Raw genomic sequence first — 144179 nt, 5'->3', positions numbered from 1 at the left:
TTTTAAATTTATATTTTATTGGAAATATCAAATGGATGGTTTCTGAAATTTACTTCTGCTGTGGTTTAAATGATTGTGTCCCCTCCACAATTCATATTAAAATTTAATCCCCAATGCCATAGTATTGGGAGGCAATTCAGTCATAAGGGCTCTGCCCTCATGAGTGGGATTAGGTGCTCTTATAAGAGGGTTTGACAAACTAATATAGTATAATTGGATTGTTTAAAACACAAAGGATATATGCTTGAGGTGGTGGATACCCTAGTTACCCCCGAGATGATTATTACATATTGATGCCTATATCAAAATATCTCATTGAACCCATATATATATATATACCTACTATGTGTATACACCTATTATGTACCCATAAAACTTAAAAAAAAAGAGCTTGATGGAAGGATTTCACCCTTTTTGCTCTTCGGCCTTCTGCCATGTGAGGACACTGCACTCAAGAAGCCGTCTTAGAAGCAGAGAACAGCCCTTACCAGACAGCCAAACCTGCTGATGCCTTGAGCTTGGACTTCCCAGCCACCAGAACTGTGAAAAAATTCTGTTCTTTATATATTACCCAGGCCGTGATGTTGTTATAGTTGCACAAATGGACTAAGACAATTTCTGTTTCCTTTGGTAAGTCATTTTCATCACTCTTCATCTATCTTTTGAGAAGCATGTGTTTTTATTTTTCTTTGCAAAGCCTTTCTGTTTCTCATATCTGCTGTTTCCATTGACCTAGCATTGAATTGTAAGGACTCTATGAAAGCCTGGCACTTGCCTCAAACAAGTATGGTATTTCTTTACATCATTGCTTCTCCTTGCTGTCCACCCAAATAACAACAGAATCCTCTGCTTAGAGTGTTACATGGCCTAAGGGTCTCACAATCAACTCAGAGCCCAAGATGGAGGAGATGGTTCTGGTCAGTTCCAACAGGGTGTTTTGTCTCTGTCTAGGGGAATTTCTTCCTTGAACCTATTTTTCTTAATAATTTTCTACTTGGACTGGTTCCTCCCTTGTCTGTCTAGCCTGTTTCCCAGACTACTGCCCACCCCTCAGGAAGAGTATTGCCCTGGCTCCCCTGCCCTGGTTTGCTTTTGAGACATGCTGACCCTCAGTGCTAAGAGGTCCATGTGTCATGCCCTCATCATCTGCACCATCCTCTATAGCTGGGTTATTCCTGGGCCTTTCTCAGGCCCCTGCAGTTTCTTCTCCCATGCCTGTACTTGCTCAGCAAGGAGGGTTCAAGTTTCCTTCAGGCTGTTTTTTGCCTGCACTGTAACTTATGGAAGTGACTCTGCATGTGGCATGTAAATGGTGTCCTGATGGATTTCTAAAATGGATACAGGTTTCTCCTTCCTTTTCTATTTCTGGAATCATTTGGGCCAGCATTTGGGAGGGGCAGTTGGATGCCCATGCTCAAGTATTCTCTTACCTGAATGCCCATTAGATATTTCAGACTGAAGATTGCCATGATGCCACTTGTGTTTTGCACTTAGGTTGGGAGGAAATTGCAGCCGGTGAGACTGGAGGCAGGGAATCAATGTGAGGGCTCATGAGGGCTTAAACTGGGCAGCACAGTGTCAGGGCAGGAGGTGGGTGAAGAGCCTGCACATTAGAGGGATTATGGGAGTAAGGTGAATGGGGCTTCATTGTATGGAGTGTGAAGGAGAGGGAGGGGTCAAGGAGCCCAACTCCAGCCCAGGCAGGCTCAGGGGTTGAGGCTGCAGTTTATGCCACCGCAACAGTGGGAAGGAACTGCTCTCGTAGCTTCTAGCAAGCACTCAACATGGACAGAAAAAGGTTCCAGGGAACCAGCTTCAGGCTGCCCCCTCAATGGGCTGTGACTCTGAATTTGAAGAATCCCAAGGAGCCCATTGACATCTGCAAGTCAGAGCTGCAGTGAAGAGTAGGCTGGGCTGAACTTTGTGGGGTCTGCATCCCTCACCCTCACCACCACCCTGAGAAGCTGGCCATGGCGTCTGTCACAGTAGGCCCCAGGGAGCGAGGCTCAGCATTGCCGCTCCTGCTGGGGAAAGCTTGAGAGGATGGGAATGCAATCACTCCCGCAGCCATAGACAGCTTTCACCGTGAGATCATGTTCATGCCTTGTGACCCCAGCACGTGGTTGGATGGAGATTGCAGTGGATGCTACCAGAGTCCAAGCCGGGTGGAGGCCCTGCTCGGTCTGGCTGTATCCAACTGTCCCAGCTTGGCCCTGGCTGGCTCTGTCCCCGAGAAAATTTCTTGGCTCACCCTTGCTCATTGTTCCCTTCATGCCCATGCTCCTGAAAGGTCCTCTGCACACTGTGCCTGTCCGGAGCCAGAGGCACTACCCATGACCACATCCTCCATAACATCGTCTCCTCTGATGGCCTTGCATGAAGTAAACTCTGATCTCAGATGGCGTCTCGTCTACACTCCTGCACATCTCAGAGCAGCATCTTCAGACATATACCTGAGAAGTATCTGTTAGTATGTTCAAGTTCAGATAATATTTTATAAGTAGTCATAATCACCTTCAGAAAAACAAAGTTGCCCTAACGAGGTAGGAAAAACAGACAGGTCAGTGGAGCACTAGCAGGTGTGCTACCAGATAAAGCCAGTAGGTTGTGAGCCCTGGGAGAAGATGCATGCTACTGTCTCACACACCTAAGCAGCAAGCCAACAGCCATGTGGGTTAGCACTGAGAAAGGCCTGAGTGAAGCCAGACAAGGTGTGGATGGTGTGCCTGATCCAGGGGAAGGTGGCATGGGAGGCTGCCTGGGGGTCAGACCCACGGAGTCTGGCTTGTCTCAATGTATAGACCCAAGCATTGGTGTCTGAGACCTCTGGGGCACTCAGACCCCACAGGTCATTGGAACATCACTGTGAGTGGACCCAAGCCCTGCACTCTTCCTGCAGGTCCTGTGACTTGAACTAGGCAGTGTCACTGTGTTGGGCCATGCCTCCAACAGGCAACTTCTCTGTCCTTTCTGCTGCCAAGGAGGGCACCAGGTCCTGGCCTTTCACGGCCCCGGGTGGCCTGTGAGTCGCTCTGTGCTAGGCCAGGCTTTGAGCCCTGGGGTTGTGGAGCCTGTAGATTTGCGGCTGCCTTCTGGGACCACTGCACATGCGTGTGTGCATGCGTGCAGTACATGGAGAACTACAGAGGAGCATCTGCAGAGGAAGAGGTGGCGCTTGAACGAGAAACAAGAATCCTTTTGCCAGAGCCTGAGCTGATTCCTGGCCTCAGATGGCACCAAGGAGCAGTGGGTGCCTGAGTGCCCTGGGGACAGCACCCATAGGGTTCTGTGCTTCTCCTCAAAAGGGAAGAAGGGATAGGGCAGTGCCGCATCACTAACCTATTCCAGGAAGGAAGGGCTTTGTGAGCATTTAGTGTTCATGTAATAGATAATGTTCTTCCCATTTTCCAGATAGAGTTGTGGCTAACAGAGCAGGGAACCTGCCTGAGGTCACAGGGAGCTGAGAATCCCAGAGTCACTGAGCTCAACCACTTTCCTGTTGTGCTGGCAGCTTCACGTGCCTCCCGATGGGTCTGGGGGACTGCCCCCAGGCCCGGGCCTCAGCTCTAGAGGTGCCCCTGGAGCAGGTTTGACCAGGACAAGCCAACTGGGCACAAGGCCAGCCTGGATGGGCATCCTTTGGCCTGGAGGACTGGGCCCTGACCCAGAGGGAGGCCACTCAGAGAAAGCCCGACACAGACCAGCAGGCCTTATGATTTCAAGGAATCACAAGAGGCAGACATACACCCCATTCTCTGGCAAAAATCCACAAATAAAGCACAGCATGTTTACCATGGGCATCGTCATGCAGCTGCCAGAGGGGATGTTAGGTGTCATGGCAGCTTGGTGGGGTGCTGTGTGCAGAGAAGGTGATGGCTACAGGGCTGGGAAGGACTGCAGGATGGCGGGGGACCTTGAGTGCCCACTGTAGGCTGGTATGTGTGTGGACGTGTGTGCACATATAGGTGCATGTGTGTGCACACACACGCATGTGTGTATGTACATGCATGAACATGCACACGTGTGGGAAGCATGAGAGCAGGGCACCGTGCCTGTCAGAATCATATGCTGTGACTTTCTGAACCGTTCTTAATGAAGAGACATGATAAGGAAATGAGATGTGTGATGTGAAGTCAGATCCGGCATGAGGGGAAATAAAAAGAGCTCTGAAGGACACACGGGGTTGGGACAATGATGAGATTTGAATATGGACTGAATATTAGAAAAGAGTATTGCATAAATTTCCTGATTTTGATTATGATGCTGTGTCCCGAAAGAGAAAGTACTTGTCTTGCTAACAATGGGCGAATCTAAGTACAGGGCCCAGGGGAATCCATTGTCCTGTTCTTCTGTAGGTGTGATGTTATTTTCAAATAAAAAGTTAGAAAGGCCAAGTGCCTGTTATAGTCCTTACAATACCATTCGTGTGATTTACAGAGAGGAAAGGGAGAGGAGCTAGATTGGTGGTGGTGGCCTGGCTGAGGACTCCCTTGGGGAGGGAGGAGGAGCCCCGCGGCCGGCTGGCCTTCCCGCTTGCTTAGGAGGTGTGGAGGCCGCTGAGCGCTCTGAAGTGCAAAGTTGCAAGCTGAGGTCAATTGAAAATCGATAGTACGGGAGGAGCAGGGCTATCGGCTGCAGCGGCTCCCTAATGCCAGGGCAGTCCCAGGCGGTGGGGGAGGGGCCGAGCCGCGGGGTCCGGAGCCCCTGCCCTCGGCGTCCAGGGCCTGGATCCTGAGGTCCGGGGGCAAAAAAGCAGCCTTGTCCTGCGTCTGCCCTGGCAACAGGTCTGCCTCAGGCCAATCTCACCTGCTCGGCCTCCCCTTGCTCGTCAGCAAGCTAGGTCACCCTGAGGGCTCCATGCACCTCCGGGATGGCAAGGTTAGAAGCTGCACTGTCCTCCGCTGTATCTGTGCGCCCTCGGGGCGCCCTGCCAATAGGTGCTCAGCAAATACTCAGAGGGTGATCGATGCGTTTATTCAGCAAATAGTTGTTGGGTGATGGTGCCAGGCCCCAAAACTGAACAACCATGGTGAGGGGGGAGGGGTTCCTTCCTCCTGAGGTTCCAGTGACACAGGAATCAGCCAAGGCAGACAGGCAGAGGAGCAGGCATTGGGTTCAATGCTGGGTTGCGGCTATGCTGGAATTTTTTAAAGATTTCATGTCTGAACTTGTGCTAAGTGAAGCCCTGGGCCCTCTGAGCAGAGGGGATGTGTGGATGAGTGTGAGCCCATCCCCATCAGGCCTCCCAAGGCCCCGGCACAGGGTTCCCGGTGGAGCTCAGCCAGCTGGTGAGCATGGCCAACACGTGCTGCCCTGCCTGGGCACGGTGGGGCAGCGGCTCCTAAGAAACACAAAGGATCAGCCCTGGGCATCATTGCCGGCTCTGTCACCTACCTGTACTGCACAAGCACGGACGCTGAGGATGACATGGAAGAAGGAAAGATGGTGGCCTTCCTCCCTCCAGGTAAGCTGAAGTAGAGAAGGTTGGTACAATGCGCCTGTATCAGGAAGTGAAATTCCATCAGGTGAGTTAGTTCAGTGAAGTGTTTGTGCTTTTCTGAAAAGGGCAACACACGCATGCATGTACGAGTTACAGAAATTTGGGTGTTTCTGCATGAGTTAAATTCTCGTACACAGCATTTACGTTTAAAATTGGCATTGAATGATACAAAGATGAATGGTAAATTTTATTTTGCCATTAAAATTAAAATTTTAATTTTTTCTGTAATTTAAAATTTCAACTTTTCTTGACTAGAATGCCATTAAGTAGCAAACATAACCACCACAACTCATTAAGAGAGACTGCAAAGGAAAGGGGAAACTTTGCACTTCACTCTTTGTAACCACACACTGAAGGAGGCTCTTCTTTCTGCTGGGACTACGGTGGGAGTGGTGGCAGGGCCACGGCAGGTGCCAGGGGCAGATGGAGGAGGAGGGGTCAGAGGGGAGGCTGTGAGAAGGGTCGTCAGCGTGGTCTGGGCAGGATGGTGGCCGCCCACAGCTGTGGTCACTGTAGGCAGGTTGGGGAGGGTGGAAGTGGATCATTCCAATGTTCCTTTCGGTGTCCTCCCAGGGTCAGCCTGGCAGGAAGGGAGAAAGCCCTTACCTGCCATCAACCAGATCAGCTTTTACTCATCAAGCTTCCATATAATGAAAGTTTTGAGGCCAAGAAGTGTGCAGGGGGCAATGCCTGGGAGGAGCAGTTCAGGACTGTCCCCCAGCCTTGCCAGCCTGCACCCAAGAGCTATGCAGAGAGTGGAGGTGCCCCTCCCCCAGGGTCTGCTGAGCTGTGGTTCTGGGAGATGATTTGATTTCCAGCTGTTGGCCCAATCCCCTCCCCAAGCCCTGAGGTGGCCTTCTTTCACTCATTAGCCCTGCTGTGCACCCCTAGTTGGAAGATGATGGCCCTGACCTGTCTGGTGTCTGGGGAGTGCTGCTTTCCACTTGAAAGTGAGGATGATTAAAGGCTAAGCCAGTGGTGATGGAAGAGGTTCCATTAGCTCTGAGGAAAATGGCTCTCAGCTTCCCGCTCTGTTCCCTTGCCCTAGGTCCTCCACAAGGGCTCCAGGCAAGCTCCTGGGGGAGGCACCAATACCTGGAAATGTGTGAGTGGATCCAGGTGTGAGGGCCCCGAGGCATTGCCTTCAGGGTTTCCAGGGTCCCTCTGCAAACTTGAACCTTGTAGGAAAGGAGCCCTGTCCCAGGTTGGGACTAGAGAGCATCAAGCTGAAGAGCCAGGAAGTCAAACATAACCACAGTTCCCAAGACTGGTCTTCCCAGCAGCAGCCATGCACTCATATTTTCCCTGCAGAGGGTTGCCTGCACCGAGAGGGAAGACTCAGAGGGGCTGGGGGAGTCATCCATCCCTCCATCTATCTATGTGACCCGTGTCAGGCCATCATCACAAAATACCACAGACTGGGTGGCTTAAACAATATACATTGAATTTCTCACGCTTCTGGAGACTGGAAATCCAAGATCAAGGTGCCAGCAGGGCGGGTTTCTGGTGAGGCCTCTCTTGCCAGCTTGTAGGAGGCTCCTCTCCTTGTGTCCTCACAGAGTCTTTCCTCTGTGCACACATGGAGGGAGAGCTCTCTGGTGTCTCTTCCTCTTCTTATAAGGACATCAGTCCCATTGAAACAGGGCCCTATCCTTAGGACCTCTTTTAACCTTAATTGCCTTCCTAAAGGCCCTATCTCCAAATATAGCCACATTACGTATTAGTGTTTCAGTATGAATTTGGGGGGACACAATTAAGTCCTTAACACCAACCATCCATCCATCCATGATTCATCCATCCATCATCCATCTATTTTTCTATTTATCCATCTGCCCATCTGTGCATCTATTTGCATTTTCTTTCATATATCTATTCATCCATCTATCCATCCGTCCGTCTGTCCGTCCGTCCATCTATATCCATCCATCCACCCATCCGTCACCCATCCATTTATCCATTCATCCATCAATTCATCTGTGATGGTTAATACTGAGTGTCAGCTTGGTTGGATTGAAGGATCCAAAGTATTGATCCCAGGTGTGTCTGTGAGGGTGTTGCCAAAGGAGATAAAGGTTTGAGTCAGTGGGCTGGGAAAGGCAGACCCACCCTTAACCTGGTTGGGCACCATCTGATCAGTTGCCAGCATGGCTAGAATATGAAAAGCTGCCAGAAAAGTGTGAAAAGAGGAGACAGGTCTAGCCTCCCAACCTATGTCTTTCTCCCGTGCTGGATGCTTCCTGCCCTCGAACATTGGACTCCAATTTTTTTCAGTTTTGGGACTCAGATTGGCTTTCCTTACTCCTCAACTTGCAGACAGCCTATTGTGGGACCTTGTGATCATGTGAATTAATAGTTAATAAACTCCCCTTTATATGTATTAGTTCTGTCCCTCTAGAGAACCCTGACTAATACACATCTATCCACCAATAATCCATTATCCATCCATTCATTCATTTATCCATCCATGCAACAAATATCAGTTGAGCCCCTGCCCTGTGCCAGCATTGTTCTAGGCACAAAGGATACTTCAGCAAGCTATTAATTCTATTTGAAGGATAAACAATAACTGAGCAAATAAACAAAATGACAATACTGCTGTGCTACAATAAATAATGAATTCACATTGTCCCAAGAAGCACTACCCAGCCTGCACCATGATGTACATAAAATGATGCCCGGGAGGGCCCTGAGCTTCGGGGCCCACCTAGCAAGGGTTCCACCGAGCCCCATATGTCCCCACACCGGGATTCACACCCTGTCTGCCCGCTGCTCAGGCTGGAGACCAGGGGTCCCTGGACTTCGTGCTTCCTCATGCACTTGCTGTGGCTTCAGCAAGTCCTGGGCAGGTGACATCATTTCACACATCCAGTCTTCCCGTGTCTCTCCAGCCTGTCCCCCCAACGCCTAGCCCATGTGGTCATCATGCCCACTTTGACCACAGCAAACCCCCCTAATGCCCCTTCTCTTCAACCTGCATTCAATATAGCAGCTGCCCACGTTTCTCAAGTGTGACCAGGGTACACCACTCTTGGGATTAAAACCTGCAACCAAAATAGAACCTGAAGCCACCACCAAACCCCATGAGGCCTGGTGTGACCTGGCCCCTGGCGACCCTACCCCACTTCTCTCCACCCCTTTTCACCCTCTAAGACCCCCGAGGGGTTGCCATTCACTCTTGGGATAGCTCAGCTCAGCCCCACCTTCGGACCTGTGCCCTTGCAGCCGCCCCTGCCAGCAACACTGTCTGCCTAATCCTGGCACAGCTCCTTCACCTCTTCGTGTAGAGGAGCCAGCCCTGTCCCTCTCCTCTCCTCAGCCGGGAGAGCTGCCACCTGCTCTCTGGCTTCCCCCAGCCTCTGGGTCTTGGCAAACCAGAAACTCACCAGCGGCTGGGAAAATTGACTGTCCGGTGGGCTAAGGGTGGGCAGACCCTTGACTAAGGGGATAAGAATGGGTGGGTGATGTGAGAAAAACAGTTTTGGAAAATGCTTGGAAGCGTTTAATTTGGGGGCAGTGGTAAGGTGGGAACAGACTGAGGCTGATGGCAGGAGGATGGGAATTGGGATCCAGTTGTGCCAAGGAGCCTGGATGCTGCATGACTTTGCCTGTCCTCATTCCTGATTGGGAGCCAGGGAGAAATTAGCTCCCATGCTCTCTCACTGGCTCCCACTGACTCTGTGTGTCTGTCTATGTCTGTCTGTCTCTCTCACACACACACAGCTCCAAGACCTCCTGTGATACCAATGGTGACTCTGTGTAGCCAGTGAGTGGGAAGGAGGGCAGGGCAGGACAGGGCAGTGAGGGAACTGGAAACAGAGAACCCAAGCTTCCTGTTCGGCATGGCTAGTGGGGCTCTCTAAGTGCATTATCTTGTTAGATTCTCACAGGCACTCCCTAGATAATAACCACAGCAACTGCCATTTCCATCAACTGCGTTTGGGATCTTCAAGGTTTCATCTCAGTTCTCCATGGAGCAAGGGGTGTGAGTGCAGTGGGGAGCACACAGGCCCTGGGGCAGGCTTTCCAGCCACTGCTGAATGCATCCCGGGCCTTGAGCTTTCTTCCTATCCTGTCTTACCTCCTGCCTCCTGAAAACTCCTCTCAGATAAATGCCCTCAACTGATGGACACTGGGCAGTTTCCACTTTTGGGTGATTGTGAGCAGTGCTGCTGATGAACATCCATGGACAAGTTTTTATGTAAAAATATATTTCAGCTCTCTTAGGTATTAATAGAAACTTAGGGTGGGGCTTCGTGGCTCATGCCTGTAATCCCAGCACTTAGGGAGGCTGAGGCGGGTGGATTATTTGAGGTCAGGGGTTTGAGACCAGCCTGGCCAACATGGTGAAACCCCATCTTCACTAAAAATACAAAAAGTAGCTGGGCCTGGTGGCACATGCCTCTAGTCCTAGCTACTTGGGAGGCTGAGGCAGGAGAATTGCTTGAACCAAGGAGGCGGAGGTTGCAATTGCAGTGAGCTGAGATCGTTCCACTGTACTCCAGCATTCCAGCACTTCAGCCTGGGTGACAGAGTGAGACTCCGTCCCCCACCATCAAAAAAAAAAAAAAAAGATACCTAGGAGTGGAATTGTTGGATCACGTGGCACCTAGGCTAACCTTCTGAGGAGCTGCCATGCTCTTCTCCAAAGCAGTGGCCCCATCATCCATTCCCATCGTCAGTGAGAGGGTTCGGATCCCTCCACACCTTTGCCAAGCCTTGTTGTTGGCTGCTTTTCATTCTAGCCATCTTCATGAATGGGCAGCAGTATCTCCTATGCTTTAGTTTTGCATTTCCCTGATGACAAATGATGGCGAGCGACTTTTCACATGCTTATTGTGCGTATCTTCTTTGGAAAAATTTCTTTGAAAAAAATGGGTCCTTTGCCCATTTTTAAATTGGATTATCTTTTTACTATTGAGTTTTGAGAGTTCTTTATCAGATATATGATTTGCAAATATTGTCCCCATCCTGCAGGGTTGTCTTTTCACTTTTTTGATGGTGTCCGTTGAACGCCCTGAAAATCTAATTTTGAGGAAATGAGAAAATCTAATTATCAATTTTTTTTTCTTTTGTCACTTTTGCCTTAGATGTCATATTTAAGAAACCATTGCCTAATTTAAGGCTGGGTGCAATGACTCATGCCTGTAATCCCAGCACTTTGGGTCAGGTGGATGGCTTGAAGTCAGGAGTTTGAGACCAGCCTGGCCAACATGGTGAAATCCCGTCTCTACTAAAAATACAAAAATTAGCTGAGCGTGGTGGCATGGGCCTGTAATCCCAGCTACTCGAGACGGTAGGTGAAGGTTGCAGTGAGCCGAGATTGCGCCACTGTACTCCAGCCTGGGCAACAGAGAAAGACTTTATCTCAAAAACAACAACAACAACAACAAAAACCTTGCCTAATTCAAGATTATGAAGATTTACTCCCATGTTTTTAAAAAAAGAGTTTTATAGGCCGTGTGTGGTGGCTCACGCCTATAATCCCAGCACTTTGGGAAGCCGAGGCGGGCTGATCACTTAAGGTCGGGAGTTCAAGACCAGCCTGACCAACATGGAGAAACCCCATCTCTACTAAAAATACAAAAAAGATTAGCAGGGCGTAGTGGCACATGTCTGTAATCCCAGCTACTCGGGAGGCTGAGGCAGGAGAATCACTTGAACCTGGGAGGTGGAGGTTGCAGTGAGCTGAGATCATGCCATTGCACTCCAGTTAGGCAACAAGAATGAAACTCCATCTCAGAAAAACAAAAAAAAAAAAAAAAAAAAAAAGAGTTTTATAGTTGTAGCACTTACATTTAAGTTCGTGATCCATTTTGAGTGAATTTTGTATATGGTTGATGTGAGGGAGATATCTAAAATGTTACTTTTTTTTCCTAATTGAATTGTCTTGGCACCCTTGTAGAAAACTTATTGACTATAAATGTAAGCACTTATTTCTGTGCTGTTAATTCTATTCTATTGAAATATTGACTTATCCGCATGTCAGTACCACAGTGTTTTGATTATTGTACCAAATATAACCAAATGTGGTAAGTTTTGAAATCGAGAAATACGAGTTCTCTAACTTTGTTCTTTTTGTTCAAGATTGTTTTAGCTATTCTGAGTCTCTTGTATTTTCATGTGAATTTTAACATCAGATCAGCAAAAAAGTAAAAACAAACAAATTATAAAAATGAAAAACAAAAATCTGGTTTTATTTTTTAGGACATCAAATCTGTAGATGAATTTAGAGAGTATTGTCATCTTAGAAACATTAAATCTTCCAAGTTATAAATATGGGATGCCTTCTCATTTATTTAGATGCTCTCTAGTCCTTCCAGAAATGCTTTGTAGTTTTCAGTGAACAAGTCTTGCAAATCATTTGTTAAATTTTTAATGCTATTGTAAATGGAATTTTTTCTTTTTCTTTTCTTTTCCCTCCCTCCCTCTCTCCCTCCCTTCCTTCCTTCCTTCCTACCTTCCTTCCCTCCTTCCTTCCTTTTCCTCTTTTCCCCTTTCCCTTTCTCTTTCCTTTCCTTTCTTTTGACAGAGTCTCACTCTGTTGCCCAGGCTGCAATGCAGTGGTGTGATCACAGCTCACTGTAGTCTTGATCTCCTGGGCTTAAGTGATCCTCCCACGTCAGCCTCCCGAATAGCTGGGACCACAGACGTGCACCATCATGCCCGGCCTTTTTTTTTTTTTTTTTTTGTAGAGAAGACCGAGTCTCCCTATGTTACCCAGGCTGATATTGAACTCATGGGCTCAAGCGATCCTCCTGCTTTGGCCTCTCAAAATGCTAGGATTGCAGGTACAAGCCACTGTGGTTGGCCTTTAATTTCATTTTCAAATTGTTCATTCAAAGTATTGAAATACTATGAATTTTTCTCTAATGATTTTGTATCTCACAACCTTGTTGAATGCATGTATTAACTCTAATAATTTTCCTGTGGATTCCTTAGGATCTTCTGTATACAAGATTATGTCATCTGTAGAGATAGTTTTACTTCTGCCTTTCCAGTCTGCATGCCTTTTAATAGTTCCCTGGCTAGAACCGCCAGTATAGTGTTAAATAGAAGTGGTGAAAGCAGACATCTTTGTCTTGTTCCTTATCTTAGTGGGAAAGTATTCAGTCTTTTACTACATTATGGTGTTTTTCATGGATGCCCTGAAGAAGGTTAAGGAAATTCTCTTCTATTTTAAATTTGTTGATTTTTTTTTTAAACAGAAAAAGGTGTTGTATTTTGTCAGATGCTTTTTTTGTCTATTACAAAAAAAATATTATTTCACAATGATTTATATTTGGATGTTATGCCAACCTTGTATTCCTAGATAAATCCACTTGCTTGTAATATATAATCCTTTTGATACGTTGCTTGATTTGGTTTGCTAGTATTTTTATGTCTATTTAATGAAAGATATTGTCTCCAATGAACATCAATACAAAAATCCTCAATCAATAAAATACTGGCAAACTGAATCCAGCAGCACATCAAAAAGCTTATCAACAACAATCAAGTCAGCTTCATCCCTGGGATTCAAGGCTACTTCAATATATGCAAATCAATAAACATAATTCATCACATAAACAGAACTAAAGCTAAAAACCACATGATTATCTCAATAGATGCAGGAAAGGCCTTTGATAAAATTCAACATCGCTTCATGTTAAAAACCTTCAACACACTAGGTATTGATGGGACATACCTCAAAATAATAAGAACCATTTATGACAAACCCACAGCCAATATCATACTGAATGGGCAAAAGCTGGAAGCATTCCCTTGAAAACTGGCACAAAACAAGGATGCTCTCTCTCACCATTTCCATTCAACATAATATTGGAAGTTCTGGCCAGGGGTAATCAGGCAAGATAAAGAAATAAAGGTGTTCAAGTAGGAAGAGAGGAAGTCAAACTGTGTCTGTTTGCAGTTGATATGATCCCATATCTAGAAAATCCCATTGTCTCAGCCCAAAGCTTCTTAAGCTAATAAGTAGCTTCAGCAAAGTCTCAGGATACGAAATAAACATACAAAAATAACAAGCATTCCTGTATACCAACGATACACAAGCAGAGAGTCAAATAATGAATGAACTCCTATTCACAATTGCTACAAAGAGAATAAAATATCTAGGAATACAGTTAACAAGGGAAGCGAAGGACCTCTTCAAGGAGAACTACAAACCACTGCTTAAGGAAATCAGAGAGGACACAAATGGAAAAGCATTCCACACTTATGGATAGGAAGAATCAATATTGTTAAAATGGCCATACTGCCCAAAGTAATTTATAGATTCTATGGTATTCCCATTAAACAACCATTGACATTCTTCACAGAATTAGATAAAAACTACTTTAAAATTCATATGGGACCAAAAAAGAGCCCGTATAGCCAAGACAATCCTAAGCATAGAGAACAAACATGGGAGTCATTACACTGCCCAACTTGAAACTATACTATAAGGCTACAGTAACCAAAACAGCATGGTACTGGTACAAAAACAGACACATAGGCCAATGGAACAGAATAGAGACCTCAGAAATAAGACCGCACATCTACAACCATCTGATCTTTGATAAACCTGACAAAAACAAGCAATGGGAAAAGGATTCCCTCTTTAATAAATGGTTCTGGGAAAACTGGCTGGCCATATGCAGAAAATTGAGACTGGTCCCCTTCTTTATACTTCATATGCAAATTCATTCAAGATGGCTTAAAGACTTAAATGTAAAACTCAAAACTATGAAAACTCTAGAAGAAAATCTAGGCCCATTCAAGACATAGGTACGAGCAAAGATTTCATGAAGAAAATGTCAAAAGCAATCTCAACAAAAGCAAAAATTGACAAATGAGATCTAAAAGAAAAAGGAACTAACAGCAAAAGAAACTATCATCAGAATGAACAGACACCCTACAGAATGGGAGAAAATTTTTGTAATCTATCTGACAAAGGTCTAATATCCAGAATCTACAAGAAACTTAAACAAATTTACAAGAAAAAACCAACAATCTCATTAAAAAGTGGATGAAGGACATGAACAGACACTTCTCAAAAGAAGACATTTATTCTGCCAACAAACATATGAAAAAAGCTCAACATCACTGATCATTACAGAAATGCAAATCAAAACCACAATGGGATACCATCTCACACCAGTCAGAATGGTGATTTTTAAAAAGTCAAGAAACAACAGATGCTGGCAAGGCTGTGGAGAAATAAGAATGCTTTTACACTGTTGGTGGGAATGTAAATTAGTTCAACCATTGTGGAAGATTCCTCAACGACCTAGAACCAGAAATACCATTTGACCCAGCAATCCTATTACTGGGTATATACCCAAAGGAATATAAATAATTATTTACAATAATATGTAAATAATTCTTTATAATAATATAAAGAATGTGTATGTCTCTTCTTTCATTTCTGATTTTAGTAATTTGAATCTTCTTTTTTCTTGGTCAGTCTAGCTAAAGGTTTGCAATTCTGATTATCTTTTAAACGAAACAATTTTTTGTTTTTGTACTGTATTAGTCTGTTTTCATGCCACTGATAAAGACATACCCAAGACTGAGAAAAAAAGGAAGGTTAATTTGACTTACAGTTCCGTATGGCTGGGGAGGTCTCATAATCATGGCAGAGGGCAAAAGTCGCTTCTTACATGGCGACAGCAAGAGAGAGAATGGGGAGGAAGCAAAAGGGAAAACCCTGACAAACCCATCAGATCTCATGAGACTTATTCACTATCACAAGAATAGCACAGGGGAGACCAGCCCCCGTTATTCAATTACCTCCCCCGGGTCCCTCCCACAACATGTGGGAGTTCTGGGAGATACAATAGAAGTTGAGATTTGAATGGAGACACAGCCAAACCATATCATGTACTTTTTCATTTTCATTCATTGCAAAGTATTTGCTAATTTTTCTCTTGATTTGTTCTTTGACCTGTTAGTTGTTTTTAGAAGCACATTGTTTATTTTCCACATATTTGTGAATTTTCCAGTTTTCCTTCTGTTATTAATTTCTAGTTTAATTCTATTGTGGTCAGAGAGGATACTTTATAGAGTTTAATCTTTAAAATTTTATTGAGATTTGTTTTGTTATCTAACATATAGTCTATCCTGGAGAATGTCCTATGTACACTTGAGAAGAATATGTATTCTGCTGTGGTACGGTGGAGTGTGCTATAGACGTTTGTTAGGTCTAATGGTTTAGAGTGTTGTTCAAGTCTTCGGGTCCCCTGTTGGTCTTCTGTCTAGTTGTTCTATCCATGATTGAAAGTTGAGTATTTAAGTCTCCTGCTATTATGTTGAACTGTCTATTTCTTCCTCCTTTCTTTCACTTTTAACTTCATATATCTTGTAGCTCTGTTGTTAGATGGCAAGACATAACCACTTTGGTTATGTCTTTCTAATAGGTAGACTCTTTTATCATTATACAAGTATTTCTTTGTCTCTAGTACCAATTTTTGCCTTAAGGCCTATTCTGTATATTGGTGTAGCCATATCAGCTCTGTTTTGTTTGCTATATGCATGGCATATCTTTTCTCGTCCTTTCATTTCAATCTATTTGTGTATTTGAATCTAAAGTATGTGTCTTGCTGAAGTATAGTAGAATCACACTTTTTAAATCCATTCCACCAATCTCTGACTTTTGGTTGGAGTGTTTAATTCATTTAATGTAATTCCTGAGAAGAATGGATTTATGTCTGTCATATATGTATATATACATATATATGGTTATTGTCTTAGTGGGCCTCTGAGGACTACAATAGCATATTAATTAAAACAGTATAGTTGGTATTAATATGAATTTTATTTCAATACTATACAAAGAACTTTGCTTCAATATAAATCTATTCCTTATCTCTTCTTTCTGCCATTGTCATGCAGTTACATCTTTATACATTTTAAACTCATCAACACAATTATTACTTTGTGTAGTTGTCTTTTAAATCAGATAGAAGAAAAGTGTCACAAAACAAATTGTCATTTATATTTACATTGTAGATACCTTGTGACTTTTATTTCCTTATGTGAATCCAGTTATTGTCCAGTGTCCTTTCATTTCAACTAAAGTACTCCCATTAGTATTTGTTTGAGTCATTATGTGAAAGTCTACTAATAATGAATTCTGCCAATTTTTGTTTATCCAGGAATGTCTTAATTTCTGGCTCTTTTTTGAAAAACAGTTTGGCCAAATGTAGAATTCTTAGTTAAAAGTAATTTTTTTTTTTTAGCACTTTGAATATGTCATTCCCCTGCTTTCTGGCTCCCATGATATTTGATGAGAACTCAGCTGTTAATTCTGTTGAGAATTCCTTGCATGTGATGAATTGCTTGTCTCTTGCTACTTTCTTCTTTTCTCTGAGACAGGGTCTTGCTCTGTTGCCCAGGCTGGAGTGCAGTGGCATGATAATGGCTCACTGCAGCCTCCATCTACTGGGCTTAGGCAATTCTTCTTCATCAGCCTCCTGATAGCTGGGCTCACAGGCATGTACCACCACGCCTGGCTAATTTTTGTATTTTTGTAGAGACGGAGACTCACTATGTTGCCTAGGCTGGTCTCCAACTCCTGGGCTCAAGTAATCCTCCTGCCTCAGCCTCCCAAAGTGCTGAGATTACAGGCATGAGCCACTGTGTCTAGCCTCTCTTGCTACTTTCAAGATTCTTCTTGCCTTTGTCACTTTGACAATTTGATTATGATGGATCTAGGTGTGGATCACTTTCAGTTTATCCTACTAGGAGTTCATTAAGCTTCTTAGATACATAGATTAATGTTTTTATAAAATTTGGCACATTTTCAGCCATTATTTCTCCAAATATTCTGTCTGACCGCTTCTCTCTCCTATCCTTCTTAACTCACATTGCCTGTATGTTGGCACACTTGATGTTGTTCCACAGATTTCTGAGGCTTCTGTTCATTTATTTCACTAATTTTTCATCCTACTCTACAAATGTATCATTTCAATTCATCTATTTTCTGGTTCACTGATTCTATTTTCTGTAAGAGAAAATCTTGTGTTGAGCCCCTCCAGTGATTTTTAACTTCAATTATGTACTTTTCAATTCTATAATTTCTATTTGTTTTTATTGTAGTTTCTATGTTTTTAGCTATATATCTACTTGGTGAGATGTCATTGTCATGCTTTCTTTGAATTATTTATACATGATTTTCATTAGTTCTTTGCACATATTTACAATAGCTGATGTAAAGTCTTTGTCTAGTAAGTCCAACATCTGCTCTTCCTTAGGAACAGTTCTATTGACTGACTTTTTTCCTGTATATGGGCCATACTTTACTGTTTCTTTGCCTATCTCCTATGTTTTCTTGTTGAAAACTGAATATATTAAATAATATAATGTGGCAACATGGAAAATAAGATTCCCCTTTCCAACCAAGCTTTTTTGTTTATTTATTGTTGTTGTTATTGTTGCTTCTGCTTGTTTGTTTGGCGAATTTCCTGGGTTAATTCTGTAAAGTCTGTATTCTTGGTTATGTGCAGCCACTGACGTCTCTTCTTAGTTGGTATAGTGGTCAGCTAATGATTGGACAGACATTTCCTCAAATGTCTTGGACCAATGAGTCTCCCAGTCTTTGCTGGGAACTCTGTGTATATGTTGGAGCACACTGTCAATGCTCAGGCCTGCAGTTTATACATCTGCCTTAATTTTCACTTCCTGCATATGCAGAACCTCAAATTAAGCTGTAAGTGAGAGACTAGATCTTTATCAGGTTTTTTCCTGAGCATGTACACAGCCCTGCACTTGCATATGGTGTTTAGATTTATAGAAATATGTCATCACTTTCCTAAGCCCATTATGGATATCTCATTTTTCAGTTTTTCCTTTTGTTGATGAATATAAACTAACCTCTGTAAAATATTTAAAGAGGTTTATTCTGGGCTAATATGAGTGACCATGGCCCAGGGAACAGTCTCAAGAGGTTCTGGGAAGTGTGCCTGAGGCAGTCAGGTTTCATTTTGGTTTTATGCATTTTAGGGATGCAGAAGTTACAGTAAAGACATAAATAAATACATGTAAAGTACCCATTGGTTCAGCCCGGAAAGGCAGGACATTTCAAAGTGAGTCCTAGGTGGGTTTTAAGGATTCTTTAGTTGATGGTTGGTTGAGAGAGTTAAGCTATTGTCTAAAGGCTTGAAATCAGAAAGGAATGCCTGAGTTAAGATAAGGAGGTTGTGAACAATAAGGCTCTTATTGTATAAATGAAGCCTCTTAGGTGGCAGCCCTCAGAGAGAATAGATAGTAAAGGTTTCTTTTTAAACTTTTAAAGGTGTCAGACTCTCATTGTCTTCTAGATCCAGGAAAGGCCTAGAAAGGGAAGGCCTGGCTGCATTAATGGAGATTCTCCTCAGATGCAAATTTCCTCCACATCAGTCTGCTGGTTTGTGGCAGCCATTTCAAAATATGTCAAAGAAATATATTTTGGGATAAAATATTTTTATTTCCTTCAGGGTCTGCTATCTGTCATGTGATACTATATCAGAATCGAGTTGCCATTTGGTATCTTATTGCCACAAAGAGTCGGTTTGGTCAGTGTTATGATCTCAGTTTTAATGTTAATGCTGGTCACCTGTGCCTAAACTCCAAAAAGGCAGGAGTATAACGAGGCAAGTCCAATCTCCCTTCCCATCATGGCCTGGAATTTAGTTTTTCAGGTTTCTCTGGGTTCCCTTTGGCCAAGAGGGGGTTCATTCAGTCAGTTGGGGGCTTAGGATTTTATCTTTGGTTTACACTTTAAAAGGTTTTGGTTAGCCTTTGTTAGCCACAGCAGTTATTATTATCTCAGGCAGTTACAGTGTAGAAAAATTGCTCATTTTTTCAATAAACACCTTAGGTATAGAGTTGTTTATACACAGTGAGCTCTGAGTCAGGTCAAATAAAGGCAAGCCTTGAGCATGCAGCTTTTTAGGGAACTACCAGACAACACAAATAGTGATAATTCCTCTGGGATGGGGCATTTTGTGGAGATTAAAACCCACTCTACCCACCCAGTCAGTAGTAGAGTGAAATATTTAAGGTATTGACAGAAAAAAAAGTCCAATAACCTAGATTTCTATATCCAGTGAACTCATTGTTCAAGTGAAAGGCAAATAAAGACTTTCTCAGAAAAATAAAAACTGGGGGGCCTGATCACCAGCAGACCTGCTGTCTTAGTTCATTTCAGCTGCTGACAAAATACCATAGATTATGTAGTTTATAAACAATGTAAACTTCTTTCTCCCAGTTCTGGAGGCTGTGAAGTCCAAAATCAAGTTGCCAGCAGAGTTGGTATCAGGAGAAGAACCCTTTTCTGGTTCATAGATGGTGCCTTCTTGTGATGTCCTCACATGGTGGAAGGGGTAGGGGGTCTCTCTCAGGCCTCTTTCATAGGGGCATTAATCCCATGTATGAGGGCTCCACTTTCATGACCTAATCACCCCTGAAAGACCCCACCCCCAAATACCATCATTTCAGGAGATAGGATTTCATCATATGAATTTGAGGAAGAGACAGACTGGAAGAAAATATTTTCCAAATGTCTATCTGATAAATTGCCTGTATACAAAATATGTATGCAAACCACAACATTCCACCCTGGCCTTCCAAAATTTATGTCCTTCTTAGGTATAAAGTACATTAATCTCATCCCAACAGATTTGAAGTCTTTTTTTTATTATTATTATACTTTATGTTGTAGGGTACATGTGCACAATGTGCAGGTTTGTTACATATGTATACATGTGCCATGTTGGTGTGCTGCACCCATTAACTTGTCATTTATATTAGGTATATCTCCTAATGCTATCCCTCCCCCCTCCCCCACCCCACAACAGGCCCCAGTGTGTGGTGTTCCCCTTCCTGTGTCCAAGTGTTCTCATTGTTCAGTTCCCACCTAAGAGTGAGAACATGTGCTGTTTGGTTTTCTGTTCTTGCGATAGTTTGCTGAGAATGATGGTTTCCAGCTGCATCCATGTCCCTACAAAGGACATGAACTGATCCTTTTTTATGACTGCATAGTATTCCATAGTGTATATGTGCCACATTTTTTTTTTTATACTTTAAGTTCTAGGGTACATGTGCACAACGTGCAGGCTTGTTACATATGTATACATGTGCCATGTTGGTGTGCTGTACCCATTAACTCGTCATTTACATTAGGTACATCTCCTAATGCTATCCCTCCCCCATACCCCCTCCCCACAATAGGACCCAGTGTGTGATGTTCCCCTTCCTGTGTCCAAGTGATCTCATTGTTCAATTCCCGCTTATGAGTGAGAACATGCGGTGTTTGGTTTTCTGTTCTTGTGATAGTTTGCTGAGAATGATGGTTTCCAGCTGCATCCATGTCCCTACAAAGGACACAAACTCATCCTTTTTTTATGGCTGCATAGTATTCCATGGTGTATATGTCCCACTTTTCTTAATCCAGTCTGTCACTGATGGACATTTGGGTTGATTCCAAGTCTTTGCTATTGTGAATAGTGCTGCAATAAACATACGTGTGCATGTGTCTTTATAGCAGCATGACTTATAATCCTTTGGGTATATCCCCAGTAATGGGATGGCTGGGTCAATAGTATTTCTAGTTCGAGATCCTTGAGGAATCGCCACACTGTCTTCCACAATGGTTGAACTAGTTTACAGTCCCACCAACAGTGTAAAAGTGTTCCTATTGCTCCACATCCTCTCCAGCACCTGTTGTTTCCTGACTTTTTAATGATCGCCATTCTAACTGGTGTGAGATGGTATCTCATTGTGGTTTCAATTTGCATTTCTGTGATGGCCAGTGATGATAAGCCTTTTTTTCATGTGTCTGTTGGCTGCATAAATGTCTTCTTTTGAGAAGCGTCTGTTCATATCCTTTGCCCACTTTTTGATGGGGTTGTTTGTTTTTATCTTGTAAATTTGTTTGAGTTCTTTGTAGAATCTGGATATTAGCCCTTTGTCAGATGTGTAGATTGCAAAAATGTTCTCCCATTCTGTAAGTTTCCTGTTCACTCTGATGGTAGTTTCTTTGGCTGTGCAGAAGCTCTTTAGTGTAATTAGATCCCATTTGTCAATTTTGGCTTTTGTTGCCATTGCTTTTGGTGTTTTAGACATGAAGTCCTTGCCCATGCCTATGTCCTGAATGATATTACCCAGGTTTTCTTCTAGGGTTTTTATGGTATTATGTCTAACATTTAAGTCTCTAATCCATCTTGAATTAATTTTCGTATAAGGTGTAAGGAAGGCATCCAGTTTCAGCTTTCTACATATGGCTAGCCAGTTTTCCCAGCTCCATTTATTAAATAGGGAATCCTTTCCCCATTTCTTGTTTTTGTCAGGTTTGTCAAAGATCAGATGGTTGTAGATGTGTGGTATTATTTCTGAGAGCTCTGTTCTGTTCCACTGGTCTATATATCTGTTTTGGTACCAGTACCATGCTGTTTTGGTTACTGTAGCCTCGTAGCATAGTTTGAAGTCAGGTAGCATGATGCCTCCAGCTTTGTTCTTTTGGCTTAGGATTGTCTTGGCAATGCAAGCTCTTTTTTGGTTCCATATGAACTTTAAAATAGTTTTTTCCAATTCTGTGAAGAAAGTCATTGGTAGCTTGATGGGGATGACATTGAATCTATAAATTACCTTGGGCAGTATGGCCATTTTCATGATATTGATTCTTCCTATCCATGAGCATGGAATGTTCTTCCATTTGTTTGTGTCCTCTTTTATTTCACTGAGCAGTGGTTTGTAGTTCTCCTTGAAGAGGTCCTTTACATCCCTCGTAAGTTGGATTCCTAGGTATTTTATTCTCTTTGAAGCAATTGTGAATGGGAGTTCATTCATGATTTGGTTCTCTGTCTGTTATTGGTGTATAAGAATGCTTGTGATTTTTGCACATTGATTGTGTATCCTGAGACTTTGCTGAACTTGCTTATCAGCTTAAGGAGATTTTGGGCTGAGACGATGGGGTTTTCTAAATATACAATCATGTCATCTGCAAACAGGGACAATTTGACTTCCTCTTTTCCTAACTGAATACCCTTAATTTCTTTCTCTTGCCTGATTGCCCTGGCCAGAACTTCCAACACTATGTTGAATAGGAGTAGTGGAGAGGGCATCCCTGTCTTGTGCCAGTTTTCAAGGGGAATGCTTCCAGTTTTTGCCTATTCAGTATGATATTGGCTGTGGGTTTGTCATAAATAGCTCTTATTATTTTGAGATACGTTCCATCAATACTGAATTTATTGAGATTTTTTAGCATGAAGGGCTGTTGAATTTTGTCAAAGGCCTTTCCTGCATCTATTGAGATAATCATATGGTTTTTGTCTTTGGTTCTGTTTATATGCTGGATTATGTTTATTGATTTGCTTATATTGAACCAGCCTTGCATCCCAGGGATGAAGCCCACTTGATCATGGATAAGCTTTTTGATGTGCTGCTGGATTCGGTTTGCCAGTATTTTATTGAGGATTTTTGCATTGATGTTCACCAGGGATATTGGTCTAAAATTATTTTTTGTGTGTGTGTGTGTGTCTCTGCCAGACTTTGGTATCAGGATGATGTTGGCTTCATAAAATGAGTTAGGGAGGATTCCCTCTTTTTCTATTGATTGGAATAGTTTCAGAAGGAATGGTACCACCTCCTCCTTGTACCTCTGGTAGAATTCGGCTGTGAATTCGTCTGGTCCTGGACTGTTTTTTTCGTTGGTAGGTTGTTAATTATTGCCTCAATTTCAGAGCCTGTTAATGTTCTATTCAGGGATTCAACTTCTTCCTGGTTTACAGACTGGAAGTCTTAACTCATTCCAGCATCAACTCGAAAGTCTCAAGACCAAAGTTTTATCTAAATAGGATATGGATGAGATTCAAGGTATGATTCATTTTAAGGCATTGTTCTCCAGCTCTCCAAATTGAATATTTAAAATCAACATGCTACTTCTTTCTAAATACAATGGTGGGACAGTTACAGGACAGACAGTCCCATCCCAAAAGGGAGAAATAGGAATAAAGAAAGATGTGACAGGTCTCAATAAGTTCAAACCCTTAAGGCTCAAGAGCAATATTCCTTGACCTGACGCCACCCACTGGGGTGGAAGACAGCCTTCTGGACCTACTGGGATGGTGATCTCTCCTCCTCAGCTTTGCCTGCCCTCATGGCTTTGGACAGCCCCACCTCCATGACTTTGCTGTGTATAGCCCATGCCACAGCTCTCATGGGTTGGAATTGTGGACCTGTGGCTCTCCTGGGCCTGGAATTGCATGGTAGTGGCTCTACCAGTCTGAGGTCAAGCCTTCGTTGCTCTCTGGATATTTTCCTAGTTGGGAGCTCTCTGCAGTGGCCCTGCCCCTGTGGTGGTTCTCTGCCTGGGCCCCAGTGCTCTCTAGGGCATCCTTTGAAATCCAGCTCTGCCCCCTACAGCTTTGCTTGGTGCAGTGCTTGCTGCACTGGGGCCCACCAAAGCACACGTGGGATTACTGGAGAGTGTGGTGATGGAGAGTAGAGAGCACAGCCTGCAATGTGAGGCTGCTGGATAGTGATGGCCCCTCCTTTGAAGTCCTGTGATGGGAGGGGCAGCCCTGATGATCTCTGAAATGCCTTTGTGGGTATTCATCCATTGTCTCACATTTTAGGTCCTGTCTTCTGTTTAGATGACTGACAAATCTCCCCGTTATTTTGATGTATAGCATGAGGCTTCTGTTGAGATGGCTGATCCATAGTAATCTCTTTATCATAAGGTGTCCTGAACAGGCTTTTTCATTATTTCCAATGTGGATTGGCTGAGAATTTTCCAAATCTTTAAGTTCCGCTTCCCCTTTTGACAAACAATTTCATCTTTTAAGTTATTTCCTCTTGTTGCAGTTTACTTTAAGCAACTGAGAGGAACCAGCCTACCTTTTCACTATTTGCTTAGCAATTTCCTCAGCCAAATATCCAGTTTCATTGCTTGCAAGTTCAACTTTCCACAAAACACTAGGACATTAGCACAATTCAACTCGATTCTTTGCTACTTTATGATAAAATGGCCTTTCCTCCATTACCAACAATAACATGTTCCTTATTTCTGTCTGAGACTCATCAGAGTGGCTTTTATTGTCCGTATTTGTACCAACATTCAGCTCACAACAACTTAGATATTCTCAGAAGATTGAGTCTTCCTCTATAGCACTCCTCTTCTCCTTCTGAGATTCCTCCCCAGAATTTCCTTTTATGAACCATTCGCAGCAGTGTAGGCTTTTTCTAGCATGTGCCTTAAAATTCTACCATCCTCTCCGCATTACTCAGCTCCAAAGCTACATCCACATTTTACGTATTTATTATGGCAGCCCCCTCCACTTCTGCGTACCAAGTCGTACCTTCGTGACCTAATCACCTCCCACAGGCCTCACCTCCTAATATCATCACCTTTGAGGTTAGAATTTCAACATATGAATTTTGAGGGGACATAAACATTCATATTATAATATCTTCCCTGCAAGATATGTTTAAAAATTTTCTTTAAGCAGGAAAACATTGAAATAGGTCATAAACTTGGATCCACAAAAATAAAGAAAAAGCAATGTAAGATCTTTTTAAAATTCTTAGTAGATCTAAAAGATAATTTTTAAAGTAATAGTAGTAACACTGTATTGGTGATTACAGCTTACAGATAAGTGAAATGAAAGACAACAATATCATAGGGACAGAGGGGAGGAATGGAAATATTGTATCATAAAATACACACACTACATATGAAACAGGATAGTGTTATTTGAAGATGGACTTAGATTAGTTAAAAATGATTACTGTCAATTCTAGGGAAATCACTAAGCAAAATATGAAAAGAAGTTTAATTGATACCCTAAGGAGATAAGATAGAATCACATAAAAATGATCAATGAAAGCCAGACCAGGCAGAAAAAGAAGCCACTGGCAATGAACAGAAAATAGTTGCAGCTATGAATAATAATAATCCAAATACATCAATAATCATTTTAAATGTAAATGGTCTAAACCAGAGGTCCCCATCCCCTGGGCTGTGAACTAGTCCACAGCCTGATAGGAACTGGGCTGTGGACTGGTCCAAGGCCTGTTAGGAACTGGGCTGCACATCATGAGGTGAGCAGCGGGTGAGCGAGCATTACTGCCTGAACTCCACCTTCTATCAGGTCAGTGGTGGCATTAGATTTTTATAGGAGTGTGAAGCCTGTTGTGAACTACACATGCAAGGGATCTAGGTTATGCACTCCTTATGAGAATCTAACTAATCTGATGATCTAAGGTGGAACAATTTCATCCCCAAACCATCTCCCTCAACCCTTGGTCCATGGAAAAATTGTCTTCCACAAAACCAGTTCCTGGTGCCAAAAATGTTGAGTACTGCTGATCTAAACACACAATTCAAAGACAGAGATTTTCAGAGTGGATTAAAGAAGTAGAATGAACACCTAGCTTTTTGTTTTCTACAAGAAACCCTTTAAATATGAAGACTCTGATAGGTTAAAAGCAAAGGAACAGAGAAAATATACCATGCTAACACTAATTGAAAGAAAACGGGAGCAGTTATATTAATTTCAGACAAAGCAGATTTCAGAACAAGGAAACTTATGAGGGATAAATAAGAGCACTATGTAAAAATAACTGGCTGAATTATCCAAGAAGACATAACAATATTAAACTTATATGCACCTAAATAAATATATATGCAAAAATTAATAGAACTTAAAGGAAAAATAGGCACATCCACTATTATAGTTGGAGACTTCAGCACCTGTCTATCAGTAACTGATTGATAAAGCAGGTGTAAAATAAAGGCTAAAGTTAACCTGAATAACAATTTCAATGAGCTTGATCTAATTGACATTTGTAGAAGACTCTATGCAACAACAGCAAAATACAAGTTCTTCTCAAGCTTGTGTGGAATATTCAACAAGATACATCAAATTCTGGGGCCACAAAACACACCTTAACAAATGTAAAAGAATGGATATTCTATAAAGTATGCTCTCAGACTACAGTTGAAATAAAGTAGAAATCAATAATGGAAAGATAGCTGGAAAATCCCCCAAGTATTTAATACGGAAATTAAACAAGACACTTCTAAATAACACATGAGTCAAAGAAGAATTTTCTCTCTTTTTTTTTTTTTTTTTTTTTTTGATATAGACTCTTGCTCTGTCACCAGGCTGGAGTGCAGTGGCCCAATCTCAGCTCATTGCAACCTCCAACTCCCTGGTTCAATCGATTTTCCTGCCTCAGCCTCCCGAGTAGCTGGGATTACAGGCATGTGCCACCACACCCAGCAAATTTTTGTATTATTAGTAGAGATGGGGTTTCGCCATGTTGGCCAGGATGGTCTTGATCTCCTGAACTTGTGATCCACCCACCTCAGCCTCCCAAAGTGCTAGGATTTTAGGCATAAGCCACTGCTCCCAGCCGAGTCAAAAAAGAATTTTCAAGAGAAATTTAAGCCAGGTGTGGTGCCTTGCCCCTACTCCACAACTAGGGGGACACTGACCACCAACAGGCATTACTCCCCTAAATCCTCTAGAAGTACCTCTTTTAAATACCTCTGTATTACTCGCATCAGGAGTCCCAATACCTGAGCCCACCATAGCCTAATAGAAAATAATTGAAAACAAACAATCCAAGCTCTACTCATTACAATCCTACTAGGCATTTACTTTCCCTCCTACAAACCTCAGAATACTTTGAAACATCTTTTACTATTTCTGATGGTATCTATGGTTCAACATTCTTTGTTGCTACAGGCTTCCACGGACTTCATGTCATCATTGGATCTACATTCCTTATTATCTGCCTTATTCGCCAACTATTACATCATTTTACATCGAACCACCATTTTGGCTTTGAAGCCACCGCTTGGTACTGACACTTTGTAGATGTCATCTCACTGTTCCTATATATTTCTGTCTACTCATGAGGATCCTATTCTTTTAGTATAATCAGTACGGTTGACTTCCCAACTAGTTTCGATAGCATTTGAAAGAGAATAATTAACCTAGTATTAGCCTTAACAATTAATGCCTTTCTAGCCTTACTACTAATAACTATCACATTCTGACTACCTCACCTCAACTCAATTCTTATATAGAAAAAGCTAATCCTTATGAATGCGGTTTTGACCCACTAAACTCTGCTCGTATTCCTTTCTCCATAAAATTTTTCCTAGTTGCCATCACCTTTCTATTATTTGACTTAGAAATTGCCCTACTACTGCCCTTACCATGAGCTCTCCAAACGACCAACCTTCCCATAATAACTAAATCATCCATCATGTTAATTATTATTCTAATTCTTAGTCTAGCCTATGAGTGAACTCAAAAAGGACTAGACTGAACTAAATTGGTAAGTAGTTTAAACAAAACAAATGATTTCAACTCATTAGATTACGATAATCATACTCACCAAATGCCCTCCATCTACATAAACATTGCACTAGCATTTACCATTTCACTCCTAGGCATACTAACCTACCGTTCACACCTAATATCTTCCTTACTGTGCCTAGAAGGAATAATACTTTCACTTTTTATTATAAGTACTCTTACAGCTTCAAACATACACTTCTCCTTAGCTAATATCATACCCATTGCCCTATTAGTATTTGCTGCTTGCGAGGCAGCAGTAGGCCTTGCCTTACTAATCTCAATCTCTAGTACATATGGCCTAGATTATATCCACAAGCTAAGCTTACTCCAATGTTAAAAATAGCTATTCCTACAATTATACTACTACCAACAACATAGTTTTCCAAAAACAGTATAATCTGAGTTAATATGACCATACATAGTCTAATTATTAGCCTTATTCCCCTACTATTCTTCAACCAAATCAATAATAACCTCTTCAACCATTCAACCTATTTATCTTCCGACCCACTAACAACGTTCCTCCTAACACTAACAGCCTGACTCTTACCTCTCATAATTATAGCAAGCCAGTACCATTTACACAATGAACCTCCCTCACGAAAAAAACTCTATCTCTCTATAATGATCTCCCTACAAATCTCTCTAATTCTAACATTTATAGCTACAGAACTAATTATATTCTATATTTTATTTGAAACTACCCTCATTCCTACCCTAATTATCATCACCTGGTGAGGTAGCCAAGCAGAACGCCTCAACGCAAGCACATACTTTCTATTTTACACACTAGCTGGCTCTCTCCCCCTGCTTATTATATTAATCTATACCTATAATAATCTAGGCTCACTAAACACAATCCTAACACTTATAGCTCAAAAACTAACAACTACCTGATCCCACAATCTTACATGACTAGCATGCATAATAGCCTTTATAGTGAAAATACCCCTATATGGCCAACACCTATGACTTCCTAAAGCCCATGTTGAAGCCCCCATTGCTGGATCAATAGTCCTTGCTGCAGTACTCCTAAAACTAGGCGGCTATGGCATAATACGACTCACCTTTATTCTTAACCCTTTAACAGAATATATAGCCTACCCATTCCTCATGCTATCCTTATGAGACATAATTATAACAAGCTCAACCTGTCTACGACAAACAGACCTAAAATCACTCATCGCATACTCCTCCGTAAGCCACATAGCCCTAGTAATTATAGCTTCCCTCATTCAAACCCCTGAAGCTTCACTGGCACAATTATCCTTATAATCGCCCATGGACTCACTTCATCCATACTATTTTGCCTAGCAAACTCAAACTATGAACGAACTCATAGCCGCATCATAATACTTTCCCGAGGGCTCCAAACTCTACTTCCATTAATAGCCTTCTGGTGGTTTGCAGCAAATCTTACCAATCTTGCTTTACTGCCTACTATCAACCTGATAGGAGAGCTCCTTGTAATAATAACTTCATTTTCTTGATCACATATCACCATTGTACTTACAGGACTCAACATACTAATTACAGACCTTTACTTGCTCCATATATTTACCACAACACAACGAGGAACACTTACACACCATATTATTAACATAAAACCCTCCTTTACATGAGAAAACACATTAATATTCATACACCTCTCTCCTATTCTCCTTCTATCCCTTAACCCTAATATTATTCTAGGTTTCACCTCTTGTAAATATAGTTTAACTAAAACATTAGATTGTGAATCTAATCATAGAAGCCTACTACTTCTTATTTACTGAGAAAGCTCGCAAGGACTGCTAATCCATACTTCCGTATTTAACAAGACGGTTTTCTCAACTTTTAAAGGATAACAGTTATCCATTGGTCTTAGGAACCAAAAACGTTGGTGCAACTCCAAATAAAAGTAATAACCATGTACAACTCTGTTAACATAATAACCCTAACCTATCTAATCCTCCCAATCATTATTACCTTTATCAACCCTAACAAAAAACGCTTGTACCCAAACTATGTAAAAACAATTATTATATCTGCTTTTATTACTAGCCTCCTTCCCACAACTCTATGTATTTTCCTAGACCAAGAAATAATTATTTCAAACTGACATTGAACGACAATCCAAACATTAGAACTAACACTAAGCTTCAAACTGGACTATTTTTCCATAATATTTATTCCAATCGCACTATTCATTACTTGATCTATTATAGAGTTCTCATTATGGTATATAAGCTCAGACCCAAATATTAATCAATTTTTTAAGTATCTACTTATCTTTCTCACCACTATATTAATTCTAGTCACTGCCAACAACCTCTTCCAACTTTTTATCAGATGCAAAGGCGTAGGAATTATATCCTTTCTACTAATTAGTTGATGGCATGCTCGAACAGACGCCAACACAGCAGCCACCCAAGCAATCCTATACAACCGCATTGGCGACATTGGCTTTATCCTAACCCTAACATGGTTTCTCCTACATTATAACTCATGGGACTTTCAACAAATATTTATCCTAGACTCCAATTCAAATCTTCTCCCACTGATAGGCCTTCTCTTAGCAGCAACAGGAAAATCAGCTCAACTTGGTCTCCACCCTTGATTACCCTCCACCATAGAAGGCCCAACCCCAGTTTCAGCTTTACTCCACTTCAGCACCATAGTCATTGCTGGAGTGTTCCTACTCATCCATTTCCACCCCCTAATGGAAAACAACACATTAATTCAAAGCTTTACACTATGCCTAGGAGCCATTACTACCCTATACACAGCAATTTGTGCCCTAACACAAAACGGTATCAAAAAAATCGTAGCCTTCTCTACCTCAAGTCAACTAGGCCTAATAATAGTCACTATCGGCATCAACCAACCATACTTAGCATTCCTACACATCTGCACTCATGCCTTCTTCAAAGCCATACTATTTATTTGCTCTGGGTCTATCATCCACAACCTAAACAATGAACAAGACATTCGAAAAATAGGAGGATTATTTAAAACAATACCCCTCATCTCAACTTCCCTAACCATCGGTAACCTGGCACTCACAGGCATGCCTTTTCTCACAGGCTTCTACACCAAAGACCTCATCATCGAAACCACAAACACGTCATATACCAACGCCTGAGCCCTATCTATCGCTCTCATTGCCACTTCCCTAACAAGCGCCTACAGTACTCAAACTATTCTCCTCATCCTAACAGGACAACCTCGCTTCCTGACCTCAATCAACATTAATGAAAACACCCCCACCCTATTAAACCCAATCAAACGCCTCACAATTGGCAGCCTACTCGCAGGATTTCTCATCACCAATAGCATCTCTCCCACCTCACTCCCCCAACTAACAATATCATCTCACCTAAAACTCTCGGCCCTGTACGTAATCGCTCTAGGCTTTCTAGTAGCCTTGGATCTCACTCTCATAAGCAATAAACTTAAAATATACACCCCATCATACATATTTAAATTCTCTAATATACTAGGATATTTTCCCACTACAATTCATCGCATAGCCCCCTACCAAAACCTGCTTATAAGTCAAAACCTAGCTTCCCTTTTACTAGACTCAATCTGACTAGAAAAATCTATATCTAAAACAATCTCACACACCCACATTATTACCTCCATCATCGCAACTACTCAAAAAGGTATAATCAAATTTTATTTTCTCTCTTTCCTTATCCCTCTCACCCTAACCTTATTTCTAATAACGTAACCTATTACCCCAAGTAATCTCAATCACAATATGCATACCAACAAACAATGTTCAACCAGTAACTACTACCAATCAATGCCCATAGTCATACAAAGCACCTGCACCAATAGAATCCCTTCGAATTAACCCCGGCCCCTCTCCCTCAAAAACCACTCAACTCCCTATATTGTTAAAATTAACCACCACCACTAATCCATCAAAATCTAAAACTCATAAAACCAATCCTGCCTCCATCACTAACCCTACTAGAAGACTCCCCAGAACCTCAAACCCTGAGCCCCATGCCTCAGGATACTCTTCAATAGCTATTGCTGTAGTATAATCAAAAACAACCATTATACCTCCCAAATAAATTAAAAATATTATTAAACCCATATAAGCTCCCCCATAATTTAAAATAATTACACAACCAACCACACCACTAACAATCAATGCTAAACCTCCATAAATAGGAGAAGGCTTGGAAGAAAACCCCACAAACCCCATAACCAACAGTACACTTAATAAGAATAAAATATATGTCATTGTTTCCACATGGACTCTAACCATGACTAATATATGAAAAACCATCATTGTATTTCAACTACAAAAACACCAGTGACCCCAATACGCAAATCTAACCTGCTAATAAAAATAATCAACCACTCCCTCATTGATTTACCCACCCCATCTAACATTTCCATATGATGAAACTTTGGCTCACTCCTTGCAACCTGTCTAACCCTACAAATCATTACAGGCTTATTCCTAGCAATACACTACTCACCAGATACTTCCTCCACCTTCTCCTCAGTCACACACATCACTCGAGATGTAAACTACGGCTGAACCCTTTGCTATCTCCACGCTAACGATGCCTCTATGTTCTTTATCTGCCTCTTTCTACATATTGGCCGAGGCCTACATTATGGCTCATTCCTTCTTCTAGAAACCTGAAATATCGGCATTATACTTCTACTTATAACTATAGCAACAGCCTTCATAGGCTACATACTCCCATGAGGCCAAATATCATTCTGGGGTGCCACAGTAATCACAAATCTATTATCAGCCATCCCATATATTGGAACTAACCTCGTCCAATAAGTCTGAGGCGGATATTCCATTGACAATCCCACTCTCACACGGTTCTTCACCCTTCACTTCATCCTACCCTTTATTGTCACAGCCCTTACAACTCTACATCTACTATTTCTACATGAAACAGGATCAAACAATCCCTCCGGAATTTCCTCTCACTCCGACAAAATTACCTTTCACCCCTATTATACAATTAAAGATATCCTAGGTTTAGTCCTTCTCCTTCTTACCTTAATAATATTAGTATTATTTTCACCCGACCTTTTAAGCGACCCAGAGAACTATACTCCAGCTAATCCCCTAAACACTCCCCCGCACATTAAACCAGAATGATACTTCCTATTCGCATATGCAATCCTATGATCTATCCCTAATAAATTAGGAGGAGTATTAGCACTCCTCCTGTCAATCCTTATCTTAGCACTTGTCCCCATACTCCACAAATCCAAACAACAAAGTATAGCATTCTGCCCACTTAGCCAATCCCTATTCTGACTCCTAATCATAATTCTACTAACCCACACTTGAATCGGAGGCCAACCAATAAACCAACCCTTCATCTTTATCGGACAAGTAGCATCCATAATATACTTTACTACAATCCTAACCTTAATACCACTTGCCTCCTTAACCGAAAACAGTCTACTCAAATGAACCTGCCCTTATACTATAAATCAATACACCGGTCTTGTAAACTGGAAATGGAAACTTCTCCCCAGGACAATTCAGAAAGAAAGTACTCAACTTCACCACCAACACCCAAAACTGGCATTCTAATTTAAACTACTTTCTGTATTCTATGGGGTGCAAACTTTAAATGCAACTTAAGTACTAATTTATTTTATCAGACCCTTATGTAAATTGTGCATTACTGCTAGCCAACATGAATATTACATAGTACTACAAATGTTTGACTGTACATAGCATATATTCTTACATACTTACTATCTATTCTCAAAAACATGCTTACAAGCAAGAATCCTAATGACTTAACCAACTATAGAACATAACACAAACACTCAAAGACTAAGCACCTACCCAAGGATGTCAACCGACACAGCTGTTCATTTATCGTACATAGTACATTAAGTCATTCACTGGACATAGCACATTTCAGTCAAATAAATCCTTGTCACCACGGATACCCCCCTCAGTTAGGTGTCCCTTGTTCACCATCCTCTGTGAAATCAATATCCCGCACAAAAGTGCTACTCTCCTTGCTCTGGGCCCATAACTCGTGGGGGTAACTACAATGAACTGTATCCAGCATCTGGTTCTTACCTCAGGGCCATAAGAATCAAGATCACCCACATGTTCCCCTCAAATAAGACATCTCGATGGATCACGGGTCTATCACCCTATTAACCAGTCACGGGAGCTCTCCATGCATTTGGTATTTTTTATCTTGGGTGTGCACACGACCCCATTGCAGAAAGCTGGCCCTGCCACACCTATGTCGCAGGATCTGTCTTTGATTCCTAGTACATACCATTGTTGATCGCACCTACGTTCAATATTCCAGCTCTGCATAATACCATAAGGTGTTATTTAATTCATGCTTGTAGGACATACCAATAATCGACTATACAACATATCCGTCTTTACACTATAAAACCACAACAAATTTTTACCAAACCCCCTCCCCCATCTCTGACTTTTTCCCTAAAAATACACTTTTGCCAAACCCCAAAAACAAAAGCCTTAATCCACTTAGCCAGAGCCTGTGTTTGCATCTTTTAGCTATGCACAACTTTAACTGCTACCCCTCAACTAACATAACCCTCATTTCATCCCACTACTCTCAACCTTAATTTCTTTTTTTTTCTTTTTTTTTTTTTTTTGAGGCGGAGTCTCGCTCTGTCGCCCAGGCTGGAGTGTAGTGGCGCGATCTCGGCTCACTGCAAGCTCCGCCTCCCGGGTTCCCGCCATTCTCCTGCCTCAGCCTCCCGAGTAGCTGGGACTACAGGCGCCGCCACCACGCCCGGCTAGTTTTTTGTATTTTTAGTAGAGACGGGGTTTCACTGTGTTAGCCAGGATGGTCTCGATCTCCTGACCTCGTGATCCGCCCGTCTCGGCCTCCCAAAGTGCTGGGATTACAGGCTTGAGCCACCGCGCCCGGCCAACCTTAATTTCTTTTTTACCCCACCCTACCTATAGGGTAGGTCAAGGCTACAGTGAGCTATGATCCTACCACTGTACTCCAGCCTGTGGAGTGACAGGGCATGACCCTGTCAGAAAAAAAAAGAAAAAAAAAAAAAGAAAAAGAAGAAATTTAAAAATATTTTGAACTAAAGGAAAATAAACTATAACTTATCAAAATCTGTGGGACGCAGTGAAAGGACTGGTAAACAGGAAATTTATAGCATCAAATGCATATATTAGAAATTTAAAGGCAGGCATGGTGGCTCACATCTGTAATCCCAGCACTTTGGGAGGCCAAGGCAGGCAGATCATTGAGGTCAGAAGTCTGAGACCTGCCTGGCCAATATGGCAAAACCCTGCCTCTGCTAAAGTACAAAAGAAATTACCTGGGCATGATGATGCATGCCTATAGTCACAGCTATTTGGGAGGCTAAAGCACAAGAATTGCTTAAACCCAGGAAGCGGAGGTTGCAGTGAGCCGAGATCGCACCACTGCACTCCAGCCTGGGTGACAGAGTGAGAATCTGTCTCAAAAAAAAAAAAAAAAAAAATAATAATAATAATAATAAGTACATAAAATTAATAACTTAAGCTTTCACCTTAGGAAACTAGATAAAGAAGAACAATTTAAGCATGAATCAAGAGGGAAAAATGAAATAATAAAACATAGAACATAAATCAATGAAATTGAAAAGACGAAAACAACAAAACTATCTTTTATAGAAAAGACCAACAAAATTCATAGGCCAATAGCCAGGTTAGAGAAAAGACACAAATTACCAATATCAGAAATGAAAGAGGAGTTCTCACTAGTGATTCTACAGACATTTAAATCATAATAAAGGAATACTATAAACAACTCTATGACCACAAATTTGATAACATTACTAAATGAACCAATGCCTTGAAAGACACAAGCTACTAAGACTTACAGAAGCAGAAATAGATCATTGGAATAGGCCTATACCTATTAAAGAAATTGGATCAATAATTAATAATATTCCAAAAATATAAGAACCAGTGAATTCTACCAAACATTTAAGATATAAAATAGAAGAGGGACTATTTCCTAACTCCTTCTATGAGGCCGTAATTATCCTAATTAAAAAAAACCGATAAAAGCATTATAGGAAAACAAAACCACAGACCAGAAATTCTCATGAATATACATTCAAAAATACTCAACCAAATATTGACAATTATATCCATTAAAATAGGTTATGGCCAGGCATGGTGGCTCATGCCTATAATCCCAACACTTAGGGAGGCAGAGGCAGAAGGATAGCTTGAGCCCAGGAGTTTGAGACCTGCCTGGGCAACAAAGCAAGATCCTGTTCTCCACAAAATGGAAAAAAAAAGACAAAAAAAAAAAAAAAAATGGTTCTGTTGGACAAGAGGTTGTTGGGAAAAAAAAAGAAAACAATTGGTAAGTTGGACTTTTATTAATTAAAAAATTCTGCCTTCCTAAAAGACACTTAAGAGAATGAAACAACAAACCACAGACTGGAAGAAAATCTCTGCAGAACATCTATCGGATAAGTTGCCTGTATACAAAATATTCAAACAACTCTTAAAACTTAACAATTAGAAAAACCCAGTTAAAAATGGTCAAATGATATGAACAGATACCTCACTAAAGAAGACATGCAGATTATAAAATAACATATAAAAGGATGTTCAGCATCATTTGTCATTAGGAAATTGCAAATTCAAGCAACAAAGAGATACTAATACACACTTATTAGAATACCTAAAATCTAAAAAATGAACAATCCTATTGCTGGTGAGAATAGAGAGCCACAGGAGCTTGCGTTCATTGATGTTGAGAATGCAAAGTGGGCCAGTCACTTTGGAAGATAGTTTGGCAGCTTCTTACAAAGTTAAACACAGGATTACCATATAATCCAGCAACCATACTCCCAGGTGTTTACCAACTGATTGAAAACTTAGGTCCACAAAAAATCTACGTGAATGTTTATAGCAGTTTTATTCACAACTGTCAAAAACCGAAAGCAACCAAAATGCCTTTAACAAGAGAATGGATAAACCAACTATGTTATACCCATGCAATAAAATGTTAATCAGCAATAAAAAAAGAACCATCAAGCCATGAAAAGATATGAATAAATCTTCTATAAGTGTATATTGTTAGTTTGAAAAAATTGCATACCATGTGATTCCAACGATATAGTCTGAAAAAGGCAAAACTGTAGAGATGGTAAAGAGATTGGCCGGTGCCAGGGGATTGGGAGTGGGGCATTGAACAATTGAAGCAGAGGAAATTGCTTAACGTAGTGAAACTATTCTGTATGATTTTGTGAAGGTGAATACAAGATGTTAAACGTGTGTCAAAATACACAGAACTTGACACAAATGCATGTACATTTTTAAAATGTAGGATGTTGGAGATCCTAGGATGGAATGTAGAACGTGACAAAATAATGTAACTGCATTACAAATGTCTGAAATAATCTCATTTGAAGAGGGTAGGAGAAACGGTGCTGACCTAAGTAATTTTGGGAATGAGTGGATTTTTCTAAGACTAAAGACAAACAGAAAGGCACGTAAGCACTGTATTACTTTTGGTAAAGTTGTTCCCCACAGAAGTATGGGTTAACAATTCTGAAACCACTATACATGTGGATCAGACAATTAGATAAGTGTCCGGTGGATGGTGGGAGCCAGTGTCTCGCTGTTTGAGTGGGAGGTTACAGAAGAAGCAAGGGTGTGGGAAGGGGAGAATGATGCATGCGATAGTGGATTAGAGGGGGAGACATCATGTGGACTAACGTTTAGCTTACTGTAGATATGGAGATATAGATAGAGACATAGATATGTGTTATACTAGAGTTCTCCAGAGAAACAAAACTAATTGTGTGTGTATACACGCCTATGCACACACACACACACAGAAATTTTTAAGGATCTGAGTCCTGTCATGTGGTTGTGGGACCTGGTAAATCTGAAATACGTAGAGCATCCCTGCAGGCTGGAAATTAAGGGAAGAATGGATGTTTCAGTCTTGAGTCTGAAATTTGCAGGCTGGAAACTCAGGGTTTCTAGGCTGCAGTCTGGAGGCACAATTGCTTCTTCAGGAAGCTTCGGTCTTTACTCTTAGCGCCTTCAAATGATTGGATAAGATGAGATCTACCTGTGTTGTAAAGGGTACTTCCTTACTCCAAGTCTACTGATTAAAATGTTAATTACATATAAACAATACTATCACTGTAACAGCTAGACTAATGTTTGGCCAAAAAACTTGGCACCATAGCCTAGCCAAGCTGACATACAAAATTAACCATCACATGGACACACATATGGGTAAGCCTCCGTACAGATTTCCTTGCTCTGTCCACTGAGGGGGCCTAGAAGCTACAATGCCCCCAATAGAAATGAGCATCCCCAGCACCCTTATCTTGGTTTTTAATACCATTGTCCAATGAAAGAAACCAGAGATCCTTGGAGAATGGTTGTTTCTAGGAATGGGGCAAGAAATATTCAAGTTGAGCCTAGAGCACTTTGTAGCACCAGAAAGCAAGAATACGATAAAACAAATAAACAAACAAAAAACCAACCCACAATGATAGGACTATGCAAAAGAGACACAGGAGTCAACTGAAAGAGCTCCTAACAGCCAAAACTGGAACAGTTTGAGCAACAAAATAAAGTAGTATCAGATTATAACCCAAGTTATACAATAAATATCCATGAGTCAATATTGACATCAATAAATTACTGAATAAATAAATCAATGGGGGGGGGGAGGAAAGACAAATATTCTGTGCAGGAGAATTCCAAACAAATTATATAGATACCCCAACCTTAAGGTCAGGTAGCAAAGCTCCCCACTCCCGAAGTGGGTGTTGTGCTTAATGACTTCCTTCCAAAGGGTGCAGTGTGGAAGAGTAACTGTAGCAGAGACACCTGACAAGCACCGCCCCAGCCAGCGGGGTCAAGGTCAGCATCCACAGTGATGAGCCACAGTACCATTCCCAGTAGCAAATGTGGAATCAATCTATGTGCCCATCAACAGTGGATTGGATAAAAAAACATGTGGTTCATATGCACCATGGAATACTATGCAGCCATAAAAAAGAGTAAAATCATGTCCTTTGCAGCAACATGGATGCAGCCAGTGGTCATTATCTTAAGTGAATTAATATAGAAACAGAAAGCCAAATACCACATGTTCTCACTTACAAGTGGGAGTTAAGCAGTGGGTATACACAGATATAAAGATGGAAACAATAGACACTGGGGACTCCAAAAGGGGAGGGGGTGACAAGAGTTGAAAAACTCCCTGTTGTGTACTGTGTTCACTATTTGGGTGATGGGTTCAGTAGAAGCCCAAACCTCAGCATTATGCAGTATATTCATGTAACAAACCTGCACATGTACCCCCTGAATCTAAAATTTAAAAAAAAGGTGATAAATTATGTTAGTAGCAAATACCCTTAGTGTGACATGATGAGAGTGACACTTTTCCTGTTGTCTTCCTCCCCAAGACACACTATCTTCATCTTATCATGACACAGACATCAGCCAAATCCCAGTTAAAGGGCATTCTACAAAGCACCTGGCCAGCACTCTTCAGAACTCTCAAGGTCACTGAAAACAAGGAACATCTGAGAAATAGCCACAGCCATCAGGAGCCCAAGAGACATGACAAGCAAATGTCATGTGATGTTCTGGAACTGGAAAAGGAGACTAGGTCAAAACTAAAAACATCGGAATAAAACATGCTATTTCGTTAATACCAACACATCAACAGTGTTTATTAGTTGTGACAAATGCACCTTACTAATGTAAGATGTTAGTAACAGGGGAACTGGGGTGGTGCGTGTCAGAACTCTCTGTGCCATCTTCACAATAGTTCTGTAAATCTAAAGCTCTTCTGTAAAAATAAAGCTCTCTCTGTAAAAATAAAACTTTTTGTAAAACAAAAAGCTTATTTTTAAAAGATGGATTGGAAGCTTTGTTTAGGGAGATGTGATGGATGAGCCAGCATTTTAATTAAAGGTTCCCCTTCACTGTCTCTTCTCTGGGCCTGTTCAGTTTCCCTCGAGAAAAGTCCTCCCACTTCTGACCTGAGGAGCCCATGACTGGCTGCTGGCATCTGGGCTGCTGCCTCCTGGAGAATGGGAGGTGCTGTGTCTTTGCTTCCCAGACAAATATTCACTCCCTTGTCCCCAGCCTGGTGCCTCCCTCTTCTTGGGACATACCTGATGTGCCCAGAAGCAGGGCCTCTCTGGCTCACCCTCTCCTGGGAACGAGGCTGCACCTCCTGCAGGCTGGGTTAGGGGCCTGCGTTCCAGCTCTGGGGGTTTGGTCACTTTGCTCCTCCAGTTCCCTCTGTGGCATTGAGGGCTGTTTCCTTGAAACCATCTGCCCTCCAGGCCCACAGGGTGTGCTTCAGTCATTCTACGGCCTCTCCTAGGCTTTGACTGATTCGTTGTTCATTTGCTTGCATTTTTCTTTGTAGGGTTTGGAATTCTCTATTTACTAATGATCATTTGATAGGATTCTGGGAGACAGTGAAAACCAATGAAGTGTTCAGTCTGCCAAGTTTAGGTGGAAGTTTCATTGAGCCTTCCATCATGCTTAAATGTCTGCAGGAAATCCAAGACATGGTTTTTCCTACTCTAAGATCCTGGGAGCTTAGCACGGTCCTGAGGCTCCTGACAGACATAAACTCATCAGAAAATGTCCAGGAAAAACATGAGAACTGATTAAAGTCAGTCAAAGATGAAAGTCAGAATCTCAGTCTCCCCAGAGCCCTGGATTTCCCTGGAAGCCCATGGCCCCATTACCTGGAAGGAGGAATGAGGACACATGGGAGCGGCTCTGAGCATCAACCGCTCCAGGCAGGAGGTGGTTCCCCACCCCCCATGTCTGACCTTTTCAGGGATTAAGGGAGCCTCATCAGGCCCTCACCATCAAGAGGTGGCCACCACCCCTCCTGCTCCCGTTGCCCCGATGGACCCCTGGAGCTCCGGGGGAGGCTTGACAGGGTCACCCAGACAGTCCCTGACCCACTTTGTCCTGACTTATGAGACTTCACCCCCAGAGGAAATAGGAAAAGAAAGTCAATCCCATGGGTTTCTCCTAACACAAAGAAAGCTACTTGCTGTCATTCAGGGGCAAAGTGGCCTGAACATGGGCTTGGAAGCTTTGAAGAAAAGCTTCCAAAGCCACAATGCCTCTTGGAGTCTTTGCTGCTCAGGGCTCTGCCCTTCCCTGGAGCCTGAAGGATGCTCTGTAGAATTCTGCTGTCTGCTGCTGGCAGGTCAGGGCTGCCACCTCACTTTACCCAGAGTGACAACCTAGCCAGATGAGGCTGGCTTGGGACACGCCCTCCATGCAGGAGCCTGTGGGAGGCCGTGTGGCCTCCTGGGGTGGGGCTGGGTGCCAGCTTGGAAGGCCCATCTTCCAGCAATGGCACCATCTCCTACTGTCAGAAATACAGAAAAACAGGGGTCCTCTAATAACCTTGCAGCTGGGCAGATCCACTGTCTCCTTCAGCCCCATGGGGTCCTGGGAGGTAGGCATGAACCAAGCAGCTCTGCAGCCTTGCTGGGTGGGGCAGCAGGTGCAGGTGTGGGCAGCCTACCAGGGGGTGCAGGGCACTGATGGCACCAAGTAGAGACCCTTGCAGGGCTGGGTGTACCCTGGGTGGTCTCTCAAGGAGCCCAGGGAGTCTGCTCAGGTCCTGACCTGCTCCCGAGAGACCAGCAGAGCCTTCCCCCCGTCGGGGCCCTCTCCATGGAGTCCACTCACCCTTCAGCACCCACCCCTCTGCCAGCCACTCTGTGCCCAAAGCCTAACTCTGTGACAGCAGCAGAGGCTCCAGTGCCTGGGTGACCCCTCAGTTAATCCAGGGTGGTGTGCAGGGGGAGGGGAGGTTTTCCTGGCGGCACTCCTTGGCCAAGCCTGGCTGCTGTTGGACAGTTACTTCCCCTGTGTCAGGTCAGCCGCCCCCACCCCCACTGCCCTCATGGAACTGTCGTTGCCACAGCCTCGCTGTCATCCCCCCTGGAGCCTGCCTCCCCTGCCGGGGCCCCACCACGCTCCTGAAGGGCACTGCACATTCCTCTTGTCGCTGTGTTCCTGCACTGACATCAGACTTCCTGTGCCTGTAAGGCACTGCCCATGCTGGGAAGGACATGGAGGCGCTCCTAGAGGCCAGAGGGCCCTGAGTGGCAGGGCTCGAGCCCTTGAAGGGAGGACTGTGAGGCCATGAGAGACGGTCACGCGGCCAGGTGTCAGGGCCGGTGGCTATACCACCCCCTTCTCCTGCAAAGTCCAGGCCCGGCGCAAGTTGGGGAGGGGATCTCAGGGTGGCCAACAGCCAGCTCTCTCCAGAAAAGGCTCTGTCTTCATGGATTTTTGGTGGCCTCCCTTGTCTTTTGTCAACCTGTGTTCTCTGTTTATCAATAATATCAATGAAACAAATCCCAAGCCAGGGGCTGAATTGCAGCATCTGCTGGGAAACCCGTCCTTCCGCCATCTACCCCTTCAATGAACGCTATCTAAAAGGAAGGAGCACAGGAGCCTGGGGATGCAGAGGGCCATGGTGCTGCCTCCCATGGGCTCCTTCATGTCTGTACCCCCAAGTGGGTTGCGGGGATGCCTGACGGAGGTGGTACACCACAGGTGTCCTCACACAAAGGGACCCCGGCTCTCAGAGCACTGGCAGGATGAGGGCTTGCTGGCCTGGGAGGCCTGGGCTGGCTGTGGGACCCAGGTCCTTATGCCTCCACCAACCCCAAACCACCCCCACTGCCCTGGCCCCATGGTGCCATCATGGCTGGCTTGGGTATGTATTGGGGATGTGCTGGGCTAGGCAGCCTGGACCCAGGATCCCCCTAAAATCCAGACTAGAGAGGGGTGGGCGCTGAGCACTGCCCAGTGGAGGGGCCTGGGGAGCTTCTAGGTGAGGCTCTGAGGCTACAGAGCCTAGGCAGGGGCTCTCAGGAGAGGGCCTGTGACCAGTCTGAAGTGGGCTGGGCCACAGGTTCCGGGATGGATTCCAGGGAGCACTGCACCTGCCCAGGAGCCCCACAGGTGGAGCAGCCTCCCAGGCCCTGTGTCTCCCAGGGACTGCCCTGGCCTGGGCTATGGCAAGTCCTGTGTGTCTCACGGAGACACCAGTTCCTGTCTGGGTGGCCAGGCGGACTCACGGGCATGGGCTAGCACAGGGTGTGGCAAGAGAGATCAGCGAGGAGAGGAGAATTGGGGACTGCAGGCCTTGGTGCCTGCTGACCTCCACCCCTCTGAAGAAAGCCTGGTTCGGGGCTTCTGGACTCAAAGGAGGGCAGGCAGGACCCCCAGGATGTCCTGGGCCTGTGTGAAGGTCTCCCTGGAGCTCCTAGGGGTCGCTGGTGCACAGCCAGGCAGGTGGCGCACTGTGGCAGCTCCAGGGAGAAAGATGCACTGGACCCTGAGGCCGGGCAGCAGGGCTGCAATCAGCAGGAGGGCGGGAGAACAGAGGGGCTCAGAGGTGGACATCCTATGTGATTTGGCTTGCAGGATCTGGGGACCCCTCTGATGCTAGGAGACATGCTGGGGCTGTGGACAAGGATCATAGAGTGGGCAGCCCTTGAAGGCATCTGAGACATGCTGATGACATGATGGGCATTGGGGGCTGACAGTGCAAGGCAGCCACAACCCTGTGGCCAGTTCTCAGGCAGCCGTCACGGACAGGCACAAAGGTCCTGGCTGGGGTCCTGAGAAGCTCCTGAGAAAGGTTTCCATGGGCCCCAGAAGCCAGGCTGTGTCCCGCAGCACAGATGCAGGCCCTGGTCATCTTACCTTCCTGGGTGACCCTGGAGGGGCCAAGCACAGGTGGGGCCTGCAAAGGCACTAAGGCTTCAAGGCCAGGGCCTTGCGGGTTGCGTCCTTTGTATCCCCAGGGCTCCCTGGAGAGCCCTGCTTTCCCACTTCCAGGAGACGCATCTGCTAGCCAGGTGTGGTGTTCTGGGCCAGGAGCCTCCCACTTGGCATGTGGTCCTGGGCTCTGGGCTCTTCAGCTACAGGCCAAGCCTGGGACCTGTTGTCCATGGCCAGGACTGGCAGAAATCTTGTCCTTTTGTGGAGGTCAGCAGTCTGTGTTCTAGCTTTTCTGCCACCAGCTAATACTGATCTGGTATGAGCTGTGTTGGGCAACGTGCTGGGCTCTTTATACCCCGAGAGGAGACTGCTCTCACACCCCTGTCCTATGGGGGGAAACTGAGGCTCACTGGGGGTTTGTGGCATGCCCCAGGCCGCAGCAGCTTGAGTGTCTTAGTCAGGTTTACAACCCACTGGCTGGATCCACAGCTCAGGGGGCCTCTCTCCACAGTGACATAGACTGTGGGGTCACTCCCTCAGCCCATGGCTGTGGACCTCATGACCCCCAAGTGCTGGCTGAGGAAGTACGACCATCCCACCCCACCATGAGGGGCCCTATCTGGCAGGGAGCACAGATGCTTCCTGGATGCAGCAGCCCCAAGCCATGCCTCACTCTCGAGCTCTGCATTAGTTAAGGTTTTCCCGAGAAACAGAAGTGATAGGATGTGTGTGTGTTTATTAAAGGAGATGGATGGTAAGGAATTGCTTCACGAGACAGTGGAGGCTGAGAAGTCCCCAGATCTGCTGCTGGCCAGCTAGAGCCCCAGGAGAGCTGATGGAGTTTGTCCCAGTCTGAAGGTCAGGGGCTTGACACCATGAAAAACCAAAACCAGGTCTGAAGCCTGGAAAAGACCAAGCTCCCAGCTCAAAACAGCCAGGCAGAATGAATTCTCTCCTATTTGGACTTTGTGTTCAGCTCCAGTCTGCAATGGATTGGATGGACAGCCTACCCACACTGGGGAGGCTGTCTGCTTTGCAGTCCACGGATTCAAGTGTTAATTTCACCCAGCGCCCCCCTCACACACACCCAACATAATGTCTGGCCTAACATCCAGGCCCCCTGTGTGCCAGTCAAGCGGACACGTGAAATTAACCAACATGGGCTCTGAGATTGCAGGCCCAGGAGATCCACATCCTCCAGCTTCTGCTGATGTGCCCTGGGATCCCTGGGGGCAGTCTCTGGCTTGGTAGGTGGAGCTGCAGCCTGGATGGGGATGGCGCCGCTCAGCAGCATGTCCCCTGGGCACGTCCTTCACATCCTGAGCCACCCTCCTCCTCTGTAAGTGGGCTGTACTGCCTTAACTGATGGCCCCTGCAGCTGCTCTGACAACTGGCCACAGTGGAAGTGACATGAAGACCACCCCCCCAGGGGTATCCCTGTTAGCTATGACCAGATGAGGATGCTGAGACTGGGCAGGGTCAGCTGACTGCCCAGGGTCCTGTGGCCAGTCAGAGGCACCGCTGGGATCTGAACCCACGCGGTCTAGCTCCAGAGGCCACACTCCTACCCCCAGGCCATCCCACTGCCAGTTCCTCATGGCTGTTTCTGAAGGTGATGGAGGGACCCACCAGCCCAGGTCTCCAGGACAGTCTGGGCTTTGTGGCAGGAAGCTGGGGCAGAGCAGGGGCCTCCAGGTGGGAAGGATGACCCTTTCCCAGCAAGACAGGACCTCGTCTCTCGCTAGAGCCCATCTGGGGTTAGGTTTGGGATAGTGTGCTCAGGACATGTGATTGGAGGGAAGCTGGAAAGCTCTGAAGGGGGAAGGCTCCCCATACATGGAGAATCCCTCATACAGAGACCCCAGACTCAGCATAAGATCCCAGACAGAATGGCCTGCACACGCTGCCTGGCTCCTTCCAAAATCAATACAGGCTCTTAAAATGCTGAAACAGTTCTGGTGCATGCTGAGATTTGTTGGACTGAGTTTAAAATCCTGGTGTGTGTGTGTGTGTGTGTGTGTGTGTGTGTGTGCTGAGAGTGCTGGAGAGCTTGGAGAGGTTCCAGTCTTAAAAAGGACCCTGACCCCGAGAGGCCACCTGACCACCAAGGACAGCCCGTGTAATTCTGGAGGGTAGATTTGGGATTCCTGCTCCCATGCCCCTGAGGGCCCCTGAAGGCTCAGAATTGAGGGACAGACGCTGCTGGGATGAAAAAGGTGCATCCTTGGCTGGGAAACACCAGGCCTGGGTGGGCTTCTGCTGAGACCCAGCTTCACACACAGTTCATACCGCCTGTGCCTCAGGGACCAGCATATCCACCTCCTGTCATCCAGTTGAGGCCTCAGGGCTCCCAGGGAAAGGAACAGGGTTCCCCCAAGCCCAGACCTCCAGGACCAGCCAGGCTCCGGTCCCACCCCTTCTTGTGCATTTCTGCCCTGCCAGGCTTCCCTGTGTCTTCATTACCAACCTTGCCTCAGCAACCACGGCCTGTAAACTGTATCCCACATGCTTGGGTCTTCCCTCTGGACACACGGGCTCTGAGAAGATGGTTTAGGCAGTTCCCAACTTCACGATCACAGCAGGTCCTGCCAGCCAACCCTGGACCGTCCCTAGCCTGGGCCAGGGACACCCCACCCATGGGAGGATGGGTTGGAGCTGTCCTCCTGGAGCCAGGCTGGATTGGGCCCTGCAGCCTTCAGGCCAATGCCTTTTCCTTTACAAAGCTGGTAAGTGCTAGGTCACTCACCCTAAGAGGCTCTCTCTGCTGCTTCATCATCTGGGAGTCGCTGTCTCCATTCCCAGGGATTATCTGTGTCTTTAAGTCTAAATTGGGCATTGGCCCGGCCACACCAGCTTTCTTCCCATCCGCATTTACACTCCATGAATTTCCATACCCTCTTGCCTTCTACCTTTCTATACTTCACTGTGACCTTTGTAAGCAAAGTCTGACACAAGACTTTGCTTTTGTGTCCAATCTGACAGTCTCTGTTCAGTACATTTATGGTTACTGTTTTTACTGGATCTAGGAGAATTTATTTCCACCACTTACTTTTTGTCCTGGCTTCTAGACTTCGATTTTCTCTCTCCTTTCATAACTTCTATTAGAAATACTCAATTTTCTGTATTCCTTTTCCTCTTCCCAATCACTTGGAAGTTATGGTAGGCTGACCATGACTCCCACATATACACCCACCTCTAATCTGGAACCTGTGAATATCACCTGTATGGCAAAAGACATGATCAAGTGAGGGACCTTGAGAGGAAGAACATGTCCTGGGTCATCCAGGGCCCTAAATGCCATGTATCCTATAAAAGAGAAGCAGAGGGAGTTTTGACCCAGACCTGCACAGGGGACAAGGCCCTGTGAAGACAGAGCAGGCCTTGGAGAGACACGGCCCAGCCCAGGAATGATGGCAGCTGTCGGAAGATGAAAGAGGCCGGGGAGGCTCCTCCCCCGAGCCTCAGAGGGAGCATGGCCCTGCCTCCTCCACACCGTGATTTCTGTCTTCTGGCCTCCAGGATTGCAAGATAATACATTTTTGTTGTTATAAACTACCAGACTTGTGATAATTTCTTATAGCAATAACAGGAAACTAACACGGAGATCATATTTTCTATTTCTTTCACTTTAATAAATTGTCCTAAAGTTTTGACACGTGTTCCAGAACAGGCATGCTTCTTGTGTAGACACAGCCAACATCTCCCCCTACTCCTTGCCTGGTACTGGTCATGCTAGGCTTTGCTGTGTGGAATACTAGCCTCACCCTATTTGCATGGCCATTAATTAATTATTACTTTTCTTTGAATTGTTGAGGCTTTATTGGATCTACCTACAGATTTACCAACTTTGTTCACCATTGTTTCTTTAAAAACTTCTTTTTGTGGCAAAAGATATACATCACAAAAATGCTGTTTTAACCATTTTAAGTAAATAATTCACATTAATTACATTCATGATGTTGTGCAACCATCACTGATATCTACTTCCACAACTGAAACTCTTGTGCACTGCAAACTTTTTCACCATCCCAAACAGACAATCTGAACCCATTAAGCAATAACCCCCATCCCCTACTCCTAGCCCTTGGTAACCTCTAATCTACTTTGTCTCTGTAGGTCTGAAATCCTACAATATTTGTCCTTTTGTGTCTGGCTTATTCTACTCAGCATAATGTTTTCAAGGTTCGTCTCTGTTGTCATGTGTGTCAGAACTTCGTTCCTTTATACAGATGAATCATATTCCGTGTGGTGAAGCACGTTGTATTCATCCATTCATCTATCGGCGGACATTTGCCCTATTTCCATCTTTCGGCTTTTGTGGATGATGCTGCTATAAACTTTGGGACACAAGCATTTTTTGGTTTCCTGTTTTCAATTCTTTTGAGTATATACCTAGGAACGGAATTATTGGGTCACAATTCCATGGTAACTCTACATTTAGCTTTTTAAGGAATGACCACACTATTTTACACAACAGTTATACCACTTTCCATTTCCATCAGCAATGCATAAGAGTTCCAGCTTCTCCACATCCTCGCCAGCAGTTATTATTACTTTTAGCTTTTCTGATTATAGCCATGCCAGTAGGTGAAGTGATGGTGGCTTTAATTTATAGTTCTCTAAAGATTAGTGATGTTGAGCATCTTTTCATGTACTTATTGGCATTTGCGTATTTCTTCAGAGAAACATCTATTCAAATCCCTTGCCCATTTTTATTTTATTTTATTTTTATTTATTTATTTTTAATTTTTATTTATTTATTTATTTATTTATTTATTTATTTTTGAGACGGAGTCTCACTCTGCCTCCCAGGCTGGAGTGCAGTGGCCGGATCTCAGCTCACCGCAAGCTCCGCCTCCTGGGTTCACGCCATTCTCCTGCCTCAGCCTCCCGAGTAGTTGGGACTACAGGCGCCCGTCACAGCGCCCGGCTAGTTTTTTGTATTTTTTAGTAGAGACGGGGTTTCACTGTATTAGCCAGGATGGTCTCCATCTCCTGACCTCGTGATCCGCCCGTCTCGGCCTCCCAAAGTGCTGGGATTACAGGCTTGAGCCACCGCGCCCGGCCTTTTTATTTATTTTTTGAGACAGGGTCTCACTCTGTCTCCCAGGCTGGAAGGCAGTGGCATGATCTCACTGCAACCTCTGCTTGCCAGCCTCAAGTGATCCTCCAGCCTTAGCCTCCAGAGTAGCTGGGATTAAAGGCATAAGCCACCATGCCTGGCTAATTTTTGTATTTTTTGTAGAGATGGGGTATCACCGTGTTGCCCAGGCTGGTCTCAAACTCCTGAGCTCAAATGTATCCACCTGCCTTGGCCTCCCAAAGTGCTGGGATTACAGGCATGAGCTACATGCCCAGCCTGCCCATTTTTAAATTTGGTTGTTTTGTCTTTTTGTTGTGGAGCTTTAGAAGTTCTTTATATATTCTGGATATTAAACTATTATTAGATATATGATTTGCAGGTGTTTTCTCCCATTCTTTGGTTGTCTTTTCACTTTCTTGATAATGTTGTTTGATGCACAAAAGTTTTAAATTTGATGAAGTCTAATTTATCTGTTTTTTTGTTGTTATTGTTATTCTTGCTTGAGAGTTTGATATCATATCTAAGAATCCATTGCCATATCCAAGGTCATGAAGATCTACCACTATGCTTTCCTCTAAGAGTTTTACAGCTTTTGCTCTTATACTTAGGGCATTGATCCATTTTGAGTTAATTTTTGCCTGTAGTGTGAGGTAGGGGTCCAACTTCATATTTTGCATGCAGAAATCGTGTTGTCCCAGCACCAGTTGTAGAAAAGACTGTTCTTTCCCCCATTGAATGAACTTGGCATCCATGATAAAAATTAACTGACCTTAAATGACTCTGAATTTTATTCCATTGATTTATATGTCTATACCTATGCCAGTTCTACACTGTTTTAATAGCTGTAGCTTTGTAGTAAATTTGAAATCAGAAAGTGTGACTCCTCTGACTTTGTTCTTCTTTTGGAAGGCTGTTTTTGCTACTTGAGGCCCCTTGCAATTCCGCATTGATCTTGCTCACCCACTTGGGTGGCCCAGTTGTGGTTGCTTGCAGTACTGTGTTGAGAGAGATCCTGAGGTCATATCTGGGTTTGGAGGTGCAGGGGTTGCCGGTGACTTCCAAGGTCTGCCACAGGTGGAGGGGAGGGTGCCGTGGTGTAAGTGCCAGCTTTGCTGTCCATCCCATGTACACAGAGTGGGGAGATGGAGGTGCAGGGAGAAGGACAGGGCCTGCAGGCTCTGCCTCCCGTCCCAGGCCACTTCTACGTAGCAGCAGATTCCAGATTCCGGGGCGGGGGCTCTGTCCATCCTGAGAGCACAGGTTAATGTGGTGTTACATATTGCATGAGGCTGTCTGCTGATGAAGCACACTGGCGAATCTTGCTTACAGGCAACCTCGCCTCTGAACTCAATGCCCAGAGGAGCCCATTAGCTGGGCTCAGCAGGTCGATAGGCACCTCGGGAAGGCCTGGGGATGCTGGCGCAGGCTGAGGCTGCACTGCCACCCTGAAGTCATTGTGGGAGTGCAGCTCAGAGGCACAGCCTTGTCTGAGACCACCTTGGCCATCCGTTCTGGGAAGCAAAGGACAGCTGTGTCCTGGCTGGGCACACTTGGAGCTTCACATCTCCCACCCTGCCTGGGCCTACATGCCTTCTGGTGCCCCCCACTAGTCTGGGTCTGGTTGCCCCAATCACCCACTGAGCCTCACCTCTGCCTGAGTGAGATCAGATAACATGGCCAGGACCCTCCTGGGGGTGGCTGACATGCTGACACTTGGGACTGATCTCTCCTGGGCAGGAGGAGAGTTGCATAGGTGTGACAGCCTGCAGCCTTTGTCTCACCCAGAACCAGCCAGGTGGATCTCTATGGCCCCCAAGAGCAGCATAAGCTCTCATGCTCCCTGACAGGCCACATTTCTCGGGGGTGTAATTGCCTTTTTCCTGGACCTGTTTGGATGAAGGGACAGGTGCAGGCTTATTGGGAGGTGCCATGGGCAGTTCTCAGGTCCCTGTCCATCTCGTGTCCCCCAGGCCTGTCAGCTTCCTGGAGCAGCCCCAAGGTGGTGTCCCCAGGAGCATACCCCATACAGGCTGGTGAGACATCCACAGGGCTGCAGAGCAGACCCATGACGGGGACGCCTCACCTTCTGCTTTTAGATGCTCCACCATGCACCAGGTCTCGGCTGGCTAAGGTGAGGGGGTGACGGGCTGGAGCCCGACAGACAGCATGGCCAGGAATGGGGTCTCCTTCTTCCTCTTGGACTTGTGACTGCAACTCAGGTCCTACTGAAACTGCAGTTTTGGGGTTCATCTCTCAGGCAGGGGTCTCTGGGCTGATAGTGCAGAGGAAATGAGGTTGACCTCCGAATCCTATGGGGCTGACCCTGGGGCAAAGAGCACACAACGGTGTGAGCTGGAGATGCAGGGAGAAAGCCTGCAGCTCAGCAGGGCCAATCTGGTACAGCAGGTGGTAGCAGGCAGCTCCTCCAAGGGCTGAGTGTCACCCATGGCCTCCGCCCCACAGCTCTGGACAGCTGCTCCCCGTCACCTTGCATATCCCCTGACTTCTCCACCTCTTAGCTTGGTCTAAGGCTCAGTGCAGGGTGCAGCCCACCCCTCTGCCCTGGGCCTAAGCCTTCTGTCAGGCCAGTGCAGAGGCCTACAGGTCTCCTGCCCCAGACTGCCTGGAATCAGGAGACCCAGAGGCAGCCTCTGCCCTGCCCCATCCCTCCCTCCCAGCAACGTGAAATGAGTGCACATCCATGGACATAACCATGCAGGCTTTTCTCAGAGGGTACCCCGGGGCCCTGTGAAAGCAGATACCAGCCCTGGCCTGGCCATCACTTTCCCCAGGCTCCAGATAGGATCATTACCAATAAAAGTGTTGCCATATTTCACTAAAATGAATTATGGAGGCCATCTGGCTGGAGGCTGCAAAGTGAGACATGAACCTCCCCCACGAGGCCTCTGGCCTTGAGGGTAGAGCCTGGCCTGGTGGGGAGGGAGACCCCAGGGACAAAGGACTAGGGCTCCACAGGGCAGATGCAGCAGGGTGGGATCAGGCTGCAACCCTCACACCCTGGCCGGTAGGTTGACCTCTAGGGAGGGGCTTGCTCAAGCCGGTGGTGGGGCTGGGCCTGGCTGAGGATCCACATCAGCCCAGCGGTCTCTTTGCCGTCCGGCCAGGGGTTCACACCTGGTCAGGGTGGCACCTTCATCGGGGATGAGTGTGTGTGTGTGTCACAGGGCTGTGAGTGCCTGCAAGTAGGCAGGGAAGCTCTCTAGCTCCCTGGGCCTACAGGCAGTTGGGGGTGGGATGTAGCTGGCCTCCTGAGGCTGGGCTGAGCACCCCAGCCCTGGGCAGGCCACGAGAAGACCAGGTTCTAGACTGGAAACTGCCATTAGCTGGTTCTTCGAGGGGCGATGACAGTGCTCTAGCCTCAGAAAACCACTGTGGGCCCTTCCCCACTGACACGGGCCGAAGACCACACAGACCATATCTGTGACCACCCTGTGGCTTGGTACCAGCACACGGGTGCTGTCACCAGGAGCTGTGTGCGGGGAGCACTCAGCACAGAGCGGCAGTCAAGTCAGGACTGGTGGGGCTCAGAGAGGACCTCACCCTTCCCCAGTATACCCCATGTCCCACCATGCCCGAGGGCTCTAAGACTGGTGTCTGGAGGGCCCCAGGAGGGCAGGTCTATCGCTGAATCTTCCCTAGACCTCCCACCCCTGTCTCCTTCCTCCGGGCTCAGATCTGAGGCTCCCATCTTCCCCTGGCTGCCTCCCCTCCCAGCCCCCGTGCTAATGGGGAGAACGTGCATTAAGGCTGGTGACAGGAACCGCCGAGGAGACACCTTTTGATCTCCGGGCGGCAGGAACAGAGGGGTCAGAAAAGGGGCAACCTCTTCTGACACCAGCACTGATGGGCTGAGTCTCCCAGCCTGGGGGTGGCAGGTGGGGTCAGATCCCTGGACCTGCATGGGCTATCTGCAGAGGAGGGTGCCCCAAGCGTGCTCAGTAGGCCCCAATATTCCTTGGCCAGTCACAAGGAGGGCAGGTGCCGCTCATTTTCCAGAGCTCCCCCTGGAATTCTTGCTGCCCCTGCAACAGATGCGTCTTTGGGAGACCACCCAAGTGAACGGACTGCACCGTGGCACCTCCAGAGGCCCCCTCTGAGTTAGAGGCCATGACTTTGGGCTGCCTTGCCTGCAGGACCCCCGCCAGTCCCTCAGAGTCCCCCTCCTCAGCTTCTTTCTAGCAAAGGCTGAGGCCCTGCCCCTTGTCTGAGGCCTGCATGCCCTCCTGAGGCAGTCTGTGTTGGAGGAGGCCCTCAAGGTGGCCTGGAGGAGCTTGGGGACCTAGACTCCAGGCTACAGGGCCCTGAGGCATGGAGCCCAAGATCCTGCGGTGCTACTCTTCCTAGGGGTGCAATGCCATGTGCAAGCGTCCCTCCGTGTTCTCTCACCAAGGCTTTGTGTGAGTATGAGGACAGCACCTCTCCCAGCTTGCTGGTAGCTGGATGGAGGGGGTGGCGGCCTGTAGCCCTCTGATGGTCCCCATTACCCCTCACCTGACCTGACCCTTCCTGGCCATCGGAGCAAAGTGAGGAAGGGATGCTGTGAGGTGGGGCACCCTTGGAGTTCTCTGGTGTCCCTGAAATCACAGCCAGCACAGCAGTCTCCTCCTCCACACTGCCAGCCCCAAGGTGTGGCTCACAGTAGGGCAACCAGCAAGACCTATAGGGCCAGGAGGGACTGCTGTGCACCTGCTCTGAGTAGAGCTTGCCCCCACAGCCCCCAGCTGCCTGCATTCCCCTGGAGGAGTGAGTGTTCTCTAGGGGAGCCTTCCCCAAGTTGCCAGGGAGAGCCCAGCACCCGGACCTCCTCTTGAGACCTGGGAATGAGCCTCACCCACCTTGATCCAGGGAATGCTGGACATGAGTGGTCATGCGAGTGGCCAGAGAGACAACTAGAACATCAGGATTAGCAGAGAAAGATCAGAAAGAGATGAAGAGAAAAGGAAAACAGAGGCCAGCAGAGAAGAAAATAGAAACAAAGAAACTGACAGAGAAGGAGGCAAAGACAAGAAGAACGAGACAGAGAGGAGGAGGTACCAGGCAGGAGCCACAGCAGAGAGAGGCATGTGGAGTGAGCTTGCATCCAGTGCAGAGGCGTGGGCGGGTGCAGGGCAGACGACCTGCATCGGTGGGGGTGGTTGCCACCACAGCCACTTCCCAGCATGTCGGAGGCCCTGTTCCTGTTAGGCACTGAGCATTTCTGAGGGGCTGGCATCTGACATGGGGTCTGTGGTTTGGGGTCTCTGATTCTGTTCTGCTGCTATGCAAAAAGTCAGGGCTGTAGGGACCTTAGAGGCCAAGGCCAGAGCTCATTTCACAAAGGCAGCCATGGCAGCCAGAGACGAAGGGGATTCTGGACCCCCTAGCTGCTAGCCCCGGATGAGGCCCAACCCAGAGACCCCAACTCCTGCCACTGCACCCACTGCCTCAGTTGTCGGCATCCCCCACCCCATCTGCAGAGCCACCCCATCTCATCCACCAGCCCCTCCCTGTCCCATCTGCAAGTGGCCCCACAGAGGCCACAGGGTTCAGGCCTCTGCTCCTAGAGCTGGGCAGCTGCGGAGAACCCTGAGCAGCTGGCAGTGAGCTCAGAGTCCTGCTTCAAGATAGGATTGACTCTCCCATGGGACCCTGCCACTACCTAGCAGACAGGACAGGGTCCCAGGCCAGATGCACAGCCGCAGGCTCACAGTAACTGGCAGGCTGGGCCCAGGGTGGGCAGGAAGGCTCCAAGGGCAAAGCCATCTTGCTGGATGCCAGGGCTAGTGGGTGCTCAGGCAGAGCCTACTGACTCCCTGGCCTCCTTCGGTGCCTGGATGAGACCCCTTTAGGGAGAGCCCACAGCATCAGTGGCAGCGGGTCCAGCTTGCTACATGGTGGATGATGCCAACCCCAACTCACATATCCGAGGAGTAAAGCGCTCAGCCATCAGCTGGAAGGCTGGCCCCAGCCCCCAGCATCTGGATGACCCTGCAAGGTGGAGCGGGAATGCCCATTCAGTAGGGTCTTTGGGAGGGTGAACAAGAGGGTGTGCACTGAGTGCCCCAGCTCCTGCTCCATGAAAAGCAGGGTGACCGAAGGTCTCTAGGGCGGGCCTGAGTCTGCGGTTCTAGGCCCAGGGTGGCTGCAGAACCCCCACCAAGAGTACCTCCCCAGTACGCTCTTGAGTCAATACCCTAGACTCCAGGAAAAGGGACGATCAGCAAAACTGTGCAGCTCGGCCCCTGCAGAGAGGCAGCAGAAGCGTCCCAGGAGGAAGCGCCTGGCCATAAACAGAGAGAGGAGAGTTGGTAAGACCAAGTAATGGTCCTTCAGTGGGAGAGGCAGTCAGCTGGAATTCACAGGCCGACTTCCAGATCGATACTTCCGTGCTGATTTGCTGAAGAGGCTTTTATGAAGTTTAAGCAGAGTTCATTGTTAAATACTCTTATGTACAAAGGATGTGGGCGGCCGTATTAATTCCTTTTCTTTTACAGATCAATAATTACATTGCTGATTTGCTTAAAAGGCTCAGATCGAGGCAGGGGCGAGGGCAGCCTGCCTCACTGCTCCAGGAAGCTGAAGGCTGACATGACAGTGGCTGCAGTGACAGGGGACGATGGTTGGCATGTGGCAGGCGTGTGGCTGGTCCTCTGCGGCAGCCAGGTAGGGTCACTTCCAGCCCCAGGGCTTACCCTTGAACTTAGTCCTCCTTGTCTCTGAAGCTCTTCTCTCTGAGCTGATCTCAGGGAGCTCTCCTGTCCTCCTCTGCTCTTCTCTACATGCCCAGCCTGCAGCCCAGCTCAGAGGAGCTGGGAGAGGAGACCTTGTAGGAGCTCCGAGCAAGAGACCTGCTAGGGGAGAAGGGAGTGGAGAGGCCCAGGTGGCCCGAGGCCAGCCCCAGTGCTGCTCTCAAGACAGGAACAACAGGGAGGCTGGGACTCTGTACCCCAAGAAGGTGTCACTGTCAGGACAGTGACCAGACCCCTCGCAGGGACCAAGGTGGCCGTTGTGCACAGCTCTTTTCAGCTGTGGCTGTCAGCCTTGATGCTTCCTCTTTGATGTTGTGACAGGATGGAGCATGACTGGTGTGTGGGTGTGTGGTAGATCAGGCAGGCCCCTGGGTCTTCCCATGATTCCCTGTGGGCTGCTGCCTGCTAGCAATCCCTGGTTTTGTCCAGCAAGGTGTTTTCATGCCTAGGAGCTCAGGAGGCTGACACAATAGCCCTCCTGCGAGGTGGGAGCTTGGCGGGCCTGGGGTGCCCATTCCTGACTCTGGAGTAGGATCATGGGCTGTGCCCACTGAAGCACCCTGCAGGAGGCTCAGCGGGGGTATCCTGGTCACCTCATATTACCCCTCCTTAGAGGCCACCGTACACATAAAAAAGAAGAAACAACAGTGTGGCGAGCAGCATCAATTAATGTCTTTCATCTGGATGGTCAGGAGGTTTCCTTGCCCCGGCCAGGACATGTATCATGTGTGATGGCTGTGGAGGGAGCCGCATCTGAGCTCAGTGGTGAAGAGTGCCTAAAATTGATTAATAATGTCTACCACGGACAGGGCAAGGGCAGTGGCGGCTCGTGAGTCATATATTTTCAGCCTCACACAGACCATAGAGTATGTTTGGCACTAAAAGCCCCATATGGATTGAGATTTGCAGAATCTCTTAGAAAAAAAGATACATCCTGGCTGAGTGGATCCTAGGGTCTCTTGCCTGACCCTGCACATGTACACAGGTGCACAGATGCTGCCAGGAGGCCATTACGAATTCTATTTTATCTAATAGCCTGGTCAGGAAATGGAAGGGTATATTACAGATCATTAAGTGGGTGAAGGAATTTGACAACCTTTAATCCGAGTCAGTAAAATAGATGGCATGAATTAATTCCCTGGCTTGTGGAGAGAAGAAAAGTCATCCTTCAACAGTGGTGACAGGCAGGGAGTTCACCTGCTGTGGGACAGATTCTGGGGAAGGCGTGCAGCAGCTTCCCTGAGAACTAAGGGCTGGGATGTGCGGGGTGGGGGCCAGGTACCTGAGGGCCCCAGGCTGCCCCTCCAAGCCCCTGCTCCTGCCAAGGTATCATGAGAGGAACTGATGTGTCCCTCACTTCCCCTTGGCCAGGGGACAGCTCTCAGGGAATGTTCACCAAGACCAGGGGACAGCCCTTGAGGGCAACAAGGGGACCAGGTACCCCTGAGGGCCAGGCCTGGGTCCCTAGGACTGACCCCTGTGATTGTGCCTCACTGATCCTGCAAGGGGGCCAGGGCTGGGGGCTCAGGGCAGGAACCTCAGGTCAGGCTCACAATGTCCAGTTACAAACATGTCCACCTGGACATCCAGTAGGTATTCAAAAGGCACTTGTCCCCATCTCCTTCCCCATATGCCTGCCCTCACCCCACTCCAGCTGATGACAGCTCTGCACTCCCAGTTTCTCAGGCCACAGGTCCTGGCGTCTCCCTGGGTGCTGGCTTCTCTCATTTCCTGCACTCCATGCACCAGCAGGTCCTGTGGTCCCAGAATCTGACCCCTCACCTCCTGCCCACCTGCTGCATCTCTGCAGTGGCCCATTCTGCAGTTTCATGTCCACCAGCACTGCAGCCTGTCCTCCTGTTCTCTGCCTGAGACAATAGTATCCTCCTGAGATGTAAGTCAGAACCCACTGTGCCACCACTCTGGCTGTGTGCCGCTCTCTTGGGCACCTCGCTGATCCACCAGGAACCCCTAGCCAGGGCCTCGATGCTGGTGACACTGTGCCTGGCATGCTATCCCCCAGGTGTCCGCATGGCTCAGAATCACCTCAGCAAGTTCTGTCCTCAGTGGATATGTGGGCCCTCGGGGACATGGGTTTTGTCTTTTTGTCACTGCTGGGTCCCAGTGCCCACTCTAGGCTGATTATCTGTGCCCCACATTCATATGTGAAAGCCCAAACCCCAGCATGATGGCAGTGGGTGTGAGGGCTGTGGAAGGGAATTAGGTCATGGGTGTGGAGACTCCATGAATGGGATTAGTGCACCTATAAGGAGGGACCCGATGGGGATGATCTCACTCTATCGTGGGAAGATGTCGTGAGAGGACAGCCGGCCCCAAACCAGGAAGAGAGGCCTCACCACCACTGACCCTGCTGGCACCCAGTCCAGGGGTCGGCCTCCAGAACTGCTAGAAATGACTGTTTGCTCAAGCTGGTGTACCCTATCTTGTTATAGCAGCCCACAGCAGGGCCTGAGGCAGTGGGACCTCAGCTGGTATGTGCTGAATGAATGAAGGAGAAGGCTGGGCAAGCCAGGTCGTGTGGCCCCACAGGCTGCCAGAGGCTGCACTCTCTCCAGTGTTGGAGAAGCCTCTCCCCTCTGCTCAGATGAGGAGCAGACCCAGGAGCAGGACCTTGCATGGAACGTGGCAGGTTCTGTGGCAGGCCCAGGCTCAGGGAGTGACATTGACAGGCAAGAGGTGCCCAGGCAGAATCCTCCTGAATGGGTGACTGGCTGTCACCTGGATAGGACACAGGGGGTGGGGGGGAGACATTCCCCCACGAGGGTGGCACTTGCCAAGGCTAAGTGTGAAGCCCCCAGGCCACAACAGGACATGCAGGGGGTGCAGTATGGCTGGGCCAGGGCTGCCTGACAGGTGAGATTGACCAGGAGATGGGTCCGAGGTAGCGGGGGCTTGTCTTGGTGGTGCGTGTGCATGCGCTGGCATCCCAGAGCTCCAGCGTCTCCTGAAGGCCTTGGAAACACCGCGAAGAATTTTGTGGGAAGGTGTGGCATCATCATTTTTGCATTTAGTTATGTTGGCAGCTGCAGCACCATAAGCAGGCAGAAAGTGGGAAACTGAGTCAGCAGAGGACGAGCAGAAGTTGGGGAACATGTGAGCAATGTTCTGGAGGGTTTCCAGCTCCCCCCCACCAGCTGGGTGGATACGGACATGCTCCTTTTTTCTCTTATTCTCAGTGTTTTCACCTGTAAGATGGACTGATAATGGGAATGGCACCAGGGCAGGCTGATGGTCTAAGACCAGGTGGGTGTACAGAGCACTTGCTGGAGTCCGAGTTCCCCAGGCAGACCCTCTGCCCCATCCGCCCGTGCCCAAAGGGGCCCAGTGCACAGAGCACCTCTGAGTCTGCACCTCCCCTCAAGCTCATGTCCTCAGCCTGGCTGCTAATAGCTCAGCGAGGGCAGAGCCTTGATGGGGAACAAGACCTTTCTCGAAAAACACCCTGTGCCTGGCTGAAATGCGTCCTTAGTATGCAAGGATGCTGGGTCCATTAACATCGAGTGCACCGTCATACCGCAGGAGCGATTGTTTCTCAAATAGAATTACTTCCTCTGATTAACCTCTAAAGAGACAGGCGGGAGAATATGGGCGTGAGGTGCTGGGAGGCCAGAGCCAAATCCAATCAGGGACCTGGCTCCTGGGAGACGGGTCTGCACTGGGGTCCGTGTGGCGTGTAAGTGGGGACCCTTGGGACCCTCAACAAGGCTTCTTCTGTTGCTCCCCCAGCCCTCACTCCACAGAGAAACCGAGCCCCAGCCAAGAAAGGAGTGGGCCAGGCAGAGCACAGAGACCATGTGTGAGGGAAGACGGCAGGCAGGCTATCTGGGGGGCCTCTGTCTCCGTGCCCTGGAGAGATTTTGCTCCAAGCAGAGCTGGGTGTCTGTGGCCTTATGGCCCTGCGCCATCTGCCCTCCCTGACAGCATCACCCCAAGCAGGTTACACAGCTCACCACGAGGGGAGTGAAGAACCATCACACTCAGCATGTCCTAAAGACCTGGGTGCACCCCTCACTGAGCCCTGGGAGTGGGCACGATGATCCCCCGTTTTACGGATGAGCAGGCTGAGGCACAGAGAGCCATCCAGCTGGCATGGCTGGGGCACTGGGTGCCTCGGAGGCCCTGCTGTGGGTGTGGCTTGTGTAATGGTGGATGAGACCGAGTGGAGTAGCTGGTGTGGGGCAAGGGGAGATGGGCTGTGGGCATGTACACAAGCACGAGAGTTGGCTCAGGGTCAGCGCGTTACAGAGAGGAGCTCTAGGCAGGAGTTGCTGCAGCCGGGCCAGAGGGAGGGCCCCAGGGGCAAGTTCTGCATGGAGGGAGGAAGGTGACCCAAAGGAATGCAGGCTAAATGCTTCCAAACAGAAGGCACAGTGCGTGCAGAGGCCCGGAGATGGGGTGAATGTAAGGAACCTGGTGAGGTGGCAAGGGCCGCATACGGGGAGCATGTGACAGGTGAGAGAGGAGATGAGATTGTAGGGTAAGCAGGGGCCGGCCAGGGGTGTTTAGAGGAGGGAGGAGGGTGGGTTTGGCCTGGCTGCTGTGGTGGATGCCAGCAAGACCAAGCTGGCAAGCAGCGGGACCCAAGGCACACTGCAGGGCTGGGAGACTCGTGGGGGGAAGTCATCTCCAGGGAGCTGCGGAGGATGACAGCTGAGGGGATGGTGCCAGGGAGAGAGCTAGGTGAGGATGTGTCCAGGTGAGAAAGGGTCAGGTGGGGGTGCATCCAGGTGAGGAAGGAATGCTGGTGAGGGTTGCCTGCATTCCGAAGACGGGCAATAGGGCATCCTTGGGTTAAGGAGGGGATGAGGGAACGATGGTGGGGGGTCTCAAAGGGTTTTATTTATTTATTTAGAGACAAGGTCTTGCTCTGTTGCCCAGGCTGGAGTGCAGTGGCATGACCTTAGCTCACTGCAGCCTTGACCTCCTGGGCTCAGGCAATCCTCCTGCCTCAGTCTCCCAAATAGCTAGGACTACCAGTGCATGCCACAATGCCTGTCTAAATTTTTTAGTTTTTATGGAGATGAGATCTCACTTTGTTGCCCAGGTTGGCCTCAAACTCCTGAGCTCAAGTGATCCTCCCATCTCAGCCTCCTGAGTAGCTGGGATTACAGGCATTAGCCACCATGCCTGGCTCATTTTTTAGTTTTTTTTTTTTTTTTTTTAAATAGAGATGACATCTTGCCATGTTCTCCAGAGTAGTCTCCAATTCTTGGGCTCAAGCGATCCAACCACTTCGGTCTTCCAAAGTGCTGGGATTACAGGCGTGTGCCACAATGCCCAGCTCTCAAAGGGTTTTAGACCCAAGTAGCAGGAATAAGCCAGTTTAAACAGGGAGGAGATCAGGGTTGGGTCTTGGAACAGTTCTGGCCCCCAGGGTACCAGGTGCCACAGGCCTCAGGCAGGCTTAGAGTGTGCGGTTGGTGCGTGGGTGGAGGGTGTCGTAGTCACTGGCCCATGGTGGCACTGGCCGTGCAGGGGCTGGATGACAGCACATAAGGGGCACGGGACAGAGTCGGGACGCCCTGACTTTCCTGGTGAGGGAGAGGGGAGGCATCTGCAGAGCAGCAGGTGGGAAGGCTCCAGGCAGGGGCCATCTACAGCAACGCTGGTCAGGGCCTTGCTCCCCATGGCTCGGCCAGGCCTGGGGTTTCCTCCAGGCAGCTGCACATACTCCCCTGCCCTTCCCTGCCCAGGGGATTCAAGGACATACATCCCCTTAGCCTTCTGACCTCACCAAGGCGAGGCCCTGTGCCTGCTGTCAGACCAGAACACGCTGGCCTCTGTCTCCTTCGTCTCTGGGCCCCCCAGCACTTAGCAAATCATGGTCGCTGGGAGCGACGGCTGCATTAAATTGAATCACCCAGGGCATGTTCTTATCTCGTTCCTGCTCAGGCTTGGCTCCTCTCGCGTCTGAACCCATAAGTCAGCCGCTGTGTTCTGTGAGGCTGAGAGGCCCAGCTCGCCCGATTAGAATCACGGTCAATATCTGCTTTATTGTCCTTCCACACCAGCACGGGCCACGTGATCGATCGCCCTCCCTGCAGCTGATAAGGAGGCTCTCTGAGGTCAGACGGGCCCTCGGGCTCCTGGGCAGGAGCACCCGGCCTCCCAGCTCCAGAAGCTGTGCCTCCTCCAGCTCACCCGCCCCCACGCTGCCCAGTGACTCTCAGGAGGAGAGGAGCTGATGTTGCTGCATCCATGGTGGGTATGGCTGGTGGAGACACTGATCTGGGGGCCTGTATGGGAATGAGGTGGCCCTGGTCACAGCACAGAATACCAGAGCATGACACTGTCTACCACCCCCGGGGGGCTTCCCAAGCAGAGCTGAGTGAATGGCACCTGGTGCCACTTGCTCTCATGTGTCACTTGTCACCTTTGGGCTCACACCTCAGCACACCCCCCAGAATGACCCAGCCTCCACTCACAGGTCATCCTTCCTGAGCATTGTGAGGTCAAAACCTGGAAGTCCTGAGGCGCCCCCAAAAGTGTGTCCTGCCCTGGCAGGGTGAGGAAAGGTGGGTGAGCTCACGATGGAGGGGACAGCAGGGTGAGCCATCACATCCCTGTCGCACGTGGCGCTGTGGCTCAGACAACCTGGCCCCAGCATTGGCAGCTGTGGAGGCCCTGCAGCCCACAAGTGCTGTAGTGTGAAGATGCACTAGTGCTGTAGTGTGAGGATGCACAACTGTTCCACGTTTTCTGTTTCACTTGAGTTTGGTTTTCTGCTTCACCCCACATCCCAAACTGTTCCTGGCTGGTCACACCTGCCCTCCTCCAGGAGTGGGAGCCAAGCCCTCTGGCTGTTTGTCCTGCTCTTTCAGAGCCCGCACTTGCCCTGTGGCCCTGGGTTCAGACAGCAGCTGACTGGCGAGGGCCCCTGCCCTCCATGGCTCCTCAAGGCACACCCACACCACTAGCAGAGCCGCAGACGACGCTGGACCCACCATAAGGTCTCCGTCAGTCCTCAGAGTGACTCTGAGAGAAGGATGCTTTCATTCCCATTTCACAGATGAGGAAATCAAGACTCGGAATGTCCTGGTCCCTTTCCACAAGGCCTCGCCTTGTCTGCTCCCACAAAGGGCTTACCTCTTCAGGAGGACCTGGCCCCATGGTTAGAGAAGTGAGTGAATATCAGCTGTGGGGCACCCAGAGCAGTTGCCGTCTTCTGCTCTGTCCAGCCTGGGAGCCCCGGAAGGAGCCTGCAGCCTGAGTGCCTCCCGAGCCAGCTCCTCTCCAGACAAGCACCTTGGGCCCCCGGCGTCCCAACAGACATTCAGCACACAAAGGCAGGTGACATGCAGGTGCCCCTTTAGCTGGCCCCTTTGTGGGAGGGGAGGTGAGGGGCATTTATTTGACATTTACCTGAGGCCTGCCTTGGCCCTGCACAGCTGCCCTGCTCAGAGGCGGGGCCCCAGTACGCTCCAGGGTGAGTGACTGCTGAGTCTCGCCCTCTGCTCTGTACTGGACCATTGAGCCCAGATGGCACTGGCCATGACAGCCTTGGCCCAGGCACTTAGAGACTTGACTCTTCCAGCCACAGGGATGGCAGCAAAGAGGCAAGACCTCCCTGGAGCTCACAGAGAGGCCTGGTCTTTCCACCTCTCAGCTCTGTCCTCCTGCAGAGGCCCCTTTTCCCACTCCTGTCCCCTCCTCATGCTGCTTCTCACACTGGAACAATCATGTCCATTAGTTGTCATAGCAACTGAGGCAGGGCGAAGTCATCCTCTAGAAGGGGCCCTGTGCAAATTATGGCATTACACCAACTTATTGCCAATCTTTTTAATTAAAACATTTTGCTTTCAACTCGGCTAATGGCAGAGATCAGTAAACAGGGGAGATTGAATTACCGATATTGAAGCTCCCCCAGCTCTTAAAAGGCTTAATTACTGGTGGGACCACAGAGAGGCAAGGAGGGGCTGTCAGCGAGCAGGTGGGCCTGACCCACCAGGGCCGCGTGAAGGTGGTCAAATGGAGCTCCAGCATTAAAAAATTTTAAACTCTTGAAGGACAGAATGAGCTACTAGAATTATGGCTACAACAGTTCTCTTTCCAGGAACTATGACGTCACGTTGCTGGCTGCTGAATTTCTGTTTAATTAAATTGCCTATTTGACACCTAGAGGCAGAACTGGGTGTCCATGGTGTGGCTGACTGATAAGCCAGGACCCCACTTGCCCCAGAGACCCAGCCTCTTACCCAGGAGGGGAGGAAGGGAGGGAATGCTGCCCCCATCCAGGCAGTTCACATCCTCCTGACAGGAGCCCAGGGATCCCTTCCCCTCAGGGTGTCTGGCAGCTTCACAGCAGGAGGTGCCCTCAGGTGAGCCCCATTTAGGGAGGAAAACAAAGGCTCCCAAGAGATGAGTCTCACCCAGCCACGGTCACAAAGGGACTAGAATCCAGCCCTGGCCAAGGCTCCTTTGCCAATCAAGAATTTCGCTAATTACAGTCCTCTCCTTCCTCTCTTCCAGGTTACCTGATGCCCAGGTAGGAACTGCAGCTATTTTTAAACTGAGATTTCCTACAAATTAAAAATGCTTTGAGTATGTGTGAATACATGGATGTGAGTGTATGTGTAGTTGAGTGTGTTATGTGTGTATCTGTGAGTGTATATGTGTGAATGCATGTTGTGTGTATAAGTGTGCATGTGTGTGATGTATGTCACGTGTATATGTGTCCATATGTGTGTATATTGTATGTGTATATGCATGAGTGTATAAGTGTGTAAGTGTGCGTGAGTGTGCAAGTGTATATGTATGAATGTATGTTGTGTGTATAAATATATGTATGTGTGAGGGCATGTCATGTGTATATGTGTTTTTGTGTGTTGTGGTATGTGTATATGTGTGAGTATATATGTGTTTGTGGGTGTGTATGCATGAGTATGAATATATGTCATGTGTACATGTGTGAGTGTGTAAGTGTATATGTGAGTGTGTATATGTTTGAGTGTAAGAATTGTGTGAGTTGTGTGTGGGCGTGTGTGTATATTACATGGGCATGAGTATAGACACTTCTAGGCTCTTTGTTCTTAAGGGTTGGGGACCAGCTAGGGTCCCTGTAACAGAGCAGAATTTGATTCCTCATAAATGAAATTGACATTACAGAAGCACCTAAACCAAATTATAGCAAAAGGCAAAGGGATAAAAGATATACCCAGAAAATACGAGAACAAAACACTAGAAAAGCTGACATGAGGGTGAAGAGGGACACTACAATGCATTTACCAGTAGGACTCACTAACCATGAACTTGTGCGCGCTTAATACCATAATCTTGCTGCAAAGAGAAACTGACAAATTTGCCACCTCAGTGTAAGCTTTAAGACATTTTCTTGTCAGAAATGGATAGCTCAGGGCTGGGCGCGGTGGCTCACGCCTGTAATCCCAGCACTTTGGGAGGCCGAGGCAGGTGGATCACTCGGAGTCAGGAGTTCGAGACCAGCCTGACCACATGGTGAAACCCCATCTCTACTAAAAATACAAAATTAGCTGGGCGTGGTGTCACACGCCTGTAATCCCAGCTACTTGGGAGGCTGAGGCAGGAGAATTGCTTGAACCTGGGAGACAGAGGTTGCAGTGAGCCGAGATTGTACGCATTGCACTCCAGTCTGAGCGACAAGAGTGAAATGCCGTCTCAGAAAAAAAAAAAAGAAAGAAAGAAATGGATGGTTCAAGGAGATAAAAAATTAAGAAAATTAGGAAGTAAAAGGAAATTAGGAAGTCTCATGAAATTAAAAAAAAGTCATATAGTACACACTCTCTGACCATGTAATAAATTGAAAATCAACAATAAAGAAATACATAAAAATATGCTTGGAAACTTAACAAATATCCTCCTAAATGACTGAAATCAAGATGGAAATTTCAAATCATTCAGTCTTGTAGGATAGCAAATTACAGCAAAACCTGTGGAATGTAGCTAAAGCAGTATTTACAGGAAAACATATCACCTTTCAATATACACATTAATTAAGCAGCAAGAAAGACTCAAGTGTATTTAAATTGAAAAACAAAAAGCAGGTAAAGAAGTACTAAAGAGTAGACATAAATAATACAATTTTTAAAAACCAAGAACATAAATAAGGCCCAAGCCTATTTCTCTTTTTTTAATGCTAACAAATTAGGTTAACTGAAGAAAGGACTCTGCTCTGAGAACCTGAGCATCCTCATCTCCTTTCCTCCACTAGACCTGGTCTCTGACCATGAGGCCAGGTACTCCCCTGTGGTGCTCATGGCACCTGGATGCTCTCTATGGCCCTTGCAGTTGGGCAAGGATTGCAACAGCAATCCTGCCTGCCTGTGCCTGGCATTCCTCAGGGATACGGGACAAGCAAGGAGAGTGAAGGATGACAAGTGCTTGGTCAACCACGAAGCTCTGCAAGATGTACGAGATTCAATACACAGTGCCATGTGAGAAGCTCAGTGAAGCTGAGTGCCAGTGAGCATTTGCCTAGCTCTCTATTCACTCAGCATGAATGAGCACCTACCATATGCAGAAAATGGAAGAGGGAGGTGGAACCTGGGTTTTGTCCTGCCCTCTGAAATGTGCAGAAGAGTCCTCAGGGTGGGGAGTGTTCTGCCCCACAAGATAAAGGGCTCTGTGAGTGCAGAGGCTCTTTGGGCACATGGCTTAAGTGTCCCACTGTGGTCGCCCATCATATCACTCCCTTTCCTGACCCCAGAATCCACTTGGGTACTCTGACTCTGGAGATCTGCTCAACTACCTGCCCTCTGGGGTCTTCTGAGGAGCAGAGCCCAATACCCATGGCCACAGTACTCCTTCCCTCAGGCCACCTAATCACAAGCTCACTGCCTTTGTGCCACATGTGCAAGCTCCTTGCCGCGCTGTTCTCAGGCACATGGGTTTCCTCCTCACGCACACCCGTCTCATGGATGAGAGAGTGGAGACTCAGAGAGGATAAATAACATGGATGGAGTCAGGGTTTGACCGGGGCATTCCAATGTCAGCCACCACCCCAGGCGCCACCCCTGCCTTCCCCGGGGGGGGCAGGCTGGCTGTCCCCCGACCCAGATAGAAAGGCAGCCCCTGCCCCTTGGTGGGGACAGGCAGTCAACCATATGCCACCTCAAACCTCTCCCCCAGCTCTGTTTCTCGGGGCACATCCCTGCTGGCTCAATCTTACCTGCCAGCAGGAGCGGGGCCGGCAGTGATTTATGAAACAGCCCCTCCTGGAGGAGCTGGGGCTGAGGAGGGCTGCATTGCCCCGGATCTGTTTCTGCCTGGAGTTCTTCTGTGCTTTAGGGCCTCGGGAGGGTGGTCACAGGGACAGTCACAACCTCCATCAACCGCCCTTCAGTGGTGGCTGTCGGAAGGGAGGCTGGGCAGGCAGTCAGTGTGGGGAATCCATCTTCCTCTCCTTGATATATTGGTAACGGAGACCCTGACCATCAAGCCTTCAGGAATTTCTCGTCTGCCCGCGATGCGTCCCCAAAGGGGATGTTAATCAATAGATCCAATCCTCCACCCCATCCTTACAGGCAGCCTGGTAAAAATGGCCTCACTGTGCTCCCAGGAAGGGTTGTGTTCCCGCAGCTGCTGTTTAAGACAGGATGGTCCTTCTTGAAAGCAGGAGTCATCAGACTGTGGTCCACTCTGAACAAGAATCGCTACCTCTAACAGGCGAAACAGGCATCCCTGGCCAGCAGGTGGCTTGCCAGCTGCCACCCACTTGGAGTCGCTGCCGTGCTCACACTGGACCCTGCGGGTGCTGACATGGTTTGACAGTAGCTCTGCATGTGGCCCCAGGGGTGGGTGAGCCATGTGGCATCTTCTGTCCTGCCCTGCGGGTGCACCCTGGCTCAAATCCTGCTCGGGGTCCTTAGCAACGCTCCAACCTGTTTCAGCACCAGGAAAATGATGTAGAGCACCCCCTCACCCCAGACGTGAGTCTCTCCTGCTCCTGACCCTGTAGTCTCTTCTCTGGACCTCAGAAGGACCTAGGGGCTAGCCAGTCTGTCACATGCTGGTGTTTCCAGCCCCCTCCTGGGGTAACTGTGATGGAGCAGTAGGTTGTGCGGCTGCAACGTGGGGCCCAGGAGGCCTAGAGAAGACTGGGCCTCATCCAGGCTCTGAGCCGGCACAGGCGTGGTTTGGTGGCTCTCAGAGGTGCGGGGCCTCAGGGAGGAAGTGGCTCTGGAGTGCAGGGCTCCCAGGGTGATGACACCTGCAGGGGAGGCTGGAGGAGGCGGGCTCTCAGGGTTGGGTGGCTGATGGCCCATTTGGTGGCCAAGGGTTGTGCTCAGCTCAGCTCTGGGCCTGCACTGTCAGGAAATCCCAGGAGGCTTTTCACATTGCCTGGGGCCAGCTAGAGCAGTCTGGAGGGAGGCTGAAGCCCTGGCTGGAGAGGACACCCTCCTCTGACACTGGGCACAGGCCTGGCCTCCTGTGGGAGGGTCCAGAGCCCTGGCAGGCAGCCCCAGTGGGGGTGCAGCGTCAGCCCCTCACTCAGGCATACAGAGCCCAGCGAGGAGGGGCTGGCACTGTGTGCAGGGCATTCTCCCCTCTCCCACTGGACTTTGGGCTCTTCTATAACCTGGATGAGAGCAGGAGTGCTTCTGGGTGAAGAGTCCTGACAGCCTGGCCCCTCCATGAGCTCTGAGCCTCTCCCAGGTCATTCTTGGAGCCCCAGTGGGCTGGCCCCAAGCTGGAGCCCCTCTGTTCCTCTTGCTCACCTCAGGCCCTCCATCTCAGCTGCAGCCTACCAGGAGCTGCCGTGGACAGCTCAGGGGTCCAGGCCTGGGGTGGGGTGAGGGCCTTCCCAACTCCACATCACTTGTGGATTCCAAAGTCGCTCTGCCAGACCCAGTGTCTTTCAGGTCCCTCTGAACAGCCCAGTCTCCCTGTTGCTGCCTCCATCCTCTTCCCCAGGGACCCAGGGGGACCTCAGCCCTCCCACTGCTGCCCTGCCTGGCTCTGCCTCCTTTCCACTGAGAAGCCCCTGCCTTTGCCAGTGACAAAGTCTCCATGAACAAAGACATGTGGTGTGTCTGTGCCGACAGAGCCCCACAGACACCTAGAGTTCAGGCCACAGGGCCAGGGACTGGCCTCTCATTAGTCAGCACCAACTCCCATGTCCCCAGCCAGCCTCCCCACCTTATCCGCAGGGCTGTAACGGGGCACACGCCACTGGGTTTTTGAGGAGCTACTTCAGAGGGCCCACACATTGCCTGCCAGAGTTTGCTGGTCATCCCCACCCTCATGGGCCTAGGGGTCTCCAACTGCCACCCAACTCTTGTCCCCAGGATCCAAGTGGACGGTAGGATGTTCCTCAGCACATCCCCTGCCAGGTGTTCCCCCAGCTCCTTCCCCAAACTGAGGCCATTCTAGCATTCCTGCTCCTGGGGATGGAGAATGAGCCAGCACCCACCATGGCCACCGGCCCCTTCATCAGCAGAGAAACCACTGGGCTCCCAAGCCTGGATGGCACTGGGCTGGAGTCTGACAACCCCAGACAGGCACAGACCCCCAGCAGCCCTCCTGGGGGACGGAGCCAGACAGGAGAGTGACTGTTGCCTTCCAACGGAGATGGGCACTCCTACCATGGACGAAGAAAAGCGGAGTGGCAGTGGGGCATGAGAGAAAAGCAGAAATGAGTAAGGAGAAAGAACCACAGAGGCAAAGAAATGGAAAAGATGCATCAGGGCCTGCTTTGCAAACTGCTGGACAGAAAATTTGGATACTTAGGTAAAAACGATGATTTTCTAGAGCTATGTAAATGACTAAAATTAACCCCTGAAGAATAAAAAAACATAAAGTTTAACAAATGTTGCAAAGGTCTTTGACAGTTCAATAGCCATTAACCCTGATGAGACAAAGAAGAGGGAGGTGTGTATAAGCAGACATCAGCCAAAGGCTGCAGCGTCACAGATATGCAGCCCTCACGGCCAGGAAGCACGGCAGGACTCTGATCATGCACTGCTGTTGTCTTGGAGACAGGGACACAGGAGAAGAGAAGGGAAGATGGGGTCACACATAGGTACAGGGCTGGCCAACGAAACCCAAAGAGTTGGCTGAAAATAAGAGAATTCTGCAGAGTTGCTACTAACAAAAATAACATGCAAAGATCGAGGGCTTTCCCATGCAAAAACCATGACTAAATAAAGAGGTAATGGAATAAAAGATTACATTCACAAAAGCAATACATAAAATACAAATATCTAGAAGTAGTCTTAACAAGTGTGTGGAACCTACGTGAAGAAAACTCAGAACTGCTACAGGAGGACATAAAAAGGCTGGCACAGCGATACTGAAATGGACTCTGTTATACAACCACAGTTAAGATGATTTGATATTGCATAAAAAATTTACAAGGCAGAGTCCAAACATAGATGTCACAATGGAAATTTCATAGGCAATGGGGTGGCCTTAGACTAATGGGGACAATGAGGGATGATTTGATAAATAATGACCTGACTCGAGATCCCCCACAAGGAAAAAATAAGGCTACTTTTGATAAAGTTTTTTGACTCTAAATCAATTCCAGACATAAAGTATGAAACCATAAAGTTACTAGAAGTAAACATGATTTAAAAAAAAAATAAAGACCTTTCTAAGCAACCCAAACTAAATGAATTTTAAAATGATCAATATGTTTGTTTACACACTGTAAGACTTTGGTATGATAAAATAAACAAACAAATAAATTGGTGGGAAATATTTGCAGCACATATGACAGCTACGGGCTCTATTTCCTAAATGGACTAAGTGCTCTCAGTCACCAATAAGAAAAGGTACCCTAATGGAGAAATGGACAAAAATGTAAAAAAGAGTACTTGACTTCACTCATAACTAAATAAACACAAAATAGAATGACATTCTTTTTTCATTGGAAAGTGGTGATAACATCATACCCTGTTGAAAGATGTGGAAATCTTTTCGAAAACAATTTGGCAAGATCACTTTAAAAATTTCCTTGCACAGATGTTTTGGCTCAGATTGTTTAGCTTATTGTTTTGGGTTGTACTACGAGAAATTTATCCTAAGAACACACTTGCTGAATTTTCCAACTAAAGTTTGAATGAGTAAAATTTCCTGGAGCGTCGTCTGCAGGGGCCAACAGCAGGGCACTGGTCACCCATGGCCCACACACATATCCACATGTGGGCATCCATCCCATTACACCTAGAAAAGGCATCACAGACGCAGCATGCCTCAGAAGCGTGGACAGCATCATGCTGTTTGCGCACATGCTGAATTTGTGTAAGTGTTTTTGTGAGAGTATGCACAAGAACGGTTGAGAGCAGTCATCTGGAAGAGAGGAAATATTGAGAGTGGGCTTTTACATTTCATTGTGCACATTTCACATAATTTAATACTGCTTGAGATATATGGTGTGCAGGTATTACTTTAATAAAAACCAAATCAACAACAGCAACAAAACAACTCGCAGGCAAAGCAAAAATAAATAAACAACCCCACTCACTGCTTTAACAGAAGGTGCCAAAGGTATGAACCTATTTATCCTGAGATGTCTGTACATATTACATCATTTCGAGAGTGATGTAGTGAGTGAGCTAGGAGCAGTGAGACCGTGGCCCAGTGGTGTCCTAGTGTGCTGGGGCAGACCCCTACCAGTGATGCCACGCCTTCTCTCCAGAATGTGCCTTGGAAATTCAGTGGGACTGAGTGAGTTACAAGGAAAACACTCTGATTCAAAAGATATATAAAATGGATATTGGCCAGGCCTTGTGTCTCATGTCTATAATCCCAGCATTTTGTGAGGCTGAGACAGAAGGATCGCTTGAGGCCAGGAGTTCGAGACTAGCTTCAGCAACATAGTGAGACCCCGTCTCTACGAAAAATAAAAAAATTAGCCAGGCATGGTGGTGCACCCCTGTGGTCACAGCTACTGGGGAGACTGATGTGGGAGAAACAGTTTAAAAAAATTACAATGTCTTATCCTTAATAAGTCATAATAGGCTGGTGTCTCTGAGCCTCCCATTGCAGCTGGACTTAAGCACCTTGGCAGGGCCTCACATCCCAGGATTGGACGGGTAGGTTTGGGCTTGGCGGTCTCTGTAATCCTTTTGAGTGAACCTGGAAGTGCCAGGCCTCTACGGGTCTAAGACTTGAGCTCAGTTAAGGAACCCGTCCAGGCTGGGTGTTGAGGGACACACAGGATGTTTGGGACACAGCTGTGGGCTGGGACCCCATGAGGGAGGCCACAGGTACTCTTTTCCATCTCTTCCCTCAGCAGGCTCTGCTGAGGCCTGAGCCCAGGCATGCACAGAGTCCCTCCTGCACTCTTGCCCGCAAAAGCCCCGCGGCTGACTTCCATCTGCCCCTCCACCTGCCCTGGGGCATTGTTCAGAGCAAGAGCACCCCCGGGAAGGAACAAGCTTCTACAAGACCTGGAAAGCAGCCGTGGGCCTTCCTTTGGGATGACAGGCCTGGACAGGCTGTGGCACTTCCCCTACCCCTCCATGGTTACAACTTTCCTTCCCTCTAGGGCAGAAGCCCTGAGGAAGGGCTCTTGCTGGGGGAGGCCTGGTGTCAGCAGCACGGCCCTGGGAGCTCCTGGTGGTGGGGGTGTCTGGGGCCTGACTCAGGTCTGTGCTGAGCGAGCAAAATGCCTGCGTGATACTGGCAGCCGGGCTGCAGAGTGAGGCCTTCATTGGATTTGGGAGCGCCTCTGCTGGCCCAGGCCTGGGTGGCTGCTATTGAATTAGTCAGCTAAACAGAGCAGGAAGGAGCTGTTCCCCTAATTGGACTTGATGGATCTCTTAGTCCTATGCAGATGCCAGATGCAAGATAGCTAGCTGCCGGACCTCTGCTTTGGGGTGGACCAGGAGCTGCCCCTCCCCAGGAAGCCTCTGCAGCTGCAGGGCTGGGAGCTGGGGGCCAGACTGGGGTCGGGGCTGCAGAGGGCTGGAGGGCAGGCTCTGTCACAGCAGGATGGGGAGGAGATGTGGAGGTGGGGCGTGGGCCAAGCAGTATCCCCGACTAACAGGGGTGAAGGCTCCTTGTCTGTGCAATTGTCCCTCGTTTAATTTTGGTGACTGAGTGCACTTCCCAATGTGCCTTCAGACCCCATTGCCATCTTCAAAAGGATGGCCTCCCTTCTCACAGGTGCCCGGCTCCAGAGCCTCTCTCTGCCTCCTTCCCACCTGGCCTCCACCCTGCCTGCCTCGAGCACAGTTGAGGTGAAGGCCCAGGTGGGAAGCAGAGGCTGGATGGAGCTCCCTGCCCCTGGGCCGGAGCCAAGGGACTCTCCAGGGTCCTGCAGTGCTATGGAGCCACCACCCAAAGGGTGACAATTCCTTTTGTCCGGGAATCCTGCTGAGCACTAGGAGGAGGCCACTCCGAGGGTCTCGTCCACCTGCAGAATGAGGGGTCATCCATGGTCAGCGCCTAGGTGAGGCTTGTCTTCCCCTCCACAGGGAGAAAGGGGGGTTCCACAGGGCGCTGGGTGGGAGACCCCTCGGTACCTCTCCACATCCTCCTCATCTCCTCCCCCTCAGGAGACCCTGGGCCTCCTGTGCAATCCAGCAAATGCAGGGGGCTGGAGGGACTTTCCTAGGGGTGCCGGGGGCACACCCTACCTGGTGAGAAAATGGGATCCCCCACCCCTAACCCACAAGTGCATTCCAGAGCAATTGAGTTCCAGTGTTAGCAAAGAAACCATAAGATGCTGAATGGGAGTGTGGAAAAGCCTTTCCAATCAGGAAAGCACAGTGAAAGCAAACAAACACAGGAGGCTTCAACTCACTTTAAAATTAAAAAGCAAAGCAATGCACAGGCACAGCTCGCAGGCAAAGTTCAAGAGCAAATAACGCCTCCCTCGGGGAACCGCTGCCACACACACTATAACCAGACGACCACTGTCCTTCCCGTACAAAGAGCTCTTATCAATCACGAAAGAGCAGGAGAACAGGGAGACACACAGGAGCAAAAACCTGTGAGCCCAGGAGACTGGCTGTGCAGCAAGGTGATTTCTGAGTTGCTGAATGTATGTTGTTTTCTGTTTTGCCTTCTCTGGAAGTGGGAAGAGTCCAGAGGCAGCCCCTTCCTTAAAAGCCCAGTGCCCTGAATGGAGGACGCTGGTGTCCTGGGGTGGCCAGGAAGAACATCTGAGATTCAGATGTGGCTGGAGCCTTGCAAAGTCCGGGAGGGCTGCCAGGGGGCTGGGGCTGCACCTGTGACTCGGGGCGGTGGGTGCTGCAGTTAGGGGTGGGAGGGCCTTATGGCCAAGGAGGCAATGGGAGCATCAAAGACTGCAAACCTAAAGGGCCCATTTTTATAGTTTCTGGTCTGCAGACCAGAGCCACAGGGTCTCAGCGGTAGCCAGGGTCAGTGGTGACTGAGGCTAGAAAGTCTCCATAAAAGATCCCAGAAAAAAAGACCACAGAAAAGGTCCAAGGAAGGGATGGGGGCTTGGAATGGTCCAGAAAGAGAGAAATAATATGTTCTTTGAATCTGTGATTGGACGTTGAGAGTCACACTTGCTTTACTAGCATGGAATGCAAGTTAAAACAATAAAATATAAGATTTCATTCACAACAAAGGCAAATACAATATTTTAAAAGTAATTGAACACTCCACATAGAGGAAGGTAGGGCATACTTCCAGGTGGAGTGGATTTGGGGACAAATTTTCTAGACAGTAATCTTAAAAATCATCATAGTCTTTGACACAAAAATTCCCCTTCCAGGAATCTGCTTAAGGAAAAAATCAGAGACACGCCCAAAGATGTGTGAATTTGTTCACAAAATTCAACTCATAATGACAAAAATGAAAGCTTAAATATACATCGGCTGTGGAATTATGGCATATCCACATATGTTAAAATCATATTTTAGAAAAATATTTGATAACATAAATATATGATTGAGATACTGTTAAGTGAAGTTGAGATACCATTAAGCGTTTGAACACTTCAAATACACATGCACTTCACAAAAACAAAAATTAAGGACTTAAACCTAAGACCTGAAACTATAAAAATTCTAGAAGGTGGCTCAAGCCTGTAATCCTGGCACTTTGGGAGGCCGAGACGGGCGGATCACGAGGTCAGGAGATCGAGACCATCCTGGCTAACATGGTGAAACCCTGTTTCTACTAAAAAAAACACAAAGAACTAGCCAGGTGTGGTGGCGGGCGCCTATAGTCCCAGCTACTCAGGAGGCTGAGGCAGGAGAATGGCGTAAACCCGGGAGGCAGAGCTTGCAGTGAGCTGAGATCCGGCCACTGCACTCCAGCCTGGGTGACAGAGCGAGACGCCATCTCAAAAAAAAAAAAAAAAATTCTAGAAGATAACACTGGAAAAACCCTTCTAGACACTGGCTTAGGCAAGGATTTCATGACAAGGAAACCAAAAGCAAATGCAATAAAAACAAATATAAATAGCTGGGACTCAATTAACCTAAAGAGCTTTTGCATGGCAAAAGGAACAGTCAGCAGAGAAACAGACAACCCATAGAGTGGGAGAAAATCTTCGCAATCTATACATCTGACAGAGGACTAATATCCAGAATCTACAATGAACTCAAACAAATCAGTAAGAAAAAAAAACCAATCCCATCAAAAAGTGGGCTAAGGACATGAATAGACAGTTCCCAAAAGAAGATATACAAATGACCAACAGATGTGGAAAAATGCTCAAAATCACTAGTGATCAGGGAAATACAAATCAAAACCACAATGCAATACCACCTTACTCCTGCAAGAATGGCCATAACCAAAAAAATAAAAAAACAGTAGATGTTGGCCTGGATGCGGTGATCAGGGAACACTCCTACACTGCTGGTGGGAATGTAAACTAGTACAGCCACTATGGAAAACACTGTGGAGATTTCTTAAAGAACTAAAAGTAGAGCTACCATTTGATCCAGCAATCCCGCAATTGGGTATACCAAGAGGAAAAGAAGTCATTGTTCAAAAAAGATACTTGCACACACATGTTTATAGCAGCACAGTTTACAACAGCAAAATCTTGGAACCAACCCAAACGCCCATCACTCAATGAGTGGATAAGGAAACTCTGAGATATATATATATATATATATATATATATATATATATGACCTGGAAAGCAGCTGTGGGCCTTCCTTTGGGATGACAGGCCTGGACATACTGGAATACTATATATATACACACACTATTGAGTAGTATTCCATCATATATATATCACATATGATGATACATGTATATATATATGATATGTATATATCACATATATGATATATATGATATGTATATATCACATATATGATATATATATGATGGAATACTACTCAGTCATACAAAGGAATGAATTAACAGCATTTGCAGTGACCTGGATGAGATTGGAGGCTATTATTCTAAGTGAAGTAACTCAGGAATGGAAAACCAAACATCATATGTTCTCACTGATACGTGGGAGCTAAGCTATGAGAATGCAAAGGCATAAGAATGATACAATGGACTTTGGAGACTTGAGAGGAAGAGTGGGAGGGGACGAGGGATAAAAGATTCCAAATATGGTGCAGTGTATACTGCTTGGGTGATGGGTGCACCAAAAGCTCACTAATCACCGCTAAAGAACTTGCTCATGTAACCAAATACCACCTGTACTCCAATAACTTATGGAAAAACAAATTCACATCAAGGAAGTCAGGAGGGTGCCTGCCAAAGTGAGCAGAGGTCTGGGCGGGATGGAGTGGCAAGGTTTGCAGATAGATTATTTTCTCAATAGCTTTTTGTGTTTTCCAAATTTTCTCCAGTGAAAATGTATTTATTTTGTAATCATGTAAAATAAATGTTACTTTAAAGTTAATCACAGAATCAAACTGCTGGAGCAGGAAAGAAAGGAGCGGAGAGGAAAGGCTGTTTGCTGAGGGTCTGCTCTGAGCAGGGACCTTAGTCTTCCCAGAAACCCACAGCCTTGCGCACAGCAGCCGGGTTCTGGATTAGGAACCCCTGGGAGTTGAAATAAGCAACCCAGGGAAAAGGCTGAGAGGCAGCAGAGCCGGTTCTCAAGCATGCCTGTCTTCTCTATTCCATGTGCTGATGCAAACCTTCCACTTTCAAATGAAAAAAGCCTGAAAAAGCCTGAAACAGAAATGCACAGCACTGAAAGCTTACATTAGAAAAGAGGAAAAGTCTCAGATCAATCATCGAAATTACTACCCCAAGAAACATGAGAAAGGAAAGCAAAATAAACCCAGAGCAAGGCAGATCGAAGGAAATAATAAAGTGCAGCAGTCGATGAAATTGACAACAGGAAAACAATAGAGAAAAGGAAACAAAAATGTAGTTCTTCAAAAAATAAACCTCTGGCAAGATTCACAAAGATAAAATAAGAGAAGACTCAAATCACCAATATCAGGAATAAAACAGAGATATTACAGATCTTGCGGCCATTTTAAAGACAACAAAAGAATGCTACAAACAGTTTTACCCTCATAAATTCAACAGTGTGGAAGAAATGAACCAATTCCTCAAAAACTACAAATGGCCAAAACTCAACCAATGTGAAACATGCAACTTGAATAGTCTTATAACAATTAAATACATTGAATGTGAAATTTAAAAGAAATATTTAGGCCCAGATGGCTTCACTGGAGAATTCTACCCCACATTAACGAGGAATTAACCCCTATTTTACAAAATCTGTCTTAAAAATATAGAAGAGGAAAGACACTTGCCAACTAATTTTATGAGACTAGGCCTGATACCAAAACCAGACAAAGATAACACATGAAAATAAAAGTATAGAACAACATTTCTCATGAACTTCAGCACAAGGATTGTTGACAAAATATCAGCAAATCAAATTCAGCAACATTTAAAAGGAATTATACACCATGAGTAGTTGAGATTTATCCCAGGTATGCAGGGTTGGTTCGGTATTACAAGATTAACCAATGTAATACACCTACCAACAGGCTACAGAGGAAAAGTCATGTGATTCTATCAGTTGACAGAGGAAAAGCATTTGACAAAATCCAACACCTAGTCATGATAAAAACTCTCAGCAAACTTGGAGTAAAGGAGAATTTCCTTAACTTCATGAAGAGCATCTGTAAAAACCTATAGCTAACATACTTAACGGTAAAAGACTGAATACTTTCTGTCTACGATTTGGTACAAGGAAAAGTGTCCATTCTCACCTCTCTTATGCAGTAGACTACTGCAAGCTCTACCAACTGCAATATGCCAAGAAAAAGAAATAAAAGACATGCAGATTGGAATGAAAGAAATTAACTGTCTGTATTTGCAGATGACATGATAGTCTCTGTAGAAAATCCCAAGGAATCTGCAAAAGAACTAATAAGTGAATTTAGCAAGTTGCAGTATGTAAGATCAACACACAAAAATCAATCTCATTTCTATACATTAAAAAAGGTGTGAAAACAAATTAAAAATACAATATCATTTACAATCATTTCAAAAATAATGAAATACTTCATTATAAACTTAACAAAACATGTACAGGACTCAACATATAAGGATGTCAAATCTTCCAAAATTCTACAGGTTTAATGTAGTTACTGTCAAAATTTTAGCAAGCATTTTTGTGGACATAGACAAGCTTATTTTTCCATAAAATTTATGTGGAAACACACAGGACCTAGAACAGCAAAACCCATCTTGAGAAGGAAGAATAAGTGGAAGGAATCACTATTTGAAATTAGAGCTTACTAATCACGACAGTGGGGTACTGGCAGACGGAGAGACACACATAGATCAATGGACGCTAGAAATAGACTCATACAAATATGCCCAGCTAATCTTCCACAAAGGTACCGAAGCCATTCATCAGAGGATGCGGCAACAACTGGACATCATAGCAAAAATAATGAACTCACACTTTATACAAAAGCGAACTCAAAATGGATTACGGATGTAAATGTAAAGCTATAAAACTTTTTTTTTTTTTAAATAGCAGAAAATTTTCGGGATCTAGAACTAGCCAGGTTGTTAGACTTGACGTAAAAAACAATTGGACTTTCTTAAAATTAGAAGCTTTTGTTCTGTGGAAGAGCCTGTTAAGAGAATGAAAACACAAGTTACAGACTGGGAGAAAATATCTGCAAACTATGTATCCGATGAAAGCTCTTAATGTCTAGAATAAAGAGCTCTCAAAATGCAGTACTAAACAAACAAACAAGCGAATTAGGAAACAGGCAAAAGATATGAAGAGTTATTTCATATAAGAGCATACCCAGATGGCAAATAAACCCATGAAAACCTGTTCGTCATCATTACTCATTAGGGAAATACAAGTTAAAATTGCATGGAGATATCATTATATACACATCAACATAGCTAAAATAAAAAACAGTGACAACCCCACATGCTGGTAAGGATGTGGAGAAACTGCATCACATGTATGTTGCTGGTGGGAATGTAAAATGTTAAAGCCACTCCAGAAAACAGTTTGTTGGTTTCTTATAAAAATTAACATGCAACTGACATGTGACCCAGCAATTGCACACCCAGGCATTTATCTCAGAGAAATGAAGACTTGTAGTCACACAAAAACCTGTACACAAAAGCTCATAGTAGCTTTGTTCAAAATAGCCCAAAACCAGGAGCTCTGCAGAAAGCCTTCGCCATAGTGCATCCACTCCATGGAATCCTACTCAACATTAGAAAGCAATCAACTGCTGGTACATGGGACAACTTGGATGCATCTACAGGGACCTGGGCCGAGCGAAGAAAAGCCAATGCTGGGAGGTTACATAATGCAATGATTCCATTTACATAACAATCTTAAAATGACAAAACTGTTGAAATGGAGAAGTGGTGAGTGGCTGCCGGGGGTTACAGAGGGGCTGGGGAGGGAGTGAAGTGGGTGTGACTGCGGAAGGCTCCTGGTGGTAAGGGAACATTCTGTAACTTGACTCTGTGGATGTCAGTATCCTGGCTGTGATACTGTACTATAGTTTTGCAAGATGTTATCACTGAGGGAAACTGGGTAAAGGGTAGGTGAGACCTCTCTGTATCATTTCTTACAAGTGCATGCATGAACTGTATGCTCATTCTACAATTCTCTCAAAATAAAATATATATTTTTTAAAAGGCCCAGATAGGCAACATGACTAGGGGTCCACGGTCTGCGAACCAGGTGGCGTGGGGCTTGGAGACACCCATGGGGGTGGCGTAGCCCTCCTGGGAGTTCTACAACAGCCCTGAGGCACCTTCTTCCTCATCCACCTGTGGCCAATGCATTACGGAGACCCTATGATCCCATCAGAAGGCACATCCTGAGTCCCTCTGCCCCTTTCCAGCCCACCACCAACCCCACAGCTGGCTTCTGTCCCTTCTAGTTGGATGGCCCAACCCCAGCTTCCAAGGTGCTGTCCCAGGCTGGGCGGTGGACTCCTCTTGTCTCTACAGCTCCCGTCTTCTCTCCCTCTGGTCAGCTCTGGGGGCTGCTCCCTGCCTGCTTGCTTTCAGGGTGGGCAGGTGTGCCTGAGATCTTCTAGTGGGTGGAGGGGCCTGTGTCTGCCCACCACCAGTGGCAAGTGCCAGCCAAGGCCTCCTCCAGGTTGTATCACCAAGGGCCCCGGGTTCTTCCTCTGCTTGCCCTGAGGCCCCACCCCTGTGCCGGGATGGGTTTTTGGGAGGCGGTCACTGTGTTGCCAGACACGCAGGAAGGGAGCACAGAGCTCCCCTCCTGGCAGGGGTGAGTCCAGGCCTCCAGTGAGAGAGGGCTGGCCAGGGATGCAGCCTGGGCCACAGCAGGCCCCTTGCCAGCACGCTCCCTGGGCAGGAGGCTGCAGCAGCACAATGTCACTGCTCCCCAGCCTCAGAGCCTGTGAGCAGCACACCAGTCCCCGGCCTCAGCTGTTGTCCCCAGGAAACCTCTGCTCTCCCTCCCTGTGCTTTTGGACATGGAGCTTGTAGCTGGGGCAAGACAAGGACGCCACATGTGTGGAGCATCAGCACTGGGACTCCCTGCTGCGCCCTGGACTCAACTTCGGGGACTCCTGGCCCCTCCTGATGCAGCAGCTGTGGCTGCAGTGCCCCTCCCACCCTCTGAGGCCAGGCCTGTCCCAGGAGGAAGGACGCGGAGGCCCTGACAAAGAGTGGGATCTGCCACATGGAAAGCCACGCCTGCCTGGAGCACAGGAGGCTGAGGGTGAGCAGGCTGGGACAATGCTTCAGGCTCAGGAGACTATCTGGTCCCAGTCACACCACTGGGGCTGACAGGAAGCAGCCATGCTCCCACCCAAGTGGAGAGCGGGCTCTGGATTCAGGCGCTCAGGCTGATCCAGCGCTGATCGGGAAATCGCGCCAGCAGAGGATGGTGCGGAGGACTCGCCTGAACTGGCCTCCTTCACCCCAGCTCCCAGCAGCTGAGGTGAGAGCCTGCAGCCAGGCCCACAGTGGAGGCCGAGCCAAGGTGCAGCCTTCATGGGAGGGCCAGTGGTGGCCCTGAGGGTCCCAGGAGCTGGAGAACTCACTCCTCTCCCAGGCACGTGGAGGTCTGGGGAAATCCTAGGAACGATGATCTGGCATAAACATGATTATTATTATGAGCTGGGGGGATCATTTCCTCCCATCCCAGACAAGAAAATGGAGGCCCAGAGAGATTCAGCTGGAGCAAGCTGGACTCACCTGGGGCCCACTCCGGACCCAGGATCCCCAGGCTGTCTAGTTCTCCTCTAGGTGGGGCTCCTTCGGGGGTGTGTCAGGATTGCTCTGAGGTGCCCAGCCAGCAGCTGTGCTAGCATCACCCTCAGAGCACAGACCCTGTCTGAGTAAGTCTAGTTTAAGAGAATGCTGTATCGTCAAGATGATTTTTGATTACACAATCACAAAGTGAATACTCCATGAACAGAAAGGCATGCTGGAAGGAGGCTTGGAGGGCCACAGGACAGAAGCCCTATGCTGTGGAGCTCAGCTTGTGCGCTGTGGGCCTTGCCCCTCCTATGTGTGGGGCTGGCTGAGCCCCATGGACAGCTGAGTGTGCTTTGGAGACAGCCAGCAACTGCTATTAGTCCTGAGAAAATTCTAGCAGTTGCTTCTCGGAGTGTCTTCTGTGGGAGGGGCCTGTGGGCAGGTGGTCAAGGGTGGCTGTTTTCCCAGCAGTGAGGCACGGCAGGGACAGGATGAGATGCTGCAGAAGCCCCACTGGCTGGTCCTGGGCTACAGTCCCTGACCTGGTCCCGTCTGCTCCTCTGGCACCTGTGAGCACTCATGGTGCCCAAGCACATGTGGCTGCTTTCACTCCCAGTTCCCTGTCTCTGTCTCTGGGGTCCCAGAGATAGAAGGCCCCCAAGTGATCTCATCAAGGCCGAGGGGGCCTTGCAGGGCAGAGAGGAGGCCCCCACTTGAACAGCTGTGTCCTGCAGTCCCCTCTGCGCCTGCTGGACTTGGTGCCAGGCATGACTGCCTGCACTGGCAAGAGACGCCCTGGCCTGAGAAGCTCCCATCCTGGCAAAAAGTATGCCTGAGCTGGGAAGGACCCAGGCGCTGACCTGACCATTTCGCCACTGCCAAGGACAATGCTCTGGATGGCTTGCAGGTCCAGATGTCCGCCAGAGACCTCACTACTTGGCCACAGTCTCTGCTGAGGCTCAGAGGAGCCTGGGAGGAGATGGGGGTGAGGGGTAATCCACTTCTGATTCTGCATCAGTAGCCCTTAGTCATGGCCTTGGTATGCGACACAGGCACAGCAGGTTTGCTGCAGAACACCCACAGCTGAGCAGGCTGGCCTGTGCTAGCCCCTGTTGCCTCCTGTCCTGCCAGCAGCAAACACAGGGAAGTGCTATAGAGAGGGGTGGGGGGTCTTAGAATTAGAGGATCCCACTGCAAGGGATCCACAGGCCCCCTGAAGGTGTATCCAACAGAAACTGTGTCTGCTGTGTGTGTTCTGTACGCCTTTGTCTAACTTTCATCAGATTGTTTTTTTGTTTTGTTTTGGAGACAAAATCTCACTCTGTAGCCTAGGCTGGAATGCAGTGGTGCAGTCACAGCTCACTGCAGCCTCAACCTCCTGGGCTCAAGTGATCCTCCTACCTCAGGGTTCTGAGTAGTTGGGATCACAGGCCCATGCCACCACCATACCTGGCTAATTAAAAAAAAAAAATTTTTTTTGTAGAGGCAGTGTCTTCCTATGTTGCCCAGGCTGGTCTCGAACTCCTGGGCTCAAGTGATCCTCTCACCTTGGCCTCCCAAAGTGCTGGGGTTATAGGTGTGAGCCACTGCAGACGGCCTCATCAGATTCTTAAAGAGGCTCATAACTCAAATAAAGTCAGAACTGGGGTCTGGGACAAAGAGGGCTCCAGGACTCCCTGCCCCTGCACAGGCCACTATGGAAGTGAAGTGAACCCCACTCCCAGCAGGTCACAAGTTATGTATGTTATGTAAGTTATGTAAGTACCTGCTACAGGTGGACTCAGGTAACAGGGGCAAGAGTTGGAAGGAAGGGACATCAGTTACCTCTCAGGATAAGACAGATCTCTCAGATCTTTCAAAATCCTAAAGACAAAACACACTTCATAATTTTAAAATTATACAATTTAAAAACTTAAAAATTGGGTTGCACTGGACACTTTTGGATAACCTGGTGAGCTAGGTACCTGGATCAGCTCTTGCACTGAAAACCTGGACAAAATTTTATAAATAATCTTTTAAAAATATATTAAAGATTTAGCCAAAAATCAAGAACTTCTCAAGTCAAAACATTTATAGAATACAGACACCCAAAAGGCAAGCCAAATTCCTGAGGGAATTTGCCAGCAACGGCAAGTTGAACTTCAGGTTTCATGACTTCCTGGTGGGCAGAGGGCAGAAGTCAAAGCCCATGGCAGGCCCAGATTTCTACGGGAAATCCCCACAGAGCTGAGACCCCAATTAGCTATCTGCTCAAAGTGAGGGTCAACTGGAAATAAATCTGCCTTTTTCGAGGGTATAACAAAGAAAACCAGCCATTTTGAACCTCAGTGCTGACAGGAGAGAGGTGAAAAACGCTGCTGAGAATTTATCAACAGAATCCAGTGGTCTTCATGTAGATTTTTCAGCCTGAATTCGTAAGATTTAGGTGGTCTGAAAACCTCAAGCTGGCAGTTCAATTTTCAATGAGACAGAGTAGTGGTGGTCCCAGGTACTAGAAAGATGGAAGACAAATCGTCCCTGAAGGAACCCACAAATAATACTCCAAGGTAAAATGAAATGCTTACAGACAAAAATGACTAACTACACATGTAAACCAAGGAATAGAATTCAGAGCCCAGAAATAAACCCCATAAAATGTATACTTCATGTGTGCATGATCAGCGAGGAACAGGCTGAGTTTTCAATCAACGGTCCTCAGGAGACTGCAAATCCATGTGAAAAAAGCTAAAATTATATCCCTACTTCATACCATTTACAAAAATCGATTCCAAGTGGATGAAATATCTACATGTAAAAGAAATATAAAATTTTTAGAAGAGAATATGTACAATTATCTTCAGGACCTACAAGTGCCTCAGAAACAAAACCATAAACCATTTTGATAATGTCCTGGGGCATGCATTTTTCTAGTGTGATAAAATTAATTTTAGACAGAGATAATATTTGGATTTTTTTCTGGCCCCAGCAGGGCTCTTTCCTTGGTTCTTCCCGGTAAACTCGCTGGCCTACAGTTGGCTTGTCGCCCATAGAGTGATCAGCCTGCTCTTTGCCTGCTAATAAAATCTCCATTGTTTTTGAGATAGCCCTTAGACTTGAATTTGCCCACACTATTTCAAATAACCTCAGTCTTCAGGGGAGACCTTTGGAGTTTGGAGCTCTGTGTTCTCCTGAGTAGCCTCTACTCCTGAGAAAAATGTCTACAACACTCCTCTTGTCACTGGGTGGAGGTGGAAGCCTCTGATCTTTTTCACTTGACTGACTGTGTGGAACCTATATCCTGTGAGTGAGCTGGGTGACAGTAGTCAGCATCTCCATATTCTCAGCCCCCTGAACCTGGGGTAGCACCTCCAGCCATGATTCAGGAGGCGGAAGAAAGGAGCCCTAACTTCTCAGCAGCACTGTCTGGACTTTACGACACAGAGTTGGAGGGGATGATGAGTCTTGGTGGCCTGCCCCTTCCAAGGAGATACATTGCATTCATTTCCATGGCTAGTGTAAGAATCACACACTTGGTGTCTTAATAGAAATTTATCTTGCCATAGTTCTGGGGGCCAGAAGTCTGCAATCAGCATCATGGGGTGCTGAAATTGGGTTGCTGGCAGGGCCACAGTCCCCCTGGGTGCTCTGGGGCAGGATCCATTCCTTGCCTCTTCTGCCTTCTGGTGGCTGCCCACCTTCCTCTGCTTGTGGCAGCTGCACTCGATCTCTGCCCCCATGGTCACACTGACTGCTCTTCTTCTGTCGTGTGTTAAATCTCCCTCTGCCTCTCTCTCATAAGGGCATCTGTGATGGCATTTAAGACCCACTCAGATGATCCAAGATGAGCTCTTCATCTCAAGGTTCTTGACTTAACCACACCTGCAAACACCCTTTTTCCTAACATGGTAATGTTTACAGGTTCCAGGGATTAGGACCTGATATCTTTGGGGGACCATTATTCTGTCTGCCATGTACCATATCCCTTGACTAGGAATTGAAGGGTAAGGGAGCCTCATCTTCTTGGTCACTACCGAGAGGGATGTTTCCAGCAAATAGAGCTGGGGACAGGGTATGGAGGGAGGGAGCAGGATGTGGCTCAAATGCTACAGAGTCTCATGGTTCTTGCCAAGTTTCAGTATATTTTCGTGAATAAGTGTTTCTTTTTCGGCTATATGCTTCAGGATAATTTTAAGAGGCTTTGAGCTTTAAATGTTTGGATTTTTAAAAATTATTTTTATCTGTCATGTTTATTTTGCTGGGAGTGAATCAATAGAGCTCCTCCAGGGGCTGTTCTCAGTGCAGAATAACGTCTGGTTTTCACGTTCTTTTTCCTCTTTTTCTGTCTTCTTTTTGCATTAATCAAGTATTTGTGATTACATTTTAGTTTTTTTTTTTTTTTTTGACTCATTAGCTGTAACTCTTTGTTTTTTTTTATGTTAGTGTTTGCTTTAAGTGTTATAGTGTGGGTCTTTAACTGATCACAGTCCCTTCAAGCGATCTCGGCATCACAGGACTTCAGCATAGTCTGAGATTTTTATAGTGAGATACTTCTCCCTCTCTTCTCCCCGCCTTTATTCTATTGTTGTCAATGCTATTGGTGTCACACTTCACTTTTACCTATCATAGATCCCACTATATATTGTTACTTCTTTAAAGAATCAATTTTCTTTTAAAGAGACCTAAATAATAAATGTTCCTATGTAGTTCTCACCTATAGTGATTTTTATTCCTGTTTGCAAGTGCAGATCTTCATCCAGTATGACTTTGCCTGCTGGACTTCTTTTAACATTTCTTGCAGACAAGATCTGCTGGTGATGATTTCAGCTTCTGTATGTCTGAAGAAGCCTCAACTTCACCTTCATGTTTGAAATGTATTTTTGCTGGGTATGCAATCCTCCAATGACAGTTTTGTACAGACAGTGCTTTAATGATGTCTCTCCACTGACTTTTTGCCTGCATTGCTTCTGGTGAAAAATCTCTTATCTTCATGCTCTTTGGTCCTCTTGATGAAACGTGTCCTTGTTTTTCCAGCTGCTTTGATGATGTTGTCTTTGTCACTGGTTTTAAGCAATTTGATTATGATTGCACCTTGGTTAGTTTTCTTCTCGCTTCTTGTTCTTGTGCTTGTGGTTGGCTGTGCTTGCACTAGACTTTAAAGTGTTCATCCAGTTTGGACATTCTTCAACCACCATTTCTTCATTTGAAGAAAAAATATTTCTTCAAAATTTTTTTTTCTGTTCCCACACTTCTTTGGTCACTACAATTCCAACATATATGAGGCTACTTGAAGATTTCCCCCTAGTTTGCTGATGCCCTTTTCATTCATTTGTATTCCTAATTCTTTGTGTGGCTCATTTTGGGTAGTCCTTATGGTAGTGTCTCAAGTCCACTAAGCTCTTTTGTAATGTCTAATCTACTGCTCATGCCATCGAGTGTACTATTTATCTCAGACATTGTAATGTTCATCTCTAGAAGTACCATTCAGGCACTTCTTAGACTTTTCGTGTCTCTCCTTAACTTATTTTTAATTTTGTGTTTTGAAATAATAGATTCACAGAAAGTTGCTGAAAAAAATGCAGGAAAGTAGAGCTAGGGTTAATGACTAGAAGCCAAGGGAAGTCCATTTTAGCTCAAAATAAGGATGTGGTTCCTGTCAGAGAAGTCTTTAGAAGGAATGGGCTGCCTGACATGTGATGAATTTCCTTTCAACAGGGACCTAGCAGAGCCTAGATGCCTGATTGGCAGAAAGGCTGTGGCAAGATTTGTGTATTTAACGCAGAACCAGCTTGGAAGGTCCCCTCAGTGAGTTATAGATCTGCTCCAGGGAACGACACCTACAAATTATCCATCAGAGATGGAAATGTGGGCCCCTGGTTTGCAGGAAGGCAGAGCCTCTCCCCTCAGACTTTGCCCCTCCCCAGATCACAAGGATGAAGCTTCCTCCTGTGGAAAACATTCTCCCAACCTCTTCTTGCCCTCAGCACCTGCTTTAGTTTGGGGTTGCAATGTGCTCAGCTTCAGAGGCTGCAATTCAGTTTGGTCCAGTCCAGTTATAGCAGCTGGGCTCTCCCTGTCAGACACTGGCTTCACTGGACACTCTAGCAGTTAGGAATGGCCATGCGACCACAGCGGCCACAGTTCAGTCAAGATAAGGAAAAGCTATTGGCAAGAGGGCTTTGGTTTTCTGAAAAACGAGGGAGGAGGAAGAAGACATTTTGCTGGTGCCATCTCTTCCCTTTGCGATACGTGCGATGCCTGGGGCTGTAGCAGCCATCTTTGAAGCATGAAGGAAGGTAAGGGTACTGTAGAGACAGGAGCCAGGCCTCACGGGGTTTAACTGCAACAGGCACCTGGAGCCATGCACCTCCTCATTCTCTGGAGGTTAGACTGTTAGTACCTTTATTGTTTAAGCCTGGGGTTAACAAATTTTGTCCCCAGGCAGGTGTGCCCTCTGCAAGCCACACTCAGTACAAATCCCTGCCACACCACCCCAGGACTGAGACTCAGGGCTGGGTGGGGCTGCAGGGAGCTCCCACCTGCTCCATCCATGCACCTGGGCTTGCTTAGGAGAAGGCAGTGCCCATCCCGGCTGCACCCCCACCTTTCTGTGTCATCCAGAGGGGCCAAGCTGCTGGGCCTGAGCCACCCACCTAGGACCAGAGAGAAGGGCCTGGAAATGTGCTCTGGGGCTCCATTGGACCAGGAGGGAGTGGAGGCACCAAGGGTTCATCATTTACCCCAGAGATGGGATGCACAGGCCAGGTGAACAGGGTCCTCTCCTGAGACCAAGGCAGAGCCTCTGAAGCAGGAGATGGTGGCCCCCATTTAAGGACACTGTAAGGGAAGAGGAGAAGGGCAAGATGGTAAGTTCTTGACCCCTGTGACTAATTCACCCAGGGAGAACCGTGTGCTTGAGCAGGGTGGTTGCTTCTGTGTGCTAAAGCCTGGAAGACACAGATGCTCCATGCCCCTGCTCATGCCTGTCCCACCAGCCACAGGATATGTAGCCAGTCAGCCAAGCCCTACACAGGGATGGGACCAGGTGCCCAGGCCTCAGCTGCAGCAATTCTCAGCTTAGGGGCTCTAGGGCAGGGCCAGTGTCCTCTTCCAGCCTCCCTCACTCCCCTGCACAGGTCAGCAGGGACTTCTGCCTGTGCAGGGTCCCACCCAGGTCAGCACTGGTCCTTTGTGGGCCTTCCTTGATGGCTCACCAGGGTGAGGAAGCCCTTTCCAGGACCTCATCCCACAAGGTCTGTGCCTCCCCTGTGGCACTGCCCCAGCCCCCCCTAAAGTCAGGCTGGCATGCATCCAGTGTGCACACAGGAGCCTCCCAGGCAGCCCCAGCAGTCTCTGACCTACTGTGGGCATTGGGAGCCTGTGGGAACTGGCAATGCCAAGAACGGGCTTGATACCCCAGCTCACCTTGCCCTGGCAGGAAGCAGTGCCTGGCCAGCCCTCTGCCTCTGCATTCCAGACTCTCCAAGAAACTGAGTTGCAGCTAGGGATGGCTGAAGGTGGCCCAAGCAGGAGGCTTCCCTGGGCAACCGTGGAGAAGATATTTTTAGGTTCTGCTGTGTTTTTCATAAGAAAATATTTTTAGACCAAATTCATCCTGAGCAACAACATGTGGCTTCTAGCTAATTATGCAATTAATCATCACGGCTGGGATGGTGTGGGCGAGCAGGTGAGGAGCGAGCCAATGCCACTCCACTGATGGGGACATATGCAGGAAGGCCACAGCCACCGAGAGCACAGAGCACACTGAGTCTGGGGCACCTGCCACCTTCCCTGCTCAGACTAGCTTGGCCCCGAGCCTGCAGGAAACCTGAGCAGTCTAGCGAGGGCTGGGGGTCTGCCCTACAGCTGCAGATCCTCTCAGAGAAAAAGAAAGGTGCTGTCTCCTGGGAGGTGGGGTGCCCAGCAAAAGTCTGGGCCCTCCCGCCCCTTTTCTCTGGGGCCACCTGCACTATGCTCCTGGCCATGTTGAAGTCACAAGGCTGGGAGCCAGTGCTTGCTTGGTAACCCCATGGGCTCCAAAGGTTCAGGGGCACAGCACGCAGGTATGTGGGTCATGCCCTGTGAGAACGGGGCTGTGATCCCTCCAGGGACCACTCCCCAATCCTGGACCCCGGTGTACCCTGACTCAGGGTCACCATCTGTTTGCAATTCATACAAAGGCTCATTGAGGGTGCTGATGGTTCAAGATCCTTCCTGACCAGCCCTGCTGAGCCTGTGCATGTTGGGTGAAGCTGCACCTGGGACAAATGGTACAGGCTCCTCACCCAGAATTCTCCCTCAGGACCCCTGCACACCTGATATCAACCGGGTTTCCCTCCTGTGTTAATCCCTACAGGGCACTCCAGAAAAGGCAGTGAGGAGACAAAGCTCCTGGCCTAGCTTCGGGCTGCTTCGGCCACAGCAGAGCAATCCCCCTGAAATTGAGACAGACCCTAACCTCAGGCCTTCACAGCCCCTATAGGAACCAGCTGCTGGAGCCTGGTCTAGGATGGTACCCCTTGGGGCCCTTCTCTCCAGTTTCTCTTTCTTTCATTAGACTCAGAAAGCTTGAGTCTCTGCCACCAGAGTCCCTCACGGTACCCTCTACAGCTTGCCCCATCCCTGATGGCCTCACCATCCTCCCTTTTGTCCCCCTGGAAAGCCTCAAGTCATCTTCGACTCTTCCTCATCCTTAGGCCCATGCGTGCCACCAACTTTCCTCGCTGACCTGCCCACACACAGCATCCTCTCTCCATCCCTGTGCCTACAGTCTACGGCCATTCAGGCCCTCACAAGGCCTCTTGCCCTGGCTCCCTCCTCCAGTCTTTTGAATCAGTCGGCACTCTCAGTATGTCCCCAGCATGGAGGGCCCTTCCCAGGAAAGTGACAGCCCTCCCCTGGCCTGGCAGTAAGCGAGGTCAGGCTTTCCAGTCGTGACAGCTGGGAGCTGACTCCCAGGCCTAGTCCTGGCAATTGGCTGCAGGGCCGTGCCATGGGACCCTCAGTACCTCGTTTTCCCTCGACTGTGACAGAGGGACTGCAGAGTCTTGCTGGAAGGGGTGCTTGAGCTTTAGGGGAGGGAACAGGAGTATTCGCTCACGCGTTGCCCTCAGCCTGGCCGAGCACAGCAGGCGCTGAACAGAGCTGCAGACCAGCACCGTGAGGGGTCCAGAGGGATCTGTGGAAAAGGTAGAGCAGGCCTCAGCCTGAGTATGTGCTGTGGGCCTAGTGTGTATCTGAAATCCACAGGTTGAAGCCCTCCCCCACATGGTGATGGCATTAAGAGATGGGGCATTTGGGAAGTGAGGAGGCCACAAGGGCAGTGCCCTGGTGAATGGGATTGGTGCCCTTACACAAGGACCTCAGACAGCTGCTTTGCCCACCATGTGAGGACACAGGAGAAGGTAGCAGGGATGAGCTAGAAGGAGAGGCCTCACCGCAGAGTGGATCTGCCAGCACCTTGCCTGGCCCTCCAGCCTTCGGAACTGTTAGACGTGTTTGTTGTTTAAGCCCTCAGTCTATGTTACTTTTTAATAGCAGCCTCAGGAGTAGGACAGTTGGGGACTTCCTGCCTATAATCTTCCTCCTTGTTCAAAAGAAAAACAAACAAAAACAACAACAGCGAGTAAACAAGACCAGACTCTCTTCTGAGTTTTAAGGGATAAGCATGTTAGAACAAAACGACACATGAGTCAAAAAGTACCTGGCGGTACTCTACAGACGGCAGTTCCTTGCGACTAAGCTGCGAGCTGGGCTGAGCCTTCCCTCCACCCGGGTTCCCGCTGGAAGGCGCGTCCCTAGCCTAGGGACAGCAGCAGGCTCGGAGAGCAGGCCCGGCTCAGGACAGGGAGGAGGGAGATGCCTGCAGCTGGGCCTGCCCCGCCTGTGGGCCCACGTGGCTCTGCTGGTTTCTGCAGTCGGGCGGGGAGACTGGAGTGGGTCATTGGTGTCGATTCTATTTTTCCCTTTTGCTCCCCTCACCTAAGAAGGGGGCATTTAGGCTTTTTTCAAAAGGTCTCTGTTCAGAGTGCTTCATTCAGCCTCAAGGATGGGGGTTGCTGAGACAGAGAGGGTAGAACTGGCCGGGAGAGGGGGTCAGCCTCCCGGGATGGGGCGCAAGGCCCCTGACTCGCTGTTAGGGTTCCATGGAGCGGGGGAAATCTCCGGTTTGCAAGGCGCGGGCCAGCGGGAGCCGGGGAAATCCGAACTCCCTGACCTGCTGCCCCACGCCTGGCTGGTGGCCACCGCCCAGCCCGGCCTCTGTGTCCTCGGTGAGCTTCCCTCCTCCCCAAATAGTCTCAGAGTCTCCTGCCTTTGGTCGTGCCTCTGCCCAGCGCCACTCAGCCTGGAAGGCCCGGGCCACTGACCCGTCCTGGTGAATCCCTCCCCCAGATCCCAGCGTGCCCTGAGACGCTGCCCTCTGCTGTGCGCGGTTCCTCTGCCCCGCAGTCCCAGTCACCTGCCCCCTCCCCAGCCTGAGCCCGCTGAAGCCTGTATTACCTGGGACCTGATTTCCTGCTCAGGCCACTCTCCCTGGTCCCAGGGATCCTCCTACCGCCCAGAGGCTGGCGGCCCCTGGCGCAGCCTGATTGGGCCCCGCCTGGCGCTGTGCCCGGCCCAACTCGGGGAGGTAGGCGCCGCCACTCACGCCCACCCGCTGATGCAGCGGTCCTCGCAGCTTGACCCAAAATAGCCTGGGCTGAGAAACCAGAGTGGTGACAAGGACGAGGCGGCCCAGCTGTTGGGAAAGCAGCAACCTCACCTCCTCCCCGCGTGTTCAAATCCAGCTGGAGCCTCATTTCCCCGGGGAGGTCTCTTTACGGACTCCACCCTCCAAGTGGGCTCCCGAGTGTTTGCGCCCGTGAGGTGGAGGGTGGGGGGAGGAGGAGGGCAACGCTGCGGGTAGAACAGAATAGATGAGAGGTGCTGGCTTCAGAGTGGAAAAAGCTAAACCTTAACTGCGGCCAAGGGGTGGTGACGGCATCAATAAGAGAAACGAGTGACACCCCGCGGCATTGGGGCCCCGGGTGGCAAGAGGGGACTCAGCTGACCTCCCCCCACCGATGTCAGCCCCTTCACGTGGGCCTCGGGACAGCGAGCGCACTCCCAGGACTTTGGGCTTCTGCCGTCCTGCTTGGATGAGCTCTTCCTCTAGGAGCCCGCAAGGCCCCTCTTCTCCCCTCAGCCCCTGGCAAGGTCTCCTCCTCAGGCTTCCCTAGGGCACCCCTGCTCATGGCACCCCGTCCGGACACCATGGCACCAAGCTCCTCCTTGGTGCTTATCTCTGGAAAAAATATGCCTGAACTTGTTTCTTATTGATCTCCCAATCCTTAAAAATGGAAGCTTTTCCAGGACAGGACCCCGTTTGCTTTTCCAGTGCTGTGTCCCCAGCACCTGCAACAGTGCCTGGCACACATTGGGTGCCAATAACCATTTATTGCATGAATAGACGGATGGCTAGAAAACGGTTGGACCCAGCTGTGAAGGGTATTTACTTAGCCATGTGTTAAAATAAAACATTAATTTGACCCAATATCATGATCTAACTCCATTGGAAGGAAGTGGAGAGGGAAGGATGTGTGTGTGTGGGGTGGGGGTGGTAGGAGGGGATGTGTAAGGGAACAGGACTGTCATTTACCCTGGGAAGAAGTCCATCATTTGGTTAACACTTCAAATGGAAAAAACAAGAACTGGCAGCGTAAGCATTTTACTTAGAATCATTAAAGTAAACGTGAGAAGGAATAGCCAACAGATTCACATGGAATGCTTCTAGGGATGGGGATTAGGACAGGCGACTGCCATTTTTCTTTATAAACTTTGTAATATGTTGAAATGTTTTAGGCAATGTCTACCTATTGCTTGGATGAAGTTTAACAATTAAGCAATAAAGTTGGATGCTTTATAAGATGTCATTAAATTCACAGATTGGTTTAATTTTGTTAAATCTTCTAGGCAACTTTTTTTAGTGATTTCTTTTTTATTTAATTAAACTCTTTATTTTGAATAGCTGTAAATTCACATGAAGTTCTAAGAAATACAATGGAGAGATCTTGTGTACATTTTACCTAATTTCCTCCAAAGGTAACATCTTATAAAACTATACTACAATGTTTGCTGGGCACGGTGGCTCACGCCTGTAATCCCAGCACTTTGGGAGGCCGAGGCGAGCGGATCACCTGAGGTTGGGAGTTGGAGATCAGCCTGACCAACATGGAGAAATGCTCTCTCTACTAAAAATACAAAAGTAGCTGAGCGAGGTGGCACGTGCCTGTAATCCCAGCTACTCGGGAGGCTGAGGCAGGAGAATCGCTTGAACCGGAGAGGTGGAGGTTGTGGTAAGCTGAGATTGTGCCACTACACTCCAGCCTGGGCAACACGAATGAGACTCCATCTCAAAAACAAAAACAAAACAACAACAACAACAAAACAAACAAACAAAACACACACGTACACACAAAAACTATACTATGATGTCACAACCAGGATGCTGACATTGATGCGGTGGAGAGACAGAACATCCCCTCCCCACCAGGATCCCTCACATTTCTCTTTTATAGCCACACCCACTTCCTTCCCAGCTCCCTCAAGGAGAGGAATTCCCTGCCCCAACCCCATCCTGCCCTTAACCCCTGGTTAGAAATGCTAACCTAGTCTGCATTTCTATTAAACCTTAGTTACTTTTGCACCATTTTAATGTAATGTTGTCATTTCAAGAATGTTATACAAATGGAATCATCCAGTGTGTAACGTTTTGGCACTGGCTATTTCACAGAGCGTGATTCTCTGCAGGCTCACCCAGGTTGATGCCTGTAACAAGGGTTTGGTCCTTTTTCCCACTGAGCACTATTCCATGGTATGGATGTACCATGGTGTGTTTAAACCATTCACCCAATAAAGGACATCTGGGAAGTTCCCAGTTTTCAACTACTACCAAAAAGCTGCTGTGAACTTTCATGTACAGATTTTTGAGTAAGCATAAGTCTTCATTTCTCTGATATAAATTGCCAGGAATGCAGTTACTGGGTCATATGGTAGTGGCATATTTAGTTTTTAAAGAAACTGACAAACTGTTTTCTGGAGTGCCTTTATCATTTTACATTCTCACCAGCAATGCATGAATGTTCCAGTTTCTCTGTATCCTTGCCAGCATTTGCTGGTGTCACTATTTTTTAATTTTTATTTTAGCCATTCTGATAAGTGTGTAGTGGTTTTAGTTTACACATCACTGACAGTCAGTTCTATGTGCTTATTTGCCATCTCTTTGGTAAAAGATTGCTTTACGTCTGTCTGTTTGCTAATTGGACTTTTGTTGTTTTGTTCTGAGAATTCTTTGTATATTTTAGACTATTTCTGTCAGATATGTGGTTTGCAAATATTTTCTCCCAGTCTGTAGATTGTCTTTTCATCCTCTTAATAGGATCTTCTGCAGAGCAAGAGTTTTTCATTCTGATGACTCCAACTTACCAATTTTTCTTTTTGTGGATTTTGCTTCTGGCATAAAATCTAAGAACACTTTGCCTAGTTCTAAATCCTGAAAAGTTTCTATTATTTTTTGCTAAAAGTTTTATAGTTTTACATTTTACATTTAAATCCATTATCCTTTTAAAGTTAATTTTTAAAAATCAGATGTGAGATTTGGGTCAAGGTTCAGGTTTCTGTTTGGTTGATTTTGGCCTACGACTGTCTGATTTCTCCAGCACCATCTTTGCTCCATTGAATCATTTTTGCACCTTTGTCTAAAATCGGCTGGACCTATTGCTGTGGGTTTATTTCTGGGTTCTCTACTCTGCTTCATTAATCTATGTAACTAACTCTCCACCAATGCTACACAGTCTTGATACACTTGCTAAATAATATCTTAAAATCATATAGATTGATTCCTCCCACTCTATCCTTTTTCAAAATTGTTTTAGCTATTCCAGTTCCTTTGCATTTCCATGTAAATTTTAGAATGATGTCTATATCTTCAAAACATCTTGCTGAGATTTTGATAGAAATTGTGTTAAACCTGAAAACCAACTTAAAGAGAATTTATATCTTTCCATGTTGAGACTTCCAGTCCATGAACACAGTATGTCTCTCCATTTATTTCGATTTTTAAAAAATTTCTTTAAATTTATTTCATCAGCATTTTATAGTTTTTGGCATATAAGTCTTCCATATGTTTTGTTAGAATTATACCTAAGTATTTATTTCATCAATTTTAGTTACTTTAATTTGTAATTCCAGTGCTCCTGTGTTCATGCTAGTGTATAGAAATTCTTTGGTATCTTTGTATGTTTACCTCATTTCCTGAGACTTTGCTGAACTTATTTATTAGTGATGGTTTTGTTTTGGTTTTGTTTTTTTGCTTTTTTGGCTTTTATCTTTTGGTAAATTTCTTAGAATTTCCTATATAGACAATCATGTCATTAGCAAACAGGGGAAGTTTTATTTCTTCCTCTCCATCCTGAATGCTTTTTATTGCTTTTTCTTGCTTTATTGCACTGTCTAGAAACTCTAGGATGCTGCTGAACTGAAGTGGCGAGAGAAGCACCCTTGTCTTTCTCCTGATCTTTGGGGAAATTATCCAGTCTGTCAACATTAGGTATAATGTTAAATGTTAGGTTTTTGTCAATGTTCTCTACTGAGTTGAGGACATTCCCCTCTGCTCTTATTTTTCTGAGTTTCTTTATTAATAGGTATTGAATTTAAATTTTTATTTTCATAATATACACATAACTTAAAATGTACCATTCTAAGCAGTATAAACTGTACATTCAGTAACATTTAGGACATTTACAATGTTGTGCAACTATCACCTCTGTCTAGCTCCAGAATATTTTCACCACCCCAGAATAAAGCCCAGACTGTTAAACAACCAGTCATTCCCCATACCCCCATCCCTCAAGGGTGCTGAATTTTGTCAAATACATTTTCTTCCTCAATTAATATGATTATGTGATTTTTCTTCTTTAGCCTTTTTATCAAGTGGGTTACACTTACTGATTTTCACATATTGAAACTGCCTTTGCATCCCTGGAATAAACCCTACTTGATCATGGTGTATAATTGTTTTTATATATTGCTGAATTTTATTTGCCAATATTTTGTTAGGAATATTTATATCTAAATTTATGAGGAATATTGGCCTATGGTTTTCTTTTTTAACACTCTCTTAGTCTGTTAGAGATCAATCATGTTATTAGCAAACAGGGGCAGCTTTATTACTTCCTTCCCAGTCTGAATTCCTTTTATTTCTTAGTCGCTTACAGCCTAAGACAGAATTAGTTTCATGTCAGGGTAATACCTCCAATAGTATTGGGAAGCATTTGCTTCTGTTCTATTTTCTGGAAAAGACTGTGTAGAATTGGTGTTACTTCTTCTTTAAACATTTGGTACAATTTTCCAGTGATACTATCTTGACCTGAAGATTTCTTTTTGAGGAGGTTTCAAATTATGAATCCAATTTTACTAACAGCCATAGGCTATTTGACATATCTATTTCACATCCAGTGAACTGTAGTTGGTTTTGGAGGGACTCATCCATTTTATGTAAGTTGTCAAATTTATGTGTGTAGAGTTGTTCACAGTATTCCCTTGATTTCCTTCAATCTTCAGGGTCTGCAGTCATATCCTGTTTCATTCACGATATTGATGATACGTGTTTTCTCTTTTTTCTTTGTCAGTCTTGCTAAAGGTTTGTCAGTTTTGTCGATTTTTTAAAAGAATCTGCTTTTTGTTTCATTTATTTTATCTATAGTTTCTCTGTTTTAAATTTCATAAATTTCATTCTGCCTTTATTTTTATTATTCCCTCCTGCTTGCTTTGGGTTTATTTTGCTCTTCTTTTCTAGATTCTTGAGGTGTAAACATGGATTAATGGCTTAAGATGTTCCCTCTTCTGTAACGGAGGCATTTATTGCTATCCACCATCTTCTTAGCACTATTTTAGCTGTATCCTACTAATTTTGGCATATTGCATTTTCATTTTATTTTCATTTAGTCTAATGTTGTTCATATATCCCTTGAGATTTCCTCTGAGTCATGGATTATTTAGAAATGTGTTGTTTTGTTTTCAATTGTTTAGAGATTTTCTTATTATCCTTCCATTGTTGGTTTCTAGTTGAATTCCATTACAGTCAGAGAACATACTCTACATAATTTCAATTATTTAAAAAATTTTGAGGTTTATTTTAAGGCCTACATACAGTCTATTTTGGAATATGTTCCATGGGCATTTGAAAAGAATGTGTATTTGGCCGGGCACAGTGGCTCACGCCTGTAATCCCAGCACTTTGGGAGGCCGAGGCAGGTGGATCACGAGAGGTCAGGAGATCGAGACCATCCTGGCTAACACGGTGAAACCCCGTCTCTACTAAAAATACAAAAAAAATTAGCTGGATGTGGTGGCATGCACCTGGAGTCTCGCTCTGTGGCCCAGGCTGGAGTGCAGTGGCACAATCTCGGCTCACTGCAAGCTCCGCCTCCTGGGTTCACGCTATTCTCCTGCCTCAGCCTCCCAGCAGCTGGGACTACAGGCGCCCACCACCACGCCCGGCTAATTTTTTATATTTTTAGTAGAGACAGGGTTTCACCATGTTAGCCAGGATGGTCTCGATCTCCTGACCTCGTGATCCACCTGCCTCGGCCTCCTAAAGTGCTGGGATTACAAGCGTGAGCCACCACGCCAGGCCTATAGTGTGTTTTGAGTGTGTCTTTTTGCATAGCTTTTTACGGGGCTATTTGATGTATTACATTATAAATACATAATTTAGTGTGCTGATGTTAATATTTTACCAGTTTAAGTGAAGTACAGAAAACTCATGCCCTTTCAAGCTACTTTATCCTCCTATATTTGTAATACAATTGTCTTAAATATTTTCTCGACATGCATTCAGAAATACATCAGACAATATAATTTTTGTGACAACTGTCAAATATAATTTAGAAAACTGAAAACGAGAAGGAAACGTTTACCAATATTTTTTACTCTTAGTGTTTTTCTCTTCCTTTTTGATGCTTCAAGATTCCTTAGTTTTTAACATTTTCTTTCTGTTTAGAGACCTTCCTTTAATCATTCTGGGGTAGGTCAGTTATTGTCAAAATTTGTTACTTTTCTTTCCTTTGAGAATATCTTAATTTCCTTTGTTCCTGAAGAATACTTTACTGGAAATAGAATTCTGAGTTGATAGTTATTTTCTTTCAACACTTGAAAAATGTGCCACTTTTGACCTCTGTGCTTTCTAATGAGAAATCCGTTGTCATTCTTATTTTTTTTCCCTATCGGTAGGAAGCGGTCTTTTCTCTCCCAACTACTTTTAAGATTTTTTCTTTGTTTTTATTTTTCAGGAGTTTAACCATGATGTGTCATGGTGTGGATGTTTTTGGTTTATCCTATTTGAGTAACTCGGCTTCTTGAATTCGTAAGTCTATGTCTTTTGCCAGATTTAGGGAGTTTCAACCACTGTATCTTTGAGTCCTTTTTAAGGCACACCTCTTTCTCCTCTCCTTCTGAGACTCAGTAACATGAATGAAATCTTTTGTTACAGTCTCACAGGTTCCTGAGGGATTGTTCTTTTTGTTTCCATTTTCAATCTATTGTAACTTTGTTGTTCAGATTAAATAATTTCTATAGTTTCTCTTGGAGTTCATGGATGTGTTCCTTTGTTCCCCCATGCTACTGTTGAGCTCCTGTGTTGTGTTATTTGTGCAGTATGTTATGAGATTCTGAACGTGAGTTGAAACCTTCTGGTTTAGCTGGCGGCTTCTGACACCATCCTGGCAGGCACAGCGTGGAAGGTGGGTATAGGAATCGAGGTTCCCCCAAGGTCTCCGGCTCCTTGTGCAGCCTCCACTGACACCACAGGGTGGAAGGGGCTGGTTACTACCTGGTGGGGATGAAGGTCCTGGCCCCTCACTGAGCCCTCTCTGATAACGCTCATCAGGGAGACAGGGAGATTGGGCAACTCATTACAGCCTGACCAGGGTGTAAGTCCAGGCTCCCCACTCGGCCTTTGATGGTGTGAGTGGGAACAAGCCACCACTTTTTGCATGGTGTTTGGCTGGAGTAGGTGGTTATTGTCTAAAATTTCATGTCTATTTTGCAGAGAACAAAACAGAATTTGAGAAGGTGACCTTGTCCCAGGTCTCACAGCTGGGAGGAGCGGAGCTGTCTTGATGGCGCCCAGCACCCGCCCAGCTCCCAGAGAAGTGGCTGGCTCCCACAGCTGGAGAGTGACCTGCCAGCTCCCTGCTGAAAATCTTCTTTGGGCCTCCTTTCTCCTCCAGAAGGAAGTCCCACCTCCTCAGCCTGGCATCTGGGGCCCCTCTCAGACTGACTCTTCTGAAAGTATCAACCATGCCAACCCTTGCTTCAAATCCCAATTTCCTGCTCTGGGGATGGAACCCATGCCCTAGGCTGCAGGCTTCTCTGGCCTTTTCACTTTGCTGACTCACTTGGCTCCATCATGCTGGTCTTTCTCCTGCCTGGAACACTCCAAATCCATTCTTGCCACAGGGTCTTGGCTCTGCTGCTCTCTGCCCTAGACAGCTGTCAGCACATCTGGCTTCTCCTTGTTGGCTACCTTGGCAGACAGACTTCTCCAGCATCCCACTACATTTGCATGATGTCCCCACCCCACCAGCCCTGCTTTATATTCTTCATATATATGCATCCAGAATGGATCATCTTGTCTCCGCCCAGGCCCAGTAAGTAGCTGCTGCAAGAACAAATGGACATGTGTTGAGGGCTGGCTGGCTCCAGCTGCTTGGATACCTCTGCTGGCCTGTCTGGAGCAGCTCAGGCTGGTTAGCCATGGCCTCTGCCCTGGGAGAGTGTCCACATGGGGCCAGGGGCCATGCTTGTTGGCAGGAAGACCCAGTGAAGCCCAAGAACTAAGGAAGCTGCTAAAACCTCCTGCTGAGTAGATCCATTTGTCCCTCCCTGATGCAGTGTTGATGAGAGGGTCCTTGCCCCTCTTGGGAAGAAACAGCCTGGGCCCTCCATGCACAGATGAGTCCCACCCCTAGCCCACGGACTCCTTGTCTGGAATAGGTGGACCTGGGCCTCCGAGTACAGGGTGGGAGTAAGGCCCGGTTCCTCATCCTGCTGTGCATCCCTGGCCACGTATCTTGTCCTCGCTGGCCTCCATTTGCTGCCCTGTAAAGTGAGGCACGAAGTCTCAATGTTCTTACAGTTCTCCATGCATGTGCCTCACCTGGTGGCTGGATTCATGGTGCCCAGATGCTGCAGCCTGGACAGAGTGGGCCCATAGCAGCTGAAAAAGGACAGCAGCTGCTCATTAAAATGGAGCTGCATGTTTTGGGTGCCCCATACTGGGAAAGAAGTGAGGACATCTGGGCTCCTTTGCTGGGGGCCTTTGCACCCAGGCCAGGCCGGCCTCTTCTGGGCTTCCAGGTTCATCTCTGTGGAGCTGAGTTAGCTCTGTGGGTCAGTACCCTCAGAGCCTGGGCAATCACAGAGTCAGGAACTGGCTAGGGAGGTTTTTTTGTGAGTGTTCCTCCCCCACTGCCATCTCCCCAGGAGACAGGAGCCCCAGAGTGACGTCCCGCCTTCATCCTCCAAAGCTGGAGTGGAGCCTGCGGGTGGAGCATGTGTGAACACTTGTCAGTCACACATCGGGGTGGATGGAGCAACAAATGGGTACAGATATGCTAGTGAGGGGCTCCTGGTCATTACTTAAGGGTTTACTGAGGATCATTTAAGAGTTGATTAATTATTGGAAGTTGCATATCTGCAGTCATCTTGCGTCACACATATGCTTGGAAAAGGCAGAGTACAGGAGTGCAGCACCCTCAAGGAGTGGGTGCAGCCTGAAGCCTCTGCATTGTGGAGGGACCCAGAGGGTGACTGATAATGCAGATGGCATTTATGAGAGCAAATGAGGGAGCGAGAGTGCCAGGCACGGCCAGAGCACAGCAAAGGCTGCACACTCCACCACTGCCCTTGGGCCCAGCCCTGGATGCACACAGCCTGAGGCTGCCCACATCCCGCGCCTCCAGCTTGGAGCTTCCTGGGCCAAGGGGAACGTGGGGGTGGGAAAATGTCACTTCTCATTTCCTTTGACCAGCTCAAGACGAAACAGAGCTTGCTTTTCTGAGAGGCTCCTAATTAAATGATAAAAATGTTTTCCTTCACGGTGACTTTGCCAACTCCCCTCCACCTCTCCCTGGCCCGGCTCCCGGCTCCCTGCAGAGCCTGGAGGACGCAGAATGACAGGTTGGCTCCAGGGGTGAGCAGCGCACCTCCAGAGCAATGAGATTTTGCACCCTCATTTTGGGAAGATTTATGGCTGGCTCCCGGGGCATTACAGTCCAGAACTCTGTGGCCCAGATTCGTCTGCTGGGGAAGTTCCTGGAAGCGGAGCCTCCATACGAATTCCAGTTACAGTCAGATGCGAGCCCATTCATAAGGGCTGCCTTTGACAGGTTGCTCTTCTGCTGCCCTGGCCTGGCCTTGAGCTACCAATGCTGCTGCCAGCCTCTGAGAGGGAGGGAAACCACGTCGGGCTGGGTCACGATTTCCCGGCAAGTGGGGAGGCGAGGACAGGGGCTGTGCCTGGAGCTGAGGGGCACTGGGGCCCATGTGGAGCAGGAATGTGCAGGCCATGACAGTCCTGCAGCTCTAGTCTGGAGCCATCCTCTGTACTCCCCGCAGACTCTTCTGGAAGGGTGGGGACGTGTGGGGTGGGGACGTGTGAACACTGCCATAGTTTGAGGTCTCCCAAGCCCTGGCACCACCCTTTGACCTTGTTTCTGAAATAACCCCTCATGTTCTGGAGCCAGAGCCCAAGGCCTTGATGGACCAGGAGGCTTTGCAACCGCAGCCTGCAGAGATACCCGGATGCACCAGGGCCTGGGTCTCCGGTGCCATGGCAGCACCTGCTCTGACCACAGGCCACAGCTCCTGGGGGTCCCGGGTGAGCGGTCCGTGGGCGACCTCCGCACAGCCATTAGTGCATCTGCAGATGGATGTTCCTCCCAGCCCAAGACCCCAAGGACTAAATATAAACCCAAGGAAGCAATTATCCAGGTATTGATTATGGATTAGGCTAACGACATTACCAATCACATCTAAAGATGCGCCAGCCTGTTAATGGTGTGCATGAGGGATTAAGGCTGCTAATTAGGAAATACAGCAGGTTAACCCCAGCTGTAATTACAGAGTCCAGGGAGAAGGGAGATGGCTTCCTGAAGACCATGTGGCAGGGGCCTGGTGGGCTGCATCCATCACCCGCAGCCTGGAATTAGGAAATTCCTATTGTCTCCGGACCCATTGAAGTCTGGAGGGGGCCCAGAAGGGGAGAGGGGACTAAAGGGCCACAGAGCACTGGGAAGGAGGCTGAGGCCTGTGCCAACTGGGGCCATGGAAGTCACGAGAAAGGGATGCTCTGGGGATTGTAGACAACCTAGGAAGCCCCAAGTCCCTTCCTAAGAGGAACAGGGGTTCCTGTAAAGGTCCTGCTCCAGATCCCATCCCTCACAGATGCACAGGGGTGGAAGTTCCGGCCGCACCCGCTGGGCCAGGCCTTGGTTGCCTTGGTGGTTGGGGCCCGGCCTTCTCCATCCAGGGCAGGAGGCAGGGCATGTTGGTTTCCTCCCATCTCTGGCGTTTTTCTGCGCTCCCCTTCGGCTGGGACCACCTCTCTCCTTCCTGTGCCACCCCTGCCTGTGTCTTGCCTGCCTATTGGTTTCTGCTCAGAGTCACCCGGGAAGTCTCCCCTGCCTTTCCTGATGGGAAGCCCCTCTCTGTGCTCATGGAGGGCCCTCTGGGTGGCCGTGGTAGAGGGCTGAAGCCCAGCTTTCCACCCCAGACTGTACCTCAGTAAACAGAGACTGAGCAGGAGATTCTTTTCCTAGTTATATTTTCTTCTCATTTACTGTAGAGGTGCTCAACTTTGAGGGGGTTACATCCTGATAAACTCATCATATGTTGAAAATAAGGTGAGTTGAGAGTGCATATAATCCACCTAACCTAGCAAGCATCACAGCTGAGCCCATCCCACTTAAGTGCGCTCAGAGCACTCACTTTTACCTACAGTTGGGCAGAATCAACCAGTGCCACAGCTCCCTGGGGTAGCAGCTGTTCGGCCTGCAGTTGTGTGGTGACTGAGAGCTGTGCTCACGCCACTGCCCAGCATCTGAAGGGGGCATTGTATTGCATATCACCAAATCTGAAGTTCATATTCTACCGAGTGCATATTATGGTCACACCAGTGTAAAGGTGAAAAATTACAAATCTGAAGAATCCGAAGTCATGAATACATTTTTTTGTTAAAAATACAGACTTTGATTAAAATTGTTTCCACTTTGCCACCGTCCATGAGGCCAGAGGAGGCACGGGTGGAGATGCGTGTCAGTGCCTCTACAGCCTCCTGAGTGCATGAGTCCACAGGTCATGCCCGCAGAAACACAGAGTGCTGCTTTCTTTTCTTTAATTTTCTTTTTTTTGAGAAGGAGTCTTACTCTGTTGCCAGGCTGGAGTGCAGTGGCGCGATCTCAGCTCACTGCAACCTCTGTCTCCCTAGTTCAAGCAATTATCCTGCCTCAGCCTCCCGAGTGGCTGGGATTAGGCATGTGCCACCATGCCCAGCTAAGTTTTGTGGTTTTAGTGAAGACGGGGTTTCACCATGTTGGCCAGGATGGGCTCCATCTCTTGACTTCATGATCCTCCTGCCTTGGCCTCTCAAAGTGCTGGGATTACAGGTGTGAGCCAACCCCCGCCCCCAGGCCAGAGCACTGCTTTCTGCTCCTCTCATTTTCACAATGACACTGAATCTATGTGCCACCACTTAGCCGTCTAGCTGATGTTCACGCAGGTTCACCACCCCCCAGGTACCAGTTGGGAGAGCATGCTGTGCGAGCAGCATGTTGTCAGATAAGGCCCCTGGGCACCTGTCTCACCTCAGCGAGGAGCATGGTGCACCTTGAGAGGCAGTGGTTAGCAAAGGCTGCTTTCGGAAGTGGCCTCAGGGCCAGCTCCTGTGGGGAGAACAGAGTGAAGGATGCGTGCCAGCCTTGAGGTGGATGAGAGGTCAGAGAAAGGCCATAGGAGAGGAGAGGGCCCAGGAGTTGGGCTGGGGGCGAGGGCAGGCAGTGAAGGAGGGGCCAGGGAGGGCCTGGAAGGCAGGGAGTGAGTTTGTCCTGATTCCAAGAGCAGTGGGTCTGGTGAGCAAGGAACATTTTCACTGACCTTGGAGATCACCCTGTGTCTACCTCATTGTAGACATTGTCCACCTCATTGCAGCATTGTATTCCATAGCATGGGCGTACACACATGGATGCACACACACAAACACACACATGCACGTGCACACACACAGACACATAGTTTTCTTTTACCATTTTCTTACAAATGGTATTTTCAATAGCTTCCAGACCTTTCAGTTTTCAGGGTCTCAGGCAGTGCTACTGAGTATCTGTGTACCTGAGGGCAGGGGGAGTCTTGGGGGAGTCTGAGGATGGAAGTGCCAGCTCCTGGGTGCATGGGTGGCACATCAGTAAGCACTGCCTGGAAGCCCCAGGGCAGCTCTGCCCCTTTACAATCCCTGGCAGCGCAGAAGACATCTGCTCCCCACTCCCGCACCCTTCCTGGGTGTTATGAACTCAAAACATTTGCCAGTTGATGGAAACTTAGTGCCGACCTGGGCGTGCCTCAGGCTCCCTCAGTGGCCATGGCCATGGCTGTGGTGAGCTTGCCCATCTCCCACCTTGCATTTGCACTTGCCCTTGTTCTTCTTGGTCTGTACCTCACACTGCATTGTTAGTCTTTTCCTATTGGTTGGTAGGACTTGTTTATATTTTCTGGTCACTTGTACGCATGGCAAATTATTTCTCCATTTGGTAGAAAGACTTTCAAGCTTGTTTGTGGAATCTTTTATCGTACGGAAAATTTTCATTTTGGTGAAGTCAAATTTATCACTATTTTCATTTATTGCTTTTTTGTGTGCTAATTAAGAAGATTTTAAATATAAGTTTATAAACTTATCCTCTTGTTTTTGACTCTAAGACTTAGATAAAGGCAATTGTGGATTTTGCATGTAAGAATTAGTCCACCCAAAATGTATTTTGTGAAGGGTCTAAGATAGAGATGCAACTGAAAGTTTTCCAGGGGGATGGACAGTTGGCGATGCTTGTGGGTTAGGAAGCCAGTGTGGAGCTGGTGGTTCCTGCAGGGGTGGGCTGATGGGGCTTTCCGAGCCCAGCAGGAGGAAGTCCAGGCTCGGGACAGGGGCCTGAGTAACAGCCCTAATAGCACCACTTACTAGGTATGGTCAATTATGTCCTCTCTGCAGGACACAAATTTCCATCTATAAAATGGGAATGATTCCTGTCCCTATCCCTGAGTACACACAGGACTGGTGTGAGCAGCAGGGGGTGATATGAGTGTGCTTTGCCAATGGGGCCAATGGCTGTGATGGTGCACCCTGCCCTCACCACGGGCCTGGGGGGCAGCAACAGTAGCCTCACCAGCACATGCTTCCCTATGGTCTCCCAGGTGTCCCAGGGTGCAGGTTGGGTGGAATTGTGGAAAACCCAGCACCTCCTCCAGGTTCTGTAGTCCTTGAGGGGCACATATTCTGGTCACTTGTGATCTGAAGCTCCTGTTGCCACCAGCTGAGTTTATGGAATCATTTCACCATGGGCGTCTCTGTGTTCCCCACATCCCACCGTGGAGCTCCAAGGCTGAGTGCAAGGCAGCCTTCAGGGAGAGGTTCATGTTGCACATTGGCAAACACCTGAAGGTGCTCAGTGGAGAGTGGTCTCCTGCCCCTGCTCAGGCTGCTGCTCTGTGCTGTTCCTTCCTGCACCTTCCTGCAGTGTTCCAAGAGATGCCTGATATTTCCATACTTCTTTCCAGACAGGTCCACTCTTTCCAGTCCCACTCTCGCCTCTGCTTCCAACCTACTACTGCATGTCCACACTCATCAAGCTTCTTGTCCAAATGAAAACAGAGACCTGTGGAGACCTTAGGGCTCCTTTCCATGGGTGCTGGTCTCTCCTGAGGGCAGCAGTGACTCCTGAAGGCATCTCTCCCTGTTTACATAGTGGTCGCAGTCATTTTTCTGTCTCTTGAGGGGGTCCACTGGACAGGAAGGATACAACGGGAAGGGTATCAAGAATGACAGCCAGCCCTATGTGTGCCCCTGGGCTGTGTGAGGATGGCTCAGGCAGCCAAGGGTAGGGATTTATAGATGGAAAGAGAGAGCACAGAAGAATTAAAACTCCCCCCCTCCCAACTCTTTTCTGCAAGTGCAAGGTGTGCAAGGAAATATCAGGTATTTCCTTGTTCATTCACTTGCTGAATACATTCATTCAGCAGGTGGGGGTGTGCGGCAGGGTGTAGGGGACCTAGGTTGGGGGAGCAGACACAGCACCCCCTAAGACAGTGTGCTCTAATGAGGGAGACTGAGTTTAGACAAAGGATGGCAGAGTTGAAGGGGCTGTTGACACGGGGATGGGGAAGCTGAGCCCCCTGTTTGTTCTTTCTCCCTAAACCCCTCAGGGTGGGACACAACTCCATACCTCCGTAGGTGTTCTCTGGAAAAAGATATTGATGGGAGTGGAATTTCTCAGCTCAAACTTAATCTTAAAAAGAAATCGAAGGTTTCCAACCACTGGAAGCACCTCCTCACCCCTCACTGACTCCGTGCTGAAGGCTTGCTGCTTCTCCCCTTCCCTCTATGTCTGGAGTGGACACAAAGCCAGGACAGTCACTGAAGGATGTCTTGCAGCAGCAGCTTTCCATGGCCAGTAGGACCAGCATGGGTGGAGGGCAAGCTAAACAGCACGGAGGTGAAGATGAGACAAGAGCCCAGTCACAGGGGGCGTGCTGGGAGCCTCGGTGCCCAGAAGTGACTGGGTGCGTCCAGGCCCAGAGACCCCCCAGTAGACCTCACAGGCCTCTGAGTCCAAGAGATGGTTTGGTCTTTGAGGCCAAGAGGGAAAGGGAGGAGTGACAGGGACCAAGAGAAGCTTCTCCGCTTTCGGCCTGTCCACCACTGGGGGCTTTGACTGAACCACCTGGGTGACTTCCACTAGGGAGGGGGGACCCCATACCTGGTGGGGCCTGATCTGTCCGAGGGGACTCAAAACATGTTGGTAGAGAAGAGGTAGAGCTGGCCAGCCTCCAGTTCCTGCTTCGCTCCTCTCTGTGTGTGTGTGTGTCTGTGTGTCCCCCATGTATGTGTGTCTGCATGTTGCCTGTGAGTGTGTCTCCCGTGTGCAGAAGCAGAGCATGACAAAAACAGCAGGAAGATAATCTGATACCCTCATGGGTGGCTTTCTTGGCCATCTTGTTAAAAAATGGGTAATGACAGTGCTAGATCACCACTAAATGTAATGTGGACTGGACGTGTTCTCAGCTGACATGACTGATTAGGGATTATTGCACAACATGGCCAAGAGTTACTTTTTTTTTCCTTTTGGGACATGAATTGGGGTACTGGGGATCACACGGGGCCCTAAATCTCCCCACCACTTTCTCCTCTGCCTTGCTTTTATTCTGGCCTCTCACAGGCCAGGACCCAAGTCATACTCCTCCTGTCCTGGCACCTAAACAGGCCTAGTGTACACAACAGGTGCTCAATGCATGCCTGTCAAATACTAGAATGAATTCAAGGAGAGTAAACACCCACCAGCTGCACCAGCTAGGACCCCAACACTGCCCTGGGGGCATTGGTAGAGTCTGTTTAGAGGCGTAAGTGGGGCTGAGGAGACTGGAAAGGACAGGGAACCGTGACCTCTTTGAGGTTTGATAAGTAAACAGCAGGTGTGGCTGTTGCCTTGGGGACGGCCCTGGCAGGAGTAAGGAGCAGGCTTTGGTAGAGCAGGCCACCAACACGGCTGCCCTGGGGGACCTGTGGAGAGAGCTGCTCCCAGGTGGGGCGGAACCTGGAGAGAGCTGCTTCCAGGTGGCTCTGAACCCTGCTGGTGCTCCCACTGTCTGAGCCCAGTGGAAGCTGAGGCCGAGAGCCTACTGGGTGACAGAGGTGTGTAGAGTGTGGTTTCCACCCTTCTTGGAGCCAGCCATGGCAGGCAGCAGGAGAGCAGTCTGGGCCCCTGACCTGCCGCCAGCCCTGGACCCTGCCAGGTTTGGGGGCCTGGCTCAGAGTTTCTCCCGGCCCCCTGAGCCTGGGTGACATCAGGATCTACAGGCTCCCCATTCGATCTCCGTGGGGCTGGTGGGCAGCCACAAGGAGGCCACAGTGGGGGGTGGGGGCATACCTGGGCATTTGGCCAGGTGCTGGGAGGGGGAAACGGAAACCTGCTCCTGTTCCTCTACAGCTGGTGACATCAGCCGGTGACATAACCAGGCCCTGCAGGTGGAGGCCGTGAGAAGTTCAAATAGCTTAAGGGGGGTAGGGGAGTGAATGGAGTCAGCAGTGGGGTCTGTGCCAGGAGCGCTGATGCTGAACTCTGGACGGCCGCTGAAAAGGCCGGGGGAGGACGAGACTTGAGCAGCTGTCGGGGGCTGTGACCCCAGCGCTGCGCTCAGGGAGGATCCGGCTGCAGCTGGGTTGCCTTTGCTTGTGTTGGGGAGGAGGTGCCTGAGCCCGGCGTGCGGGATGCAGGGAAGCCGCAGGTGCAGGCCCTCTTCCTCCACAGGGGCTCCTCTCAGTAAGGCTGAGACCCTTCCCTTTCTCACCGAGGGAAGACCGGTTCCCGTTGTCTTGTCCACCCGCGGCCCTGCTCCTCCTCGCCTGTTTCCAGCCTCTGGCCGCTAGGCCGCCCTCCACGCGGGGATTTCCGAACAAAAGTCCAGGCGCATCACTCCTTTCAGATCGTCCGGGCTCTCGGGGCCTGGGGAAGGCCAGCAGAACCAGGAGCAGAGGCGCGTCCCGCGCATGGCGGGTTCTGCGGGCGCCTGTGTCCTGCCGCGTCCCTTCAGACAGACAGGACAGGGCGGAGGAGCGTGGTCTCCACAGCCCTGCGCTCCGTGCCCCAGGGCCTGCCTTCGGCTCTTCCTGCCCGGGCGGGCATCCTGCTGTCCTGCAGGGCTGGGGTCCCCTGCCTACCCCAGTTCCCCCTCGTAGCCCCCAGCCTCCCTCGTTTTCCCGAGACCCTATTCCCCTAAGATGTCCCTGGGACCCTACTTCCCTTTGCCTCAGGTGTCCACAGATGTCTCTCCCAGGCCAAACTGGAGAGGCAGAGAGGCTCACGAGCGTCGGGGTCTTAGGGAGCTGCCCGCAGCGCGCTGGTCCTGCCCGGGGCGCGTGATTCTTAATGGAAAGGCCCATATGCAAACGGTGGTGGCAGGCCTGACGAGCGCAGCAGGGACACCAAGACCCAGCCACATCGGGACACGGCGGCCCCGGGGCAGCATGTGGGCACGGATAGTAACTGTGCAGGACGCACAGTGACCAGGAGCAAAGACGTGACACGAGCACAGGCAGGGCGTACTGCCAGCCAGAGCGCAGCATTCCCCCAGGGTGCCAGACTAAGCGAGGACCCGCTGAGACTGGGGCGCGGGAGCACAGGGCTGGGGAGCAGGAGGCACCGGCCTGCCTCAGACCCCGCCCTGCCCTCAGCCCCCAACCCTGCACTCAGGCCACGCCCCTCGTAGGAGGCCCCGCCCTCTCCACGGGAGCCCCGCACCGGCCCCACGCACTCCCTCTTCACAAACGCAGTTCTTCAGCCCTAGGTGATAGAGAATTGGCAGACTGCGGAGGGCGTTAGAAAGCCCAAAATCCCGGGCGCCAGGAGGCAATAAGAGCAGAAGATGAAGAGCTTGGGGTCAGGGATGAGCCTGAGGTCTTAGGGGAGGACAGAGAACCAGAAAATGAGAGCGGAGTAGGCTCTTTTAGCCTCTTGGAGAGAAGTGGGTCGAGATTAGGATGGACCCGGCGGGGGCCTTTCTTTTTTAGGTGCAGGGATTTGCCCAGAAGACCAGGGCTAGGCGACGCCCAGCAGGCTGCCCTGAGTGCCGCCGGGTCAGTCAGGCCCCTGGAAGGAAGGAGCCCGCTATGTCCGAGGTAGGACAATCTGCTGCTGCTTCTCCCTCCCGGGAAAGGACAGGGATGCCCAGAACCAAAGGACAGGGCTACAGTGAGGCCTCGGCCGAGTTTGCCCAGCCAGTGCCCTGCAAGCCCTGGGGGAGCACAAGTCCCACCCACAGCTCATGACCTCCGGGCCTCCTTGTCCTGCCTTACTTCAAGGTGCCCCGGCCCACCCTGATTACCATGACCACGCAGGGCCCAGGCCTTATCCCAGGGAGAACTCTGGCCTGACCACTGGCCTGGGTCCCACCCCAATGACCACCTTTCCTCCAGGCCCTTCCAGGCCACCCTTCAGCTGTCCTTGAGTGATGTCCCTGGGGGCAGAGTTTACAGGAGAGGGGTCAATGGATGAATGACCCACAACGTCCTTTCCTCCTGTCACCTCCCAGCTGCCAACTTTTCCTCTCAATTCTGATGAAGATGAACAGAGAGGCTCTGAGAGGTTCTGCAACAGATGAACACATTTAACGGGGGGGGGGGGCGAGCAGCACTTCCTAGCATATTTGAACTCAGACCCTTCCTCATCTAACACATTGTAAGGAACGCTAACTGAAGTCCAGAGTCCACCATTTATTCCTTCAGCACTTGAGTGCCTCCTTGGGCCTTTCTTGGTCTCCAGTCCGATGACTCCCTCTTGCTGGGCGTTGCTCCTTCATTACTTGTTCCCTGCCTCCTGCCAGGGACTCCAAAGATTAGCCCTCAGGAGAGTGCTGGGCCTTGTTGGCTCTGTACCCCTCCCTACTCCCACCTGTCCGCATAGCAGTTCTATCAACAGCCATCAAGAGACGCTGGTGAAGCCACTTTTCCTGTTCCTCCCACCTGCTCTGGGAAGCACCCCAGGAGGCCAGGGAGAACACGAAGTGGGGGTTTCCTTCTTGGGAACTCCCAGGATTATTCCATCCATGTGTACAGGCTGCCTGTGGTGAGTGAATGTGGTAGCCCCTGGTTCAGTCTGGGGGCTCCTTAGAAACAGGAATTTAATGGAGTGGGGAGTTCAACCCTGAGACAGGACCGCTCATCTGAGGAACGAATGAGGCTGGAGGAAGGTCAGCAGAGCCCCCAGCATTGAGGACCGGCACAGCATCCTCCATGAGAAACAGAGACAGGAAGGAAAGAAAAGACAGTGCAATAAATGCATCCACAGAGGAGAGAGGAGTGGCTGAGGACTCTCGATATGTTCTTTAGTTTTCCCAGACATTTTTGGAATGCACAGGAAAGCATGTAGAATAATTGAGCTTGAGCCTCACCAGGTCTTCCCAATGGTGCAGGCTCTACATGCTCCACCCTGGCCAGGTCTGCGGGGTAGTGGCTGCTCTGAGAAGGGCAAGTGCGGTGGGAGGTCCCTGGAGTGGGAGGCTAGGACGAGGCGGCAGGTGCTGATAGGCTGATCCCTCAGCTGACAGGGGCCATGTGGGAGACGCCGTCGGAACAGGTGACAACTACACGGTGGGGTGACAAAGGTGAAGGAGGCAGAGGGCGGGGTAGGTGGGTGGTACACTGTGACCCATGCCTTCCCCTGCGCTCCCCACCCCCTCCCCACTATAAGCACTGGTTGCAGGGCCCAGCTTGTTCCAAACCATAGCTGGTGGTGCCTGCCCTTTCCTGGGTAGAACCTTCTGAAAATGAGGGTGTGGGGGCGGGGGGTGGTATTCGTGGGCAAAGGTGTGAGAAGGCCAAACTCAGGCACAGATGCAACCAGCCAGCATGAGCCCCCCATGCCCATGCCGGGCTCCTCGAGGTGCAGACTTCCCCACACCCTACCTACACAAGTTGGCCCTAAACTCTGACGGAATGTCAGTACTCAGCAAAAAATAAAGCAAGTGAAATCAGGCCACTGGATTCAGCACTTTCTTGGGTCTTTAAAACTTTGGTCACCTTCAGTCATGGGAAACCACACGCCATACTCAGGCACCATGCTGGCAACTCTACTCCCAGGGTATGGGCTTCAGAACCAAGTCAGATGGGAACCCATCCCCAGCCTCTGGATCTTCCTTGCTCAACTGGAAGAAACAGCAGGGCTTAGTCTACGCTTTGCCTTGGGGGAGAAGATCTCGCTCGTTTCAGAGGCTTTGGAGACCATGGCCTGCCACATGTAATCCACAGTCTGAGAGCCACAAGTGTCATTCGCTCTCACCATCGCCTGTGGGGATGTGACCTAAGGGTCAGCTTCAGAGACAGCTGCTCTTCTCTGCAGGTGCAGCATCCACCTGACGTCACTGGAGCTGGGAAAAGACACTTTCCTGGACAGCCTGGGACGAAGGCAGTGGCCTTCCAGCACAGCCACCTACCGCAGCCTGACAGATTGATGTAAGTAAGGTGGAAACAGTCTGTTCCTGGCCTTGTCCAACCAGGGGAGGAGGATTGAGAAATGTGTCTGGCGTTGGTGCTGCAGGAGAATGCATAAGTAGCCAATTCACTTACTGGAAAAGAAATGACCTAATCTGCCAAGTGGCCTGCATCTTAATGGGCAGACCATGCGGCAGAGTGGGAGGGCCAGCACGGGGCCTAGCCCATGCCCTGGGTGGGGTCTGGGGGATCGAAGGCCCTTGCGCCTTCAGCCTCACACCCTGTCCAGCAGGAGCAGAGCCCCTTTGAAAGCAGCAGTGGTTCTGAAAGTGCCACTCTTCAAGCCAAGAACGCCCCTGCCAGAGTCAAATGCACCCAAGAAGGAGTGAGGCTTAAAATGAACTCATCAAGGGGGTCCCAGGCAGGAAAGGAAAGAGCCAGGAAAGCTTCCATGACAATGAAGCCCACTGTGTGTTTTTCAGAGAATGTCCATCTTTCTTTTTTCTTTATTATGTCAGTAACATACAGTTGTCACAAAGAAATAAACAAAAAGGAGAAATGATAGACTCCTAGTAGCCCCCCCACACACAGATGTGATGTTTGTGTGGGTGCCGCAACCCAGCGTTGGGTCCTCACTGCATGGGAATCACCTGAGGTTGTGCTGGGCTGCAGTTCTGTGTTTCTGACAAGCTCCCAATGATGCAGAAGCAGCTGGTCCGGGGACCACACTTTGAGTAGCATGACCCTAACAGATGTTTAAAAATGTATAGCATATACATTTTTGTTCTAAAATGTTTCCATTAAGTACCTACTATTTTATAACATGACTCGATTTGGTAACTTATTATGACTCTTTTCCCACACCCAAAATATACTTCAATAATACAGTTGTTAGTGGCTACTAGAATTCCACTGTATCTAAGTTCTTGAACTTAGTTAACAAATCTTCTGTTATTGGACACAGGTTGTTTTCAAATTTTTTCTATTATAAATAGCCCTTGCAAAGATCAGCCTTCCAGCTAAATCTTACATACATCCTTAATCATTTATTTAGAATTTCAGTAAGTAAAATTAAAGACATTGTATAATTTTAGAACTTTCCGTATAGATTGCTAAACTGTCCTCTGAAAAGGTTTACCAACTAAGCCACCTGCAGTGTCTGGGTCACTCTCGTGTTAAACATTTCTGCAGGTAAGTAAAATAGAGTGGCATTGCTCCATCAGAGAAGTCATACTTTCCCTGATGAAAAGCTTTGCTTCTCGCTCACTTATGACACATATATTCACCACCTGCTGTGCCGTGTGGTATCCTGATAAGCACTCAAGGGGCACGAAGATACCCAAACGAGTCCAGGAAAGAACAAGAGGCCTGATACAAAGCATCCATACTCCCAAATTTTCTCCGAAGATGTTTAGATCTCTAAAGAGTTGCTCTCTGGGAAGGCCCTTTTGGGAGCCTCTAACTGTTGCCTTCAACTTGCCAATGAAGCTCCTGAAGGCAAGCAGCATGGTGAACTGCGGGTCTTGGATCTCTAGGACACCAGCCCAGATGTCTACCCTCCCGTCCTCTCCCATTTCCCCGACACATGGTCAGTGCCCTTCACAGGCAGCACTCGCCTCCTCTGATGCCCCACATGTATATTAACAAATCCCAGAGTCCCAGGCTGTTCTGGGAGGGCAGAGGCAGCTGTCCAGGGGGGCAAGAGAGGAGGCCCTGTGAGGTAAGGGGGGCAGCACAGGGTGGGCTGCAGTGGCTGAGCCATGGCATTGGCTCGAGAGGACCCACAGCTGTGTGTGGTGCTGGTCCCCAGGTCCTGAGGACCTGAAAGGCACCTGCGTGTAATAATCTGAGTCGGACTGCACTGGCCTTTGATGCCCCCGGCCCTCCTGAGGCCCCGGTGGGCTGCTTGAACCAAGGGGGATGCTGAGAGCCGCCCTGGAAGATGGACTCTCCAGGGCCTGTGAGGACTAGGGATGTCCTGCCGGTGGAGGCAGTAAAGCAGCTGGTGGCCACAAATCCAGCCCAGGGCTGCAGGGGACAGTCACAATGGCAAACCCAGGAGGCAGGTTCAGGAGAGCTCAGGAGACCTGTGCCTGACAAGCAGGGGTTGGAGAGTCAGCTGTCACTGGACGTTTTCCCTTGGGCATTTATTATAGGGAACAGAAAAGGCAAGTTTTAGGGCAGATATGAAGAGAATAATCCAGGATGCTGAATTTGAAGTGCCTCTGGGACAGGCTGGTGGAGATGTTTGGGAGAAACCTGAGCAAATTGGTCTAGAAAAGTAGGTCACTTAACCTCTCTGAGTCCCAACATCCTCTTCCGTAAACCAGCAGCAGGAAGGTCAAACACCCAGAGCAGCAGCATGGGGGAGGGCTCAGCAGCAGCCCCGCCAGGATTTCAGGTGTTCCCTGGGTAGGTGGGAAGGGCTGGGGAGGAGAGGTTGCCAAGGCAGAGATGGGGGAGAAAAGTAGACACAAAGCAAGGAGCTGTCGCTGGAGCTGAAGGAGGAGCACTCCCCCAAGAGACACCCATCCTGACTGCAAACGAAGTTTCCCTCTGACCCACAATTCCATCTCCAGGAATCTGTGCTTCAGAACCACTCACACAAATGCTTGCATATGCTTTAAAAATATTCCGATCTTCTGTAAGAGAGAAAAGTTGGAGACAGCCCCGTGCTTAAAGCAGCACTTGGCATGCAGTAGCACTTCGTAAACCATGTGTCTAATGAATGAATGAGCTCAATCTCACTAATAGGGCTATTAATCAATTCCAGGAGGAGCTCTGCTGCCATAAGAAAGTGAAGTAGACTCATATTCAGAGGTGGCCGTGGGGTGCTGTCGTGTAAAGAAAGTCACCACCCTCTGCTTCAGTGAGCAGGAGCTCCTCTCTGAGAATAGCTATGTGTGCCTATGCATAGCTATTCCACAGGCCTAGATTTGCTGATATTTGCTGAGAAAGTGCAAGAGATTTGCTGAGAAAGTGCTCTCAGGGGAAGCCTGGAAGGGCAGGGGAGAAGCCGGGCAAGGGATCCAGTGGAAGCCTCGCCTGGCCCCAGGGGAGCTCTGGAGTGTGAAAGGTACCACAGAGCGGCCCCACCTCTAAGCAAGGGGGCCAGGATTTTGTGCCTGTATTACTCAGTGGCTGACTGGGGGCTGCCCTATGGGCTTGGCACCACTTCCAGACATTTCTGGATGAGACAGATCGTTTCTGCCCTGGGTAAGTCTCCAGAGTAGGGTGCAGCTGGGAAGGATTCACCAGCCAGATGAAGAAAATCTACACAGCACCAACAGAGTCTACTGCAGAAGTACAGGGGTATGTGTGAACACGTGTGTGAGGGATGTGTGTGTGTGTGTGTGTGTGTTTGTGTCTTTGTAGATGCACACAAAACAATCTGGAAGCACATATCCCAAGCTGTTCATAAAGAGTGGTCACCTCTGAAATGGACCTTGGTGTTGAAGGCAGGCAATGAAAGCACATTTTATATTTTACTTAATATATTTACGTGTTACTTGCATTTTCTTGCAACCAGCCTGTATGACATTTGTGGTTAAAAAAAAAAAAAAAAAGCCAGACGCGGTGGCTCATACCTATAATCCCAGCACTTTGGGAGGCCAAGGCGGGCAGATCACGAGGTCAGGAGATCAAGACCATCCTGGCTAACACGGTGAAACCCCGTCTCTACTAAAAATACAAAAAATTAGCCGGGCATGGTGGCGGATGCCTGTAGTCCCCGCTACTTGGAAGGCTGAGGCAGGAGAACGGCATGAACCCGGAAGGCAGAGCTTGCAGTGAGCCGAGATCGTGCCACCGCATTCCAGCCTGGGCAACAGAGCATGAGTCTGTCTCAAAAAAAAAAAAAAAAAAAAAAAAAAAAAAGACTGACCAGCAGTGTTAAAAGCTGCAGCAGGGCTGAGCCACCTAAAAATGGAAAAGTCCTGTGGGGTGTGTCAGGAGCTGTTGGACTGTGGGGTGGTTGAGAGTCTCAGGGTGCAGGAACATCAGGGAGCATTAAAAACACAGCTGGAGTCAGGCGAAAGGGGTCAGAGAGCAGGAAGTGGTCATTTCCTGGGTCTCAAGAATCCCCATCACACCACACTCCCAGCACTCACTTGGAAACAAAAGATTTTTCTTTCTCTTGAAATGAATTAGCAAATTGGGAGCCTTAAGAAAGTTATGCCAAAGGCTGGATGTTCCTTCCCGGAAGATAAATTGTGCATCTTGTCATGAGGGAAGGTAATGGGCACTTGTCAGGAATTACTCTTGTTGCTTGAGGTTTCTATCAGGAAACAAACCCTTGGCCCTTGGCCCACTCAGAGGTAGGCTGGTGGGGAGGAGGTGTGGTGTGCAGCAGCCCCACAGAGACTGGTTTGTATGGACACCCAGAACAATCTGAATGAATCTCAAAGGCACTGTGCTTGTGAGAGTAGTGGTCTCCAAAGTTTATATACTGAATGATTCTATTAGCACAGGATTGCCTAAAAGACAAAACTACAGTGGGGGAGAACAGAATGACGGCGAGGGAGATCAGTGGGGGATGGGGCCGGGATGAGGCGAGCATGTCAACAACACATGAGATTTTCTTGTTTGAGGGTTTTCTTTTTAGGTCATAGAGCAGCTGTGTACCGTGGTGATGGCAGCAGTCACATGAATGTATGTTATAATTCATGGACTTTACCCTCAAAAAATAAAAAATGTCAATTTTACTTTAAAATTATTTTAAAATGAGTACATTTAGTCATTTAAAGAAAAATAAACTGAGAGAAAGCATAAAGGGAGCATTAACAAAGAAAAATACAAATCAGTGATTTGGGGGAAAAAAACAGTACAATTGAGAAATAAATACAAAAGTTTATGGTTGGGGGTTGGGGTGGGGTGGAATGTGTAAACCACTAAATGATATAAGTAAAATAGCTTTTTAAACACCACAAAGAAAAAACAATAAGGGAGAAATAACAAGAAACAAAAATTAAAAATTAATTATTTATTTTTGTGGAGGAAAAAGCAACAGAAAATTAATAAAATCATAAAGATTAACTTGGTCCATTTTATTCAGCTATATTTGAAAACATTTAAGAAATGGATAGTTTCCTAGAAAAATATAACTTATCACAAAGAACTCCAAAAGGGATAGGAAGTTTAAATAGAGTGAAGAAATAGATAAGGTGGTTGTTCTGGGTTGAACTGTATGCCCTTGAATTCCTGCATTGAAGTCTTAAGCCCCAGTCCCTCAGATTGTGACCTCATTTGGAAACGGGGTCATTGCAGATGTTAGTTGTTAGAATGAGGTCACACTGGAGCCGGGTGGGCTGTCATTCAACACAGCGGGTGTCCTTCTGAAAACGGGAAGTCTGGACACAGAGCAAGGCACACAGGGAGGATGCCACATGCTGATTGGAGTGATGCTGCCACACACCAAGGAACCACCAGAAGTGGACAGAGTCCTGAACAGATCCTTCCCCAGCATTCTCCACAAAGCACAGCCCTACTGACACCTTAATCTCAACTTCTGGCCTCCAGAACTGTGAGACAATAAATTTCTGTTGTTTAAGCCACTTAGTTTGTGATACTTTGTTATGACAACCCTAGCAGACTAATATAGTTGTCAATAAACTATTCTCCAGAATAGCCTTCGATAATGTTTTAAGGGAATTTACATTGTATTTAATAAATAACAGACAGTTTCAGTGTTTTTTAAACTGCTACAAAACATTGAAAAACAAGAAAAACTTCTAAATGTTTTCTATGATGTAAATGTAATATTGAAATTTGGCAGGGAATATAGCCACAAAAAAGGAAGCTACACACCAATTTTGCTTATTAATTCCAATTTAAAAATCTTAAATAAAATATTAGGAAACAGAATATAACAATGCCTTAGAATAAGAATGTGTTCCTTACGACTATGCAGAATTTATTCCAGGAATAAGAAGATGACTGAATGTCAGGAAATTAATAGAATTCACAAAATCATTGACTTTAAAGAGATAAATCATATGATCAGTTCCATAGACCATAGAAAAATCTAGTCTTATTTTAATATCTTAAATAAACCAATATAGACTAATACTTCACAACATTATCAGTATAAATCTATTCCAGTTCGCAAATTCACATCATTAGAAGGATTCCTGAGAGTGTCAGAAACAAAACGAGAATGTCTTCTGTAACCATTGTTATTTAACATTGCATTAGAGGTACCAGCCAACACGAGTATTATAGACAAGAGAAACAGCAGTAAAGAGGAACTAGCCTATTTGCAGATAACATGATTGCATGCCTGAAAAATCCAACACAGTGAAAAAGTACAACAAACAATAAGAAAATTTACTAAAGTAGCAGTGAACAAAATTAATATTGAGACCCACAGCTTTTCACATATAAAAGCAAAAATCAAGTAGAAAATATGGATTAACAACCCAATAACAAAATGACGACTCAATTTTTTTAATGGGCAAAGCACCTGAATAGATATCACCAAAGAAGATATGCAGATGGTCAATAAACACATGAAACAATATTCAACACAATTCATCATTAGGAAAATGTAAAAGAAACCACACTCTTACACATTGTTGGGTGGAGTGTAATTCAGTCCACCACTATGGAGAAAAATTTAACTATCAGAAATTAGAAATTCAGATATCCTTTGACTCACAATTCAAATTTGGGGCATTTATCCTATAGAGATCCTTTCACATGTGTAGGTTATTCACTGCAGTGGTATGTGTGATGGTAGAAGTTAGAAAACCACTGACATGTCTATTAGCATGGGCCTTCTAGAGTGAGCCACAGCTGAGAAGCAGGTTGGGGAATTGAGAGTGAAGGCTGAGAACACTTCAGAGGGCAGGAAAGAATAAAGAGATTAAAACTGTGAAATAAGATAAAAGATATGGACTAATACTGTATTGGTCCATATAAAGATACCCTGTCTCTAGATATAGAAGTGCCAATATCCAAAAGGTAGGGGTAAACGGAGCCTCAAAAGAAAAAGAGAAAAAGGGAGAAAAAGAAATATTTGAATAAAAGCAAAGATGAATGTCCCAGAAATAAAGACAAATAGAAAGGGCTCATGAAGTGCCAAACAGAAAACATAAAGAAAAAGACACACACAGATACATTACAGTGAATTTAAAACATTTAGGAGACAGAGAAAATTCTAAATGCTTGCAGAGAGCACTTACAAAGGAATAAGAATCAAATTGGCATCAAACTTCTCAAACACAACATTGGAAGCAATAGAACAACTGATAAATATTTGAAAGTATTGAAAATAAAAATTTTGAAACTGAAATTTTTATGTCCAATTTTTCATTAAAATCTAAGTATATATTTAAAATGTGCTCAGGTGTTTAGAGTATAAGGCTGGCCACACAAAGATCAACAAAGACTCACATTTAAAATACTTTCAAAGAAAGGACATAAAGAGGAGCTACAGATTCAGAAGGATAATACAGGAGATATGGGCAATAAGCATCCTCAAATGAATCAAGTGTTATCCTTGCCTTAGGAAGGAAGAAAAGTACAAATGCACTCACTCTAAGAGCAAAGAAAAGAAAAGAAAAGAAACATATATGGCAACCAAGAACTAAAATTTTAAATAATATCAATATTATAGGGATTGGGAGATCAAGAAAGAGAGGCCAAAGGTATAATGAGCATCAAAAGTACTTTTATTGTTAAGGGAAAAATGTATATATTAATATGCTTAAGAAAATAAAAGAGGCAAATGAACTATATTTGGATATTAAATTAAGGTAACTGCCATAGAACATAAATTACAGTTATAACTTTTAAATCAGTAAAAAAGAATATATTTAATGGGAAAAAAATAAATGTAAATATGAAGCTGGCAGGAATAATCACTAATGTAACAGTAATTACAAAATATAAATGGGTTAAATCCAGCAATTGGAAGGCTGAGAGTCTCAGAATTTGAAACAAAAACATATCCAACAATATGTGGTCTCCAGAAGAAACTTAAAGAGACAGTAGAATTAACACTTAATTTAAGAAGGAACATGATTTCTGTTTGTTGTCTGAAAACCTTGCACTGATTGCAAGTTCTGGTAAGATCACTAAAGCACTGGCATCAACTTAAAAATGGCATCCATGTCTTGAAAGAAAAAAAATCCCAAAGACAACATTGAAGCACTCTTAAACAGTGCTTCATCACAAGTGAGAGAATTAAGTGTTAAATGGTTTGCTGATGGAATCTTCAAGGGGTCATACCTTATGAAATAACGACCAACTTAATTCACTTCTTAGTGAACTTATTCTTTAGCTGATCAGATGCATCAAAACAAATATGCTGAGTTAGTTACTTAGTCTCCTAGATATCCATTCCAGATTCTTTGAGTTATTTTTTTTTTTTTTTTTTTTTTTTAGAGACGGAGTCTCGCTCTGTCGCCCAGGCTGGAGTGCAGTGGCCGGATCTCTGCTCACTGCAAGCTCCGCCTCCCGGGTTTACGCCATTCTCCTGCCTCAGCCTCCCGAGTAGCTGGGACTACAGGCGCCCACCACCTCGCCCGGCTAGTTTTTTGTATTTTTTAGTAGAGAGGGGGTTTCACCGTGTTAGCCAGTCTCGATCCCCTGACCTCGTGATCCGCCCGTCTCGGCCTCCCAAAGTGCTGGGATTACAGGCTTGATTTTTTTTTTTTTTTTTTTTTTTTTTGAGACAGAGTCTCACTCTGTTGCCCGGGCTCGAATGCAATGGTGTGATCTTGGCTCACTGCAACCTCTGCCTCCTGGGTTCAAGTGATTCCCCTGCCTCAGCCTCCTGAGTAGCTGAGATTATAGGCACCCGCTACCATGCCCAGCTATTTTTTGTATTTTTTGTAGAGGCAGGGTTTCACCATGTTGGCCAGGCTGGTCTCAAACTCCTGACCTCAGGTGATCTACCTGCCTCAGCCTCCCAAAGTGCTGGGATTACAGGCTTGAGCCACCGTGCCCAGCCTCTTTTAGTTATTCTGTCATCAGTTTATCTAATGCCTTATTTTTCTTTTTAGTGTAAGCACAGTAAGATATTTGGGGAAATAGCTTACATTTTGTTATTGTTTGTGGTTTAAAATTAAATACAGTAACAACATTTGATCTTTGGTGATTATGCATAGCATCAGAGTGATGTAATATTTTTCTAACCTGTGTTCATAATAAGCACCTTTAGCAATGATTCTGTAAAATCTCAGGGTTTTATTAGTATTTCAATTTTTATTTCATTCATAGCTTCATTTTTTTCCTCAGTGGAATCATATGTTATTAGAAGTTAAATAGCTTCAGATCAAAGTCAGCAGCAAGTTTCTGACAAATTGATATTTGATACCTTGACTATAGTCCTGCATGACATATAAATAGGTCACACTAGCCTCTTACAGTTAATTTTCTGCTTACAATATAACTTTTCACTTCAATGCCAAATCATCATGTAAGCTTTTAAATAAATTATAAACAGCAATTAAATTCAACACATCTAGTACCAAAAATGCATAGAACTCAATTGAAGTAATGACAAAAAGAACAGTTATCATTATGTTCACATAAACACAGGCAATAACAACTAGGTCACATCTACCGCCTCCCAGACAGCAGGTAAAAGAAGCAACTCAATTTTACTTTAAAATTTTATTTTATTATGATAAGAACACTTAACATGAAATATACCATCTTAACACATTTTAAAGTATACAATACGATGTTGTTGTTGTTTTAGTTATTGCTCGTTTTTAGAGACAGGGTCTTGCTCTGTGGGCCAGGCTGGAGTACAGTGGCTGGATTATGGCTCAATAGGGTATAGTTAAGGATAGGTTACAATGTTGTACAGCAGATCTCTAGAACTTATTCATTTTGTTTAACTAGAACTTTATCCTCATTAATTAGCAACTCAGCAACTCAATTTTAAAGATGCCAAAATTTGTAAAAACCTTGACTTAGAAACAATGAAGTATGTTTCTAATAAAATTTAGGATAAAATTTCCAGAATAATGATATTTAAACTACTTAAAAGAAATACAAAATATACATATCAACATCATGAAATTGTGTCCCCACCATTATAGCATCAAAATATATAAGGTAACAACTGAAAAAATTGTAGCTATAAATAGAAGAGTCAACAATTATAGTGGGATATTTTAACATACTACTTTAGAAACTTATGGATAAAACAGACCAAAAAATTAGCATGCGTATCAAGGTCTGATCACTATAATTAATATATGAAGAACTCTAAACCCCCCAAAATAGGTAATACACATTAAATTAGGGCAATCAAGGAACATGTACAAAAATTGACCACGCATTAGAACATAGGGAAAGCTCTCCTAAATTCCAAAGGATGAATTTCACACAAAGCATGTTTCTTAATATAATACAACTAAAACAACAAAGAGTTTTTTTGTTTTGTTTTTGAGATGGAGTCTCACTCTGTCACCAGGCTGGAGTGCAGTGGCACAATCTTGGCTCACTGCAACCTCCGCCTCCGGGGTTCAAGCAATTCTCCTGCCTCAGCCTCCTGAGTAGCTGGGACTACAGTACAGGCATGTGCCACCACGCTCGGCTAATATTTGTATTTTTTGTAGAGATGGGGTTTCCCCATGTTGGCCAGGATGGGCTGGATCTCTTGACCTCGTGATCCACCTGCCTTGGCCTCCCAAAGTGCTGCCACCGTGCTTGGCCCAAAAGAGATTTTTAATCCAATTTTTTTTTTAAATAAATAGCATTTAAAAAATCACTCTTGGATTTAAAAGGAAGTTGCAGAATACTTAGAACTAAATGATAATAAAAACACAGACTGCTAATAAAGCAATTGTTAGAAGGAAAATTATAGCTTCAAGACCATTTTTTTTCAGAAAACACAATTTTTAAAAAACAAACTAGCATTCAACTCAAGAGTTGGAATAAGAGCAACAAAGTAAAACCCAAAAAACACAAAAGGAGATAATAACCATCAGGGCAGAGACAATCAAATAAAACAATGGAGAAGATTAACAAAGGCAGAAATAAAGTCATTGAAAAAGTTAACAAGATAGACACATCTCACAAGACTTACCAAGGGAAAAAGATGAGCATAAAAGTAAACTATGAGAGGAAATACAGAACAAAAAGAGGTAATAACTGTAAACACAGTGGAGATTTAAAAAAATCATAATGGCGTATTTTATTGCACATGAAAAAACTGAAGCCCTCAATTAAATAAATAAAAGCTTATAAAAATATAGAAAACCAAAACTACATAAGAAGAAAAAGAATTGGAACAGGTAAACCAAGAAACATCAATACAATTGTAATAGTCCAAGCTCTGCCTTCCATCAACCCCTCAAACAAACAATCCCAGGCCAAAATGATTTTGAAGGTAAGTTTTACAAAATTTTCAAATTATTTACAAATGTTCAAGTTAAGCAAGTTGTTCCAAAATATATCAAAAGAGATAAAGTCTTCAAGTTCATTCTATGAGGCAAACATTGTTTTGATTCCAAAACCAGTTAAGAACATCAGAAGTGATAATTACAAACATTTTATTTATAAATCTGAATGAAATATTAGTCAAATCCACAAATCCACAACTAATACAGTTTATTGCAAGAATGTAAGGATGGTTCTACATCACAAAATCTATTAATGTAATAAATTGAAGGAGAAATATGATGTGATTATGTTACCGAAACACCAGGGGTTCAGTGAGGTCCTGCTGCTTGCTGCACAGCCAGTCACTGAGGTAGCCAAGGAAATGGGAGCTCAGTCTCAAATCCTTCTGCCTGATTCACTAAAATTAAAGGTTTATATAGCCGGGAAGAGATGTAACAATGTATAAGAAAACAGGAATTAGAGAGGTTAAGGAAGCAATCATGATGAATGAGGGGTCTGACATCTCATTATCAGGATGTGATTTTGTGAGTTTCAGTTCTTTGCTACTTTTGTTGACAGGCCTGAGGGTCTTTTCCTGAGGAAGGAATTCATATAAAACAAATATAAGTTTGAAGCTATAAGACCAGTAGAGTCCTGTGGTGTTAGTTAAAATTTGAGGGAACAGGATAGATTTAAAAAGCAAACAAATGAAAAACTCATGAATTTCCTACCTCTGTTCTGAAAGGGCCAGAAGCATGATGCTCCAGGAGCAATGAGCACAGCTAGAGACTGGATGTGGGGTTCTAAATTCGGTATCACCACTAGGCCAAATCAAAAACCAGGGCAGGAAAAGTATACAATGATAGCCAATTTTATGTGTCAACTTGACTGGCCTAAAGGATGCCCTGATGACTGGTAACACATTATTTCTGGGTGTGTCTGTGAGCGTTCTTCCAGAAGAGATTAGCGTTTGAAGTGGTGGACTAAGTAAAGATCTGACCTTACCAATGTGGATGGGCATCTTCCCATCTGTTGAGGACCTGACAGAACAAAAAGGTGGGAGAAGGGCAAATTTTCTTCCACCCTCCTTCCCCTGGGACATCCCTCTTCTCCCGCCCTTGAACATGGGAGTGCCTGGTTCTCAGGTCTTGGGGTTGGGACTAAATGACACCACCAGCTTTCCTTGTGCTCCAGCTTGCACATGGGAGATTGTGAAACTTCTAGGCCTCCATAATCACCAGTTCCCATAACAAGTCTCCTACAAAGATATTTTTCTTTTATATTTTATTTTTATAAGAGACTATATTCTATGTAAAATATGTTCTATTTTGTTTTATAAGATGGTTATCATCCATGGTTTTGAGAAGTGACAGTGTGCTAGCAGCCCTCACTCTCGGTGCCTCCTCGGCCTCCGAGTTCACTCTGGTGGAGCCTGAGGAGCCCTTCAGCCCACCACGGCACTGTGGGAGCCCCTCTCTGGGCTGGCCGAGGCCGGAGCTGCCTCCCTCTGTTTGCCGGGAGGTGTGGAGGGAGAGGCGCCTGCGGGAACCGCATGCCACTCTCGCGGGCCAGTGCGAGTTCCGGTGGGTCCCCCACACTGAGCGGCTGGCTGGCTGTGCAAGCCCAGGGCAGTGAGGGGCTTAGCACCCAGGCCAGCAGCTGCGGAGGTTGGGTCCCTCAGCAGTGCCAGCCCGCCTGTGCTGCACTCAAATTCTCGCCAGGCCTTAGCTGCCTCCCCACGGGGCAGGGCTTGGGACCTGCAGCCCGCTATGTTTCAGCTTTCTTCTTGCCGTGGGCTCCGGAGTGGCCAGGGCCTCCCGGATGGGTGCCACCTTCTGCTCCGTGGCACTCAAGGTGGGGCAGCTCCGCCTGCAGCCCGGGTGCAGGATCCAATAGGTGAAGCCTGCTGGGCTCCTGAGCCAGATGGGGACTTGGAGAACTTTTATATCTAGCTGGAGGATTGTATGTGCACCAATCAGCACTTTGTATCTAGCTAATCTGGTGGGGACTTGGAGAACTGTTATGTCTAGCTAGAGGATGGTAAATACACCAATTAGCACTCTATGTCTAGCTCAGGGTTTGTAAATACACCAATCAGTACTCTGTGTCTAGCTCAAGGTTTGTAAATACACCAATTGGTACTCTGTATCTAGCTAACCTAGTGGGGACTTGGAGAACTTTTCTGTCTAGCACTCTGTGTCTAGCTCAAGGATTGTAAATGCACCCATCAGCACTCTGTCAAAACGGACCAATCAGCTCTCTGTAAAATGGACCAATCAGCAGGATGTGGGTGGGGTCAGATAAGGGAGTAAAAGCAGGCTGCCTGAGCTAGCAATGGCAACCCAGTTGGGTCCCCTTCCCCAGTGTGGAGGCTTTGTTCTTTTGCTCTTTGCAATAAGTCTTGCACTTGTTCATTCTTTGGGTCCACAGTGCATTTGTGAGCTGTAACGCTCACAGCAAAGGTCTACAGCTTCACTCCTGAAGCCAGTGAGACCACGAAAGCCAGTGAGACCACGAACCCACCTGGAAGAAGGAGCAACTCCAGACATAAAGCTGCCTTTATGAGCTGTAACACTCACTGCAAAGGTCTGCAGCTTCACTTCTGAAGCCAGTGAGACCACGAACCCACTGGGAAGAAGGAACAAACTCCGGACACACCATCTTTAAGAGCTGTAACACTCACCATGAGGATCCATGGCTTCATTCTTGAAGTCCATGAGACCAAGAACCCACCAATTCTGGACACAGTTTCAAATAAGAAATCCACTCTTATTCAGATGGCACTTGTAGGTTAAGATGTCATTTTTTCTGGCTTTTTTCCATTTTTTTTGTCTTTAGTTTTATTAAGTTTAATGACTATGTATCTTGGTATGGGTTTCTTTGGGTTTATCTTGTTTGTGATTATCACAGCTTCTAGAATCTGTAGATTTATATCTTTCCTCAAAATGGGAATTATTTCTTCAAATATTCTTTCAACTCTTTCTTCTCTCCTTATTAGGCTCTGATAGTATGGAAGTCAGATTTTTTTTTTTTTTTTTTTTTAATCTAACAAGGTCCCTGAGGCTCTGTTCATTTTTTTCAGACTATTTTTTTTCTGTTATTCTTAATGATGTTATTCACATGATGAGCAAGTGCTATTGATCTGTTCTTATATTCACAGATTTTATCCTTTGTCATTTCCATTTCACTATTGAGCTTATCCAGCAAGTTTTTAATTTCTTTTATTGTAATTTTACAATACAATAAATGATGGTTCTACATCATAAAATCTATTAATGTAATTTAGCCCAAACAAATACGTAACTTCTACTTTTTACTGATATTTTCTATGTTTTCATTTGTAATTAATATTTTTTTTGAGATGAAGTCTTGCTCTTGTCACCCAGGCTGGAGTGCAGTGGTGCAATCTCAGCTCACTGCAACCTCTGCCTGCTGGGTTCAAGAGATTCTCCTGCCTCAGCCTCCAGAGTAGCTGGGATTACAGGCACCTACCACCATGCCAGGGTAATTTTTGTATTTTTAGTAGAGATGGGGTTTCACCACGGTGGCTAGGCTGGTCTCGAACTCCTGACCTTAGGTGATCTGCCCACCTCAGCCTCCCAAAGTGCTGGGATTACAGGTGTGAGCCACTGTGCCTGGCCCCGGTAATTAATTTTTGAAGCATTTTTATGATGGTTCCTGTAAAGTCCTTGCCAGAATATTTCAATACTTAATTCATCTCTGTGTTGATGTTATTCGATTGTCTTTTCTCATTCAAGTTGTTGCTTTCCTGGTTCTTGGTATGTTACTGTATTATGGACATTTTGTTTCTTCTGTTAGGAGACTGATTTCTATTTAAATTTTCTACTGTAGCAAGGCAATAACCCTATTAAGGCTTAGTATGCGACTAATGACCTATTTTTGTGGGCCATGGTTCCAAAACAGTTTACTTTTCAGAAACTTTGTGGTGTCATTTTCACCTGTTTGGTCTAGCTGGAGCTGCTAGGCTCTTCAGTGGTCCCTGCTGTTGCTGCCCAGAGTGCTGAAGATATTTCCATAGGTTTGCTGGCCTGGTCACTCAGTGTGGGAGAGAAGACCCAGGCCCACACACAAAAACAGAGGCTTTCCAAGCTGGGCCCTTGTGGCAGGATCTCTTCTGCTTATAGGGCACAGAGATCTTCCCAGAGTAAGTACCTATGACAGGATGCCCTCTGCCAGTACCTTCTCCACCTGGCCTGCTGTTTCTTGATGGGAGAGGGGAGTTTCAGGCTGCAGAGGAGGTGAGCACTTCTCTTGCCCACTTATTGATGGTGGGATCCTGGTATATCTCCTTTGCACGTGGTACAGAGCTCTATGAAAGATCCTTAGAGGAGTCTCTTATCCAATGGTGTGAATCCCTGTGACAAACATGGGAGACTCACAAGGCTCTTGAGAATCTTATGCCAACAGAAACACTGCCAGCTTGGAGAGAATAGCACAGAGAGAACACAAAATGAAAAAGGGCTGTTAGACCGCCCCCTATCCCCAAATTCTACAGGCAAGAAATGTGATGATAAAACTACTCAGCTGTAAACATGTGATGCCTTTCAAGAAAAAGGAAGGATGACTCCAAGGGCAGAGCCACTAGCTCAGGGGGCTCTGAGCATTGAGCCACAGAGAATTAGTCTCAAACCTTGAAACAAAATGGAATGCGCCTGGCTTGATTTTGAAATTGATTGGGGCTGGTGACTCCTTTTTCATACTCTTCTCTTTTTGAATGGAAATATCTATCACTGTTATCGCATGCCTGTCTCACCTATGTATTTTGAGAGTAGATAACTTGTTTCTTGAATTTCCCAGGTTCACAGATGAAGAATTGTGCCCCAGGATGGATCACTCCCAGAGCCTTGGATGATGCATTTTGGCACTTTTGAGCTAATCTAAAAGTTAGATGAGATTTTGGACTTTGAGTTGTTACTTTAATGGGTTGATAAGGCTAGGAATCTTGGGGTGGAATGCACTTTGCATATGGGATAGATGTGTATCTTTGGGGGCCAGAGGGCAGTCTGTGGTAAGCAGACTAATGCCTCCACAAAAATGTCTACCCCTTATCCCAGAACCCATAAATATGCTATGGTATGACAAAGGTTGCAAATAGAATTAAGGTGTTAATTAGTTGACCTTGAGTTGGGGAGGTCATCTTGGATTCTGTAGTGTAGTCACAAACATCCAGTGTAATCACAAGTGTTCTTGTTAATGGAGGTTGAAGGCAGTAGAAAGAAAGTAAGAGATGGAAGAATGAGCAGGACTCAACCTGATGTGGCTGGCTTGGAGACTGAGGAAGGGGCCACTAGCCAAGGAGTGTGGGCAGCCTCTAAAGCTGGAAATGACAAGGGAATGGATTCTCCCATAGAGCTCCAAAGGGAATACAGCCCTGCAGACCTTGAGTTTTGCGCAGTGAGACCAGTTTGAGACCTCTGACCTCCACAATTGGAAGATAATAAGTGTGCAGTTAGTTAAGTCACTAAGTTTGTGGTAATTTTGTTATAGCAACAGAAGACGAATACACCTGGTGCTGTAGGAGGGACTCCTGTAGTTCCAGGACAGGAATGAGGCTTCCTTGACTGCCTTCTGTCACTGTGTTGGGGATGGGAAACACTGGACCTGGGTCACTGTCTTCCATCTGGTAAGGGGAAATAAGATTCCCTGCAGCTGCTCTTCATCCATCCCTGAGGCCCAAACCAGTTCACTTTCCTGTTAACACCTATAAGAGTTCTCCTTTGGTTGTCTCTTGCATTATTCTAGGGTTTATAGCTGTGTGTAGAGGGAAGGTGCAAGGAAAACTAGCCTAAGCCATCTTTTTCCAGCTGGAACTTTCCAACTTACTTTTGTACATTCAGAACTATTACGGTTGTTATTACTGATGGATTCAGCTAAAGCTTTCTAGAAATACCATATATTTCCAGTGTTCTTCTATACCATTACCTCCTGCACCTCGGTTCCTTCTGTGTTCAGTTTCCTTTTTCCTGAAATATAGCACATCTGTTAGTAGTTCTTTCAGCACATGTCTATTAATGGTACATTCTCTCTACCTTTTTTTTTTTCTGTTTTGTTTTGTTTTCAATAGAGACAGGATTTCACCAAGTTGCCCAGGCTGGTCTCGAACTCCTGGGCTCAAGCAATCCTCCTGCCTTGGCCTTTCAAAATGCTGGAATTAAAGGCATGAGCCACCATGCCCAGCCAGTTCTCACCGTCTTGCTCTGAAATGCTTTTCTCTTTCCCTTCCTCTTAAATGATCATTTGCATAATGTAGAATGCTATGCTCACAATGGTTTCTCTCATTACTTTGCAAATACAATTTTCCATCTTCTGTTGCCTGTTACTGTTGTGGATAAGTCTGCTGTAGACAAATCGCATTCTTTCATAAATGGTCTGCTGTTTCTCCATCGTCGATTTTATGATTTTCTGTTGGCAAGGAAGACAGCAGGACATCCATGGGAGAGACTATTCATTATCCCCAATATTGACTTCTCCTGTTTTCCTTTTGATAACAGACTCCTCTACATTTCAGCTGGGCATGGGGGTGCCTAGCCAAGGACTGCTTTTTTCCCCAGCCTACGTGGTGTGGCCACGTGACTATGTTTTGGCCAAAAGAAGGTGATGCAAATCACGTGTACAACTCTGGGTCATGCCTTCCACAGGGCCTATCTGTCCTTTCCTCCACATTCCCTCTTCCTGCTGTCCAGGTCATGGTCCTCCAGCTGCAACTGTGTGGAGTGGAGATGCACTGACAGAATGGCACAGTGATGAGTCAGGTAGGACTCTGCAAACTTTGGCCTCTGGCCCTTCTACCAATCCAGACTTTAACGAGAGGGAGAACCAAACTTCTTTATTGTTTAAGTCACTGTTATTTTGATCTTTGCTATAGCAGTCAAACCAATATCTTACCTTATACAGCAGCAACCCTGCTCACCACACACCAGCGGAGGAGTTAGGTGGCCATCGCTCCTTTCCCTAGAACACATGCACACATACATACACATGTGCACACACGTACACATACACAGATTTTATGTTTTAGAATGCAATCATGCAGGTCATAATGTTTTTTAAGTTGCTCTTTTGCTCAACAATGTATCTTAGTAGTTATTCCATTTAGAAAATATTGATGCATTTCATTCATTTTAATAACTGCCTATTTTACAAAATGTATGCATTACAATTTATGTAACTATTTTCCATTAATTAGTACTCAGGTTTTCTCTAAAAAATGTTATGTAATGTTAGGATGAAAATCCTTCTGTATTTATTTTTGAACTTGTATGACTATTTCTATAGATCAGACATCTAGAAGTGACACTATCTGGCAAAAGATATGCATTTTTAAAAAATTTAATGTTAGTTTAGATAGATTACCCCCTCCAAAACAAGTGTGCTCATTGATGCTTCTCCCAAAGCCACAGTGTTCCCTCCATCCTTATCAAGACTCAATACTCTCAATGTGAGTGAAAAGCAATTTCTATTTTCTTAATAGCTTACGACATTTGTCTCTTTCATAAATTCATAAATCATTTGTATTTTGTGTGCTTTTTCTGTTCAACTCCTTTGCCCATTTTTCTATTTTTCTGTTCTATTGTGTTTGCCTTTTTCTTATTAATTTGTAGAAGCCTTGGAATATTAGAGTTATTAAAAATTTTTTTTTGAGTCAGAGTCTTGCTCTGTTGCCCAGGCTGAAGTGTGTGGTGGCACAATATCGGCTCTCTGCAAACTCCACCTTCCGGGTTCAAGTGATTCAGCTACCTTGGCTTCCCAAAGTACTGGGATTACAGGTGTGAGCCAATGCGCCCGGCCAAGAGTTACTAAATTTTGTAAATGCATGTGTTGCAAGTATTTTCTCCAGTCTGTCTCTATCATTTCTCTTAGAAATATATGGTTTCTTTCACCACACAAAACACATTTTTAGAAACTGGAATAGTTTCCTTCCTATTGATTTCCTCAGGATTGATAACCCTTTCTGTAAAGAGCCAGAGGGTAAATATTCCAGGCTTTGCGACCACATGGTCTCTGTCACAACAACTCAACCCTGCTGTTACAGCATGAAGGCAGTCGTGGACAACAGTTTCATCAATGTGCACTGCCTTCATCAATAACATTGTATTCACACACACAGGCTGTGGGAGGACTTGGCCTGAGGGCTGATCATCCACTCGTTGATTGCCAACCCAAGGTCCAAGCTGGGCACCATGCCCAGTGTTGTGGAAGGAAGGGGTTGTGTTGTCAGCACAAACATGGAATCCCAAAAAATGTTAAGGCAGCTTTTCAGGTTCAAGGGATATAATCCAACCTGTTCAGAGTCCACATGGTGGGAGATGCAAGAGGCCTCCCCATGGCGCAGAGCCTTGGTCTTGGCTCTCAGGCCCCTGCAGGCACCCTTCAGGAGGTGGAGTCTGCACCTCCCCTGCAGCTACTCTGTCTTCACAACCTCTTGGCTCTTCTCCTATGCCCTAAGGTCCAGCCTCCTGCCTGGTCCCCTCAGGTGTACGCTGTTCCTTCAGGGCCAGCTGCTAGATAGGGTTGGGGAGGGCACCGTGTCTTAGTGGGGGAGGAGGGGGTTCTGCTCCAGGGCAGCATTGCCTGACTTTCCATGTACCAATTTTCCTTTTGTTAATTTTTATTTATTTATTGTACATGAATAAATTCTTTAGTGGTGATTTCTAAGATTTTGGTGCACCATCACCCAAGCAGTGTACACTGTACCCAGTGTGTAGGCTTTTACCCCCCCCCGACCCTTTTCCTTGAGTCCCCAAAGTCCACTGTATCATTCTTTTGCCTTTGCATCCTCATAGCTTAGCTCCCACTTATGAGTGAGAACATATGATGTTTGGTTTTCCATTCCTGAGTTACTTCACTTAAAATAATGGTCTCCGACTCCATCCCATCCAGGTTGTTGTGAATGCAATTATTTTGTTCCTTTTTATGGCTGAGTAGTATTCCATGGTATATATACATATATACCACATTTTCTTTATCCACTCATTGATTGATGGACATTTGAGCTGGTTCCATGTTTTGTAATTGCAATTGTACTGCTATAAACATGCATGTGCAAGTATCTTTTTCATATAATGATTTATTTTCCTCCGGATGGATACCCAGGAGTGGGACTGCTGGATCAAACGGTAGATCTACTTTCAGTTCTTTAAGGAATCTCCACAGTTTTCCATAGTGGCTGTACTAGTTTACATTCCCACCAACAGTGTAAAAGTGTTCCCTTTTCACCACCATACCAACATCTATTTTTGATTTTTTGATTATGGCCATTCTTGCAGGAGTAAGGTGGTATTGCATTGTGGTTTTTATTCACATTTCCCTGATAATTAGTGATATTGAGCATTTTTCATATTTTTTGGCCATTAGTATATCTTCTTTTGAGAACTGTCTATTCATGCCCTTTGCCCAATTTGGGGGTTTTTGTTTGTTTGTTTCCTGCTGATTTGTTTGAGTTCCTTGCAGATTCTGGTTATCAGTCCTTTGACAGAAGTATAGACTGAAAATTTTCTGTAGTTTTCTTTTCTTGTTATTTCCTTTCCTGGTTTGGCATTAGGGTGATACTGGATTCATAGAATGATTTAGGGAGGATTCCCTCTTTCTCTGCCTTTTGGAATAGTGTCAATAGGATTGGTACCAATTCATCTTGGAATGTCTGATATAATTCAGCTGTGAATTCGTCTGGTCCTAAATGGTTTTTTTGTTGTTGGTAATTTTTTAGATACCATTTCAATCTCGCTCCTTGTTATTGGTCTGTTCAGAGTTTCTATTTCCTCCTGGTTTAATCGAGGAGGGTTGTATATTTCCAGGAATATATTCATCTCATCTAGGTTTTCTAGTTTATGCGTGTAAAGGTGTTCATAGTAGCCTTGAAGGATCTTTTGTACTTCCGTGGTATCAGTGGTAATATCTCCTGTTTCATTTCTGATTGAACTTATTTAGATCTTCTCTCTTCTTTTGTTCATTAATCTCACTAATGGTCTATCAATTTATCTTTTGAACCAGCTTTTTGTTCCATTTATCTTTTGTATTTTTTGTTGTTGTTGTTTCAGTTTCATTTAGTACTGCTCTTATCTTGGTTATTTCTTTTCTTCTGCTGGGTTGGGGTTTGGTTTGTTCTTATTTCTCTAGTTCCTGGAGGTGTGACCTTAGATTGTCTATCTGTGCCCTTTCAGACTTTTTGATGTAGGCATTTAACACTCTGAACTTCTGACCTTTCCTCTTAGCACTGCGTTTGCTGTATCCCAGAGGTTTTGACAGGTTGTGTCACTATTATTGTTGAGTTCAATGAATTTGTTAATTTTCATTTTGATTTCATTGTTGAGCTAAAGATCATCCAGGAACAGATTAATTTATATGTATTTGCATGGTTTTGAGGGTTCCCTTTGGAGTTGATTTCCAATTTTATTCCACTGTGGTCTGAGAGAGTACTTGATATAACCTCTATTTTCTTAAATTTGTTGAGACTTGTTTTGTGGTTATCATATGGTCTATCTTGGAGTATGTTCCATGTGCTGATGCATAGAATCTATATTCTGCAGTTGTTGGGTAGAATCTTCTGTAAATATCTGTTAAGTCCATTGTTCTAGGGTATAGTGTAAGTCTGTTATTTCTTTGTTGCCCTTATGTCTTGATAACCTGACTAGTGCTGTCTGTGGAGTTTTGAAGTGCCCCACTATTATTGTGTTGCTGTCTATCTCATTTCTTAGGTCTAGTAGTAATTGTTTTATAAATTTGGGAGCTCCCGTGTTAGGTGCATATGTATTTAGTAATATGTATTTAGTATTGTGATACTTTCCTGTTGGACTAGTCTGTTCATCATTATATAATGTCTCTCTTTGTCTTTTTAACTGCTGCTACTTTAAAGTTTGTTTTGTCTCATGTAAGAATAGCTACTCCTGCTTGCTTTGTTAAGTGACAAAATATAAGAATAATTGGTGTTCCTAAGGAAAGAAAGAGATCTAAAAGTTTAAAAAACATATTTGAGGGAATAATCAAGGAAAACTTTCCTGGCCTTGCTAGAGACCTAGACATCCAAATATAAGAAGCTCAAAGAAAACCTGGGAAATTCATCACAAAAAGATCATAACTTTGGCACATATTCATCAAATTATCTAGTCAAGATGAAGGAAAGAATCTTAAGAGCTATGAGGCAAAAGTATCAGGTAATGTAGGAAGGAAAACCTGTCAGATTAACAGTGGATTTCTCAGCAGAAACCCTACAAGCAAGCTAGAAGGCATTGGGGGACATTTGCATGGAATATCATTTTCCATCCCTTTACCTTAAGTTTATGTGAGTCCTTATGTGTCAGGTGAGTCTCTTAAAGACAGCAGATACTTGATTGGTGAATTCTTACCCATTCTGCAATTCTGTACATTTTAAGTGGAGCATTTAGGCCATTTATATTCAATGTTAGTATTGAGATGTGAGGTATTATTCTATTCATCATGCTATTTGTTGGCAAAATACCTTTTTTTCCTATTGTGTTATTGCTTTGTAGGTCCTGTGAGATTTATGCTTTAAGGAGGTTCCATTTTGGTGTATTTCAAGGATTTGTTTTAAGATTTAGAGCTACTTTTAGCAGTTCTTGTAGTGCTGGCTTTGTAGTAGCAAATTCTCTCAGCATTTGTTTGTCTGAAAAAGACTGTATTTTTCCTTAATTTATGAAACTTAGTTTTGCTGGATACAGAAATCTTGGCTGATAATTGTTTTGTTTAAGGAGGCTAAAGATAGGTCCCCAATCCCTTCTAGCTTGTAGGGTTTCTGCTGAGAAATCTGCTGTTAATCTGATAGGTTTTCCTTTATGGGTTACCTGATGCTTTTGCCTCACAGCTCTTAAGATTCTTTCCTTCATCTTGACTCTAGATAACCTGATATGCACTGAGGCGATGATCTTTTTGTGATGAATTTCCCAGGTGTTCTTTGAGCTTCTCGTATTTGGATGTCTAGGTCTCTAGCAAGGCTAGGGAGGTTTTCCTTGATTATTCCCTTAAATATGGTTTTTAAGCTTTTATAGTTCTCTTCCTCCTCAGGAACACCAATTATTCTTAGATTTGGTCATTTAATATAATCCCAAACTTCTTGGAGGCTTTGTTCGGTTTTTTAAAATTCTTTTTTTTGTCTTTGTTGGATTGGGTTAATTTGAAAGCCTTGTCTTTGAGTTCTGAAGTTCTTTCTTCTACTTGTTTGATCTATTGTTGAGACTTCCCAGTACATTTTGCATTTCTCTAAGTGTCCTTCATTTCCAGAAGTTGTTGTTTTAATTTAGGCTGTCTATTTCACTGGAGATGTTTTCATTCATATCCTGTATCATTTTTTAAAGTTTCTTTAAATTGGACTTCACCTTTCTCTGATGTCTGCTTGATTAGCTTAACAGTTGACCTTCTGAATTCTTTTTCTGGCAATTCAGGGATTTCGTTTTGGTTTGGATCCGTTGCTGGTGAGTTAGTGTGATCTTTTGTGGGTGTTAAAGAATGTTGTTTTGTCATATTACCAAATTGTTTTTCTAGTTCCTTCTCATTTGTGTAGACTATGTCACAGGGAAGATCTGGGACTCAAGGGCTGCTGTTTAGATTCCCTTGTCCCACGGGATGCTCCCTTGATGTGGTGCTCTCCCCCTTACCTTTGGAATAGGACTTGCTGAGAGCCAAATTGCAGTGATTGATATTTCTCTTCCAGATCTAGCCACCCAGAAGAACTACCAGGGTCTGGGCTGGTACTGAAGAGTGTCTGTAAAGAGTCCTGTGATGTGATCTGTCTTCAGGTCTCTCAGTTGTGGATACCAGCACCTGGACTCTGTAAGGGTGGACTCTGTGAGGGTCCTTGGTTGTATTTTTATTAAGTGTGCTAGTTTTGGCTGGGCCTGGTGGCTCACGCTTGTAATCCCAGAACTTCAGGAGGCCGAGATGGGTGGATCACCTGAGGTCAGGAGTCCAAGACAAGCCTGGCCAACATGGTGAAACCCTGTCTCAACTAAAATACAAAAGAAATTAGCTGGGCATGGTGGTGGACACCTGTAGTCCCAGCTACTTTGGGAGGCTGAGGCAAGAGAATTGCTTGAACCTGAGAGGCAGAGGTTGCAGTGAGCTGAGATCATGCCATTGCATGCCAGTCTGGGCAACAAGAGCGAAACTCTGTCTCAACAACAACAACAAAAGGTGCTAGTTTTGTTTTGGTTGATCTCCAGCCAGGAGGTGATGCTTTTAAGAGCACATCAGCGGCAGTAGTATAGGGAGGATATGAGCTTGCCCTAAGGTCAGGTGGTAGACAGGGCCATAGAGCTCCCACAAGATTATGTACTTTGTCTTCCGCTACCAGGGCAGGTAGAGAAAGACCATCAGGTCTGGGCAGGGTTAGGCATGTCTGAGCTCAGACTCTCCTTGTGCAGGGCCTGCTGCTGCTGCTTTAGGGGCTGGAGGTGTGGTTCCCAGGCCAATGGAATTATGTTACCAAGGGGATTATGGCTGCCTCTGCTGCATCACACAGGTTGCCAGGGAAGTAGGGGAAAGCTGGCAGCCACAGGCGTCACCAGCCATGCAGCCCATAGCCCAAAAGACTGATCTCACTCCCACCGTGGTCCCCCCAACAGTGCTGAGTTTATTTCCAGGCAGCCAGTGAGCAGGGCTGAGAATTTTCCCCAGGCTACAAGCCTTCCAGCTAAGAAAGCAAACAGACTCGCAGTGTCCTCATCTGTCCCACGGAGCCTGCAATGGCAATCCACCTCCTTCAAGGGATTTGTAGATTCTCTCGGCTTTCCTGGTATATTCCTGAGGTAGTTCATGATGTGAGTCTCCACATGCTGCTCTGTCTGAGGGGAGCTGCAAGTTAGTCCTGCCTCCTATCCGCCATTTTGACCTCAAATTGACGTGCCAATTTTTCCTTTTCATAGCAAGTATATAGGATTCACGGGGACTACTGTCTGAATCCTAAGCAAAGTACCCCAAGATCTTTGTGTCCTAGTCTGAGATAGGCTGGCCATCTGCAAATCCCCTATTAGAAGCCCCTTGCTGTTTGACGGTATGCTTGCTTCCATAAAAGATCAAGGAGAAAAACCACCCATTAGTGTCTCATGTAAGGTAAAAAAAATACAATTAGATGTCGCTTCAGTAACATGATAAAGGAATGCAAATGTTTGTTTCCCATTGGATGGTCACTTGGCTGTCCCTGTAAAGGAATCGTCACCTTGTAAGTGACATCCAGTACGTTGGGGCAAACCCATTGCTATGCAATGAAACGTTCCAAAATTTAGTGGTTTAAGACAACAATTTATTATAGTTTCTCACAATTCTGTGGGTTGAGAGTTTGGGCAGGGCTTGGTCGGGCGGCTCTTCTGCTCCACCTCATGGCATGGACTGCATATATGGAGTTGAGCTAGGCTAGAGGGTCCAAGAAGGCTCCACTCACAAGTCTGGCACCTCAGTGCTCCCTTATGTGGTCTCTCCATATGGATAACTTGGGCTTCCTCACAGCATGGCTGTCTCAGTACAGTTTAACACCTTACCTTGTCTGGAGTCTAGAAGAGGAGAAGCAGAAGCTAACAATTCTCTAAAGACTGGAATAGTAAACCCCAAAGCATCACTTCCAGCATTTTCTGTTGATGAAGGCAAGTCACCTACCACTATTTGCTGCCTGGGGTCTGGATTTCTCAGTCTCTAATTTCTTGTAATCAATCTCTATATGTAGACAGATACAGAGATATGGAAATATAGATACCTTAGTGGTTCTGTTTCTCTGGAGAATGTGAATACATCTGCTATTACACAGAAGGCTGGAAACTGTAGATAATACTGGCCTCTAATTTTTAAATGCATTTTTATTTGTTAATTTTTTTGAATAGACAAAGTATGAACACAGCAAAAAAATTGAAAGTGAAAGTTAAGTCCCCTCCAACCCTTCTCCCACAGTCTCCCCATTTTCTTTCCCTGGAAAGAACACTATGAGCAACCTCTTTTATATCCTTACACAATGCTTTTTAGTGTTTTACATTAGTGGTAGGTATACCCACAGTTCGGCACCTTGCATTTCCTTTAATAATATTTCTTAGGGATCTCTGCATATTAGATCATATAAAGACACTCATTTTTTTCATGGCTACTCATGGTTCTGTGGATGCATCACTATCTCACTCATCTCTTATATATGGAGATGTAGATTGGTTGCATATTTGCTACTGGAAACCACGTTGTAGTGCACATCCTCACTGGCAGGCCATTTCATATGCAAGCAAGTCTGTAGGAAAAATGAGCAGAATTGCTGTTAAAGAGTGTGTACGCTATTACCTTTGGAAGGCATTAGCAAACTACCTGCCATGCCATCTCCCCAGGGGTCATATGGACAGTAATGAGTGACAGTGCAGACCCCACAGTCTCCCAGACACAAGCCATTCTCTTCATTTTTGAACTTGGCCAATCTGAGACTGGAAAATAGTATCTTGTAGTTTTAAAGTATAGCTTTCTTATTACCAGTGTGGTGGAGCATCTTTTATATGCTCAAGATCCAGCTGGATTTCCTGTCTGTCCATATCCTTTGCCAAGTTTTCTTATATATAAAGAAAAAAAATCCAGCCTGGGCCCATGGCAAAACCCCGGTCTCTACAAAAAAACATAAAAATTACCCAGGTGTGGTGGTGCATGCCATAGTCCCAGCTACTCAGGAGGCTGAGGTGGGAGAATCGCTTAAGCATGGGAGTTCAAGGCTGCAGTGAGCCAAGATCACACCATCACACCACTGCACTCTAGCCTGGTCACAGAGTGAGACCTTGTCTGAAAAAAAAAAAAAAAGATATTTGACAGTCTGTGATATGTGGTACATATTGTTTTTCTAGTTGACCATTTTTCTTCTGAATTGTAACAAATAGGCAATAAAAAGAAAATGAAACCCCTTTGACTGTTGTTTCTTGCTGACCTAAAATTTTCATGTGTTGTAATTAAGAAAAAAATAAATTGAGTCTTGCTCAGGGAAGACTGGCTTCAACGTAGCAGGTCCCACACTTTAGCAGATAACCTTACCTGTTCTACTAGTAGAAGCGAGCCACCTAGAAACCTGTCTCTAGCTAAGGAGGTGCCTCCCTGCCACCTTACGAAAGAGCTTCTCCTTTTTCCTTGGCCTGGTCAGGTGTCCAGTTCAGGAGGACGTGTGTGTGCTGGAGAAGGAAGGACACATTTAAATTATTTAAAAGGTATCCCCACCTTGGTCTCTTTATCTATTGCAGTGCAACAGAGGGTCTGAGGTCTTAAGTTCGCGAGCTGCTGACGGTGGCGTGGGAGTCTTTGGTCTCAGTCTGGAGAGGTGCGGGCGTGCAGGCCGCTGAGGACCCCCTTCACAGCTAGAGCAGAGAAGCAATCCCCTGGTAACCACATTTTACTAATTTCTCATCTGGTGGAGGTGGCCCGATCAGTACCGTTTAGAACTAGGCGTGGCTCATGGGAAACAGCCCCATGGCCGCAGTGCTCCGGCCGAGCGTGTTTACCAGGAATGAAGGGAGAGGCATTGCCAGCCCCCCTAAGCCGGAGGCCCCAAAACCAGGAAAGCCCTGACTGCTCCCATCGTGGCAGGTGCCTCCGAATCCTGCCCCGAAGACCCTGTGATGAAACGTGGGGGACCTGGCGCCTCCTTTCACTCCCTACAAATACAGACATCGTCTCCCGACGGCAGTGGTTCGCCTGGCAGTGGGGCTTCTCCGCGAAGGAGGCGCAGTCGCGCTGCCGTGGAGCCCCGAGGGCCTGGGTGTAGCTCCAGGTCCGGGCGTGGAGAGCGCCCGGGGCCGCCTGAGTCAGGGTCACCTCCGGCTCGGGCTGTGGTTGCGTTTTAGGTGGAGGCAAGCAAGTGGCTGCGGCTCGGCTCCCTCGTTTTTCCCTCCTTTTCCCATCAGTTGGACTGAGTACTGTTGTGGAGAAGCCTTTCAACGCTGCTACCTTGGATCGCTGCTACCAGCGATCCGCTGCTTAGCCTGCGCAGGTACTCCTGCACAGGCTGCAGCCCTTGGTCCGCGAAGGAAGGGCCCCTCTTCCCTCCGCGGGCTGGGAATGGCTCTGGCCCCCAAGGGGACGTCCTAGGGCATAGAAGACCGGGAACAAGACGGAAGGCCCAGCTGCGCTTTGTGAGCCGCAGGTCAGGCATAGGGCGAGGATTTCGGAGCTGTCCCGGGAGGGCGGAAGGAGCCTGTTCTGGGGTCCGTTCGGGTTGCGCCCCCTCGGTGTGGAGCCCTCCGCCCTCCATCCCACGGTTCTGCACTGGCTCCCGGCTCCGCAGGGAGGCTCGGCCCCATCTCCCTGGACGCTGCGGTCAGCCGTGCAGACCTGGGGTCGCCCCGGCCCCGCGGTAGAGGCAGGAGGCGGAGGCGGAGGCGACTCGGAAGGCGCGGCGCCGCTGGGTCGCTGGAGGCTGAAGCGCAGGCTAAGCAGCGGATCGAACGCGGGATCCAACCCGAAACCCTCTAGGCTGTAGGGACGGCCACGTTCTGCAGCGAAGACCGTTGTGATGAAAGGTGAAAATCTCAAGCTGAAATAGAGGCACGACCAGAGGAAAGGCGATGCCCATTTGTGCGTGTGTGTGCACGCGCGTGTGTGTGTGTTTTACTAGGAGGAATGAAAATGAAGAAGGAAGACTGGCTAAGTTCTGGCCGCTTCTTCGTCCGCTTCTGATATGCGGGCCGTATGTGCGGGGGGAGGGGAGCGGATGAGGGGCAGGCAGCAGGTGTGGCAGGGAGCAGGACAGGCAAGAGTCCGCACCGCAGCAGGGTGGCCGCGGGGCTGCTTCTCTGCCTGGAGGGCGCCGTGCTGCCCCTTCCTGGCCTAAGTCCCTCCGTGATTCGCAACTCAGTTTGTAGCCTGGACGTTTCTCTCGCAACAACCCCACCTCCAGGTGACAACAATGCGCCCCCTCTCTGTCCTCTGCGGCTGGGGCTTTCCTCAGCTGTCACACTTAACACATTGCTCTGTGACTCCCCTACAAGCCTTATGATGAAGCCAAATTTGAAATACACACGTGGAAGAATCTATCCAATGCAAGCGTATGTCTCAGCAGTAACAAGGCAGTGAGCACCTCTACACTCACACCCAGTTTGAGAATGGATTATTTCCAGTCGCGTGGAATAGCCCCTCTCCCTTCCTGCCCCACGCTCAGATCATAACCCCCTTGCTCTCCTGCCTCTCTCTCCAACCACCAGCCTGACTTTGCTGATAAACACCCCTGTCTTTGTTAGTATAGATGAGGAACTTTATAGTATTGCAGTTATGTTACGTGTATTCTTTTGTGATGCTCTCTCAGATCTCCATGAAGTTCTTGGGATTTGTCCATATTGATACGTGTAGCCGTAATTCATTAGTTTTTACTGCTGTGAAATTGTATTCCATCATATATAGAGACTATAGTTTATAGTGTTGCTGATGGGCACATAGGTTGTTTTCATTTTTTCTCATTGCTAATGGTCCTCCCACGAACCCTGTGTGTCCTGCGGGGTGCATGGGCAAGAGTTTCCCTAGGGCATGTTTCCATTTACAGGAATGAAAGTGCTGGTCATAGGGTGTATATTGTCACCCCTTCTAGGAAATGCCAAACTGCTTCTCTTGGTGGTTTGTACTAGCACAGGCTCTGCCATGCCGTGGGTGAAAGCTTCCACAGCTCTGTATCACCAACCCCAAACTGACAAACTTTTTAACTTCTGTCAATCCAGAGGGTGTGAAATGTATCTGATTGTGGCTTTAATTTGCATTTCCCTCATCAGTTATGAGATTTAGCATCTTTTCAGCTTTTTATTGTCCATTTAGGTCTTCTCTTTTATGCCCCTGCTATAGTTTGATATTGTCTGTCTCCTCCAAATCTCATGTTGAAATTTGATCCCCAGTGTTGGAGGTGGGGCCTAATGGGAGGTGTTTGGGTCATGGGGGCGGATCCCTCATAAATGCCTTACTGCCCTCCCTGGGGAAGGAGTGTGAGTTCTCATTCTAGTCGTTCCTGGTTGTTAGAGAGCCTGGCACCTCCTTGTCTTCCTCTCTTGCAGAGTGATCTCCACACATGGGCTCCCTTTCTCTTCTGCCATGAGTGGAAGCAGCGTGAGGCCCTTGCCTAATGCCAGCTCCATGCTTCTTGCACAGCTTGCAGAACGCTGAGCCAAATACAACTCTTTTCCTTATAAACCACCCACACTCAAGTATTTCCTCACAGCAACACAAACGAACTAAGACAGCATTCATAAAAGCCTTCTGAAGTCTTTTGCACTTTTCCCATTTTTGTTGTTGTTGTTGTTGTTGTTTTGGAAGAGTTTCACTCTTGTTGCCCAGGCTAGAGTGCAATAGCGTGATCTCAACTCACCACAACCTCTACCTCCCAGGCTTAAGCAATTATTCTGCCTCAGCCTCCCAAGTAGCTGGGACTACAGGCATGCGCCACCACACCTGGCTAATTTTGTATTTTTAGTAGAGATAGGGTTTCTCCATGTTGATCAGGCTGGTCTCGAACTCCCGACCTCAGGTGATCTGCCCACCTCGGCCTCCCAAAGTGCTGGGATTACAGGCGTGAACCACTGTGCCTGGCCCCCATTGGGTTGTTTTGTTTTTCATGTTGACTTTTGTGCTGCAGCCTTTACACTTGCCTTGTGAGAGCCAACTGCGATCATCTATTCCCAAGGCCCTACTTGGTGACCTTATATTAGTGGCTTGAAATTGGCCACATGGAAGTGTTTATGTCCTGGAAACAAGCAAATGCTAAAAATAAGGACTTTTAGGGCCTGAGAGTCAGCTGTTAAACATTTTCCAGCACATGATTGTTTACAGGAGTTCTTTATTTACCCAGGTCCTAGTCACTTGTTGGTTACATGTGCTACAAATATTTTATCTCATATCATGACTTCTAAAAACATTCCCTTTGAGGTAACTTTTGATTAACAAAGCTTATCAATTTCAATATGGCTAGATTTGAAAATGTGTCCTATATAGTTAGTGCATTTTGTGTCTTTTTAAAGAATTTTTTCTACTCTAAGAATATTAAGAGATTCCGCCCCCCCCCCCATTTAATTTTGAAAGCTTTGAAATTTTGCCTTTTACATCTGGGTCTTTGATATATCTGAAATTGATTTTTGTGAACTGTTGGATAGTGGTCCAGTTTCTTTCTTTTTAAAAAATTTAGATATCTTATAAATCCTCAGAGACATAGAAGGGTGCATCATAGCGATAGCCGTGCTGAACTGGGTGAGGTATAGCAAATAATTCAACAACTGGGTTAGAATCAACTGTGGTAAGGAGATGGCCACACATTTCATATTTATGTCTGTCATTTGACATTTCATTATTTTATGTCTGTCATTTGGATGAACTGTCCCAAAACACTTACGTAAGTGATTCCCAGTCATAGAGGATTCATTGCAGAAAGTGGCCCAATTTTTCATGCATCAGTCTTGCCATTCATTTAAGTAGGGCCCTCCCAAAATGATGCTGGGCTTGATGCTGTGACATGCTTTGGCCAACAGGACGGGATCAGAGGCTTGGAAAAGCATGTGTGCATTTTCACTCATTTCTTGGACCTCTGGCACTGCCATGAGAACAAGCCCAGCTTAGCCT

The sequence above is a fragment of the Theropithecus gelada genome, chromosome 9 (assembly GCF_003255815.1).
Source record: "Theropithecus gelada isolate Dixy chromosome 9, Tgel_1.0, whole genome shotgun sequence".
NCBI lineage: Eukaryota > Metazoa > Chordata > Mammalia > Primates > Cercopithecidae > Theropithecus > Theropithecus gelada.
This window is presented reverse-complemented; position numbering follows the sequence as displayed.